Source organism: Dryobates pubescens, chromosome 6, assembly GCF_014839835.1.
Source record: "Dryobates pubescens isolate bDryPub1 chromosome 6, bDryPub1.pri, whole genome shotgun sequence".
Taxonomy (NCBI): domain Eukaryota; kingdom Metazoa; phylum Chordata; class Aves; order Piciformes; family Picidae; genus Dryobates; species Dryobates pubescens.
The window spans coordinates 7,560,683-7,703,686 of NC_071617.1; the positions used below are offsets into that span (position 1 = coordinate 7,560,683).

Consider the following 143,004-nt stretch of genomic DNA (forward strand, 5'->3'; position numbering starts at 1 on the left):
ATGATTGAGAAGACAGCACAGCCACCTGCACTGCTTTACACATGCTCCACCTCAGCAGCAGTGCGATGGCTCAGGGGTGCAGACTGTACAGCAGCACTGAGGGAGTGCTGCGGTTCCTGATCCACCAGCTGGGCCACAAGGCCTTCTCCCCAGTCACTGCAGCAGCAGGGCAATGGGTGAGGAACAGGAGATGACAGAGCATGTGTCAGCCAGTCAGCATGCAGTCAGTCTTGGCTAATGTCACCAAAAGAAGTGCAGTATAATACAGGGAAGAATTCTCTTGCTACAGCTGCTGTACCATGAGGCCTCAGTACACAATGGGAACTGCAGAAGGAGAGAACTTGATTGCTTAAGGCAGCACAGTTAATTCCACTTCCTCTAGCAGAAGGATGTTATTCTTACAGGGTGAGTACAGACCAGTTCTCAGGTATGGAGAAGGCCAGGTACACCAGTGTCTTAAGTACACCTACCCTGTGCCTGGGAGAAAGCCGCTGTGAGGACCCTGGCCTCCCCCAGGACGCCTGCGCCACGCCTGCGCTGCTGCCCTCGGCGTGAAGGAGAGCACAGGCCGCCCACAGCAGGCGGGGAGTTTCCAGGTGGTGTCAGCAGTGACTCAGAAGAGCATTTATGTCGTTTTGAAAATAAAAGTCCTTTTACTAATTGCTGTGACTTTACACTGCAGACAGCCCCCTTACATCTGGGCTACAGGTGTGATGCCAAGAAGCTTCATTCCACTGGCTAGAACCGAGCGTGCAGCTTGGAAGAGGCAGAGACGTGCCTGGAAAACAAGAGCAGCTGTCAGCTCCCAGCACAGACACAGAGCAGTGTCCTTCTTGGGACAGCAGTGTGGAGCAGCCCACCAGAGGTGAGAACACCCTGCACATCCTCTGTCCCCATGCAGGGGATTCAGACACATGCCATCTGAGTCCTGACTAACATGCTAATGCTGACAGAATTCACACCAGCTGATAGCTCATTGCAGTGTCAGCAGAGGGGCACTTCTGTCAACAAAGGGAAGCTGGGGGATGGCCAGCCCAGTCTGCTACCCTCAGGGCAGTGACCAGAAGAGATGCCAGCAAAAGAGCCAGCAATGACTAAACAGTGAAAAGCTTTTGGGCGTCACAGGCTGTTACAACCTGAGGGTACTGCTGGGCTCCCTCCTCTCACTGTGCATGGGTGAGAGGCTGTAAAACAACTCTGGGTTGCTTTGAACACTTCAGTGTTTCTTGTCAATGTCAGCTGTCACAGGGCTGGCTGTTTTGGAAGGGCTCTATCAACCTTGCTCCAAAATAATCAGTTCTTGAAAGCTGTCATGTTGTGAGCTATTTGGACACTTCTTTTTTTACAGGACAAGGAAATGAAGCTTTCCTTGTAGCTTGGCCACAGGCCATCTTCAAAGGCAGCAATGAACTCCAGAGTGCAGTCCCACCAATTCCACTGCAATTTTTTTCCTCCCCAACACATCTCACCACTTAAATGTGACTTCCTACCAAAATCAGCCAGGTAATTGCTTTTGAAACCCATGAAAGAGAAAGGAAGAAAGGCAGTGTAATTAGTATATCATTTACTGAGCAATCAAGGGGGTCAAAGATTACTGGGGGGGGGAGATCAGTAGAAAATAATTTGCATCTATTTGGAACTGCAGCTTAACAGTTGTCAGCCTCCATGCTTCATCAGGAAAGGCAACACAGACAACTTGGGATGTGTAGGTGGCAGGAGGGAAGAGACAGATTCATTTCTCTCCCTTAGTGATTATGTGGGAAGACAGAATTAGGAAAGCATCAGAAATGAAGCACCAAGTTAAAAGCTCCACTGTTTACTTGTAAAATTTTCACAAGGAAAGGTGGTGAGAAAGAAGTTTGTTTGCATTTGGAGCAGGTGTCCTTGTGGAGTGTTGCTTTGGGAAGATGAGGCAGAGCAGCCCTTTCCAGAAAGCCCAGCAGTCCCTGCCTTCCCCAAGCGGTGCTGCCCACAGGAGCACAGGCAGCCTGCTGATTCATTAGCCCACAGGTGCACATTCACCCCAGTGGTCACACCACTGGGCTGGCAAAGCCCTGGTGGGGATCACACCTCTGGGCTGCCCAGACTCCAGCCACAAAAGCATGCTGTGCCATACCTGGGCTAGTTCAGGGGGGCTGCCTTTCACAGGAAGGGTTCTGTGTGCCACAGCTGCAAGATGGCTGAAATGGAACATGGTGAGAATGAGCAAGTCTCCTGACAAGAACGGTGCTATGGGCTACAGAAAGTGGCAGAACTGGAAGAACCACAACTGCAGCATGCCACAGACTTACTTCCAACATCCTCCTTCACCTGGCTGAGGGAGGGCATGGTTTTCTGTAGCCTGCGTGTTGTCAGGGCATGCCATCAACAACTTAATGCTCACAAAGTAACCCCAAAACAATCTCTTCACTGCCTTGCCCACAAAACCCCAAACTGGTGTGGAGAGATCCTTGAGAGCCTGCCCTGTCATTCCCGAGGTGCATGATTCCTTATGCAACTCTCCTTAACCCTACAGAGGCTCCAGAGCTTCTTTCAGCAAGTCAGCTCCAGCGTTTCAATGTGCTGCTTAATCAGACAGGCCCCTGAAGGGTCCTCCCCATGGAGATCACGTACACAGTGTGACTTAGAGCAATAACATGCTCTGTCCACCTCAACATTTAGGCTGAGACCAGTAGTTTAGAGGGATATGAACAGAATTTCACAGCAGAAATGTTGAGATAGGAGAGCATATCATCAGCTCAAATCTGCTCAGCCCACCATGCTTTGGGGTTCAGATGCTGGGCTGCAGCCAAGTGATTCTTTTTTCTGAAGAGCAATTAGTTTCTGGGTAGACTCCTGGCTCCAGCCTTGATCTCTACTATTTGTTATTTGCCAACCTCCATTGTACCTTTCCTGTCCCACAAATTTACATCTTCCCACTATCTTCACTCTTCAAAGCAGTGCAGGTGTGAGGGCTGCAGAGCCAGCTAAGGAAGACCTGTGCTTATCAGGGACAGGTGCCAGTGTCAGCAATCATCTTACCTGAGTGTGAGCAGGTAGCTGACAATGTGCTTGGGTTGCAGATCCTGAGAAGATCTGTACAGGACCTCATCGTACCTGTGAAGAAAGAAAAGGATTGGTGAGGGGGTTAAAAGTGGTAGGGGAGGTGTACTCAGGTACAAGGTTCATATTTGCTGAAGTCAGAACAAAGACACAACCACAGCTGCAGAACTGACAAAAATAACCTCCTGAGCCAGACCCAAGCCATGCAGTCAGCACATCGTTGATTATTTCTTCTTCATTCACTTAGCATTGGAGGAGATTTGCCACACCTTGAGTATTGTGTTGGGTTTCAGGCACCTCAATTCAAGAGAGGTGCTGGACTGAGTGCAAAGGAGGACAACACAGCTGGTGAAGGGCCTGGAGAATGCATCTTACAAAGAGTGACTGAAGGAGCTGGGGCTCGTTAGTCTGAACAAGAGGAGGCTGAGGAGAGACCTCATTGCTCTCTACAACTACCTGAAAGGATGTTGTGGAGAGGCTGGTGCTGGTCTCTTCTCACAGGTAATTAGTGACAGAACAAGAGGGAATGGCCTCAAGCTGTGACTGGGTAGGTCTAGATTGGACGTTAGGAAAACATTTTCTCAGCAAGAGTGGTCAGGCCTTGGAATGTGCTGCCCAGGGAGGTGGTTGAGTCCCCAAGCCTGGATGTGTTGAAAGGTGTTTTGGATGTGGTGCTTGAGGATATGGTTTAGGGGTGCACCCTACAGAGCAGGGTTATTGGTTGCACTTGGGGATCCTGAGGGGCTTTTCCAGCCTGAATGTCTCTGTGATTCTGTGAGATTGCTTCTGCTCCTCTTCATGCAAACACTGCAGATGGCAGAGCTCAGAGAGACAGCCTTTAGCAGAGACAACACAAGAGCTGTAGTTGCTCCTGGAACATTATGTTTGGGTTTAGGTTTCAACACTAATTTCAAGTTGCTAGGAGCAAAAAGCACTTATTAAATAACCAAGGCAGGCAATCCCTTAGAGGATGTTGCCTTTAGCAAATACAGCTTAGAATTTTAAGCAGATAAAGGGAATCTTGTAGCATTAGAAAAGACAAAAGCAAAGTGAGTTTACATAACCTTAGAACAAAATTGACTTATGTAAGGCAGTATTCAAGTGGGCAATACAGGCAGAGCCATGGAGATCCCTGTCTTTTCCTCATGTGCTCTTCTGTCCTCTTGTGCACATCTCATTTTTCACAGCCTGCAAGAAGTCACCAACACCTCTGGGGCTGCAGAGATTTCAGACTCAGAGTGGGGAGTGTTTTTTGTTTAGCTCCCAGGCCCATCCCCACCAGTATGCCCCAGCTCAACTTCCCCAGAGTATTCCTCCTTTAAAGGAGCAAGCTGCAGGAGAGCTGGGGAGTGAGCTGTGTCAGCTTTCAGACAGAAGACAGACAGCAATACACTAACCTGACAAAACAAAAGAAACTGCCCGGGAGGTTTCTGTGAAATAAACTGCACTGGATAAAGAACTTAAGAAGGACATCAAGAAGGACAATTTAAGAAGGATATTGAGACACTCAAATGTGTCTGTGGAAGGGCAACAAAGCTGGTGAGGGGTCTGGAGCACAGCCCTATGAGGAGAGGCTGAGGGAGCTGGGGTGGTTTAGCCTGGAGAAGAGGAGGCTCAGGGGAGACCTTATTGCTGTCTACATCTACCTAAAGGGAGGTTGTAGCCAGGTGGGGGGGTTGGTCTCTTCTCTCAGGCCACCAGCACCAGAACAAGAGGACACAGTCTCAAGCTGCACCAGGGGAAGTTTAGGCTCAAGGTGAGAAGAAAGTTCTTCGCTGAGAGAGTTGTTAGCCATTGGAATGGGCTGCCCAGGGAGGTGGTGGAGTCGCCATCCCTGGAGGTGTTCAAGATGGGACTGGACGTGGCACTTGGTGCCATGGTCTAGCAGTCATGAGGTGTTGGGTGACAGGTTGGAGTTGATGATCTTCGAGGTCTCTTCCAAGCTTGGTGATACTGTGTGATACTGTGTAAAAACAAAACACAACAAAACAAAACCCAAACCCACAAACCTGAGGAGATGCTGAAGAACAGAGATGGCCTCTGGCTCTTGCAAACATGCCACATTACAGTCAGTCAGCTGCTCATTCCCATGCATCTGTTCTAAACTAAAATGCAAGAATGAGAAACAAGTGTTGGCTAAAAACTCAACAGCAAAGCTGAAGAAGAAAAACAGTAATCTGTGCTTTTAAGAAAAAAAGGGTAAGCACAGAATCATAGAATGCTTTGGATTGGAAGGGACCTCCAAAGTTCACTTAGTCCAACCCCCCACTGCAGTGAGCAGGGGCATCCTCAACTAGATCAGGCAGCCCAGAGCCCTGTCAAGCCTCACTGTGACTACAGACAGTTTGCTCAGCCCTGTGAAAATGAAGTGGAAATTTCAGTTTAATGGGCTGGCTCTTCTGGGAAGTCTCAGTGACTCCTGCCTCAGTGAACTCACACCTGAGCTGGAAAAATGAGCATAGTTAGGGAAGGAGTTAACATTACAGCTGGAGAGCTGCAACTAGTGGAGTCCCCCAGGGATCAGTGCTGGGTCAATGACACGGATGAGAGGACAGACAGACAGAGCCTGCTCAGCAAGTTTGCTGGTGGTACCAAACTGGGAGTCTTGGCTGAGACACCTGAAGGGCTGTGCAGCCATTCAGCAAGACCTGGACAGACTGAGAGCTGGGCAGAGAGGAACCTCAAGAGGTTCAACAAGGATAAATGCAGAGCCCTACGTGTGGGAAGGAATAACAAACTGCACCAGTACAGGTTGGGAGGTGATCTGCTAGAGAGCAGCCCTGTGGAATAAAGACCTGGGAGTCCTGGGTCAAGTTATCCATGGGTCAGCAATGTGCCCTTATGGACAGGAGGGCCAATGGTACCCTGGGGTGCATTAAAAGGAGTGTGTCCAGCAGACAGAGGGAGGTTCTCTTCCCCCTCTACTCTGCCCTGGTGAGACCTCACCGGGAATATTGCATCCAGTTTTGGGCTTCCCAGTTGAGGAGGGACAGGGATCTACTTAAGAGAATCTAATGGATGGGCTACAAGGATGATGAAGGGACTGGAGCACTGCCTGATGAGGAGAGGCTGAGAGCCCTGGGGGTTTTAGTCTGGAGAGAAGACTGAGAGGGGATTTGATAAATGTTTATAAGTATCTGAGGGCTGGGTGTCAAGAGGGAGGGGACAGGCTCTGCTCACTTGCACCGTGTGACAGGACAAGGGGCAATGGATGGAAACTACAGCACAGGAGGTTCCACCTCAACATGAGGAGGAACTTCACTGTGAGGGTCACAGAGCACTGGAACAGGCTCCCCAGAGAGATTGTGGAGTCTCCTTCTCTGGAGCCTTTCAAGACCTTTCTGGATGCATTCCTGTATGACCTGTGCTAGATTCTATGGTCCTGCTCTGGCAGGGGGCTTGGACACAATGATCTCCTGAGGTCCCTTCTAACCCCCACCATCCTGTGACTACTGCTGAACAAACCTGTAAGTTAATAAGGTTAAAACAGATGCCAAACTGTACCCTGCACACAGACACTGCTCTTACCTACAGAGCCTGGCATGGGTGTACTGCAGGAACACACCTGTGTCCCCACGGCTCTGCAGAGCTCGATCCCAGCTGAACTGATAATCGGACGACAGAAGGCCCCGGAAGTCCTGCAACAGTAAATCAATGTCACCTGCATATGGCTCTCCAGCTCACTGTGTCACTGCTCACAGAAGACACAAACAGCCTGGCAGGCAGCTCAGACTCACCTGAATTATTAGTGCTGAAAGGCCAACTTTCTCTGCTGTGTCCATAGGGTCTTCTACCTGTTTGGTTGCTGAAGAGAAAACAAAGAAGTAGTAAGCCTGCAGCAGCACAGCGATTCCCTTGCTCAGCCCTGGAGATGCCAATTAAACAGCACCTGCTAAGGCTCTCAACTAGCAAGATAGAATTTGTCAGGATGCATACAGCAGTAGCTCCAGGATACAAACTGCTCTTACAAGCTGAGATACAGCTGTTTCAGATGTGCTTTCTCCCCCTGCCCCTAGTAAGGGTGCTGCAGAATTTCAGGTCAGAAGTGTTTGTTATAACCATCTAGACAGGCTACACTGGTTTGCCAAGTTTCTACAAGATCTAATGGCTAAGCTCTGGGTAATGCTGCAGTGAACACAGAATCACCAAGGTTGGAAGAGACCTCAAAGATCATCAAGTCCAACCTGTCACCACAGACCTCATGACTAAACCATGGCACCAAGTGCCACGTCCAATCCCCTCTTGAACACCTCCAGGGATGGTGACTCCACCACCTCCCTGGGCAGCACATTCCAATGGCTAATGACTCTCTCAGTGAAGAACTTTCTCCTCACCTCGAGCCTAAACTTCCCCTGGTGCAGCTTGAGACTGTGTCCTCTTGTTCTGGTGCTGGTTGCCTGGGAGAAGAGACCAAGCCCCTCCTGGCTACAACCTCCTTTCAGGTAGTTGTAGACAGCAAAAAGGTCTTCTCTGAGCCTCCCCTTCTCCAGGCTGAGCAACCCCAGCTCCCTCAGCCTCTCCTCATAGGGCTGTGCTCAAGGCCTCTCCCCAGCCCCATTGCCCTTCTCTGGACATGTTCAAGAGCCTCAATGTCCTTCTTAAACTCTGTTAGTTGTTCTTCTGTCAGCTCCTTGTGCAGTGGAACATGGGTCTGAGATTCTGCCTGTCAGTTCAGTCCAGCATAAAAATAAGTTTGCTTTGCACACAGGTATGACACCAAGTATTAAACTGAAGCTCTAAGCTCCATTCCCCTCTGTGGTAAAACTGATTTGAATTGAGAGTCCCCCCTCTATCATTTGATTGTGCCTGCTTCCCCTTGCTCTACAAGCAAAGTTACCTGGATTAAAAAAACATGAGGAGGCAGAGAGAGAGAAAGATGCACACTACTTAACCTCATCAGTTCACCCATTCAATTCAGCAGGCAGCTCCAGCAAGCACAAGAGGGGGGCAGCATTTCACTGGGAACTGCCTCAGTCTCAAGAAACGGCTCCAGAGCCACAGCCTGAAGTGCAGGCAAACCACTAGGCTGCAGAGCAGTGACTCCTGGGGACTCCCAAACAGTGATGAGGTTGGGAGGGTGACCAGGCAGTATTTGCAGACAAGCTACTGCCAAATCTCACCAGAGAAAACTGTCAGAGCTATAAATCGTGTGGGTGAAATCTCTGTTCCCTGAACTCCAGCCTCAACCCCACTATTAGAGGGGTTTGTCACTCCAGTCAAAAACATTGCCCAAAGGCAGGTAACTTCCTGCCCAGTGCAATGCTTTCCCTGAGTGCTAAAACTTGCAAGGCAGTAACTCAGGGAAGCCTACAGAGAGGCAAAGGATTATTTCAACATCGTTTACGTTAGGGCAGATACAAAAACCAGGGGCATATCCCTGTGATCAGCTGGGTGCAGGGAAAAGTGAAGGACAGAGAAGACAACAGGGTTTTGATCATCACAGAACATCAAAAGGAACCAATAAGACCTGAAGCAGCTAACTTTTTGCAGAAGCCATGTTTTGCAACACCCTTGCACGAACTTCATTTAAAACATCCTCCAGGAAAACCACTTCTCCTCTCCGAGTCTTCATCCCTTGAACTAGGCCAAAGGACACGTGCTGGCACCTGTGTGGAAAAGCAACAGGACCCCAAATCACATTTTCATCAGGAGAAATGCTCACAGTGTTTGTTTAGAGCTGGATTATTACCTGGAATGGAATGGAATGGAATGGAATGGATTGGAATGGAATGGAATGGAATGGAATAGAATAGAATAGAATAGAATAGAATAGAATAGAATAGAATAGAATAGAATAGAATAGAATAGAATAGAATAGAATAGAATAGACCAGGTCGGAAGAGACCTCAAAGATCATCGAGTCCAACCTATCATCCAACACCATCTGATCAACTAAACCATGGCACCAAGCACCCCATCCAGTCTCCTCCTAAACACCTCCAGGGATGGTGACTCCACAACCTCCCTGGGCAGCACATTCCAATGGGCAATCATTCACTCTGTGTAGAACTTTCCTAACCTCCAGCCTAAACCTCCCCTGGTGCAGTTTGTGACTGTGTCCTCTTGTTCTGGTGCTGGTTGCCTGGGAGAAGAGACCGACTCCCTCCTGGCTACAACCACCCTTCAGGTAGCTGTAGACAGCCATAAGGTCTGCCCTGAGCCTCCTCTTCTCCAGGCTAAGCAACCCCAGCTCCCTCAGCCTCTCCTCATAGGGCTTGTGCTCCAAACCCCTCCCTATCTTTGTTGCCCTTCTCTGGACACACTCCAGCAAGTCAACAGCAATAACAAGCTGAACAAATAGCCCCCAGCGTGGGAAGCTCAGTGATACCATCAGTAACTCTCATTTCAGCTACCAAAGCTCCATACTTATGATACAAATGGAAAAATTATGATTAGAATGATAACCTGGTCACTTGTGTGCTTGTGGGAAACTCTCCTGCTGCTAGCTCTAGTGCAGAGGACTCAAGGCAATAAATTGAGAAGCAGGAGGTACAGAGATGGAATGGAATGGAATGGAATGGAATGGAATGGAATGGAATGGAATGGAATGGAATGGAATGGAATAGACCAGGTTGGAAGAGACCTTCAAGATCATCATGTCCCACCTGTCACCCAACACCACCTAATCAACTAAACCATGCAACTAAGCATCCTGTCAAGCCTCCTCCTGAACACCTCCAGGGATGGTGACTCCACCACCTCCCTGGGCAGCACATTCCAATGGGCAATCACTCTCTCTGTGTAAAACTTCCTCCTAACCTCCAGCCTAAACCTCCCCTGGCGCAGCCTGAGACTGTGTCCTCTTGTTCTGGTACTGGTTGCCTGGAGAAGAGACCAACCTCTGCCTGTCTACAACCTCTCTTCAGGTAGTTGTAGACAGCAATAAAGTCTCCCCTGAGCCTCCTCTTCTCCAGGCTAAGCAACCCCAGCTCCCTCAGCCTCTCCTCACAGGGCTTGTGTTCCAAACCCCTCCCCAGCTTTTTTGCCCTTCTCTGGACACGTTCCAGCAACTCAACCTCCTTCCTAAACTGAGGGGCCCAGAACTGGACACAGGACTCAAGGTGTGGCCTAACCAGTGCAGTGTACAGGGGCACAATGACCTCCCTGCTCCTGCTGGCCACACTGTTCCTGATCCAGGCCAGGATGCCATTGGCCCTCTTGGCTGCCAGGGCACGCTGCTGGCTCCTGTTCAGCCTACTATCAACCAGTACCCCCAGGTCCCTCTCTGCCTGGCTGCTCTCCAGCCACTCTGACCCCAGCCTGTAGCACTGCATGGGGTTGCTGTGGCCAGATCCTATTACTGATGCAACACGGATCTGTTAAGATTAGAAAGGAGTCATAACAATTCTATGGTGGCCACATTAAACTAAATCTGTAATTAATCACTGCTAATAATAACAACATTAATTGCCTGTGCTCACAATAATCCCAAGCATTATTCTGGATCTATAAGCTAAGGTAATTTCAGTGCAAGTTTAAACTCTGTGAAAGGAGGCAGACTTTCCTGAAGGCTAAAAACTTCTATTTAATCACCAAACCCATGCAGGCTGTCAGAGAGGAGTATGATTTAGTCTGCACATCCACTCCTGACCTTTGCTCAGATTGCTAACAAGATGGGTAATTACACTGAAAAGCAGCTGGGAGACACTGCCCTGCAATGGATATCTCAAGTCTGAAGCACAACTCAAACTCAGATGCAGATCTCTACTAAAATGTCACACTTCAAGTAATCATTTAACCTGTGATCACAGAATATTCCAGAAGCTGTGCCATAAAGTCATTAAAAGATTGTTTCCCCTTTTCCCATTTTTAGCATCACAGTATCAGTCAGGGTTGGAAGGGACCACAAGGATCATCTAGATCCAAGCCCCTGCCATGGGCAGGGACACCCCACACTAGATCAGCCTGGCCAGAGCCTCATCCAGCCTGCGCTTAAACACCTCCAGGGATGGTGCCCCAACCACCTCCCTGGACAACCCATTCCAGGGCTTCACCACTCTCATGGGGAAGAACTTCCTCCTCACGTCCAGCTTCAATCTCCCCAGCTCCAGCTTCATTCCATTCCCCCTAGTCCTATCACTACCTGATATCCTTTACCTCCAGCAGTTATGAAAGATCAGTTAAATAAGAGACAGGGCTGGTTTTCACATCCTGAACACATGGTGATGTCTCCCTCCACACATAAAGCAGACCAGCAGGAGCCAATGTGCTGAGGAACTGAAGCCCGCATTGCGCTCGATTCTGAGGGCTTCTTTCCTTCTTTTTACCTCCTTATTAGACTAGCACAGGCCAAATGTCTGCTTGTGCTCTGGAGTTCACTACCTGCACACTAGCAGCAGCACACCTTGCAGCTCTGTGTCATCCAAAACGCCTGCATGATGTGTGCAGCACGGTGGTAGGTGGACACAATCAGGAGACTGCCTTCCAAAGAGCACTCCACTCAAATTCCAGTGGGCAGTTTAAGGAAGATGTTGAGTTGCTGGTGAGGGTTCTGAAGCATAAGCCCTATGAGGAGAGGCTTGGGGTGTTTACCCTGGAGAGGAGGAGGCTCAGGGGAGACCTTACTGCTCTCTACAACTACCTGAAGGGAGGTTGTAGCCAGGTGGGGGCTGGTCTCTTCTCCCAGGCAATCAGCACCAGAACAAGGGGACACAGTCTAAAGCTGCACCAGGGGAGGTTTAGGCTGGATGTTAGGAAAAAATTCTTCACAGAAAGAGTGATTGGCCATTGGAATGTGCTGCCCAGGGAGGTGGTGGAGTCACCATCACTGGAAGTGTTTAAGAAGAGACTGGATGAGGCACTTAGTGCCATGGTTTAGTTGATTAGATGGTGTTGGGTGATAGGTTGGACTGGATGATCTCAAAGGGCTTTTCCAACCTGGTTAATTCTGCATTCTGCATATTGCCCTTAGCTTTGCTTGGGTTTTGCTGTTTGGGTTATTTTGGGGTTTGAAAATGTAAATAAATAAGACTCAGAAATACATACCTTTCTGCCCAGTCATAGCCCATGAGCTTCAGCATTTGGAACAAATGTTCAAAGTGACTACTTTGACTTTTATCTGTCTGAAGAATAGAATTGGCACAGATTAGAAAAGACTCCAAGTTGGGAAAGGAATAGAATAGAATAGAATAGACCAGACCAGACCAGACCAGGTTGGAAGAGACCTTCAAGATCATCATGTCCAACCCATCTAATCAACTAAACACCATCTAATCAACTAACCCATGGCACCAAGCACCCAATCAAGTCTCCTCCTAAACACCTCCAATGATGGTGACTCCACCACCTCCCTGGGCAGCAAATTCCAACGGGCAATCACTCTCTCTATAAAGAATTTCTTCCTAACATCCAGTCTAAACCTCCCCTGGCACAGCTTGAGATTGTGTCCTCTTGTTCTGGTGCTGGTTGCCTGGGAGAAGAGACCAGCCCCCACCTGGCTACAACCTCCCTTCAGGTAGTTGTAGAGAGCAGTAAGGTCTTTAGCTTTTAACACACAAGTGCATGACCCCAAGAAGTACTGTGCCAGTAAGTGACTGCAAGCAGAATTATGACCTATGAAGGCAGGCAAGACTTGGAAAAGAACTAAGAGCTGACAGCCATGGCAATGGGATTTTGCATTTTGCTAGAAAAAGTCATCTGCCTTTTCAAGAATCATTATTCTTAGGTCATGAAGGCAAAGGCATGAAGTGAAATGAAACCTTGATCTTAATTTCACATAGTCTGTGAGCTGCTCATCACACAAAAGGATGACCATGAGCCAGCAATGTGCCCTAGTGGCCACAAAGGCCAGCAGTACCCTGGGGTGTGGTTAGTAGGTCAGAGAGAGGTTTTTCTCCCCCTCTAGTCTGCCCTGGTGAGGCTGCATCTGGAATATTGTGTCCAGTTCTGGCCCCTTCAGTTCAAGAAGGACCTCAGGGAAATGCTTGAAAGAGTCCAGCACACAGCCACAAACATGATGAAGGGAGTGGAACATCTTCCTTATGAGGGGAGACTGAGGGCACTGGAGCTCTTTAGCCTGAGAGAATGAGACTGAGAGGTGACCTCATTCATGTTCATAAATATGTGAATGGCAGGTGTCAGGAGGATGGAGCCAGGCTCCTCTCAGAGATGCCCAGTGATAGGACAAGGGGCAATAGTGTCACAGTATCAGTCAGGGTTGGAAGGGACCACAAGGATTATCTAGTTCCAACCCCCCTGCCATGAGCAGGGACACCCCACACTAGATCAGGCTGGCCAGAGCCTCATCCAGCCAGGTCTTAAACACCTCCAGGGATGGGGCCTCAACCACCTCCCTGGACAACCCATTTGTGGGCTTCACCACTCTCAGGGTGAGGAACTTCCTCCTCACATCCAATGGTGCAAGCTGGTGCACAGGAGGTTCCACATGAACATAAGGAAAAACTTTTTCACTGTGAGAGTGACAAAACACTGGAACAGGCTGCCCAGAGAGGTTGTGGAGTCTCTTCTGGAGACATTCAAAACCTGCCTGGACACATTCCTGCATGACCTACTCTAGGTGATCCTGCTCTGGCAGAGGGTTGGACTGGATGATCTTTTGAGGCCCCTTCCAACCCCTAATGTTCTGTGGTTCTGTGAAAATGCCTCAATTTTTACTTCAGAACCTTGCTGCTCTTCTTATATTCCTCTGTTCCACATCACCAAACTTTAAGGTTCAGAATTAGAACACCTCTTTAAGCTGTCTCCAGAACCCACTGGTTTTGCTGTCTGCAGAGTGGTTTGTGGAGTACTACATCATAAACCAGGTGCATAACTGAAAAAACCCTAAATCTGACTTATCACATTTTCATATTAATGATGCCTTTGCACTCCTAGGTTTTAGGCCTTTGACACCGTCCCCCACAGCAAACTCCTGGCCAAGCTGTCAGCACATGGCCTGGACAGCAACACTCTCTGCTGGGTTAGGAACTGGCTGGAGGGCCGAGCCCAGAGAGTGGTGGTGAATGGTGCCACATCCAGCTGGCAGCCAGGCACTAGTGGTGTGCCCCAGGGATCAGTGCTGGGCCCCATGCTCTTTAACATCTTTATTGATGATCTGGATGAGGGCATCGAGTCCATCATCAGTAAATTTGCTGACAACACCAAGCTGGGGGCAGGAGTTGATCTGCTAGAGGGTAGAGAGGCTCTGCAGAGGAACCCTGACAGGCTGGACAGATGGGCAGAGTCCAACGGCATGAGATTGAACACATCCAAGTGCTGGATTCTGCACATTGGCCACAGCAACCCCATGCAGAGCTACAGGCTGGGGTCAGAGTGGCTGGAGAGCAGTCAGGTGGAAAGGGACCTGGGGGTACTGGTTGATAGGAGGCTGAACATGAGCCAGCAGGTGCCCAGGTGGCCAAGAAGGCCAGTGGCATCCTGGCCTGGATCAGGAACAGTGTGGCCAGCAGGAGCAGGGAGGTCATTCTGCCCTGTACTCTGCACTGGTTAGGCCACACCTTGAGTCCTGTGTCCAGTTCTGGGCCCCTCAGTTTTGCAAAGATGTTGAGTTGCTGGAATGTGTCCAGAGAAGGGCAACAAAGCTGGGGAGGGGTTTGGAGAACAGCCCTGTGAGGAGAGGCTGAGGGAGCTGGGGTTGCTTAGCCTGGAGAAGAGGAGACTCAGGGGAGACCTTATTGCTCTCTACAACTACCTGAAGGGAGGTTGTGGCCAGGAGGGGGTTGGTCTCTTCTCCCAGTCAACCAGTACCAGAACAAGAGGACACAGTCTCAAGCTGTGTCAGGGGACATTTAGGCTGGATGTTAGGAAGAAGTTCTTCACAGAAAGAGAGATTGGCCATTGGAATGGGCTGCCCAGGGAGGTGGTGGAGTCACCATCACTGGAGGTGTTTAGGAAGAGACTGGATGGGGTGCTTGGTGCCATGGTTTAGTTGATTAGATGGTGTTGGACGATAGGTTGGACTCTATGATCTCAAAGGACTCTTCCAACCTGGTTAATTCCATCCTATTCTAGTCTCCTTCACTTCCAACTACTTTCTCCTATGACTTAAGTGGTTTCTGCTGGCAGTGTATGTCAAAGGACACATGGGGCATTAGGGAACACACCATAAGCAGCAGGCAGATTTTTACCACATGTCACTAATTGATTTCACATAGAAGCACAGGGGGTTCAAGGTGTTTATACATCTGGGTAAAAGATGTAGAAGCATCATGTGCTATGCCCTTGGTAATACTACAGCAACAAAGAGTTTCTCAGAAGCGAGAAGACCATCTTGCTGCTTGTTACTGACACTGCTGGAATGGGTACAAAGCAGAACAATAGACCCAAGAGATACAAAAAGATTCCCCAATCCTGCTGCTTCATTCAGACTGATCACAAACCACCTCAGGTACAAGTGCTACATAGCACAACCAAGGCACTGCTCACAGCCATAAAATTTTACATTTCAGATAAACTATCAGGACTCCAGAGGAGACAGACATTTATTTTAGACCATTAATTTCTAAGTTAGCATTTTTACAGCCCTTTATATCACTGGCAGCAGTTTCTGACTCACTTCAATGGCATCCTGGCCTGCATCAGGAACAGTGTGGCCAGCAGGAGCAGGGAGGTCATTCTGCCCCTGTACACTGCACTGGTTAGGCCACACCTTGAGTACTGTGTCCAGTTCTGGGCCCCTCAGTTTAGGAAGGAGGTTGACTAGCTGGAAGGTGTCCAGAGAAGGGCAAAAAAGTTGGTGAGGGGCTTGGAACACAATCCCTACGAGGAGAGGCTGAGGGAGCTGGGGTTGCTTAGCCTGGAAAAGAGGAGACTCAGGGGTGACCTTATTGCTCTCTACAACTACCTGAAGGGAGGTTGAAGAGAGGCAGAGGTTGGTCTCTTCTACCAGGCAAACAGTACCAGAACAAGAGGACACAGTCTCAGGCTGCGTCAGGGGAGGTTTAGGCTGGAGGTTAGGAGAAAGTTTTACACAGAGAGAGTGATTGCCCACTGGAATGGGCTGCCTGAGGAGGTGGTGAGGTCACCATCACTGGAGGTGTTCAGGAGGAGACTTGATAGGGTGCTTGGTTGCATGGTTTAGTTTGTTAGGTGGTGTTGGATGATAGGTTGGACACGATGATCTTGAGGGTCTCTTCCAACCTGGTCTATTCTATTCTATTCAATATTAATCACAACATTTGTATAGAAAAGACTATGTCAGTTGAGTAAAAGTTCTTTTAGAAAGAGCAGCACTGAATTTTTGTACCAGAGAGAAAGTCCAGAGCTAATAATTTTCAGCCATTCCATGGGCTGTGAACTGAAACAGAATCAAGAAGCAGCCCCACATCAAGGCCCAGCTGCTGGGCAGTAAGGGCAGCAATTTTACTACCAAAACCACCATGTGCCAAAGTCATATTGTGAGCAAGAGGCCCCCCCTGGATTATTGCAGAGAGTCAGGCTCAAAAGTGTTGAGTGAATCAAGAATTACTTACCACATAAATCATGGTGTCACACTGGTGCTTGTTCATTCGGTCTACAGCAGCAGCAAGGTCTCTGAAAGAGAAAACAAGAAATTCTTTGGACTTCCACTCAATATTCCTCATTATTTGCCTCTTTGGGAAATAAGCCTCTCTTATGGAGGTGAGAGGACTGCCTGATTAGAGTGATCTGTGTATGCCTCACACAAAAGTGGTTGCTTGTTCGTAAGAGACTTGCTGGAGTGTGTCCAGAGAAGGGCAACGAGGTTGGTGAGGGGTTTGGAACACAGCCCTGTGAGGAGAGGCTGAGGGAGCTGGGGTTGCTTAGCCTGGAGAAGAGGAGGCTCAGGGGTGACCTTATTGCTGTCTACAACTACCTGAAGGGAGGTTGTAGACAGGCAGAGGTTGCTCCAGGCAGCCAGCACCAGAACAAGAGGACACAGTCTCAGGCTGCACCAGGGGAGGTTTAGGCTGGATGTCAGGAAGAAGTTCTATACAGAGAGTGATTGCCCATTGGAATGGGCTGCCCAGGGAGGTGTTGGAGTCACCATCTCTGGAGGTGTTCAGGAGGAGACTTAATGGGGTGCTTGGTGCCATGGTTTAGTTGTTTAGGTGGATTGGTTGATGGGTTGGACATGATGATCTTGAAGGTCTCTTCCAACCTGGTTCATTCTATGTGTGGGGGTTTTGGTTTTTAATCACAGGCTGTGAAACAATTGTTATGCACAGAGTTAAGTCTGGTCTCTGTCTACTGGGACTTGAACCAAGCCTCTCCTGGAAAACTGACCCAGGGCTCAGTGTCAGGTTTATGCTAAAAAGCTCATCCTCACACACACAAAGCAGTACAGAGAAACAACCTGCTCAAGACCCTCCCAGGACTGTCACAGGAGAGCCACTTGCCCCACGGCCCCATGTTCCAGTATCTGAAGGGGGCCTATAAGAGAGCTGGTGAGGAACTTGTTAGGATGTCAGGTAGTGATAGGACTATGGGGAATGGAGCAAAACTAGAAGTGGGTAGATTCAGATTGGCTGTTAGGAAGAAGTTCTTCCCCATGAGGGTGGTGAGAGACTGCAACAGGTTGCCCAGGGAGGTGGTAGAAGCCTCATCCCTGGAGGTCTTTAAGGCCAGGCTGGATGTAGCTCTGGGCAACCTGATGTAGTGTGTCAATTGTCTCTGCCCATGGCAGGGGGTTTGGACCTAGATGATCCTTGAAGTCCTTTCCAACCCTGAGAATTCTATGATTCTATGTCCCAGACTGAAATCCACCTCAGGGGGAACCAAAAGCAGCTCCCCAGCACACCTTCTGACTGCCTAAGGGATAGGGGATGCAAGAGAATAAAGCATTTTGCCATTGCATAAGACTTATTAAAGCATGCTTAGGGAAGGAACCAAAGATGTGAAGGGAGATGACAAAATGGACAGGTAGCTTGTAAACTGAATGGCTGTTAGTTGTGTGGTTGTGCCCTGCACCTGCTCAGCACAGTCTGTCCTATCTTTTCATTAAACTTCATTCCAAACCTTTCCTGGGCGAGGGACCTCCCTTCTGTGTGCACATGTGTTCAGGGCTGAACACACGTGCAGTAACTGCAGTTAGGAACTACAGCTGATCTAGACCATGCATTTGTGGTGCCAGTAACTGAGGGGCCTGGAGGTAAATGAAATTAAGAGACAGCAATTGGAGTTTGACCATGGGTCACAGGGGTCCAGGTATCCCTGCTGCCAACAACTGGAGCGAGGGCACACATATCCACATGTGACTGACAGTAAATACCAAGCTGAACCAGTCACCAAGCCTTGGGAGACAGGTAAGTGTGTGCCTTCAAAGATAAAACATCCAGAGCTCTCTGCTGTTGGCATCAGAGGGTCCAGGCCAGCTGCTGGAGAGACAATAAGGGCCTGAGGGCAGACTGCCTGTGTAATGCCTGCAGGTGGCAATAGGGGAGAATGAGAACTGGGGCCAGCTACTGGATGAACTGCATGTTTAAGCTCAGTTACTGGAGGGATCTACTGTGTCTGTACCACTAACTGGACTAGGGCTACAGGCTCTGGGGGCTTGCATTCCCAGGTGCCAGCAGCTAGAGAGACCTGGAAGTCCAGGGGCCAGATAATTGGCAGACCTAGTATTGAAGCTCAGCTACTGGAGGGACACACATTGTGCATACATTCTCTGTACATGTGTGTGTCTTCACTCTAAAAGATCCTTGTGTGTGCCTTGTCTCTGCCTGGCTACAAGACTCAGCAGCTCCCTACTGTGCAGGATTGAGTGCAGCATCTCTCTACTACCCATGTCCTGAAAAGCAGCACACAGTTTACCCTGGGGGGTTAAACATCTGATTTATTTACATCTCTGGCACAAAGAAACTGCTAAAGCTTCCACATTAAAATACCCAAGAGGAATTTTAGGATTCTCACAAGACAGCAGAAAAACAGTAATAAAATTGCTGTTACAGTGCTGGTGGTCCACAAAGCCAATGAAGACATGGCTGCACATACCCTTTTTTTTCCTCTCTGCATCACACAGTCAATAAACATTTTAGAGCAAAGGTCTTTCTAAAGCCTTCATTATTTAACCTTTATTAGATTAAGAGATCCCAGCTTTGTTTCTGAAGTCAGCAGCTGGAGAAAGTATTATTTCATTTATGGAAAGAGATTTCCTAACAGACTGCCCAAGTGGAGGAAAAGTATTTAAAAGCAGCTGTTTTTCCTGAACCATTTTCATCCCATCACAGCTACGTTGCTAGTTTCAGTTACAATTACTCATCAGTCCAGATGTTCCATCCCAGAAATAGAAAGCTTCAAAAGCTGTACTGTAAGTTACAAGCCCACTCACAGGATCACAGAAACATTCAGGTTGGAAAAGACCCTCAGCATCACCAAGTCCAACCATTAACCCTACACTCTACAAGGTTCACCCCTAAACCATATCCCCAAGCACCACATCCAAACCACCTTGAAACACATCCAGAGTTGGGGACTCAACCACCTCCCTGGGCAGCACATTCCAATGCCTGACCATTCTTGCTGGGAAGAATTTTTTCCTAATGTCCAGTCTAAACCTACCCTGTTGCAGCTTGAGGCCATTCCCTCACAAGCCCTGTGAGGAGAGGCTGAGGGAGCTGGGGTTGCTTAGCCTGGAGAAGAGGCGGCTCAGGGCAGACCTTATTGCTGTCTACAGCTACCTGAAGGGAGGTTGTAGCCAGATGGGGGCTGGTCTCTTCTCCAAGGTAACCAGCACCAGAACAAGAGGACACAGTCTCAAGCTGCAGCAGGGGAGGTTTAGGCTGGATGTTTGGAAGAAGTTCTTCACAGAGAGAGTGATTGCCCATTGGAATGTGCTGCCCAGGGAGGTGGTGGAGTCACCATCACTGGAGGTGTTTAGGAGGAGACTTGATAGGGTGCTTGGTGCCATGGTTTAGTTGATTAGGTGGTGTTGGGTGATGGGTTGGATGTGATGATCTTGAAGGTCCTTCCAACCTGGTCTATTCTATTCTAATTGCCTGTGAAAAGAGACCAGCACCAGCCACTCCACAAGGTCCTTTCAGGCAGTTGTAGAGAGCAATGTGGTCTCCCCTCAGGCTCCTCTTTTCCAAACTGAACAGCCCCAGCTCCCAGCCATGCACAAAAGGTTAAGTGGCAAAAGAAATGGCACTAAGCACAGGCTGTGTTGCTTGCCTTGTGATGTACAGGGATGTCCCATCACTGCGCATGACGGTGGAAAACGACGAGAGGTCTTTCTTCTCCGAAAGATCCACAACTCCTGTCCCTTGCCTAAAAGTGGAGAGAAAACCCTGAGGTAACTGCAAACCAGATCCAACATACTCTCCAGATAAGACAGAAGTCAGAACCAAAACAAGGGCCTCTTGCCAGGAACACCCCCCCCACTGTTGAAAGTCTTCTTTTCTGTGAAGGTCTTCTTGAAGGGTTTTTTTGAGGACTTTTTGTCCAAGTTTGTTGTCACCTCTGTTGATGACAGGGAGCCACCTGCCCACATTCTGCTGCTACATGACTGCATCTTCTGTCCCAGTTCAACCAGGCAGACCCTTCATCAAGGAAAAGATCTCATCTAACTCTGCTTGTTATATGGCACATGCAGCTACCAAGCTAACTAACAGCCGTTAGGAACTGAACTTTGTCACTGCACCTAATTTGTCACAGCCAGGCTTCTGTGCTAGCCACAGAAAAGGCCAACAATTCTTAGCTGGGACTGCACAAATACTGTTGGTCTTGTACTAGAGCAGTTACCAAAACCATCTAAACAACCTCTTCCCCTTAGGTTACATACATGGCCTGCATTATTCCTAGTGTGGCCAGCAGGAGCAGGGAGGTCATTGAGCCCCTGTACTCTGCATTGGTTAGGCCACAACTTGAGTCCTGTGTCCAGTTCTGGGCCCCTCAGTTTAAGAAGGACATCGAGACACTTGAACATGTCCATAGAAGGGCAACAAGGCTGGGGAGAGGCCTTCAGCACAAGCCCTATGAGGAGAGGATGAGGGAGCTGGGATTGTTTAGCCTGGCGAAGAGGAGGCTCAGGGGTGACCTCATTGCTCTCTACAACTACCTGAAAGGTGGTTGTAGCCAGGAAGGGATCTCTTCTCCCAGGCAACCAGCACCAGAACAAGGGGACACAGTCTCAAGCTGTGCCAGGGGAGGTTTAGACTCGAGGTGAGGAGAAAGTTCTTCACTGAGCGAGTCGTTCGTCACTGGAATGTGCTGCCAAGGGAGGTGGTGGAGTCACCATCCCTGGAGGTGTTCAAGAGGGGATTGGACGTGGCACTTGGTGCCATGGTCTAGTCATGAGGTCTTTGGAGACAGGTTGGACTTGATGATCCTCGGGGTCTCTTCCAACCTTAGTTATACTGTGATACTGTGATTATACTGTGATACAAACCCCACTTCTCATACCTCATCTGGAATGCAACCGAGATGCAACTAGGTTGCATTTTTGCATGAAACTAAGCAAACTGCAGGAACAGACTGAATAATGAGCTTGTTCATACACTGTTTTCTGAAGAAGTCCTTTATCTTCCAACATCTTTAGCACTTCCTGGGATTTTTCTTGGTAAAGTGACTCTCCAGAATATTCGTCAAAGCGCACTCCGAGACGCTGAAGAGTTCCCGAGGAGGAGACAAAAGAAAGGTAACATTGTTAAGACTGAGGCTAATTATTTCTTCAAAATTAAGTTAAATAGGTCTGTGTCACAGGTCAGAGAGAGTGCAAAGATCCATCTCATTCGTGGGAAAGGTCACTTCATTGTTTAAAAGAAGGAACGTCTGGATTTTGATTCAATCGATTCCTGCCTTGGAATTCATCTCCCCGAGTTGAACACAGCGTTAGGTAAAAACCTTCAGGAGAAATTAGGTCTAAACTGGATAGAGCAATTAGTTAAAAAAACCATATCTGAGGCAGGTCTCTTGCTGTGCTGGAGGCAAAAGCAGTGGGCTGCAGAGAAGTTATGTGGACATGAAATCAATCCTATTTTAATAGGATGTTGAACGAAATTAAAAAGCAAGGCAAGAGCGGCTCAGAACCACTGCTGAGCCTACAGAAATCACCCTTACTGGGAAGGCTGAGGGTACACCTAGGAGAAACATAATGACCTTGTCTGTCAAAAGTGGGTGAAATGTAATAGTAATAAAGACAAGGTTTTTAACTGAGGGCAGCAAAGCTGTCAGTCCATCAGCTCAATACTTATTAGTTTGAATGGAACTGGGAGAGAAAGAACTAGCTGTACCATTCATCATGTGATCAATGATGAGTGACCATCGTGATGCAGCTGCATACACAGCCCAAAAGCCACTCAGCCTAACAGGTCAGCTCTCCACTAGAGTTATCAAGGTTGTGCCTCACTTAGGAGATCTTAAATTAGGGTACTTGGAGTGAATTCAATGATACATTTCAGGGAAGAAATTAAAGCACAGCCAGGTCATGGGAATTACTGAGGAAGGGGCAGGCCACTTCTCTGAACTTTGCAATCAAGGAGGAAAGATATGACTCATTTGTACACATGCATCAAGAGGAAGGAGCTGGAAACACCACTGGAAGAAGAAAGTGGTATAAAATGAATCACAAATTCTTTGGAGCTGCAAGTTAGAAAATAATCCCTAAGCCAACTGGAAGTGGGCACCCACTCCAGAATTCCATTGCAAGAATGAAAACCACCAGCTGGCTTTCAGATGGGCTCAGCTGGTTCTTGAGATTGCATAATATTGACACCAAGAGACTTCATTCAGTCACACAAAGTATATCCTGTTTCCCAAACTCCTCTAAGATTCATTTTGTGGTTAGTGGCACAAACATCTCCCAGGAAAGAGTGGACCCCACCTCCATTCTTGAGATCCCAGTATGCAGCAGATGGCTGTTTGTTAGCTCAACTCAACCTGCAGGTGACTTAGGCACTGGCTACCAATACAAACTCCTGCTTCTATAACTTCTTACACTTGATTTAATATGCAACATGCACAGCTCTGCATGAAAACATTGGATCAGAAACATGAAAACAAGATTTATCTCCTCATAAAATTTATTACATGGGAACTGCTAAGCCTGCTAATTTAGCAGGTTGTTGCTGGCTTCAAAGAGAAAGTAAAAATGAACAATACTTATCTAACACGGATTTGTTTTGTTGCTTAGCTCCACATTCTTAGCTTCAGGGCTTCTGAGAGGGAAGAATTAATCTGAGGGTGAATTACATGGACTCCATCAAATAAAATGCAACCAAGGTGTCAGCAAGGTGTCTGCTTGGATGGTAGATTGCTTATTGTGCTCTTTCCAAACAGAATGGGGCCCAACCTGGCATACTGAGAAACACCTTCCCCACACTGACAGCATTACAGCAACCTCTGTTCCTGAGTCAGTTCAGTGCTTGGCAGTCTCCTGGATGAAAAGCTGCTGTGCACTGTCAATTAGATTAATGAAATGGGACCATTTTATCAGCACCACAGAGAAAGCAGTGGAAGGTTTGTACCTTATAAATTCGGATGTATTCCTCAATGCTGAAGTCTCTAAACTGCTGCCACAGTGACAGTGTCTGCTCATCGTGGTCCTCCAGCTTTCTGAAGAAATCCTTAGCCAGCTCCTTTATGTGTTCATCTTCTGCTGCTTTGTTAATCTGCACATAAACCTAAAACATGATGACACTGAAAATGTCAGAACTGTAATCCTCTCCTCCGATAAAAACAAGCAAAGCTCTGCAAGAGCAATGCAAATACACTGAAAGATGACATTGGTAACATCAACATTCTGAAGGCATGTTATAGGAACACATTTCCTGTTTGAAGGATGAATCACACACACACAGAACCACAGAATCACCAAGGGTGGAAGAGACCTCAAAGATCATCAAGTCCAACCTGTCACCACACACCTCATGACTGAAACATGGCACCAAGTGCCACGTCCAGTCCCCTCTTGAACACCTCCAGGGATGGTGACTCCACCACCTCCCTGGGCAGCACATTCCAATGGCTAACAACTCTCTCAGTGAAGAACTTTCTCCTCACCTCCAGCCTAAACTTCCCCTGGCACAGCTTGAGACTGTGTCCTCTTGTTCTGGTGATGGTTGCCCGGGAGAAGAGACCAACCCCTTCCTGGCTACAACCACCTTTCAGGTAGTTGTAGAGGGCAATGAGGTCACCCCTGAGCCTCCTCTTCTCCAGGCTAAACAATCCCAGCTCCCTCAGTCTCTCCTCATAGGGCTTGTGCTCAAGGCCTCTCCCCAGCCTTGTTGCCCTTCTCTGGGCACGTTCAAGAGTCTCAATGTCCTTCTTAAACTGAGGGGCCCAGAACTGGACACAGTACTCAAGGTGCGGCCTAACCAATGCAGAGTACAGGGGCACAATGACCTCCCTGCTCCTGCTGGCCACACTGTTCCTGATGCAGGCCAGGATGCCATTGGCCTTCTTGGCCACCTGGGCACACTGTTGGCTCATGTTTAGGCAGCTGTCAATCAGCACCCCCAGGTCCCTCTCTTGTTTGGGAGCTCTTCAGCCACTCCGACCCCAGCCTGTAGCTCTGCATGGGGTTGCCGTGGCCAAAGTGCAGCACCTGGCACTTGGATTTATTGAATGAAGGAGTAGCCCAAACTCCAATAGGAAAAGGTGTTGCTTATTTTGAATAAGACCACTGCTGTAATTCCTTGCTGCTGTCACTATTGTCTTCCTCTTAACCTTGAAACAACTGCAGCAGCAGAATATGGAAGAACTACTTCATACATTAAATAGGAGCCATCATCACAGACTTTTAAACCAGAGACTTTTCCTCAGAACACCTCAAGGTTGATACTAAGAATCACAAAATCCTCCAGGCTGGAGAGGTCCTCTAAGATCAAGTTCAGCCATTTCACCCACTACACCAAGTCTATTGCTACACCATGTCCCTAAGCACCGGATCTAAATGGCTTTTAAACACATCCAGGGATGGCAATTCAACCACTTCCCAGGGCAGCAGGGAGTTCCAGTGCCTGACAACCCTTGCTGTGAAAAAGTTTTTCCTAATGTGCAGCCTAAACCTCCCCTGGCACAGCCTCAGGCCATCCCCTCTCATTCTATCACTAGTTACTTGTGAGAAGAGACCAGTGCCTACCTCTCTACAACCTCCTCTCAGGCAGTTGCAGAGAGCAGTTGCAGATCTCCCCTCAGCCTCTATTCTTGTAGACTAAAGAGCCTCAGTTCCCTCAGCTGCTCCTCACAGGACTTGTTCTCCAGGTCCTTCATCAGCTTAGTTGCCCTTCTCTGTACCTGCTCCAGTGCCTTGATGTCCTGCCTGTACTGTGGTGCCAAAACTGAACACAGTACTCAAGGTGCAGGCTTACTTGCTGATTACAGAGGGACGATCACCTCCCTGCTCCTGCTGGCCAGTGTATTTCTCATACAAGCCAGGATGCTGTTGGCCTTCTTGGCCAGCTGGGCTGCACTACCTAAAATGAGATGGCAGCTGAAGCAGCAAAATCCTAGACAGACTCAGTACTCTACAGACTCAGCCACCCTCCCAGTTCTCATCCAGAACTCCATACCTACAGTCCTCTACACATGATGTCTCTCTGTGGCTGAAGTCAAGCACAGGAATGTCAACACCTGACTACACACAGTCAGTTTCCTAGAAGCACTACAAATTCTTGTACCAGCCAGCTTTACCTCCCTACAGCAGATTTGGTTCTCCTGTTCATTAACATATTCCTTTGTATCTAAAGGCTAAATGTTCACCCAGACAATGGTTCCTTGCTCTCCACGTGTAGCATCTTGAAAGCCCATGGAAGAGTTTTAAAAATGTTGAAGTACTATGTAAAAATAACTAAATTAACTCAGAGAGGAGAACCTGGGAATCCTGCTGGACAACAAGTTATCCCTGGGACAGCAATGTGCTCTTGTGGCCAAGAAGGCCAATGGGATCCTGGGGTGCATTAAGAAGAGTGTGCTCTCCTCCCCCTCTGCTCCGCCCTAGTGAGGCCCCACCTGGAATACTGCATCCAGTTTTGAGCTCCCCAGGTGAAGAGGGACAGGAATGCCTGGGGAGGTGGTGGAGTCACCATCATTGGAGGTGTTAAGGAGGAGACTTGGTAGGGTGCTTGGTTGCATGGTGTAGTTGATTAGGTGGTGTTGGATAATAGGTTGGACATGATGATCTTGAAGGTCTCCTCCAGCCTGGTCTATTCTATTCTATTCTACTTGAGAGAGTCCACCAGAGGGCTACAAGCATGATTCAGCCTGATGAGGAGAGGCTGAGAGCCCTGGGGTTGTTTAGTCTGGAGAAGACTGATAGGGGATCTAATAAATGTATATAGATATATGAGAGCTGGGGGTCAAGAAGGAAGGGACAGCCTCTTCTCAACTGTGCCCTGTGATAGGACACAGGGCAATACATGGAAACTACAGCACAGGAAGTTCCACCTCAACATGAGGAAGAACTTCTTTACTGTAATGGTCACAGAGCACTGGAACAAGCTCCCCAGGGAGGTTGTAGAGTGTCCTCCTCTGGAGACTTTCAAGGCTTGTCTGGATGCATTCCTGTGCAGCCTTCACTAGATTCTATGGTCCTGCTCTGGCAGAGGGGGTTGGACGCAAAGATCTCCAGAGGTCACTTCCAACCCCAAACATCCTGTGAACTAGTGGTTACTCTCTATGTTTAGACTCACAGTTCAACATTGTTTAACTTCCAAGCCATTTTAGAGTTTTGGTCCCCAAATCACAGCAATCTTGACAAAGAATGAATGATTTATAAACACTTCACTCCTGCAATGCTCAGACATTGAGTTTGCCAACAATACCTTGCTTGAGTGGGTTCCATCTATTAAAAACAAACCAAAAAAAAGCTTGCACAGCAAAACTCTTGAACTTTTCCCCTCCTGTCCCAAGACATTTAGAGATTTTTAACAGGCAGTATGGCTGACAGGCCTCAAAGATTAATGCTTCTTAGTTTTGCCACAAACAAAAAAAGAATTTGAAGTAAAGGGAATTCAACCCTTTCCAAGGGTTGAAGAAGAACCAGTAGCTTCACATGCTCTACCTCCTTGCCCCCCAGTCTGTGATTTTATAAACCAAAAACAATGCAAAAGGCGGCAGACAAGAAGCTCAAGAGGAGCTCTCAGTGTGCACTTGCAGCCCGGAAGGCCAATCAGATCCTGGGCTGCATCAAGGGAATTGTGGCCAGCAGGGCAAGGGAGGTGATTCTCCCCCTCTACTCAGCTCTGCTGAGACCCCACCTGGAGTACTGCCTCCGGTTCTGGAGCCCCTATTACAGGAGGGATATGGATGTGCTGGAAGGTGTCCAGAGAAAGGCCTCGAGGATGATCAGAGGGCTGGAGCACCTCTCCTGTGAGGACAGACTGAAGGAGTTGGGGCTGTTCAGTCTGGAGAAGAGAAGGCTCTGAGGTGACCTTCTTGTGGCCTTCCAGTATCTGAAGGGGGCCTACAAGAAGGCTGGGGAGGGACTTCTCAGGATCTCAGGTAGTGATAGGACTAGGGAGAATGGAATGGGGGAGATTCAGGCTGGAGGTGAGGAGGAAGTTCTTCCCCATGAGAGTGGTGAAGCCCTGGAATGGGTTGTCCAGGGAGTTGGTTGAGGCCCCGTCCCTGGAGGTGTTTAGGAGCAGGCTGGATGAGGCTGTGACCAGCCTGATCTAGTGTGGGGTGTCCCTGCCCATGGCAGGGGGGTTGGAACTAGAGGATGCTTGTGGTCCCTTCCAACCCTGACTGATACTACGATACTATTTGCATCTGGGTCATGACCAAAACGGAAGTTGCAAAGATGTTTGGAAAGGTGAAATGGTCTATACAGTGACTTACAGAGAAACTGCTATGGCAATTTCAAGCTAAGTAGAGGCAAAATTAGTTTCATGCAACAACAGAAAATACACCATTTTGAAACACACCTCATTTTTTTAATAGATAAATCATAGTATCAGTCAGGGTTGGAAGGGACCACAAGGATCTAGTTCCAACCCCCCTGCCATGGGCAGGGACACCTCACACTAGATCAGGCTGGCCACAGCCTCATCCAGCCTGCTCTTAAACACTTCCAGGGATGGGGCCTCAACCACCTCCCTGGACAACACATTCCAGGGCTTCATCACTCTCATGGTGAAGAACTTCCTCCTCACATGAGGGATGTGGCTGAACAAGCAGTGAAAACTGGGGAATAAGAAGTACTGGTTTAGAACCTTTTGCAGCTTGACTGAATAATGTTCTCTGACTTTTCCCAACGTCATGAAGCCTTCGTACTACTGCAATAGACAGTACTGCAAAGCTTCAGCTCAGAGTGCCAGTATTTGAAATGAACATCCTAAGAATGGACTGAAATGTCAAATAAAAATTAAATAACAGGCAGCACTGCACAATCACAGGAATAAGATTACTTCTCATCTCTTTAAATCAGCCCTACAGCTCCAAAATACCTCCAGGTTGAGAATCTCAGGCCTCAGGAACAAGGGGACAAGCAAACAACTTTTTTTATCTATGTCAAAGAGGCTGGCAAACTCAGAAGGAGCTGCTCTGCCACATAAACAATCTGCCCAATAGGTATTCAGCTGGAGAGTAGCCAAGTATTCAAATACAGCTTATTCCTTTGCCAGTAAACAGATTTATGTGACAGTTACCCTGTGACATGCTGTCTGAACACCAGCATTGGCTATAGTTCCCACATCCAGCTCAGAGGGTGGAGCACAGCTCAGCTGTGAGAGACAGTGCCACAAATGAACCCTGACACAGCCTCATTAACATGGCAGATCTTCCTTTAAAGGGTAAGGGCTTGAACATTAGCTATTCAGAAAATTTTGTCCTCCTATCCTGATGCTGGTTGGATTTGTGCAGGTAAGTACATAAACAATGTACAGCATGGTTCTCAAAGACCATTTCAAGTGCCACAAAACTGACAAAAATTCTTTTGCTCACTGCTCTGTATGAAGCAAGGAGTGATAGAAGTGCTAAAGAGGAGGAAACAAATATGAACTCAGATGATTTTAGGCATACTTGGATGAGGCCACAGCAACCCCATGCAGAGCTACAGGCTGGGGTCAGAGTGGCTGGAGAGCAGTCAGGCTGAGAGAGACCTGGGGGTGCTGGTTGATGGTAGGCTGAACATGAGCCTGCAGTGTACCCAGGCAGCCAGGAGGGCCAATGGCATCCTGGCCTGCATCAGGAACAGTGTGGCCAGCAGGAGCAGGGAGGTCATTGTGCCCCTGTACACTGCACTGGTTAGGCTGCACCTCGAGCACTGTGTCCAGTTCTGGGCCCCTCAGTTTAGGAAGGAGGTTGACTTGCTGGAGCGTGTCCAGAGAGGGGCAAGAAAGTTGGTGAGGGGCTTAGAGCACAAGCCCTATGAGGAGAGACTGAGGGAGCTGGGGTTGCTTAGCCTGGAGAGGAGGAGACTCAGGGGTGACCTTATTGCTCTCTACAACTACCTGAAGGGAGGTTGTAGTGAGGCAGAGGTTGGTCTCTTCTCCCAGGCAACCAGTACCAGAACAAGAGGACACAGTCTCAGGCTGCATCAGGGGAGGTTTAGGCTGGAGGTTAGGAGGAAGTTTTACACAGAGAGAGTGATTGCCCACTGGAATGGGCTGCCTGAGGAGGTGGTGGGGTCGCCGTCGCTGGGGGTGTTCAGGGTGATGCTTGACAGGATGCTTGGTGCTATGGTTTAGTTGATTAGGTGGTGTTGGATGATAGGTTGGACACTATGATCTTGAAGGTCTCTTCCAACCTGGTTTACTCTATTCTAAAACTGTATTAGTCCTGCAAAACCAAGACTGGTTAAAGTAATCTCAATCTTTATGGCTGACTGGGAGAGTCCACTGAGGCAGTTTTGTCCCAGACACACAGAAAAGCAATTCACAGCACTCACACCATGCTGGTGGGCAACCAAGATGGCAACCTCCTGCAGCAAAGCAGCCTTATCTACTGTTGAAAAGCATTTCCTGAATGCCTGGCAGCAGAAACCACACCTTCTAATGCTCCTGGCTCTTTCACACTCTTGGAAGAAAGAAGAGCATTCTGGAGAGCCAGAACAGTTCTCTGGAAAATTATGGTCTCTCCTCCTTACCTCTATATGCTAAGCCTCTGCTTGTGATGCAAAACACTTCAGTTCCTTTTCCCAAACCACAGTGATTCATGTATTGAGCAAGGTCAATTAAATATTACTTACTTAGAAAATACTATCAACATGAGGATCAGGCTGCCCAGGGGGGTTGTGGAGTCACCATCCCTGGAGGCATTCAAAAATAGCCATGGTGGTGTCAGACCAGCAGTTTTCCAAGTGAAACAATTCCATGCTTCTATGCTCTTTACAGCATACATGCCACTTCTTTTCACAACTTTGGTAACCAGCACACTACAGTATTAGATAAGAGATATTCCCACTGCAGTTACCACAGTGAGCTCCTGTATGACCAGTTAAGAAAGTTGCTATCACTCAAGGCAGCTGTGCTGGCAGCAGCAGTCAATACAAACTAAGTATCAGTCACCTTCATACTTTTCAGGCTAATGAAACCTGTCTGCGTTGCCATGGCCTACTGGAAGTTGTTTCTGCTGCCATGGCCCAGGCTAACACTGTCCTTCAAGCAAGATGACTTAGATCCAACAAGCCTCATCATGACTCTGCAGATACACCAATCAGTACAGGTAAGTTAAATGGGTGTCCTTTGAAGTCCCTAGTTGGGGTTTTCTGAACTTACCTCAAAAAGGTGTTGTAAAGGACTGGATTTTAGCTTTTCTTTGTCGCCGAAGCGTTGAAAACCAACACCCAGTAAACCTGGAACAACAAAAACACAGAATTAGGCAACAGCCCAGTGAGTATATTATTTTGTTGATTAAATTGTTTTCATAAGCAAGTCTAGAATAGAATAGAATAGACCAGGTTGGAAAAGACCTTCAAGATCATCAAGTCCAACTTATCACCCAACACCATCTAATCAACTAAACCATTGCACCATGTACCTCATCCAGTCCCCTCTTAAAAGACCTCTTGGACTCTTCAGACATAGGCTCTGAGCTCTCCTAAGCCTTAACATATAGGAGAAAACACCACAGAGAAATCAAAGCCCAACATTTCCTGCACAACCAGGAAAGAAGGGACCAAGGGATTTTACTACAGGGACTTGACGACCAGACCACACCACACAACAGACCAGACCAGGTCAGAAAACACTTTTGAGATCAAGTCCAACTTGACTCCACCACCTCCCTGGGCAGCCCATTCCAATAGGAAGTCACTCTCTTTGTGTAGAACTTCTTCCTAACATCCAGCCTAAACCTCCCCAAGCACAGCTTGAGACTGTGTCCTCTTGTTCTGGTGCTGGTTGCCTGGGAGAAGAGACCAACCCCTGCCTCACTAAAACCCCCCTTCAGGTAGTGGCTCTGATGGCTCATAGGACAAGATACCCTTAAAGAAACCCATTTTCAATAGAATTAGGTTCACTTTATTTCCTAAACCCTAACTTGTTTTTCTTACCTCAATCTGCCCTGGCTTCTATCCCACTCAGTGTTTCCACAAAGGAAGTTCCTGAGACAGTGCCATTTGTTTAGTTGGAGAGGGCTTTTCAAAGGGTTACCTGTATGCCTACTCCTCAGTTGCTATTGTCTTCACAGCAATCCTGCTCCTTGTCAGCTCAGAGGAGTGAGCTGACAGTTCATGAGGTAATGGGCTGAAGGAGTTCATGGGCTTTTTCAGGTTAGACAAAAAGATTGGGATTTGGATCTTGCCTTTTCAGAGGGCTTTTGGAAAAGGCTGAAGCCAAACTGGATATATGAAAAAATGCATAGTCTCAGCATGCAGCAAAAAATTCCCTGGAAAATACTGCATGAGTGGCATGTGGAACACTACACCTTTTATTGCCCTTGAAATAACAACACTGTTAAGGAAGGAAGCAAAACAAGGGGTTTTGGGCACATCCCTCCACACATTTGTCTTCCTCAAACTATTCCCAGCCTGTGTTACACTCACCAATCACTGGCAAGGTACAGCATGTGTTGGAATTGATTCTGACTTAGATGTGCTGACTGGTTAGCCAGCAGACTAAACACAGAAGTTCACTTTCTCTCCCAGAGGGCACTACAATGCATTTCTATCCCTATTTGACTGCCAACTGTCAAATACCAACAAAAATTCATTCTCTTGGACACATTTTTCTTTGTCAGGTCTGGCTGAAGTTGGCCAATGGGTTCAACACTTGTTAGGAGCAGAGTGACAAGAAGACAAATGTACAGATGGTGCAAATGAATAAGCTCTGTTGCCTCCACAAACCTGCCTCAGAACTGCCTGAAGGTTGAGGACTTCCCTCCCATGTTTCAGTACAACATGTTTTCAATTATTATGTTTTAGAGCCTCTGACAATAGCAGTTGAAATAGAAATGCTGACAGATTAATTACAGCACTGCTTCTGGGAAAGGACCATTATAATAATATGCCAATGCTGTAATTTTGTGAAGCATGACTGTATGATTTGTTATCAAACCTGTCAACTATCTGAGTTAAGCCAGCCCAAATAAAAAGGGGAGCACCCATTTGGAAAGAAACAGTTGGAATTATTAGGTCAAAAGTAGAATAGAATAGAATAGGGAATTAACCAGGTTGAAAGAGATTGAAAGAGACCTTCGAGATCTAATCCAACCTATCATCCAACACCATCTAATCAACTAAACCATGGCACCAAGCACCCCATCCAGTCTCTTCCTAAACACCTCCAGTGATGATGACTCCACAATCTCCCTGGGCAGCATATTCCAATGGGCAATCACTCCTTCTGTGAAGAACTTCTTCCTAACATCCAGTCTGAACCTCCCCTGGTGCAGCTTGAGACTGTGTCCTCTTGTTCTGGTGCTGGTTGCCTGGGAGAAGAGACCAACCCCCACCTGGCTACAACCTCCCTTCAGGTAGCTGTAGACAGCAATAACGTTTCCCCTGAGCCTCCTCTTCTCCAGGCTAAAATCCTTACAGTTGTGTGCTGTACAACAGGTACACATGTAAATAACAGGCACTATGATCCTCATACCTTCAGGAAGGTTTTTATCAAAACACATAAAATTCCTGATACTCAAACTCAGGAGTACAACATAGAATTTTCAAAACAGAGTGAGGCTTGAATGAGGCCACGTTGACCACACTCCATTTAATTGCTTAACTGTCATTGCTGTACTCATCATACAATAGCATAGTGATAAAATTGTGTCTAAGGGGCAAAAATGAATGAAACACACAGCGATGAAATTACTGAATTCCAGGTGAACTCATTTTGCCTTCAATTCCTACCAAACAAATCCTGCAAAGCTCTGCTGTGAGCTACTGCTAGATGAGAAACAGCATCAGGAAAGATGAACTGCAAAGGAAATAATTTAACAGAGGGCAAAAAAAAAAATAAATCACAGAATTGTCAGGGTTGGGAGGGACCTCAAGGATCATCCTGTTCCAACCCCCCTGCCATGGGCAGGGACACCTCACAATAGATCAGGTTGCCCAGAGCCCCATCCAGATTGGCCTTAAAAACATCCAGGCTTATACCACCTCCCTGGGCAACCTGTTCCAGTGTCTCACCACCCTCATGGTGAAGAGCTTCTTCCTAACATCCAATCTGAATCTAGACACTTCCAGTTTTGTTCCATTCCCCCCAGTCCTATCACTACCTGACACTCTAAGAAGTCCCTCATGAGCTTTCTCGTAGGCCCCCTTCAGGTACTGGAAGGCCATAATAAGGTCTCTTCAGAGCTTTCCCTTCTCCAGACTGAACAGCCCCAACTCTCTCAGCCTGTCCTCATAGCAGAGGTGCTCCAGCCCTCTAATCATCCTCATGGCCCTTCTCTGGACACATTCCAGCACGTCCAAATCCTTCCTGTAATAGGAGCTCCAGAACTGGATGCAGGCTGGATGTTAGGAAGAAGTTCTTCATAGAAAGAGGGATTGGCCATTGGAATGTGCTGCCCAGGGAGGTGGTGGAGTCACCATCACTGAAGATGTTCAGGAATTCTGGTGCTGGTTGCCTGGGAGAAGAGACCAAACCCCTCCTGGCTACAACCACTCTTCAGGTAGCTGTAGGCAGCAATAAGGTCTCCCCTGAGCCTCCTCTTCTCCAGGCTAAACGATCCCAGCTCCCTCACCCTCTCCTCACAGGGCTTGTGCTTGAGGCCTCTCCCCAGCCTCATTGCCCTTCTCTGGACACGCTCAAGTGTCAAAACACTCTAGGCTACACAAGAGGAGTTTTCAGGCTTCACCTATCTGATGAAGAGGAAGGAATGTGCATGTGTGTGCATACAAGTATCCTTCAAGGCCTGTTCACTCGCACCTTCTCCACTACACACCTTTCTTTTGCTACATTTCAAAGGGAAACTGAATGGTTTGGAGGAAGTGTTGAGAAATCTTTAAAGATACAAACTCTCCAGGCCTCAACCTGCCAAAATGCAGTTGGGCTGTGGAAGTTAATTAATGCTCTATGAATAAGAATGTTGTTGTTCCTTCTGGAAACGTCTAACAAAAACAACATACCCTACCCAAACAAAACAAAAACAAACAAAAAAGAAATTGGGGGGGGGGGGGGGACGGGCGAAAAATCAACGAAAACCAACAAAACAGATAAAGAAAACACAACAATACATACTAAGAAAAATAAATATTAAATGTACAGTATGCTACAATTATCCCATTGTTTTGTGTATAAATGTGGCATAGGTGAATTAGCAAACTTACTCTTTCACAACCAAAATCTGAACAAAGAAGACAGTACCAGAGCAGATGTGCAACTGCTGTGGCAATGTGCATGCATTTTGCCTGGAGGCAGCAACAGAAGCCTGCTCAGCTATGACAGCTCCAAAGGTATATCCAGCACACTCAGAAAGTATTTATACTGCCCTTTAAAAATAGTCCCCAAATGACACCTACATGGTCTGAGGAGCCACTGAGGGACAGAGAACCTGTTGGGTAAATTTCCTCCTGTTGTTTCTTGTACAGTAGTATAGGTAATGCAGCTGATGACTCAGTCTGCATTGTTTTGCTTGTATTTTAAAGAGGATTAACTACACAATATTACCTTCACGAGCCTAGAGTGAATCCAATGGGCCTGTAAAACCCAAAGCTGAAAACCCAGACCATCTGATACAGTAGAAAACAGAAGAGGAGAAACATATTAAAACATACCAAACTGCATGCCCCAGTCACCAAGGTAATTTATTCTTATTACTTCATGTCCCAGGGCCACTTTGAGATTTGCTATAAAATTCCCTGGTAAGGAAAACAAAATTGGCATTATTCAGTTGTAGGCAGCCTCTCATCCCAACACAACTGATTTCTGTTTTGCAAGATCTGTATTAAAAAAGATGAACAGCAGCAATCAGATGAACTATTCCACTATTGGAATTTCATAACTAAAAGTAGCAATATTCTGAGCAGGAAAAGAAAGGTCATGCACTGAGCTCTGCACTTAACACACTGTGTGCCTGGTATGCCCTGAACTTACCATATCACACAAGCATGTCTTGGTTCTAGTTGTTATTACAACAAAAACTCATCACCTTTCTCTTGAGCTCAGCTACAACCACAGAATTACAAAGAAGAAATACTTGCATCCCTTCTTGTGTTTTCCTGAGCTTCAGGAGTATCTTTTAATTACAGTAGTGATGTAAAAGCATGCAGAAAGCTTTCTCTTCTTCTCTTATTATAACACCATACTATAGCTTGCAGCTACTTTTAATTCCATTCTCTGTAGTCAACTCATTCTCTTACTACTGGACAAACGCTGATCTACAGAACATTTTGAATGTGGGTTTTTACCCTGCAGCAAAGGATCCAGAAATACAACATAAAGGAGTCCTAAACAGGGCATTTCACTTAACTCTACCAGTCCATGAAGTAATTAATAATTATACATGATACATTGAGTATAATTAAGAACTACCACACTGTTAGCTGCACAGATGCTGTAGGATCTTCTGCTAACAACCTAAAGTCTTTTGCTGTGAAAGGAGGAAGAAATGATGTTTTCCATATGCCATTAGAGCACTGAACAACAAACTGAGTAACTATCCCATTACGAAGTACAGCAGCTCTGTTAGTAATACTGGCACAAAGGCATTAACATATAAAAGCAGGCAAGACAGCCACCGAGACATAACTGACTGCTCTGCAGTCCAGTGCCAATTGGAAATGTAAAACTCAAAGGACTCTCATGACACCTGAATGAAAACCTGCCCTAGGGGTCTTTGCAGACCAGTTTTTAAACTGCTTCATTTAATGTTCACAGTCAGAAAACTGTATTATGTGTGACAATAAATCCGCCAGCAGCCCCCCACGCTCTTTTTAATTAGCAAGTTGAGGTTTTTAATTAGCAAGTTGAGCCTGACAGGCCACTCCACTAGAAGAGTGAAAGCTTAGCTGTGTTTCCCTGTCAAGTGGAGCAGGAAGACAAATAAGTCCTGTTAGGAGGCAGTTAAATGCAGACTTACCTACTATAGTGGAACGCAAATGTCCTATGTGAAACTTTTTGGCAATATTAGGGGAGCTGTAACAGATTTGCACAAATAATGTTGGTTCAATGTTTGTACAAGACTGACAGATCACCAACTCAAAAGAATTCAATTCCTGCACATAGAAGACTGTTTGGAATAACCCCACCATTTTCAAATTTCCCTTCAAATTCACCGATTAGCTTCCACTCTAGACAGCAGATTTTGCTATTTTCCTTTCCAAGCAGCTTTTCTTTGAGTGTCAGCTGGCAGCCAGTGTAACAGGGAAAAAGAAACCACAAACAACTGCACAACAAAGAACCATCCAAAACCCAGCTACACTCACTAGTGACAAAAGACTGATAGTACATTCACACTTTTGACACACTTTGGACAGAGTGATCACTCTTCTTGTACCTTTATGTACCTGATACCAGGACAGGGGATCTTGTGTACAAGAATCAGTAACTAAAACTACATGTTCTTAGAGACTGCCCTGCTGGAAAGCAGCTCCATGGAGAAAGACCATGGAGTGCTAGTGGACAGCAAGTTCTCCACGGCACAGCAATGTGCCCTTGTGGCTGAGAGCGCCAATGGGATCCCGGGGTGCATCAAGAAAACTGTGTCCAGCAGCTCTAGGGAGGTTCTTCTCCCCTCCTACTCTGCCCTAGTAAGACCACACCTGGAATACTGTGTCCAGTTATGGGCTCCCCAGTTCAAGAGAGAGACCTGCTGGAGAGAATCCAACAGAGACCCATGATGATGATTAGGGAACTTGAGCATCTCCCCTATGAAAGGAGACTGAGAGCCCTGGAGCTGTTCAGTCTTGAGAAGAGAAGACTGAGAGGGGATCTGATCAATGTCTATCAATATCTGAGGGGTGGGTGTCAAGTGGAGGGGGCCAAGCTCTTTTTGGTGGTGCACAGTAATAAGACAAGGAACAAGGGGTACAAGATTCAACATAGATTTCAGCTCAACATAAGGAGAAACTTCTTTACAGCGAGGGTGACAGAGCACTGGAACATGCTGCCCAGAGGGGTTGTGGAGTGTCCTTCTCTGTAGACTTTCAAAGCCTGCCTAGATGCACTCCTTTTCAGACTACCTTAGGTGATCCTGCTTTGGCAGGGGTGTTGGACTCAATGACCCTAGAGGTCCCTTCTAACCTCTAACATTCTCTGATTCTATGAACAATGCCCCCCCACAGAAGCCCTGACACACAATTGCTTGCCACTGATAATAAAGTGGGAGGTAAGATGTGAAAATTCACCCTCTAAATTAAAGCCAAATGCTTACTCTGCATGAATATGGAAGCCTGCAGAGGGAATGCACGTGAACAAAAGTACTTGCACATAAAGAGATCTGGGCCAGCCACTTTTCATTCCATGGGCATAAACAAAATTGGAGACCATAAACAAAATTGGACTGGATAGAAATTTTTGGGCCAGCAATTTAGCAGATTTATCAAGACAAAAGCGTGGTTGCTTTAGGAAGTGAAAGAGGAAGGTATTAATGTGGCGAAATAGATGAGTGAGTTGGCTGAAAATTCAGGGCATGTTTCTTGATGGCAAAATAAAAGATGCTGTCTTAAAAACTGAATGCTACTAGGCACTAAATGAAAATATCCTTGGAGGAGGGCAGTGTGAGGGGCAAACTCTAAATATCAGAAATGGGACAAAACCTTGATTCTCTAAATATATCAAATACAGCTGAATATAATAGTGTAAAGATGTTCTAACTTCACAGGCATCACACATGACAGCAAGGAACATTGATCAGTGAAATATCCATCAGCAGAAGAGGCAATTTTCTTGAAAGACTTATCACATTCACTTACCTGTACTCAATCACTGCCTTTTGTTTTGGCATTGCAGAGAAAAGTTCACTTTTTACTCCATACTCTGAACCTTCTTTCAACACCTGCTGCAACACAGTCTAAACCATAAGCATTTAAAAAAAAAAAAACAAAGAGAGAAATGTTTCAAAAGCAGAAAATATTCTCAGCAAATCTGTTTACAATTAACACAAGAGTCTGATTCCACAGCTTTGATTCACAGGAGCAATTCACATGCTCTGGTCTGCCAAGTGAACAAGATCTCACGTGCAGGAGAAAATGACAGGAGCTTTTCAAATCTGCATCTGATCAAAGTGAAAAGTCAGAGGCAACTGAACATTCAGTTACAGGCAGAGAAAAGAAAGACTGATTTGTGGTGGAAGCTTCTTTTTGTTGCTATAATTTCTAATTAGGTAACAGGAAAGGGCAAGAGAGTAAGTTGGGAGTAATTGGTGGGCAAGAAAGAAAACGAAGTCCAAGAACACAGGTAGAACAGTGACCACACATAAAATGAGAGACTTCTCATGTAAATAGGGGGACCTCTAAAGGTCAAACCCCCTGCACTCAGCAGGACATCCTCAATCACGTCAGGTCACCCAGATCCCTGTTGAGCCTCACCCTGAATATGTCCAGGGATGGGACCTCAACCACCTCTCTGGACACCCTGTTCCAGTATTCAACCACCATTATTGTAAAGAACTTTTTCCTAACATCCAATTGAAATCTAGACTTCTCTAATTTCAAACCATTGCCCCTCATCCTATCACTACAGGCTTTTGTAGTCCCTCTCCAGCCTTCTTGAAGGCTCCCTTCAGGTACTGGAATGTGGCAATTACAGAATCACAGAAACATTCAGGCTGGAAAAGACTCTCAGGATCACCATGTCCAACCATTAACCCTACTCTACAAGGGTAACCCCTAAACCATATCCCCAAGCACCACATCCAAATCACCTTTAAACACATCCAGGGGTGCTGATTCCACCACCTCCCTGGGCAGCACATTCCAATGCCTGACCACTCTTGCTGCAAAAAACTTCTTCCTAATGTCCAATCTAAACCTACCCAGTCATAGCTTAAGGCCATTCCCTCTTGCTCTATCACTAATCACCTGTGAGAAGAGACCATCCCCAGCCTCTCCACAAGGTCCTTTCAGGTAGTTGTAGAGAGCAATGAGGTCTCCCTCAGCCTCCTCTTTTCCAAACTTACCAGTCCCAGCTCCCTCAGTCACTCCTCATAAGATGTAGTCTCCCCAGAGGCTTCTCTTCTCCAGGCTGAACAACACCAGCTTTTATAAACTGGTTTTTTTTTAGCTCATTATGCAATAGTAGATCTGCTGTCATATACTTTTATTTCAGGTACCTTTTTTATCATCCTTCTCTTTCTTTAAAGACAACTCTTTATATGCAAGACCAAAACTTTTGAGTTGTATAGTGTAGAAACTAAGCAGATGCCAAGTCTGCCTTTCAAAGCAGGGAGAGAAAAATGAGGAGTTATGGTTATTAGTGAATGGTAGATACATTGTCTCCTTCTAAGGCTAAACTTTTGTGTCTCAGGCCAAATTCTAGACCTACCTAACAAATCATCAGCAGGGAGCCTTAGGGAGAACTTAAAGACCGTTTCACTTAGAAAATACCTTTCTAAGACACCAGTAAGTATTCTATAGTTTCCCATTACCTTAATGTACCTGACATACAATACTCACCTTTGCTAGTAATTCCCTATTTATTGTAAAGTTCACTGTTCCTGGCCCAGCACTGATTTCACTCACTACAGCATCACATTTTAGCTGAAAACAGAAACAAACCCAGAAAGTCCACATGAAAACTGGAAAATTGTAACTCACTTTAACTATAAATTTAACCCCCTATAAACATTAGGTGTTATTTATTGGCTTGATGCAACCACAAATGGATCATTTAACCAATCCTGTTGCAAAAGGGATGACTTCATTATTTCCAATCCATACTTAATAACTCAGCCTGAAATGCCACATGTCACTACAAGCCCTGCATGTCAGCAGTGTGTTTTATTTTGACAGGGAGCAGCAGGTTTTTTGCACATACAAAAAGCTGAGGGGCATTTGACAACATACACAGTATCTGACAGCAGATAAAAAAACCATCACTGACAATATCCTCCATCAGGCTGGATTCTGCTGTCTTTGGTTTTTTTAAGCCACTACATACTCAATTTCTTCCTCAACTTTTGGGTAACAGGACAGACCATGTTGTACCCTTTAGACACCCTCCCAACTTCTCAAAAATATTTTACACTCCAACTATTTAAATAGAATAATTTCACAAGAACCTCATCTAAAAGTGTTACGCCTCTGGTCTGTTTTGCATAAACATGTGCTTAATGTATTAGCATACCCTTTCAGCTAGCTTCTGAGCTCGAAGATTAAGGTCTTGTGATAAGCAACTGCTAGAATTGTCTTCTGTTACAGAAGCAATGGAAAGCTGGAAATCAGCAACACACCTGAAAAAAAAGAACATACAAAAATCAGGGGAAAACCCTGTGGAAATGATGGGTAGATTTGGCAGATCCAAGCTGACTCTGTATGTGACCAGCCCAATTGCCAAGAGTATCCAGCCACATACCTGCAAGCTCACTAAGTTTAGAAAGCTACAACAGAAAGCTAAATGTTACCTGTGCTCTAATACAGTCAGAGTACACATGGTACCACAGGTGAGAATACCATTCCAGAATAAACAAAAGTTATGCTCATCAATAAATCCAATTTACTTGCTGACATCATTACAATTCCCCAGGATACTGGGGAAAAAAAAAATCCCTAACTTCACAACTGGTTGTGAGCAGTTTCACATTCAGATCATTAATGCCTTGAGCACAAGCCCTATGAGGAGAGGATGAGGGAGCTGGGATTGTTTAGCCTGGAGAAGAGAAGGCTCAGGGGTGACCTCATTGCTCTCTACAACCACCTGAAAGGTGGTTGTAGCCAGGAAGGGGTTGGTCTCTTCTCCCAGGCAACCAGCACCAGAACAAGGGGACACAGTCTCAAGCTGTGCCAGAGGAGGTTTAGGCTGGAGGTGAGGAGAAAGTTCTTCACGGAGAGAGTCATTCCCCATTGGAATGTGCTGCCCAGGGAGGTGGTGGAGTCACCATCCCTGAAGGTGTTCAAGAGGGGATTGGACGTGGCACTTGGTGCCATGGTCTAGTAATGAGGTCTGTGGTGACAGGTTGGACTCTATGATCTTTGAGGTCTCTTCCAACCTTAGTGATACTGTGAAATATTTGCCACTGTCTGTATTTTGGAGAGCTCTTGAAGCAATCACATTTGTTTTGAGCTTGTTTGTACAAATGCAGCAATTCATTAGATTTAGGTATCTTCTTATAATTGGCACGGATATATTAGCTTAGGTTTGGGCTTCTTCTGTGTTTCTTTTTCCCTACAGTCCTATTAGGGTCTTGCAATACCAAGCACAACAGAAAATACTACAGCGTTGTAAGATAAAATGTGAACGCTACCGTTTCTTGGAGACAGGAACTGCAGATATGGACTTTATCAACCTTTCTGGTGGCAAATCCAAAACCTTTGAAAGCTGTGTTTGAAATAAAGAACAAAGTGCTTAAAGGGGAAAAAAACGAAAAAGAAGATAAACCCCCCCCCCAGGAAAAATACCTCTCCTTGTTGAAATACTCATCAGTTATGTTTGAAAACAAACGTCAATACAGGTGAAAAGGCAAATGTTCATTAACTATTATAAACAATTAAAAAAGGAAAGCAATACAAATCCAAGAAGTCATAGAACCATTAAGGCTGGCAAACGCCTCTAAGACCATCACTGAGCATGGAATCATTAAGGTTGGAATAGACATTTAATATCATCAGGTCCCAGCATCAGCTCAACACCACCGTGCCTGCTAAACCACGCCTCAAAGTGCCTTAGAAAAGAAGGCAAAACATCACGTGTATCTTACTCTTTTGCGTTTTATTCCCCTGAGAAAGGATCCCACCAAGCCCTGTCACGCCTTTATTGACTGGGCCAGTCACTACACCTGAGCATATCCTGCACTGGTAAGCGGGGGACGAGGAGGGCCACAGCGTGCCAGGGCCTGATTAACAAGCTACGAACGGCTGGATTCTTGCCAAGAGACTTCTGATTAATTCTCAAGGGCTTTAAGTCTGCGGGGAATCTATATGCACGGTGAGGGGCTGGCAGCAGCAGGAGCCGGAACGCCCCCGTGGGGCTCTCGTCCGAGCTCCCGCCCAGGGCGAGCGGTGCCCCCAGAGCGGGCTGGGGCAGGTAATCCCGCGCCAAGCCCCGTGGCAACGGGTCGGACCCACTGTGGAAGGCTCAGAGAGGGAGACTCAGGGTTTGAGGGCGCCAAGGGGACACCTCGGCTGTGGCGCACCCCCTCCTCCGCGCAAGTTGCAGGAGGGAGCGACGTACCTGGGAAGCGATGCTCCTCCGAAAGGCACAGGCTGCCATAGCTGCGCCGCTGGTCGGAAGCTCGCAGCCGCCCAGGCGCGGACTGGGCCATACCATTCCCAGGACGAGGCTGAGAGAGGGGGGACAAGCCTACTGGTGCCGGTTGCGCGGAGGAGACGCGCAGGCGCAGAAGGGACCGTCCCCGCACGCGAGGCGGAGTGGTGGGGCCGCAGCTTTTCGCGGGCGAGTGGGGAGCTGGGCGGCGCTGCCGGCCTGCGCGTGCGCCGCGCGTCCGCGCTGGTCCGCGCGGCCTCTCTCACCCGGTTTCGGCGGCGGGTTAGCCGGGGCCGTTCAACTGGGGCTGCTTGGACTTGGGGTGTGAGACGAGCGACATGAGCACGTGCTCCGTCTCCAAGGTGAGGGGCCGGTGTCCTTCAGCCGCGGCTCCGGGCGCACCGGCTGGGAAGGGCCGCGGGATTTCGCTCCCTTCATGCCGGGGCGGCTGGAGGCCTTGTGCCGCGGCGGGCAGGGCCAGCGTGTCCAAAGCTGTAAGCTGTTCCCCGCGCTTCGGCGGGACAGGGGCTTTGACTGACCTGAGCGGCCTCTTCGGAGCGGTGCCTGCAGGGCCCCGTGAGGGGAGCAGCAGTGCGGGTGCTGTAGGAGCTGGCCAGCAGCGTTGTCTTGTGGCATCCTGCGTCTGCCTCTCTTCTCATCTTCATCCCCGTCGGTTCCCTCTTCCTAGGCTCCCAGCTCCCTATAGTGCTGTCGCCTTCCTTTCCTTTGTCAAGTCTTGGGGGCTCTTCATCCGTGCCCTGACGTCCACTTTACCCATGGCTTTTTCTCCCAGCAGGCATTCAGCCCTTCTGCCGTGCTCCTCTGTCCCGTTAGCGCACAATAAGCGTTTGTGCTTGAGGTACACCTCACCTAGAGCTTGGCAGCAGTGGTGTGGCTGTAGATTTTGTCCCTTTCAGAAAATGTGTGTTTGTATTCCTTACTGCCACTTTGAAACGATCTCCATCTTTTCCCAAAACTAATGGAGAAATAAAAATACTGTCACTTGGTGTTAAATGTCTATTATCATCTAGATATCCCTGTGCTGAAAGCTTTTATCAGGCCTGTAGTCAGAACTGATGACAGGGACAGTGCATTCATTGGAGTGTTAGTGTATAGCAAGACTTAAAATGTTGTGTTGGAACTTCTAAACTTATTTTCTGGCTTGCTTGCTCAGATAGAATCGTAGAATCAGTAAGGTTGGAAAAGACCTCAAAGGTCATCAAGTCCAACCTGTCACCCAACACCTCATGACTACCAAACCATGGCTTCAAGTGCCACGTCCAATCCCTTTTTGACCACCTCCAGGGACGGTGACTCCACCACCTCCCTGGGCAGCAGCAGTGAACAGTAGCAGTGGTTCACAGCAAGAGGGGTTGCATTTTGTCCTGGGAAGGCCCCTCTCCCTTACATTGCTTTTCACTGAAGTGTGGCATACAGGCTGGATCCTTTGGTGTGGAAGTCACTGTGCAGGTTATTCCTTTCAGGAGTAAAGGGAAGTACTTCCAAGCAAAGTTAAAACTTCGTCTCAAACAGGTGGATTTCCCTTTCAAAACTGGCTGTTGCTATTAGGTTGTGAAAGGTGTCTACTTTACCTCTCACATTACCTTTCACACCATACTTTACCTCTCACACCATATGTGCAATACTTTACCATTTTATACTCTACTTTGTGCTACATTTGGTATAGTAAGTAAATCCAGTGCTTGCAAAGCATTAAAGAGCATTCATGTTTGGTTTGATTAAGCATGCATTTGATTAACCTTACATGATTTATAGTTACTTTGGATTATTCCAGCTGTGCTGTCATGAATTGCTGTTCTGACACATGTACTGTAACACAGTGCTTTGTAGTGGAATTGTCCAGAGTGTTTAGGATTTGGAGAATAATCACAACTGTTGTCCAGCTTGGTTTTAGATATTTGTTAACATACATGGTGAAATGGAAAAGTGCCTGAAGGCATCTCTGATTCATAAGACTGATAATATTTTTCCTCTCTGAAAAACAGTGTTTTACTGCAATATGGTGGAGTCACCATCCCTGGAGGTGTTTGGGAAGAGACTGGATGGGGTGCTTGGTGCCATGGTTTACTTGATTAGATAATGTTGGGTGATGGGTTGGACTCAATGATCTGAAAGGTCTTTTCCAACCTGGTCTGGTCCATCCCATCCCATCCCATCCCATCCCATCCCATCCCATCCCATCCCATCCCATCCCATCCCATCCCATCCCATCCTTGTTTTATGAAAGAAAATAACCCTCTCCAAAGTCACCCAACAGACTAGTACCTGTAGTCAACTGGACAAACAACTGGAGTTTCATTTTCACTAGACCATTTGTAGGTCATTCTAGGATCCTTATCATAGAATAGAATCATAGAATCAACCAGGTTGGGAGAGACCTCAGAGATCAAGTCCAACCTGTTACCCATCGCCTACCACCTGACAACTAAACCATGGTTCCAAGTGCCACGTCCAATCTTTTTTTGAACACCCCAGGGACAGTGAGTCCACCACCTCCCTGGGCAGCACATTCCAATGGCAAATTACTCTTTCTGTGAGCAACTTTCTCCTCACCTTGAGCCTAAACTTCCCCTGGCACAGCCTGAGACTGTGTCCTCTTGTTCTGGTGCTGGTTGCCTGGGAGAAGAGAGCGACTCCCACCTGGCTGCAACCTCCTTTCAGGTAGTTGTAGAGAGCAATAAGATCTCCTGCAAGTGTCCTCTTCTCTTATGCTACTGGCTAAACTATGATAGACTAAGTTCAGTAATCTTTGCTTGTATAAACATCTCCACTAAGAAACAGGGGTTTGAATCAGTTTATCTAACTTGAATGCTTGTGTGTTTCCTTCCCCCTTGGTGCAGCCTGAGAAACCTCGTGGTGAGAGTTAGGGAATGCATATGATTTCTGATACACAGGAAATTTTTAACACTACTTCAGCTAGGAATAGTGTGGCCAGCAGGAGCAGGGAAGTCATTGTGCCCCTGTACTCTGCACTGGTTAGGCCACACCTTGAGTCCTGTGTCCAGTTCTGGGCCCCTCAGTTTAAGAAGGACATCGAGACTCTTGAACATGTCCAGAGAAGGGCAACAAGGCTGGGGAGAGGCCTTGAGCACAAGCCCTGTGAGGAGAGGCTGAGGGAGCTGGGATTGTTTAGCCTGGAGAAGAGGAGGCTCAGGGGAGACCTTATTGCTCTCTACAACTACCTGAAGGGTGGTTGTAGCCAGGTGCGGGTTGGTCTCTTCTCTCTAGCAACAAGCAGCAGAACAAGGGGACACAGTCTCAAGCTGCACCAGGGGAAGTTTAGGCTCGAGGTGAGGAGAAAGTTCTTCACAGAGAGAGTTGTTAGCCATTGGAATGTGCTGCCCAGGGAGGTGGTGGAGTCACCATCCCTGGAGGGGTTCAAGACGGGATTGGACGTGGCACTTGGTGCCGTGGTCTAGTCATGAGGTCTGTGGTGACAGGTTGGACTTGATGATCTTTGAGGTCTCTTCCAACCTTGGTGATACTGTGATTCTGTAAAAGAGATGAGTTTTTATTCAAGAGGGGTAGGGGAAAGAATTTCAGATTTTCTAAAGGAAAATGAGAAAAATTCCAGGATTCAAAACTTCTGTTTCATGCCTTGCTCCTTCTCCTGTATTTCCTTTGTGATGAAACAAATCTAACTGGGATAGTCCCTAGAGGACTTCTTGGAGATGAGTTTTTATTTATCTGATTTTTTTCCAAACCATTTGTCCCTCTGCTGCAAACCATCTTTACTTCTTCAACCACTTTTTTGAGTTAGGATGCACTTGTCCTCTGTAGCTGCAGCATGTTGTTGGTTTTTTTAAGTGACTCCATACTTACTGTGTTGTTCTGGATCACCTGATCTATGCATCTTGAGCTTTTTTTATTGTTGTGGGTTTTGTTGTTGTTGTTATTGTTTTTAACTGAAACTGTGCTGAGAAAACTATTGATGTGCTCCAGGGGGATCATCTCTTCTAGCCTCCAACAAGCTTAGAATTGAGATATTTAAAGAGTCTTCTGCTGTTCTAGTTGATCATTGACTGATGAAGACCATAATAGATGATTAAGTACCTCTTAAATATGCTGGGATATTGCTTCCACTATTTTTCCAGCTGGAAAGAGGAATATAAAAGGACAAAATGCAAATTGATATCCTTATGATTCTGGCAGTTCAGTTCACATTGTTGGTTTAATGGAGCACTGAAATGAAAGGACAGTAAAGTGGCCTCAGGAGCCAGAGTCAGATTGATGCTCATGTTGAAGTTGTTTGTTTGTTTGCTGTTCTCTAGGGCTGCTTTGTCTTTAAACCAAGCCCCAAGAAGAGAAGGTTGTCTCATAAACCAGGTGAGTGTTTTGATGCATGTTTCTGTGCTTGAGAAGAGTTAATCCTGGAAGGTTCACCACATCTGATTGAGTTCTGCCATAACTGCATGAGGATTTATTTTGCTCTTTGATGTCAATACACAGAGAGAGTGATTGCCCATTGGAATGGGCTGCCCGAGGAGGTGGTGCAGTCACCATCCCTGGAGGTGCTCAGGAGGAGACTTGATAGGGTGCTTGGTTGCATGGTTTAGTTGGTTGGGTGGTGTTTTATGATAGGTTGGACATGATGATCTTGAAGGTCTCTTCCAACCTGGTTTATTCTATTCTATTGCTGAAACTCATTTCTTCAGAGGAACCCCAGCAAATTGTTGGCTAGTGTAAGTGTTTGGGGTTTTTTCGTCTCCAGTCATCAGGATAGCATAGCTATTTTTGTCATGCCATGTTTAGGGTTTTTTTAACAAGAAAACTCCCTTCCATGCTATCACAAATGGTTTGCTGACTGAAAAACTATTTGTCTGAAGAGTCTGAATGAGCCACTTGGAAGTCATGTGAGTCAGAAAAGATATCCCATTCCTAAGTGTGGTGGGTTGAGAGAGAAGGCCCAGCTTTCCCTCCCCCACAGCCTCCAACGGTCACACTAAGTCTTATCAAATTCTGGATAGTTTGTTTAAGTTTCTTCAGGAAAAGAAAGACAAGCTATTTGTGAAGATCCCAAGGCTTCTGCCCATGAGTATTTGTTATGTGTATTTTCTCCAGCCTGTATGCTGTGTATACAGACTTCTTGTCATTTGAAGAATATGGACACTTACTCGAGCCACAAATAATGCTGCTTAAATAGCTGTTGTTTGAGACTCAGGGAGGAAATTTACTATTCAGTTAAACTTCTTCTTGGCATCACTAGAGCTGTCAAAAGGTCTGACAATTTGTATTATAAAAAGTAGAGGGAAAAGTAGTAGGCCAGATCTTTGTGGCAATCACCACATGCTCATTCATTACTGGAGGGTCTTACTACAACACCGGCTTTAAAATGGATCCCAAGTTGTTTGTGCCATGGAGAGTTGGTACATCTGTGTAGCTCAGGGATCAAGAAGCAGGGAAATAGAATCCAGTCTGTCACTCCAAGTTACTGCAGGATAAATAAATCCACCAGCCAAGACCTGTGCACTTAAATCACATTGAAATGTTGCCCCTTGCTAATCTTGCAAAACCAAACCCATAGTATCCAGTAATGTTTGGATAAATCCTGCCAGAGGTGCTGATGCTTGGAGACAGAAGAATAAATATGGCTCAGCTGGCCCTGAAAGAGAGATGAAGGTGAGCTAGTTTGGCTGTTCACAGCAGTTGGTTAGAATGGTACTCTAAATAAAGAGTATTTTGATGTGCATCCTTCCAGTTAGTTAAGGGGAGATGGAGGATGAGAGGTACCACTTGTTCCTCATTTATATATCTCTTCTGGGGGGCAGTTTATGCTGCTGAAGATTGAAGATCCTCATCAACTGCTTGTCTAAAGATCAGACCACTGCTGGTGCTCCATCCAATGGCCACCAAATAGACATTAAGGCCTAGCAATTTGACTTTTTTGCATGCATATATTTAAGAAAAAAACCCCAAATTGTTAATGTTTTAATGTTGCCTTGCAGTTAAGGACTGTTTACTTAACCTTCAGTCTTTGTGCTCTCCTGGGTGGTGGTAGTGAAGTCTGAAACCTACACCAGGCCTGCTAAATGTGTGTTGGGAGTAGGAAGATGGCTCCAAAGTAGTGCCTTTTTTTTTTGCATTTTTTGTTGGTGGTGCTTGTTTGTTTGTTTTGGGGCTTTATTTGTTTGGGGTTTAGTGGTGGTTGGTTGGATTTTTGGTTGTTGTTTTGTTTTTTTTAAGGGAAGTGTAAATTGTTTGAATATGGGAGGAAATACAACAAGAAAATTCTCACTCGTTTGTGCTAGTTTCTGTTTGTTCTCTCATCTGACTTCCAGCTCCGTCTATTCCCTTTTCCAGCTGTAAGCTGGAGGAGAGTTTCTGTGCTCACATCTGTGAGGCAGAGCAGCACCTGGGAAGCCAGATGTACTCAGAAAGTGTGCCAAGACACTGTTTTACCAAAAAAGGATCTGATTCTCTTTCTCTTTTTCATAAAGAGCATGCATGGAAGTGAAAGGCAATTTAGAGACGAGCCAGAAAAGCATACCTGGTTTGCACTGAAGAGTTTTGCTGGCATAGTGGTTAAACCTATTTTGAAAGTAAATAAACTTGTATTTCATTTAACCTGACAGTTGCCATACTGGTTTTTAGGACATTGGTGTTAGCTGCATCTTCCAAGGGGAAAAGAGAGGATTTTCATGCGTCCTTGCAAGCCTTTATAGTTCATATCTAACTGTAATAGTGAAGGAAGATTGAATCTTTAATAGGTGAAAGAGAGCCACAAAACTTTCTGAAGCAAGGGAAAGATTTGTGTTCTTTTAAATTTTATTTCATTTTAAGAATAAAGGCTGCCCTGATCTGGCCCTTGGCTCATCTGGGACTTGGGAAAAACAGCCACTTCTTTGCCTTCTGCTTGCACGCTTGGGTTAATATGTTCCATTTGTTCCCTTGCTTATTCTGCCAGATACCAGCAGTAAATCAATTGGTGGGGAGAAAATTCATCTCCCTTAGATATATGTGTATATGAAGATGCTATTTTTAATTTTTGATGATCTCACTTGTGCTTGCCTTTGCTTTCTGTCTTTCTAGATCATGGTTTTGGAGAAGAAAAGGGTGATTCAGAGGACAGTGAGCTGCGGTTTGCTACTTGTCAGTCCTTATGGAGTAAGATCAAAGCAGAAACAGAGGTGAGTCGTGCACCTCATACTGAAATAGTGCTTTGCATTTGTAACAATGCTGCTTCCATCTTTGTTTCTGGAGATCCTGTGTTTTGCATGCTTAAAAGGGCAATTAGGTAAAGCAGTAAAAGGGCAAGAAATATTGACTGAGACTGAAATCCCTGTCCAGAATATAAATTAGCAATAAGTCCCTCAATTATACATTACTTCTAACCACAGAACTGTGTGCTTTTGGTACTTCAAGCTGCTGCCTCCTAGATTCTCTTCTTACTAATTGTCCTTTTTATTAATTCCTGGCATACTGCTGTTTTCTGCCTTCAGCACTCCCTACCTGCCTTCAGTGCTTGCCAGCTGTCTGAGGATTTTGGGTTGCTCTTGACCTCTGTGGCCTCAGTGTTACAAGGTTCATAGCAGCCCAGGATTCACAGTGGATTTGTATTGAATACAACTGTATGGATGTCAAAGACTGAATAACACAGCTGCAAGCATAGTCTATTGAAATAGTGTGCCCAGTGTCAGTGGGGTTTCCTGGTGGGAATCAAAGTTAATTTCATACAGAACTGTGGCCTCCTAATTGTCATGTGTTAGATGGCATGCTGCTGTTATGTCCCTGTAGCCAGCTGGCTTGCATTATAGTATGAATAATTGTTTCTGTACAGCAGGGATTTCCTCTTCTGTTCAGTGTCAAGGATTCTGGGCAAGTATTCCATATTCCTTTGCCTGCTGTTGGGCTCTGGACATTATGAGAATTTTCCCTCCACAGCTTGTTTAGGGATGTACAGTAGAAGCCAGCTGGATGTAGCTTACAATTTGTACCCTTGGGGTAAACTCATAAATTCCTCTGATTCTGTTCCTACTATTCCATGATCCATCTCACTTTGACTAGTCAGCACCCTTTTCATACATACATAGAATACATACATAGAATAAACCAGGTTGGAAGAGACCTTCAAGATCATCGCGTCCAACCCATCAACCAATCCAACACCGCCCAAGCAACTAACCCACAGCACCAAGTACCCCGTCAAGTCTTCTCCTAAAAACCTCCAGTGATGGTGACTCCACCACCTCCCCAGGCAGCCCATTCCAATGTGCAATCACTCTTTCTGTATAGAACTTTTTTCTAACATCCAGCCTGAACCTCCCCTGGCGCAGCCTGAGACTGTGTCCTCTTGTTCTGGTACTGCTTGCCTGGGAGAAGAGACCAACATCCGTCTGTCTACAACCTCCCTTCAGGTAGTTGTAGAGAGTAATAAGGTCACCCCTGAGTCTCCTCTTCTCCAGGCTAAGCAACCCCAGCTCCCTCAGCCTCTCCTCGTAGGGCTTATGTTCCAAACCCCTCACCAACTTTGTTGCTCTTCTCTGGACTCGTTCCAGCAAGTCAACATCCTTCCTAAACTGAGGGGCCCTCACATCCAGGTTGTACAAAGCACTGCACTGATTATAGAGAACACAGACAAGTTTGTGGAGGTATGTTTGGTATCTTCCACCTAACTGCTTCAGCTTGATGGGTTAGCTACCAGCATTGGCAGTAATGCTAGCAGCTGCACAGTGGACTATAGGGAAGATGACATTCTATAGCTACTTCTTGAAGAGTTTTTCTTGGATCTTCTTTCCTTGGCACAGTATTGCCAAAGCTTTTGAGGCAGTGCCTCTACACAGCCAACAGTGGCTCAGGATTTTCAGATTGAAGAAGTGGTGGTTTATTTCCTATTTCTCTAAGGATTTCTCCCAGAAGAGCAGACACAGCCCATCATAGCCAAAGTCTCCCTTAACTACTCAGAAACACAGAGCCATTGTCATCTAGAAAATCACCTGTTCTAGATCTCCCACCCTTATTTTCTTTGAGATTTCTAGGAGTTTGACTTTCTTCTAATCTTCCTATTCTTCTGTTCTTCCTCCTCCTGGTGGAAGACAGTTCATCCTACATTGACAAATTGATATGGGCCTTGCCATAGAGTTTGGTTTGTCCATGAGTAGACTTCCTGGAGTTACTTTTATTGCTATGCATAGGATTTTCTTTATCCATCTTAGGGGGCATCTCATCTTTCTCTTTTTTAATGCATTTTGAATTACCATCCTTTTATCCCACTGCTGGCAAGCTTGGAGGTGATGATTGTTCTTAGACATGAAATTGTGTGATAATTCAGGTTGGAGAGAACCCTGGAAAGTCTTTAGTCTGAACTCCTGCTAGAGGTGGCCTTTGGTACCTCATTTAAAATCCACTGCCACGTGCCTCACTACTTGCTGCTAATAAATCTAGATGATGATTTTATTGGGGTTGGGGGTTTAATCTTGTTTCTAACATCTGTGGTCTGGAGAATATATTAATATATTGAACTTCAGAGTACATTTGGTTTTTTAATGTCCTAGCAGAAGGCTAGACTTAGGACTAGGAGAGATTTTTTCAAAGGCCCATACATAATAAAAGAAATATAAAAAGCTGCCACTGTATATCTGTTTCTACAAGTTTTATCTCACCTTTCTTTATATTCCTGTCAATACATATTGCATGAAAATCATCCAGAAGGGCAAAAGAGCGTAGCAAATGTGGCAGTTTTATGGTTTAATATTTTTTTTTCCTATGAAACATACATAATGCCTTCCTTGCTTTCATCCTGAATTGGATTTGGAGAAGATGAACATTTTGCTGTCATTTTGCTGTCAGTCATTTGGATCCCTCAGAAAAATGTTTATGTGCATTTGGTAAGCCAAGAGGGAAATAATAACAATTTTCATGAACATCCTTTTGGAAAGTAATGATACTGCTTTATTGCTCCTGTGTCACTCACATCTTGGCAGTGTGTTGGTCTCCCCTTTATAACTTGCAGTGTGACAACACAGTTAAACTCATTTGCTTTCTAAGTTATTGTTGAGGTATCTGACCACAAGTTCCAAGGTGGGAAGTGTCTGTTTTCCACCCAGTGAATAAAGGAATGTTTTTATAGCTCACACCTGTAGTGAGTTCATCCTGACTGAATGCCAGGTCCCCACCAAAGCTGCTCTGTCACTTATCTCGACAGGGGAGAACAAATACAATGAAAGGCTTGTGAATTGAGATAAAGACAGGGAGATCACTCAGCAATTACCATCAGAGGCAAACCAGACTTGCTTTGGGGATAGATTAGTTTAATTTCTTACCAAATTGGAGTAAGATAATGAGAAACCCAAATCTTAAACCCCTTCCCCACCACCCCCACCCCTCCCTTCTTCCTAAGGGGTCCCAGCTTTCTTCAGGCATCCACTTGCTTTGGCATGGGGTCCTCCATGGGATGCAGGTGGATATCTGCCCCACTATTAATCTCCATGGGCTGCATGATCTTCATGCATGCACTTCAACACACGCTGCTCTGGTGCCTTTCTCTCCGTCGCTGACTTTGGTATCCAAGAGTTGTGTCTCTCACATATTCTCACTCCTCTCTCTGGCTGCAGTTCTTCTGCAGCAACCTGTTCCATTTCTTAAATATATTATCACAGAGGCACTACCACCATTGCTCATGGGTTTAGCCTTGGCCAGTGGAAGATCCATCTTGGAGCTGGCTGCCATTGAGTATTGGATGCAGAGAAACTTATGGCTGCTTCTCACTGAAGCCTGTACCCTACTCTAGCTACCAAAACCCAATACAACAGGAAAACTTAGCTTTACTTAACATTTTGCCCTGGAGTTTTAAGGATTAAAAATCATGAAGGAGAGGAGAAAGAGAAAGAAGTTATTCTGGTGTTTCCACATTTTAATAAATGAAATATCTCCTTTTTTGTTCTTGTTTGCAGCAAATACAGGAAGACTTGAATAAGCAGTTATTTGATAATCTAGTAAGTTTTTTGAGGCAGTCTCATTCTGACTTCCAAGAGAAGACCACAGAATGGACTCGTGGGATGAAGCCCAGAGAAATCCCTACTGCAGCTCTTGTTTTAGGTAATTTTTACATTTTGTTATGTACATCTGCTTAAAACTGACACAGAGGTCAAAGCAAAACACATTGCTGGCTTCCAGCAATTACTGTGAGCAGTATCAGCTTCAGAAATCTTAGCAGAAGAGATTGGGCTGGGAGAAGGAAGCAGGGTAAGACATTCTCTTTTGTCTCAATGTCCAGTAAGTTAACACCTTTGCTGAAGGGCTGTCTGAGGCAACTGGTAGTGACTTGGGCTTTTTCTCTTGAGGCAGGAGTAGTGGAGATGCCTTGATTCTGTCTCAGTTTCTGCCACCAATACAGGTGGTGGTTTCTATAACGAACCATGGAGTCCTACAGCTTCTGTATTTCTGATACATGTTCTTGCAGTGCATCTTTACATGTAGGAAAGCAGTATCATTGTCTTGGACAAATAGCAGAGGGTGAAGAAAATAGCTGAAGTTCTTACTCTTGGAGTTGGTGAAGGTCTGAAGGGTGTTTTTTTGGTTGGTTGTGGGGTTGGGTTTGTTTGGTTTGGGTTGGGGTTTTTTTTGTTGTTGTTTGGGGTTGGTTTGTTTGTTTCATTTGTTTCTGCCTCCCTGACCACCACCCCCACTCTATAAACTAATCCTGAACCTGATTCAAGGCAACTTGATTCCATTTTCAGTGGATCATTTTAGGGAATATAAAATCAGACCTATGCTTCAAATTAACAAGGCCTGGAAAGTAATCTGCTTTTGTAGGTAGTAGAAAGTGTGAAGCTCCTGCTCTGAATGTTTCTGTGGAATAACCTGTGAATTCCTTTCTTGAGGGGCTTGTTCTTTTTCTGTTGTTTGTTTACTAATGTTGTTAACAAATGCAGTAAATATTGCATAGTTCTTGGGAAATTCAGAGAGTAGTTCATACTAACTTGTAATTTTCCTTCTTACATAAGCCATGTGAGGATCCAGGTCTCAAGTGTATGCAGCTGCTCTTTAGAGACGGTGAATTTCATCTTGTTGTCTGCAGACTCTAGATGACTGGGAATGGCTTCTGAGGGTATGAGTAGCAGAGGAGTTGGAAAACAAATCCTACTCCTTGCAGGATTACACCCTTGAGAAATCTTACTCTAAAAACAAATTTCCCCTCAGAATGTAAGAGGGGTCTTTGCAGTGATTCCCTCTTCCTTTGTAATCAGCTAATATTAACATGAATGCCTAATCTTGTGCTAGTTTTTCATCTTTCTTCCTAGGTGATGTTGTGCTTTTTCATACCTTCCTTGAATATTTGAAGTCTCTTTTGGAGTTCCATTGTTGTCTGCTCTCCAGTTAATTTTTCAGTCGTGGTCACAAATCACAGGAAAATTGCCCTTTAAAATTTGTCTTTTTTCCTAGGTGTAAATGTTACAGATCACAACTTGACTTTTAGAAGTCTCTCTGAAGTCCTTCAGAATAACATTACTCCTTATATAGCCTTGCTGGAAGCCAAAGATTGTGCAGGTAAATACTGCAGTAGCTTTGCTGCTTCTTCTAGGTAAACTATTTAATGAGCTAGAAATTACAGCTTTTGTCCCCAGATGTGAGAATAATGGAATGGAGAGACCATGAAGACTTTCTAAAGATATACTTGACTCCATGTTAGCATAGCAGTAATGCCTTCTGTATTTTAAGAGAGATTCAGTTCCAGTTTAAAACAATGAAGATTGAAATGCTACTTAACTGTGACACGTGTCAGAACATGCTGCTTGGTGTATTGCATGTTGATACTGTAGGCTGGTTTTCTTCTTGTTTAATTGCACAGTGTGTGCATGCATTCCACCTTTTAAATGCTTAGTCACATTAGTACAGTGAGGGAATGGGTAGAAAAGAGAAATGGAGAAAAGAATGCTCTGGGGAGATTCAAATACCTGCATTTCAATACCTGAAGGGGACCTACAGGAAGGCTGGGGAAGGACTGTTTAGAAGGGCTTGTACTGATAGGACATGGGGCAGTGGTTTTAAACTGGAGCAGGGTAGATTTAGGTTGGGTATAAGATGAAAGTTCTTTGCAAAGAGAGTGGTAAAATACTGTAACAGGTTGCCCAGGGATGTAGGCAACACAGAGATGAGGCCCAACCCTTGGAGACATTCAAGGTCAAACTTGAAGGGGCCCTGAGCAACCTGATCTAGGTGGCGATGCTCCTACTCACATCAGGGGAATGTTGAACAAGATGACCTTAAAAGGTCACTTCCAACCTGATGCATTCTATGATTCTGTAAAATACATTTTATCCCACTCCTGTTGCTCCTCTTTTTTTTCTTTTTTTTTTAATGTTTTAATGTAAAAAGATCAAGTTATGGCAGCATCCCCAGATCCAAGGATTGCCTGTCTTATTTTTAGGTCATTTCAACAGCATGTGGCAGGAGTTCAGGAAAGGTGCAGTGCCAACATCTTAGCCTGAGCTTTTACTATCTAGGCTAATTAGTAGGATAGTTTTTATTACATTAACAACATGCATATCTTGAATACCTTCAAGCTTTCTGGAACATGAGATGGGCGTTCTGGAAAGAGGAGAATCATTAGAAAAGTGAGAAACTGCTAACTTGGGGTAGTTTTCTTAGAATATGAGTTAGATGTTTTGTTATTCAGTAACACTTCTCCTTGTTACCTGTCTAAAAATGTTTTGTGAAGGCATAAAAAATCTCATGCAGAAGCTGATGGGGCAGCTGATGAACTGCCATATAGATGAGGACTCATTGGAAGATGAAGATTATGTGCAGGTGTCCCAGAAGAGAATACGTTGTTCAATGACAACTCTTGTCAGCTGGTATGAAAGTGTTACAAAGGTAGGATAGCTTTTCCTTTAATAATAAGTGAGATTGAGGTGATTTGAATATAAATCTTTTGAAGAGAGACTGAAGGAGCTGGGGCTGTTTGATTTGAAAAAGAGGGGGCTGAAGAGAGACCTCATTGTTCTCTACAGCTACTTCAGAGAACACTGTGGAGAAGCTGGGGCTGGTCTCTCCTCACAGGTAATTAGTGATAGAAAAGAGGGAATGGCCCCAAGCTACAACTGGGTAGGTTTAGATTGGACATTGGGGGAAAAAATTTAATGGAAATAGTGGTTAGGCCTTGGAATGTGCTGCCCAGGGAGGTGGTTGAGTCCCCAACCCTGGATGTGTTTCAAGGTGGCTTGGACGTGGTGCTTGGGGATATGGTTTAGGGCTGAACCTTACAGAGTAGGGTTATTGGTTGGACTTGGTGAACTCGAGGTTCTTTTCCAGCCTGAATGTTTCTCTGATTCTGTGATAAATCTGTAATGTATACAGCAAATGTGGAGTTAGTTTTTGGTGAGGGGTGAATGTTGGAATTCTGAAAACCAAGCAAAAAGTACTATTTTGTGACCTAACTGGAACTAGAAGCTTAAAATGCAATCTCAGCTTCATTAAAGCCGTGCAGGTGAAAGGCTTCATGTTAGTGCTAACGTGCCATTCTGTCATCTGCCACCCACTCTACATTGAGGAGGAGTGTATTTAATAAAGCTAATGAAGTTTAAGTTTTGCTTCTGTTATGAGTAGAAGTTGGAACTGATTTTATGACTTCGTCAGAGCAGTATGTTCAACAAAAATTTAGTGAAGTATGTGCTCCTTTTATTGCAGGCTAAAGATAGAGGAAATCAACAATGTGTGTGTGCAGAACTCAAATTATCTCCCTCAATCTCAACAGAATTTCACTAGTTCTGTTCCACTGAGCTATTCTTACCTTAGTTGGAATGTGGATCCTTAGAATTTGTTTATTCTTTATGCTGTGCCAAACAGAAGGAAGAAAAATTGCAATTCTAGATTCTAATTGCAACTGTAGCAAAAAATCAGTCATGTCCCTTTGGAGTGTTGTAATATGATGGACATGATTAGGTCTTTTCATTTTACTGTCTTCTGTTTATTAATACCTAAAAAATTTGCTTTAAAGAAAACAGATTCTGGAACTCCAAGCAAAAGAACAAGTCCTTCTTCTAGTCATGGGCAATATCCTCCAGTTGTAGTTATATTAAAAGACATGGAGAGTTTCAGCACAAAAGTACTTCAAGACTTCATAGTCATCAGCAGGTAACATGATCTGATGTTTAATTCTTCCACTCCTTTAACAGTTTTCTATTTGCAGCTGTTTCAAAGGGTAACAATGAGGCCAGGGGAGAGCTGGAATCGAATGCTGCTTCTTTGCAGCAGTGATTGAGTAAAACTAAATTTGGTAGGTTTGGGGGACAAATTATCCTTAAGCTAACTTTGGCATTCTGAACCAGAGTGCCTGAGGGGCTGGGTTGAGATACTGAGTGATTGGCTTCATTCTTTACATAAGAGGATTTTATAGGTATTGTTTGTTAGAGAACCTGTGATTGTGAAACTAATTATTTAAGATACCAAATCTTCCTTCTGTAGACTTCTAAAGTTATTTTCAGAGGAGTTCTTTGTTTCCTTGGAGGCTTTTTCGGTTAGACTACTGATGTAATGCTGCTTAAAGGTTACAAGATTGCAAACAGAAGTATATAAAACTCACCCAGAGAGTTTCTCAGTGTTGACCAGGATCTCTAGGGAGTAGCTGACAACTTCAGGTGCTCCTGTGCTCATGTCCTTCCTTAATCAGTCTTCCTTAATATCATCTCTAATAAAAAATTCATTCTGTTCTCCAAAAATAATATCTTGCACTTAGTATCCAGGTTGAAATTACAGTTGCAGCAGAATTGGGACTGCAGTTGTACACTTATTTCAGCTGCAGTGTGCACAATGGCATTACCTCTGGACAAGCCTAGGCAATTTCACTAGCTGAGAGACCCACAATAAAAACATTTTCCTACTTCAAATCTAACAGGTGGCTTCTCTAGGGAGCATTTCAAGAAGTAAAATGACAACTGTGCAATTATCTGGAAATCATTAGGATGTAAAGCAGTGAAAAATGAGGTTTCAATTAAGTGTTGTGTTTAATTTTGCTTATTGTGGCAAGGATAAATACCTAATTATAAGCATATGGGATATAGATGAAGTTCAGTTCATGTCTGTCAGTCTGCTACTTGCAAGTACACTTTTTTGGTAACAGAGAATGTGTCTCTTCAGAAAAGGTTCAGAGGATTCAAATGATCTTGCAGCTGGAGAAGAGGAGACTCAGGGGTGACCTTATTACTCTCTACAACTACGTGAAGGGAGGTTGTAGACAGACGGATGTTGGTCTCTTCTCCCAGGCAAGCAGTACCAGAACAAGAGGACACAGTCTCAGGCTGCGCCAGGGGAGGTTCAGGCTGGATGTTAGAAAAAAGTTCTATACAGAAAGAGTGATTGCACATTGGAATGGGCTGCCTGGGGAGGTGGTGGAGTCGCCATCACTGGAGGTTTTTAGGAGAAGACTTGAAGGGGTGCTTGGTGCCGTGGGTTAGTTGTTTGGGCAGTGTTGGATTGGTTGATGGGTTGGACGCGATGATCTTGAAGGTCTCTTCCAACTTGGTTTATTCTATGTATTCTATGTATTCTATTCTAAAGATTGTCTTGAGTAAAATGAGATGGTGGGTAAAATTATTAGAGTTGTGTAATACTTAAATGTGTTTGAGGTAATTGTTGAGATGGGTTTGGTCTCCCCCATTTCAGTCTTAAACATGTTTAATAATGAAAGTGAAGTGGGTAATTGTGAGAGATTCCTCTGATTTGTTCACCACAAGATCCAGTTTCTCTCCAGTGTTATTTCATGTTACCCACAGTAATAGGTGAAGTTTGTTTTCATATTTAAGTATCTAGCAATGACTTTTGAGGCCCTGGAGAAATGGAGTAATTGCAGGATAACAAAACACCAGCTTGCTGTGGTGAATACAGAGGAAAAGAATAAATGCTCAATTTTAACCTAGAAGATACTTAAGAGAGCAGAATTTCTACCTTACTGAAACTAATACAAGAATGGAAAATAATGATGTAATAGTGCTGGAAACATTCTTTTGCCTAATGTGTTTGCTGTTCACAAGGCATACAGCATTCAGTCCTGGTTATTAGTTCTCAAAACATGCACTTGAAAATTAGAAGAGGAATATTAAATCTGGAGAAAGCAGAATTCTTTTTTAAGTATCATGGGAACATGGAATGTTAGAGGGGTTTCATATTTATTTTAAATTTATTAGCTGTTTTCTGTTTGCTGTTTAATGTCTCTTTTTTTCCCTCTCTATTTCTTTGAAGAAAAAATAAAATTGCTCAGTTCTCTGAATATAACATTTTGAAAAGCTAGAACAAATAGAACACCCTTCACTGAGAAGATGCTTCTTATGCCACTGCCTGAAACTTGAATCCTAAAATACAGTTTAATTTGCTTTTCTGCTTTAGGGCTTTAAATGTCTGCCTTTCTTTTTCATTTTGCTCCACATCAAAACTCTTGGTTTGCTGAGAACAAATCTTTTGATTCCCCCCTTTCTGCATCGAAGCTCAATGCTGTATGTAGAACAAACAGAATGAATCTGTTTCATGATTTTCTATAATGTAACTATTATGGGTTTGTTTTGTTTTCTCTCCCATGATCTAGTCAGCATATCCATGAACTACCTCTAGTACTGATTTTTGGAATTGCTACATCTCCAATGATGATCCACAATGTGCTTCCTCACTCTGTTTCCTCTCTGCTGTGCATAGAGCTTTTCCAGTCCCTTTCCTGTAAGGATCACCTGTCTACTGTAATTGACAAGGTAAAGTCCCCTTTCTAAATAAGAGGAATGTGTGTAGATTCAAGTTCAGTGTATTTGTGTGGTCCAAAGCCTTCTGAAATGGAATCTGTTCCTGAGTTGATAGGTTTGGGGGTGGTGTGGTTTGAGCTGAAAACAGTTCTGAACTGAGGACAGAGTGAATTTACCCCAAAGGAGTAAAGAAACACACTCACACAGAATTGGAGGCCAAATAGAAATACTATTTACAAAAGTAAATCAAATACAAAAGGCACAAAAGCAAAAAGATATATATATGCATACACATTCCAAATCAGCTCAGGCCCTAGCTCCCTAGCTGGGCCCACCAAGTCAAAAGCAAGCCAAAAAACCTCCCCCCCACATGCAGCTTCAGTAGGTGCCAAGCTGGCCAAACTGCCTCCCCCCACCCAGGCAGGCCTACCAGGCCTCAATGCTTCCCCCCACAAGCCTCACTGCCCCCCACACTAGCTGAGCACCCTCGGCCCAGCTGCACAGGAAAATAGCTTGCCCTCAAGGCTGCATAAAGCTGCACTCCCCCACAAACCAGAGAGATAGCAGCCACAGTATCACAGTACATTAGAGGCTGGAAGGGACCACCAGAGATTGAGTCCAACCCCCCTGCCAAAGAAGGAACACTTAGGGTAGTCTGCACAGGAATGCATCCAGGTGGGTTTTGAAAGACTCCAGAGAAGGAGATTCCACAATCTCTCTGGGCAGCCCTGTTCCAGTGCTCTGTCACCCTCACTGTAACGAAGTTTCTCCTCATATCGAGGTGAAATCTTCTGTGTTCAATCTTGTACCTGTTGTTCCTTGTCTTATTACTGTGCACCACCAAAAAGAGCTTGGCCCCCTCCACCTGACACCCACCCCTCAGATACTGATACACATTGATCAGATTTCCTCTCAGTTTTCTCAAGACTAAACAGCCCCAGGGCTCTCAGTCTCTCTTCACAGGGGAGATGCTCAAGTCCCCTAATCACCATTGTGGCTCGCTGCTGGATTCTCTCCAGCAGGTCTCTGTCATTCTGCAGTCGCACACACCATGAGCAGAGAGGAACAACTGGCTGGGAGGTTTGCTTATATAGGGATTGCAGTATTATGGGATGGAATAACAATAATCACAGTATCCTGTGCCTCCCCCTGGGGACTGTCCACCCCCTCATACTTCTGGAGGAATTCCTCTGTGGTCTTCAACCTATAACACAGGGTATTCCTACTCATAGCTTCAGAGTAGCTGAAGTGAGTGCAGAGTGGCTGGAGTGAGTGCAGGGGAGGACAATGCAGCTGGGGCAGGGCCTGGAGAATAAATCTTGTGAAGAGTGACTGAAGGAGCTGGGGCTGGTTAGTTTGAAAAAGAGGAGCCTGAGGGGAGATCTCATTGCTCTCTACGACTACCTGAAAGGACCTTGTGGAGAGGCTGGGGCTGGTCTCTTCTCACAGGTAATTCATGATAGAATAAGAGGGAATGGCTTCAAGCTGAGACTGGGTAGGTTTGGGCTGGACATTAGGAAAAAAACATTGACAGCAAGAGTGGTGAGGCCTTGGAATATGCTGCCCAGGGAGATGGTTGAGTCACCAACCCTGGATGTGTTTAAATGTCATTTAGATGTGCTGCATGGGGATATGGTTAAGGGGGTGCACTTTGTCATGTAGGATTATGTGTTGGACTTGGTGATCCTGAGGGTCTTTTCCAACCTGAATGTTTCTGTGATTTCTGTGATATTGAGAACCTCCTTCTCACATGGAGATGCACTCACACATCTGCTTTCATCTTTCATTTGCGTTGACATCTGTGCATGCCTATCTGGGCAATTACATTTTGACGTTCCCACCTCTACACTAAAAGAAGTGCTTTGATTTGAGTTTTGCTTTGTTCCAGAAAAAGATTGCTTTCAACACAGAAAAGCACAGATCAGCCTGAATTCTGGTGCCTGTGGAAAATCAGGAGTTAGCCAAACGATCAAGGGCTTGTGTGATCCTGGGCACACCACTTTGAACAGGATTTGTTACACATGTGCCAAAAGTGGTGGTAGTAATAAACTGGGGGCTGTTGCAGCAATTTCAGTTCTGTTTGTAATTTTGAAAATAAGTACAAAAGTAGTGTTAAGCTAAACTAACTTCAGATGCTGCATATTAGTCAAAGGTGCTTAGAAAAATGTGGGAGAAATAAACTGAGGATCGATCTCTGCATGGATATTTTAGTAGGAATACTTGGGTTAGAATTTGGCAGTGTATGTGGTGTCTCATTTAAGTGAATGCTAACCTACAATAAGAGTTGTAGCAAATTGCATGTATACATAAATTTTGCTGACTTGAAATCAGGAAAGAATTTCTGCTATGGCAACTTACCCTTTTTCTCTCCATTAGCTGCTCCTGACAACCCAGTTTCCCTTTAAACTTGGTGAGAAAGTTCTGCAGGTTCTTATCAACATATTCTTGTACCATGATTTCTCTGTCCAGAATTTTATCAAAGGATATCAGGTAGGTAATGATAATAAGAACTCAACTTATGTTTGTGTAAACAAAGAATAATTACTAGTCACTGAAAGCTTTCTTAGGTCCTAGTCTTACTGAATTGGATGCGAAAATGTCCTCCTCTGGGAACAATTTGGATCTGTGAACAGGTGGGTGTTGTAGTATTAACACCTTAACTGATAAGGTTTTAAGGGAAAACTTGCCAGGACAGGTATGAAGAACCATGTAAAAGCTTCTTCTGTCACAAAATATGGTATTTAGAGGTTATATTTAGAAGGGTGACCTGCCTTAGTGGATAGAAAGACTTCTACATTTGCTGTAGGTTAACTTGTCGCTTCTAACACCACTTGCCAAACTCTACAGCTCTGATTCACTGCACCAGGTCCTGGTACTGTGTGTTGTCATGATACAAGTAGGTTACAGCAGTGTCTGTTCCCTGACACAGTTTCTAGATGCATGCTTCTTAGCTTTTCAGGGAAATAGGAGCTGTAGAGCCACTCATTTTGTGCCTCAGAGTAGGTGGTGCTTCTGTGCCAAGCAGTGGTGCAGCAGCACAGGACTTAAATTTACCCTCTCAGGAAACAAAGTAGAAGATTTCAAGGTTTCCAAAAAATAGTCCATACTGGAGCATGATGATCCTTGTGGTCCCTTCCAACCCTGACTGATACTATGATAATTATATTTTTATTGGCTCATATAGATCTTCACATCTAGATACAGTTCTGTGGCTGAGTCTCCTTGTAGCTTTTGTTCTTTTTATTGGATAAGAGTTCTCCAAATATGTTGTAGCCCCTTTAATCTATATTAATGCAGGATTCTGAAACTGTTTTCTTGCTTGCCTGGTTCCATGCATAAGAACCTGTTAGTAAAAACATGCCTTTTTAGTGTCACTTACCTTTAGAGTGTCTCAGATTCTTTGATACCCAAGATTCAGTGATAACACATGGCCAGGAGACATATCCTGAGCTGGGCAAAGAAGAACCTAATGAAGTTCAACAGGGATAAGTGGAGAGTCCTGCATATGGGAAGGAATAATAAACTGCACCAGTACAGACTGGGAGGTGATCTCCTGGAGAGCAGCCCCGTGGAGAAGGACCTGGGAGTCTTGGTGGATAACAAGTTATCCATTGGACAGCAATGTGCCTTGGTGGCCAAGAAGGCCAATGGGATCCTGGGGTGTATTAAGAAGAGTGTGTCCACCAGATCGAGGGAGATTCTCCTCCCCCTCTACTCTGCCCTGGTGTGACCTCACCTGGAATATTGCATCCAGTTTTGGGCTCCCCAGTTCAAGAGGGAGAGGGATTTACTTGAGAGAATCCAAGCAAAGGCTGCCAGGATGATTAAAGGACTGGAGCACTGCCTGATGAGGAGAGGCTGAGAGCCCTGGGGCTGTTCAGTCTGGAGAGAAGACTGAGAGGGGATCTAATAAATGTTTATAAATATGAGGGCTAGGCATCAAGATGGAGGGGACAGGCTCTTCTAGTTGCACATTGTGATAGGACAAGGGGCAATGGATATAAACTACAGCACAGGAAGCTCCACCTCAAGGCAAGGAGGAACTTCTTTACTGTGAGGGTCACAGAGCACAGGCTTCCCAGAGGGGTTGTGGAGTCTCCTTCTCTGGAGACTTTAAAGACCCGTTTGCATCTGTTCCTGTGTGACTTGCACTGGATTCTATGGTCCTGCTCTGGCAGGGGGTTGGACTTGATAGTCTCAGGAGGTCCCTTCCAACCCCTAGCATCCTGTGATCCTGGCTGTAGTATCTCTTCCTGCAGAGAGACCTGCATGGGCTTCCGTAGGTTTTGACTCCTTGTAGTGCAAAGATACAGCAGGGTTTAATGATTCCCTGTTGGCCTGGGAGGAAAACACAAGTCTTAGCCCTGACAGCAAATTGCTGTCATGTGTGTTAGAACTCTTGAAGGATGAAGCAATTTCACATCACATTTCCTAGGTGATAGAAGGGCTTACCATCATCTCTTTATGTCTAGGAGGGATGGTTTTGGTTTAAAAGTTTTCAGTGAGGTAGCCTGTTTTACCAAATAGATGTGACAACTAAGTGCTACTATTCTGCAAGGCCCTGATGCTGCAAACATTTAGTGCAGCTGAAATCAGTGATAGATTGTGTTTGTGTGTATGCACAGCAAGAGCTCAGTAGGGTTATTTTTGTGTACAGGAAAGAGAAGGTGGAATTAGGATGTGATGAGTTGGTCTGTTGTTGCTCATATTTTTAAATACTCTCTTTGTGATTTGTGAGAGTCAGAGCTGAATTTGTAACCTAAAGAACCAACCTGGTTAATTCCAACCTGGTTAATTCAATTCTATTCCTATTCCTTTCCTATTCCTATTCCTTTCCTATTCCTTTCCAATTCCTATGCCTTTCCAATTCCTATGCCTTTCCAATTCCTATTCCTTTCCAATTCCTATTCCTTTCCAATTCCTATTCCTTTCCAATTCCTATTCCTATTCCTTTTCCTATTCCTTTTCCAATTCCTTTTCCAATTCCTTTTCCAATTCCTTTTCCAATTCCTTTTCCAATTCCTTTTCCAATTCCTTTTCCAATTCCTTTTCCAATTCCTTTTCCAATTCCTTTTCCAATTCCTTTCCAATTCCTTTCCTATTTCTTTCCTATTCCTTTCCTATTCCTATTCCTTTTCCTATTCCTTTTCTTATTCCTATTCCTTTCCTGTTCCTATTCCTTTTCTATTCTAATGCAGTAATTCATGTAAGTGAACAGAAGCTATTTGACAAGCTCTAGTTATTGTTGTGTAACTGATAAGATACTGAAAATGCATTCAGCACATACAGCAGGAAAAAAGTTAATTACATGACTACTTGAATTTGAATAATTGCTGTCCTGTAGTGACCTATGGAACACTTATGAACTGCATTGATTTGTCCTGGTTTTTTAAGGACTACCATTGTAGTATAGGCAGGGTAGCAATAAGAAAGCATTAACAGGGTAGCTAGAGCAGGGAGGGTGAATTTTACTAACACTGCTGTTTCTTGCTTTGGTTTTCAGCTCTGTATTGTGGAGCACTTCTATTCCCAGCCTCTTAGTGTCTTGTGTTGCCAACTGGAAGATGCCAAGATGCAAGCCAATGCTTTATCACACGGGCAGTGCGAAAACGTTCGTAGGCTGCCCTCTTTTAGAAGGTAAAAGGGGAGATAAATTTTTGGATGATCTTGTATTTAGTCAGTTCTAGAGAAGAAAAAAGGAATCTACAAACTGTAGATCACTTGTGTGTATGTTTCTATAGCAAAGGTAAATCCATCAAAAAGAGCATTCTGAGGAGTGTCAGGAATCCTCAGCCTTCTGGTCTAGAGTACAACCTCTGTGATGTGTCACCTCCTTGAACATTTTTTTTTTTCTCTTGTTCTTAATACAGACACAAGTTATGAGAAATAAACATAAATCTCTTTTGAAGTTAGTACTGACTTATAGCATCACCTGTCAGGTTTTAGAATGGCCTTTCAACTTGCTGGATTTGGTTGGCCCTTTATAAAAACTTTCCAAAGAAAGCCTTACAGCAGCATAAACTTTCTAGTTCAGTTGGGTTTTTTCCTAGGCTTTGGGTGGTGGTTGTTTGCTTATTGATTACCCCATAATCATTAATCATACCTTGCATTATCATTTTTATGTTCTTTTTTCTTGCCATCAGGTATGTGGAAAGTCAAGTGTCAGAGAAACAGATTGCACTGCTGACAGAAGACAGCTGCTTAAAGGTAAACTTTTCAGAATGCCTTTGGAGAGCAAAAATAACTTTGTCAATATATCAGCTTGTGCAGCATGGTAAAATACCAAACTAAGATGTATAGTTCTATATAACATCTTTCATACAGTACATACTGTGCTTCATGTCCATCAATGGAGAATTAGGATCAGCAGATCAAAATTCTGAATCTCCAAGATTGCCCAGTACACCTTTACACAAAGCTGCACAACTTTTCTTACATCAGCTTTTATTTATGCCTAGAAATATAATTGCTTGCAAATAAGGTGACAAGGTTTATTTATGGCCTGATCTTTTAATGCTTACTCAGACTGACTTTCTTGGAAAGTCAGTGAAGAGTTTGAAGAATGAGTAAGTAACCTTGGAGGTTATATCATAAGATCTTAATCCTCTATACCCTCTGTGTAGTTTCTAATTGAACTCAGTAGGGCAGTCTAGGTCCCGAGGCATACTTGATCTTGTACAGGATTAAAACTTTAATTTATGTTACATGTTCACCTGAAGGTTTGTCAAGTGATTAAAGTCAGACTGCTTCTATTGGGAGCCCTTTAGGAATTCACCAACAAAGATTTGTTGGTTATTTTCACCAGTTGGACCATTCCCAGTGGAAGCATTGCTCAGGGTAAAAGATTTCTCCTAACTTTTCATCTCAAGTATAGCTAACCTGTCAAGCAAATGGTACTACTAGAGATAAAGCAATTTACCCTAGCAGAGCTTTCTGGTCTGTAAGGACTTCTTTAGTGTGAAGAACAGTGGCAATGGCTGGAAGGGAGGTTGGCAGCAGGCAGATTTGGAAGTGTAGTGCAGTTATAGTAGTCAAGGTGAGGCATGATTTATACATGAATTTATGATCCATCATCTTCAGTGACAAGAAGAGCTTAAGCTCCTGCTCTTCCCCTGCTGTTCCTTCACACCTCAGTAGATGTGCCAGCACAGCTGCTTGTGTGGCTGTGCAATGAATGTAATCAGAGAAACAATCCAATTGGAAGTGACCAGAAAGGAGAATAAAAAGACAAAAGAGGAAATACTTTTTTCTGGGTGTTTCTGCAGAGTGATTCCTGAACACAGTTCACACTGCAGGTACATAAATGCTTTGTTGAAGCTACAGGAGGGAATGAGTGTAAGTGAGCAGCTGAGACTGGTCTTTTGGTTTGAAGACCTACTTTGAAAGCTGCACATCACCTTGAAGTTTGTATGTTTAATAATAAACCTCTGAGTTCACAAACCTCTTTCTGTAAGTTTGGGAAGGAACCTGGATTCTTTTGCTTAGATTTATGATGCTTCTGACAAATCTTAATTGAAGACACTTGTAAAATCTACAATAAGGTTAAAACTGTTACTGCATTGCCAAATTGGCAGGGTAGAGTACCCAGAGAAAAAAGGACCATTAATGAGGTGCTCCACAATATCACTCTGGACTTTGGAAACACTTTCAGAGGCACTGTGCTACTGTTTCACACATTTAGTGTTCACGTTCATGAACTGAGGTAGAATTACTCAAGCTTAGCACCTAAACCTTCAATACCCTTTGTCAGTTACAATTTATATTCCATTTGTTCCCACTCTTTTCTTTTGTTTTAACCCATGGGAAGAGTTCCACTTATTTAGAATTTTAGTTTTGAAAGCTATTTTCCATCCTAAGCAACTTGCAATTGTCTGAAAGTTTTCATGGCAGATTTCATTTGAAATGATGTAGGTGGGGCAATCTTTATGGAAATGATATTGAATAGGCTCCTAGTAATGTTTTCAAACTCTTCTAAAACACTCTGTTATGTAGCAAAATACATAGTCCTGGTGCATTGATCTTTTTGTACATTAGCTGTGTCAGTCAGTAGTAGTTAGGTTCTTCTCAAGAGCTGGGAAACAGAGATGCTGTAGTGCTCTGGGATTAGGAGAATAATCATAGAATCAATAAGGCTGGAAGAGACCTCAAAGATCATCAAGTCCAACCTGTCACCCAAGACCTCATGTCTAGTAAACCATGGCACTAAGTGCCATGTCCAGTCCTCTCTTGAACACTTCCAGGGATTGTGACTCCACCACCTCCCTGGGCAGCACATTCCAATGCCTAACAACTCGCTCAGTGAAGAACTTTCTCCTCACCTCCAGCCTAAACGTCCCCTGGTGCAGCGTGAGACTGAGATTGACTTAGAAGCATTAAAGAGAACTTGTTTTCTTCTCTCAAGTTGTTTTTTTTTATGGTGAGGATTATTTATTTGTTATTTATTTAATGATCCCACTCAAAATGAAGATACAAACTTGTGAGAGTCTACCCTAAGGTCTTGGAAGTCACTTGGTGCCATGGCCTAGTCATGAGGTCTGTGGTGACAGGTTGGACTTGATGATCTTTGAGGTCTCTTCCAACCTTGGTGATACTGTCTCCTTAAACAATTGTTGTATCAGGGACCCTTCAGTTGTAATAGATAAAAAGTTGATGGGGAACAAATATCTTTGGTGTTTTAAATCATCTGGAACTTTTTTAACACCAGAAAGCTCCCTGCAGCACTAAGTGTCTTTGATACTTGTAGTCTTTGCAGTATGTTATTTAATCTTTCCACATGTCAGTCCCTCCTTATATTGCCTACAGATAAGGTTTTGCTTTTTTTTTAAGCTTGATGCCCCCTTTTTCATTTTAACTTCAGAGAACTTCAGTGGCTTGTTTAATTTTTTGCTCTTTCCATTTGGAATAGTTTGCTCAGAGTTAACCAAAATGTCAGTAAAATATGCAGAGAATCCTCTGTTGCTTTGAGTTTTTCTTCCCCCTCTTTATCTTTGACTGAAAACTGGTGAGAGAAGATCTTCCAGCTCACAAACTTCAATGTAGTGAGGCCAAAGTACTTTAATTACAGCCATCAGAAATGTTGAGGGCAGTTTTCCAGAAGTGTTACATATGCTGCCATGGGAGGCCAGTGATGAGATGTGATCCAGTCATTTTAGTAGTGTGGCCAGCAGGTCAAGGGAGGTGATTCTCCCCCTCTACTCAGCTCTGCTGAGACCCCACCTGGAGTACTGCATCCAGTTCTGGAGCCCCTATTACAAGAGGGATATGGAGGTGCTGGAAGGTGTCCAGAGAAGGGCCACGAGGATGATCAGAGGGCTGGAGCACCTCTCCTGTGAGGACAGACTGAAGGAGTTGGGGCTGTTCAGTCTGGAGAAGAGAAGGCTCGGAGGTGACCTAATTGTGGCCTTCCAGTATTTGAAGGGGGCCTACAAGAAGGCTGGGGAGGGACTTCCCAGGATCTCAGGTAGTGATAGGACTAGGGGGAATGGAATGAAGCTGGAGGTGGGGAGATTCAGGCTGGATGTGAGGAGGAAGTTCTTCCCCATGAGAGTGGTGAAGCCCTGGAATGGGTTGTCCAGGGAGGTGATTGAGGTCCCATCCCTGGAGGTGTTAAAGCCCAGGCTGCATGAGGCTGTGGCCAGCCTGATGTAGTGTGGGGTGTCCCTGCCCATAGTATCAAGTCCAGCCTATTGCCTAATGCCTAACACCTCCTGACTAACTAAACCATGGCTTCAGGTGCCACATCCATTGGACGCCTCCAGGGACGGTGACTCCACCACCTCCCTGGGCAGCACATTCCACTGGCCAATTACTCTTTCTAGTATCATAGTATCAGTCAGGGTTGGAAGGGACCACAAGGATCATCTAGTTCCAACCCCCCTGCCATGGGCAGGGACACCCCACACTAGATCAGGCTGGCCACAGCCTTATCCAGCCTGGGCTTAAACACCTCCAGGGATGGGGCCCCAACCACCTCCCTGGACAACCCATTCCAGGGCTTCACCACTCTCATGGGGAAGAACTTCCTCCTCACTTCCAGCCTGAATCTCCCCACCTCCAGCTTCATTCCATTCCCCCTAGTCCTATCACTACCTGAGATCCTGACAAGTCCCTCCCCAGCCTTCTTGTAGGCCCCCTTCAGATACTGGAAGGCCACAATGAGGTCACCTCAGAGCCTTCTCTTCTCCAGACTGAACAGCCCCAACTCCCTCAGTCTGTCCTCACAGGAGAGGTGCTCCAGCCCTCTGATCATCCTCGTGGCCCTTCTCTGGACACCTTCCAGCACATCCATATCCCTCTTGTAATAGGGGCTCCAGAATTGGAGGCAGTACTCCAGCTGGGGTCTCAGCAGAGCTGAGTAGAGGGGGAGAACCACCTCGACCTGCTGGCCACACTTCTCTTGATGCAGCCCAGGATCTGATTGGCTTTCTGGGCTGCAAGTGCACACTGAGAGCTCCTGTTGAGCTTCTCATCCGCCAGCACCCCCAAGTCTCTCTCCTCAGGGCTGCTTTCCAGCCAGTCCCTGCCCAGCTTGGATTTGTGCCTGGGATTGCCTCGACCCAGATGCAGGACCCTGCACTTGGTCTTGTTGAACCTCATGAGGTTGGCTTGTGCCCACCTCTCCAGCCTGTCAAGGCCCCTCTGGATGGCATGCCTTCCCTCCAGCCTGTCTGCTGCACCACACAGCTTGGTGTCATCAACAAACTTGCTGGGGGTGCACTCAATGCCACTGTCCATGGCACCCACAAAGATGTTGAACAAGCCTGGTCCCAGGACTGATCCCTGAGGGACTCTGCTTGTCCCTGGTCTCCACTGGGACATGGACCCATGACAGCCACTCTGGGTGCGGCCATCAAGCCAGTTCTTTATCCATCTAGTGGTCCCCCCATCAAACCCATGTGTCTCCAGCTTGGAGACCAGGATGTGGTGTGGGACAGTGTCGAAGGCTTTGCTCAGGTCCAGGTAAATGACATCAGTTGCTTGCCCCTCACCTATTAATGTTGTCACCTGTTCATAGAAGGCCACCAGCTTGGTCAGGCAGGATTCTTCTGTGAAGAACTTTCTCCTTACCTCGATGATGTGCCAAATCCAAAGGCTAAATACAGCTGAAAATGGTAAAGTAATAATGCTAATCAGTAACAAATCCCAGTGAAGAGGAGGAGGAAGAAAGTGAGGTTAGCAATATGCAATGTGTTTGCAGGGAACTGGTGAAATACAGCTTGCTTATTCTTTTTTGCAGAGTGGTGTTAATTTAACACTGGTGATTGAAGGCATAGCACAGCACTGTGTCAAAGCTTCAGAGTGATTTTAAGTACTTTATGGGAGTTTTATACTGATGGATGCCAGAGAGACTTACAAAACAATATTCTGTCTCTGCAGGAAACAGTGCAGGAGTTGCTGGAGGACTTGCAAGTTTACCATGAAAATTATGTTTCAGTTCTGAGATGTCTTCACGTTTTCACATCCTTTCTTCCAAAGCATCCTTTGGGCAAGCAGGTGAGATACTGTTATTTCATTTTAGTGAACATGGGGGGTTTGTGTCAAAGTATGATGTGAATATTTGTTTTCTGTTCTGCTGCTTCGCCTCTCACTTCCTAAAATGAAGGCAGGTGCCTCTAAGCAGAGGGCAACAGGCATGTGGTTTCTTCAGTAGTGTGGATGATACCTTGTCAGTCAACAGGAAGGCGTTTCCAGGAGGAGGCAGGTGCACAGATCAGCAAAAGAATCCTCCCAGTGACTTGCCCCCCATCAGGGTTTATCTGTGTGCATTGCAGACAATGCATGCTTTTCTACCACCTCACTGGACAAATTCAGATGAAAAGACTTGAGTTTTGAGCAACCTTCTGTAGAAAATGAAATAATAGTAAGGGAACAGTGATAACTGCTCTTAATAGCCATATTAGTAGAAATAGAACTAACCAGGTTGGAAAAGACCTTTGAGATCATTGAGTCCAACCTATCGTCCAACACCATCTAATCAACTAAACCATGGCACCAAGCACCCCACCCAGTCTCTTCCTAAACACCTCCAGTGATGGTGACTCCACCACCTCCCTGGGCAGCACATTCCAATGGCCAATCACTCTTTCTGTGAAGAACTTCTTCCTAACCGCTAGCCTAAACCTCCCCTGGCACAGCTTGAGACTGTGTCCTCTTGTTCTGGTGCTGGCCACCTGGGAGAAGAGACCAACCCCCACCTGGCTACAACCTCCCTTCAGGTTGTTGTAGAGAGCAATAAGGTCTCCCCTGAGCCTCCTCTTCTTCAGGCTAAGCAACCCCAGCTCCCTCAGCCTCTCCTCACAGGGCTGTGCTCCAAACCCCTCCCCAGCTTTGTTGCCCTTCTCTGGACTCGTTCCAGCAACTCAACATCTTTCCTAAACTGAGGGGCCCAGAACTGGACACAGGACTCAAGGTGTGGCCTAACCAGTGCTGAGTACAAGGACAGAATGACCTCCCTGCTCCTGCTGGCCACACTATCATTAAACCCACCTTCGATGCTAAGCACCTTCTTCTCCACTAGAAGAGCAATATACTCTGTGCACGTGCACTTGTCTGTTGGTTCTCAGTGTACTGCACTGTTATTAATATCTGTCCCTGCTTACAGAATCAGCATGAACTGTCCCAGTATTTGAGAACACAAAGGTTTTTCAGCTGGGGCATTTCATAGAATCACAGAATCACCGAGGTTGGAAGAGACCTCAAAGATCATCAAGTCCAACCTGTCACCACAGACCTCATGACTAAACCATGGCTCCAAGTGCCACATCCAATCCCCTCTTGAACACCTCCAGGGACAGTGACTCCACCACCTCCCTGGGCAGCACATTCCAAAGGCGAACGACTCTGTCTGTGAAGAACTTTCTCCTCACCTCGAGCTTTAACTTCCCCTGGTGTAGCTTGAGACTGTGTCCTCTTGTTCTGGTGCTGGTTGCTTGAGAGAAGAGACCAACCCCCTCCTGGCTACAACCACCCTTCAGGTAGTTGTAGAGAGCAATGAGGTCTCCCCTGAGCCTCCTCTTCTCCAGGCTAAGCAACCCCAGCTCCCTCAGCCTCTCCTCACAGGGCTGTGCTCAAGGCCTCTCCCCAGCCTTGTTGCCCTTCTCTGGACACGTTCAAGTGTCTCATGTCTCTGCTCTCTGCTGTTACCTGGATGTTAGGTGTTTTGAAGCTAGCAGAGATCCACACTAGGAGCGTAGGTCTGCTCTTGCTGCTTTTGCAATCATTTGCATCTCTGGCATATGAACTCCAGAGGAATGACATACTACTTTGAAAAGCTTGTTTCAAGAGTTCCACATCACTTTGTTTGTAAAACACTTTATCCTTTTTTCACCCTCTGCATAACAGATCAGGGAGCTGCACTGTACGTGTTTGGAAGACCGCGTGTGGGAGACAGAGGAGTATGAGTCATCTCTTCAGCTAGCAAGGTGATACTTGCTTTTTTTTCCCCATTATTATTTTTCTTTCCATTTTGTTTTAATACCACTCTACACATGGAGAATATCAGTCACTGGTTATTCTGAAACTTAGTGCTGAGAGTATTGCCTGTTCACAGCCAGTTGTATAATTGTTTGCAAGTACAACTGACTGCTGCCCTTGTTTTGTTGTTCTGCCTGGACTGCTGCCTTTGTCTTTCTACCATTAGCCATAAAACTCAAGCAGGTTCTAATGTCTCTTATGCCCTGAGTAATTGTGTTGAAACCACTGAGATTGCTGTGTGTGAATGAGAACATCAGTTTGGTTATCTTTTGTCTTTTAAGCTATGATTGTGTTAGATATTATCAACCAAATTACTCATTTTAGTTGGAGTAAATTTTAATCTGTCTGCAGTGAAAATTAGAATCTGTTCCAAAGAAGTGCCTGAGACCTTTCTTATTTTTTTAGTTTTCCTGCTTTCCCCTTGCCTCCTTTGCCTAACAGTTGGTACATGGGCTGAGTTATTTTCTTGTTACTGTGAGCTGAGGATTTTAGGAGAGCCTGCTCTTGTCTGTCAGTGTTTAAAATGGAAAAGTCATCTAGGCCAATTTTCTTAACAGAAAACTCCTCAGCTGCAGCGTTGCAGCTACAGACTTTGAAATGTCCTTGTCATGGCCAGTGGCTGCGCCCTCGTAACTGCATTCACTCAAACAATAAATCACTTCTGTTGAAAAAGGAGTTGATGGCAACACTGTTGCCTTAACTGCTTCTTCAGGAGCGTCTGAGGTTTGAGGTGTCTGACAGTAAAACTGCGTTTAAAAATCCCCACATCCGTGGTGGGTGAAGGATAACTGCTGGCAGGGGGAAACTTCAACCCAGCACATTAACTTTCTGGGCTAATATAAACAAGGAGACATAGAATCATAGAATTGTTAGGGTTGGCAAGGACCCTAAGGCTCATCTAGTTCCAACCCCCCTGCCATGGGCAGGGACACCTCACACAAGATCAGGTTGCTCACAGCCACATCCAGCCTGGCCTTAATAGCATCCACGGATGAGGCTTTTACTATCTCCCTGGGCAACCTGTTCCAGTGACTCACTACCCTCATGGGGAAGAACTTTTTTCCTAACATCCAATCTGAATCTACCCATTTCTATTTTTTTTCCATTCCCCCTAGTCCTACCATCACCTGACACCTTAAAAAGTCCCTCCCCAGCTTTCTTGTAGGCCCCCTTCAGATACTTGGAAGGCCACAATGAGGTCTCAGAGCCTTCTTTTCTCCAGACTGGGCAACCCCAACTCTCTGTCTTTCATCATAGGAGAGGAGCTCCAGCCCTCTGATCATCCTTGTGGTCCTTCTCTGGACATGCTCCAGCATATCCAGATCCTTCTTGTAACAGGGGCTCCAGAACTGGATGCCATACTCCAGGTGGGGGTCTCACCAGAGCGAAGTAGGGGTGGAGAATCGCCTCCCTGGACCTGCTGGCTTAAACTGTAACTTTGCCACACCAAGTACTTCTTATGCATTGTTACTGAATTATATTGTTTATCCTCATCCCTTTGAAAGCATTGCATACTTGATTTTGTCATTTGTACAGTCCTTAATCCTTCTCTGACTATCCTGAATCTTGGCATCACTCAATCACCTGTCAGCCCTTGCCCACAAATGTGGCATTTTGCTTTTCTGTGCTGTCTGTTCTGCAATCTCTAACTAAACTCCTGGTGATTTTTTTTTTTTACCTCACCTTTTTATCATCTTGCTTTTAATGTGCTTTTTTCCACCCTGAATTCTTCTTCCTCTTCTGTCATCTCAAAGTTGATGCTGCATCAGATTCTGGCTCACTCCCCCTTTATTCTTATCTGTTCATCTCTCTGCTGTTTTACCTCTGGTCCTGGCTCCCACTGTGGGAGCTTCTGATAGAAAAACAGTGATCACAGGCATTCCTTTCATAGATGCCTTCTTTTATACTGTATTTTTAGTTTGGATTTTTCCTCCCCTCTTTTAAACTTAGTAATTCTGTAATTTTTCTACCAAAACTCCTTCAAAACAATTCTTTCAAACCCTTGAGTAGCTGATTCTAGTTCTGATCTATTTTCAGCTTTTAATGCCCTTTTCCATTTTACACACATTTCCTCATGTCTCTGCTTTTTTTCTGCACAGAATCTTGCTGTTATCTTTTAGAAGAAAAAGATAATGTGGAATCTTTCCCCTTCCACTCACAATCTTCATTTCTGCCCCCTTGCTCAGGAATGGAAGCTATTTGCTGTTCCTTAATATCTCTGCATTCCCACGGGCAACATCAGCTGTTGATATCCTGATGTTCCACTCTTCCCCATCTTCTTTTCAATGGTGATAATGGAATCCATATTCTTTTCCCCCTTGTTTTTAGAAACTAAATAGTAGAGAAGCTCTTTATTAGCTGCTTTCTCAATTTCTAACAAAGCCTCTTTTTAACCCTTCATGTTTGATAGTGTAGTTTTCAGTTGTTGCATTGAGTTCCTTTTGTGGCTGATTCATCATTTCTCCACTTCAGCCTTTCCTTGGAGGGGGTTTGTATCTCTTCTGCTAAATATGTTGTCCCCAAAGACAGTGTTTCAGGTGATCTTTAGAAACCTGGAAATGATTATTCTGTTTTAATGTAGTTGTCTAAAGTCTGGAAAACAGCATGAGGAGACAAGGAGAGTGTGAGAGCTCTGGTTTGCATTGGCTTGTTTAATCCAATCGGGAGAGAGTGAAGATTTAAGAGATCTCAAGAGACTTGGCTGGTTATGAGGAGCTAACTGGCTGGGACATTTAGGTGGCAAATCGTTGAGGACAACCTATTGTCTTTTGTCTAGACACTGTACTTTGCTAATGGTTGATGCCATTCCTCACATACTGCTTACCACAGTCCTGCCCTTCCCTGCCTGGTCAACAACAAAAGCACAAGAATCTCTGTTGGCACTTCTTCGGGTGATTCCTCACTTCAGCCATCAGGAAGGGTTTCAGTGAGCTTCATCCTGCCTTCCCTTTTTCTAGTTCAGAAATTGTTGCTGAACAATCAAACAGAATTATGTACTATTTGGGGATGATTTGAGTTCTTCCATTCTGCTGTAAGCCTGGCTCCTCACCAAACCAAAACCTTAACCCCGCTCTCTGATAGCTGGCATACTTTGCAGTAGTCTGAAGAGCAAAAGGTTGCAGAGGATCCTTGTTTGCTGATACTTGCTCACCATCCTTTTGCATGTTCTTGGGGCCCTATAATCCCCATTGTTGTCATAAATGCAATTGTCTAGAACTTGCAGCTTCTCTTTGAATAATATGACTAAAATAAATTTGGCCTTTCCCATTGACAGCAATCCAAGTCTTGTTATCTTCTCTCCTTTGAGGTGTTTAATTGTTGTGGTGTTTTGTCTGGCTGGGAAGAAGGCTATCTTGTTTACCCATTATATGCTACAAGACTGCTTCAAAATGTTTTCTAGCCTTTTGTGTAGTCAAGGTCACCCTTCCTGTTAACTCCTGATGCTCTTCTGCACAAAACAAGTGCATCTGAAGGTAACGTCTGCAGAAATCCATGACCCTGGAAGGGAAGTTTTCAAATTCTGCCCTCTAGAAGCATTTAGTTTCAACTACCAGGGAGAAAGTAGAGCACAAGTTGCTCTCACCTCTTCTCAATTCCTCCTTAAAACTCTTGTGGCTGATGAGGAGGCCCACTCCCTGAACATTGTCACTTCATTCTCTTGGTCTTTTTGTGTAGCTGTGTTTTCTGTCTAGAATCTTCAAACTTGCTGGCACCCTTGGTTAGTATTTTTGTGTTGGCACTTGGTTTGTGTAAGACCAAGCAAAAACAGAATAGGCTGGGAAGGGCTCCCAGCAACAGCAGCTGTGACAAACGTGTGACTGTTCAGAAGTGGAGTGTTTAGCAATGGGAACCTCTCCCACTGCGTGAAGAGAGTTACCTGCCTGTGTAATGGCTTGATGCAATGACTGTAATTCTGGGTTTCATTTATGGATATTTACAAGGATTTGCTTTGATATTTTTTCAAAGGAAGGTTCTGAAACTGAGCAGTGCTTGGTGACATTTGTAAAACACCCTAATACATAACTAAAAGTAAATGCTAGGCTGGAGGTCGGGATAGATGACTTTAAAAGGGCCCTTCCAACCTAAATGATTCTGAGATTCTAGTGATAAGGTTTAGAGCAATGAAATACAGAAACCAGTAATGTGGATTTGGTTTGAGGAGCCTTCTGACTCACACAGAGTGATGGATTTTGTGGCTGTGTGGAATGCATACTAATCTGCTTTTGTCGGGTTTGGCTTGTGGGGTTTTGTTGTTTGGTGTTTTGGGTTGGCTTGACCACTTCATTTACTTTCCTTGGGAATGAGTTCTAAGCCCTACCAGACTTTCTTTTTGCTGTTAAGTCTGACTCACTGTTTCAAAAATTATAACTCTGTATCCAGCAAATGTTGTGGGGTGTTTTTTATTGTAGAATAGCAGAAAAGCTTGCATTGTCAGTTCTGCAGGCAAATGTGAAGGCCGTCTATGCAAGTTCATGTGTTTGATTCTTTTAATGACAGCAAGGGGGGAAAAAACTACTTTTCTGCCAGGCTGCTTTAAGTCCCAGTAGCACCAAGGTTGGAAGAGACCTCAAAGATCATCAAGTCCAACCTGTCACCACAGACCTCAGGACTAGACCATGGCACCAAGTGCCACATCCAATCCCCTCTTGAACACCTCCAGGGACGGTGACTCCACCACCTCCCTGGGCAGCACATTCCAATGGCTAACAACTCTCTCAGTGAAGAACTTTCTCCTCACCTTGAGCCTAAACTTCCCCTGGTGCAGCTTGAGACTGTGTCCCCTTGTTCTGGAGGTTTTATCTTGGAGGTTTTATCTTTTTAAAAGGAGCTTTTTAAAATGATTTTTTTAACTTCTTTAATTTTGTTCTTTCTCAACTGAGAACACTGAAAGCTGTTTCAGCATTCTGCCTTTCAACTTCAGCCAACAATTGTGTCTTTTAGGATGTTGAATAAGTCTGATTTGGTAACCATGCTTCAACAATGTGTGGAAATCTTTGTGTCATCTTCTGGAAAGGGGTTTGATAAGATAGTAGAGAAGCTGAAGGAGTTCTTGACCCAGTTTCAGCAACTAGAAGGTGGGTGTGTACCTTCATACATTCCATTGCAGATGACAGGAAATCTGGTTTGTAATCTGACCAATGGGTGCAGTTTTCTCTGCTGATATCCTGTCATTGTGTCAGCTTTGTCAGGACTTTCCTTAAAGTGTGTGCCCCAAGTTAAGAAATGCTTAGATCCTTTATTGGTGTGTGGCTCATGCTTTTTACAAGGCCTAACAGCGATGCAAGATAAGCGACTGGACTGATCTGCAAACATTCCTCCCTGAACCTGTCATACATGTATTTTGAGCATTTTGCCAGATGTTACCCTCATTAAAGTTATTTAACAAATAAAAGCAGCTACTGAAAGGTAAACAGGAGCAGGCTTCCTTATGGCATGGTAGTTCACCCAACTAGTTAGAAAGTTCTTTGACCTGCACCTTCAGTTCAATTCATAGAAGAGCCAGGACACCCAGCACCAGCTGCCAGGGCTCTGCTGACCTGCTGTAACTTGTCAAGCCCATGCATTTGGTTTGCTCATGGTTGAGGGCATATTTGACAGTTTAGTAAGGCAAATAGTAGCAGCCTTCTGTTACAGAAACTGCCATACTCCTTCTGAAACAGGAGTTTTGACGGATCGGATCGGATCGGATCGGATAGGATAGGATAGGATAGGATAGGATAGGATAGGATAGACCAGACCAGACCAGACCAGACCAGACCAGGTTGGAAGAGACCTTCAAGATCATAGTGTCCAACCTATCAACTAATTCAACCCACCTACTCAACTAAACCATGCAACCAAGCACCCTATCAAGTGTCCTCCTGAACACCTCCAGTGATGGTGACTCCACCACCTCCTTGGGCAGCCCATTCCAATGGGCAATCACTCTCTCTGTGTAAAACTTCCCCCTAACCTCCAGCCTAAACCTCCCCTAGCGCAGCCTGAGACTGTGTCCTCTTGTTCTGGTACTGGTTGCCTGGGAGAAGAGACCAACCTCTGCCTGTCTACAACCTCCCTTAAGGCAGTTGTAGAGAGCAATCCCAGTGTTCTTCTGGAACAGGAACTTCATTGCTTCCCCTGAACTACAGGGAGGTGCTCCCCTATGATTTCCTTTTGAAGATAAAGTGGCTATCATCTAGTCTGTTTAATGCATATTAAATTAAGCTCATTATCAGCGTGGTTGCTATGCAGAATTTGGACAAGTAGGCAACAAACCACCAAATGCATTCTAATATCAATTCAAGTTGTCCTGTAATGCTGTAGACTGAACAGATGCTGGTTGAGAAGCACTGGGTCTTGCCTGTATCATGTATTTATTTAACAGATGCAGTAACAGGAGGGTTGTGGTGCAGGAAATGTGTGATAACTTTAAAAAGCCATGTATGCCACTGAAGATACCAGCACTAGAGAATCTGAACCATGATGGAAAGCCCTAAAGTTCATCTAGTTCAGGAAGAAAAAAGAATTGAAGCAAAAGGCTTTAGTTGGATTTTTACCTTGAGGGAATACATAAATAAAAGGATTACTCTGGAAAGTGAGGGACAGGCAGAACAACCAAGGGCACTATTTATGTTCACTTAAGGCTTGAAGACAATTTAAAGCAGAGAAGGTCTAATGAATGTTCTTCTTTTGTTTTCAAAGCAGCTTTAAGTCATAATGCACAAGTGAGGAAGGGAAGTTGAGTTAGGTGACTTCTTCCTGCGGGTCTCTGTGATTATGTTGATCTTTAGCAGGACTTTTCCTAAGTCTGCCAAAAATGTCATGTACCCAAATCTCCCACAGAGCCCTCAGAGGGAGAGAAGTCCAAACTTCTCTATTCATTATCTTAATAACAAAGTCCATCTTCCTGGCTGCCTAATGCACTGAGGAAAAAAAAGGAAAGCATGAAGCTTGAGGAAACAAAATATCTTTATGCTCAGACTACTCTGAGTTCAAAGATTTCATTTTAGTAAAATAATCTCAAAAATACAGTGGTGTAGGAGGAGAGAGAAGATTTCTGTGTTCTGAAGCCTTGAATGCAAAAGTCACAGGGCACTGGAAAACACCAATTCCTTCTATCTAGGTCACAAAAAAGCCTTTGTGCTACCATGAATGCAATTGCCAGCTGGAGCTTTACCTGGGATCTGTAGGGATAATCTCCACCTTATTGCCATCTTCAGAAGGAAGCAAGAAATCCAATTACCTTTTGGATTTTGAGTACTTCTCATCCTGGCACTGATTGTGCTTTGGGAGTTTTTGTTTCTTGGTTCTTCCCTAAAAATTGCTAACTATTGCTGCAGTTGAGCGACAAACTACCTGGTTATGAAAACCAAATTCTATTACAGATTAGAGGAGAAGAAAACTGGACAAGGAAACACCTTAGCATTTGGTTTGCTGCTTTGGTTGCAGCTTCTGGGTTAAGTAGGGAGAACTCAGCTCATTTTGCATGAGGAAAAAAACTCAGTTCTTAGTAGGGGTTTTTTTGCATGAGAAGGAAAAACACACAGTGTGTGGCTTCTTGAACACTCCTAAAGCATCAGTAGCACCTAGTAGTAACCCATCCAATTTAGAAATGTTGAGAGTGTGACCTAGGATTACATAAATGGAATTCAAGTGATGTGCAAAACCTGTGCTGGATCTTTGCTCAGGGCTGAATTGCTTTGGTTATTTAATGACTGTTGGTTAAGCTGCAGTGCAGAGTCTTTTAACAGTGTTGTACAAGGTGCAGGACTCAAAAGCTGCCTGTGTTTGGGTGTATGTGAGCAAGTAATGGAATACTTCTCAGAGTGCTTGGGTTAGGGGGTTTATAGAGGTAGTCAGGAAAAGTTTACCCCACATATCAAACATTAGTTTTGTTCTAGTAGCAGAAGCTATCCAAGAACAAGATGTGTCCGTATCGTCACAAAAGGAGCTCCAGAAGAAGACAGACCTTTATCATCTTCAGAAGGTTAGGCCTCTGTAGGCTTTACTGACTAGTTCCTTAACTGAATCTGTTAAGATCTAATTGTCCATGGTTAGATTTTCCCAGCTTGCTGGAGCTCTGAGTAAAGGATGTGTAAAAGTAACTTACCTTAAAATGACCTTAAAAATGACCCAACTCCTTGTGTCAGGCCCACCTGACACCTAGAAAATGACAGAAAACATCTGTCATAAACTAGGATTTTTAAAATGCAACTTAGAGGTTTTCTTCCTCTTCTTTAACTTGTAAATTAATGTGTTCTGCTTAACACATTCCTCTGACTTTCCCAAACTCCTACCAGTTTGAGACTGAGTGCGCTGGGCCTAAATACTGCACGATCACGTCTACAAACATCAACAGCGACCACATGCCAGCAAAAAAAATACACAGAATCATAGAATGGGCTGGGCTGGAAAAGACCTCTAAAGGTCATCTAGTCCTACTCCCTCTGCAGTAAGCAGGGGCATCCTCAACTAGGTCAGGCTGCCCCGAGCCCTGTCAAGCCTCACTTTGAATATCTCCAGGGATGAGGTCCCACCCACCTCCCTGGGCAACCTGTTCCAGCATTCTACCACCCTCATGGTAAAGAACCTGTTCCTAACATTCAGTCTAAACCTGCTCTTTTCTAGTTTGAAGCCACTGTCCCTCATCCTATCACTTTGTAAAGAGTCTCTCTCCATCCTTCCTGTAGGCCCCCTTCAGGTACTGGAAGGCTGCTATTAGGTCACCCTGGAGCCTTCCCTTCTCCAGGCTGAACACCCCCAGCTCCCTCAGCCTGTCCTCATAGCAGAGGTGCTCCAACCCCTGATCATTTTTGTGGCCCTCCTCTGGACTGTATGTCCTTCCTATATTGAGGGCTCCAGAGCTGTACACAGTACTCCAGGTGAGGTCTCACCAGAGCAGAGCAAAGTGGCAGAATCACCTCTCTGGATCTGCAGGCAACATGTCTTTTGATGCAGCCCAGGATGTGATTTGCCTTCTGGGCTGCAAGCTCACTCTGCCTGCTCATGCCCAGCTTCTCATCCATCAGCACCCCCAGGTCCTTTTCCACAGGGCTGCTTTCTATCACCTCATCCCCCAGTCTGTATTAATAGTGAGGATTGTTCCAGCCCAGGTGCAGAACCCTGCACTTGTTCTGGTTGAACCCCATGAAGTTCACCTGGGCCCACCTCTCCAGCTTGTCCAGGTCTCTCTGGGCGACATCCTGTCCCCCTGGTGTATCGACAGCATGTTGAAAGATGGTGTTCTCCAGAGAATAACCACCTCCCATCTAGTTTTGGTCCACCGCTTTTTTTGATTGGGTTTTTTGTTGTTTTTTTTTTCCCAAAGACTTTGCTGGAGCTGAAGGAATCCAGGAGGTGTAAGAAACTGACAAAGTTTGAAGTGCTTCGTTTTGAAGTTGTTGACTATATAGACAGCCTTGTAAGGTGAGCTTCCTCCTTTTATCTTCCTGCATTGGTTTGCACCGTAAGCTGCAACAGAGGTTTCATGTTCATCTTGTCATAATTGTGTCTCTGTACTTGGGTGGTGAAGCACCCTTTTTCTGTCTTCCTATTCTTTCTTGGAGGGCTCTAAAAATAATGGTTTTTTAAAAAACATAAAGTCTCTTTTCCATTAATAAGGGAGAAATCATTTGCACATGAATTGACCAACTTATTTTGACTACAGGGGAAGAACAGAAAGTTGAGGGAGGGCTGGGTCTTTGTGACAAAATGAAGTCAAGACTCTTTTTTTTTTATCACCCTAATCCTTTTTGATCTGTTCTTACTTATGAAACTGTATAGATGTCAAGTGTGATTTGTCCTACCCATTTTGGGAACTCTTTCAGTGAGCAAAGAATAGCAGATAAGGTTTTGGAGGCAGAAAATGTGAAAGGCTTGGGGTGGGGGATGAGATGAAAGCACTTGTTAATTATAGAGCCTAGGGAGGGATGGCAGAGAACCTAACAGAAGTATGAAGTATGACTTTGCCAAGAAAAAGAGCTTCAAATATGAAGACAAAGATGAACAGAGACTCATCAGGAAGTCTTGAGATGGATAAGCAAGATCTGTGGAGTAGAGTATGTGCCTGGTGCTAGCATCTCAGCTTCAGCCCCTATTCTTGAATTTGTCAGTGACCCAGCTAGAGGTCTACACTAAATCAATTAGATGCAGAGTAGATAGTAACTGACTGGTCTATCCTATCCTATCCTATCCTATCCTATCCTATCCTATCCTATCCTATCCTATCCTATCCTATCCTATCCTATCCTAATTCCCTGCTTCAGAGCTGATCTCAGTTCTCTTCACCTCTTGCCTATTCAGAGATTTGTCAGCACTGCTTGGGGAAACACACATTCCTGTGTCTCTGACTGCAGCAGGCTTGTGTTGCTTCCCTTGAGCTAAAGTTTGTATCTCCCCTCCTTCCCCTGTACCTCCTGTTGCTTTTTCAGAGAGTACCTTGTTCCTGCAGACCACAAAACTCTGCATGAGGTGGTGTACTTCAACACAGCCAGTGTTCTGCGTGAGCACTTGAATGCTGCCCCCAGGATTGCACTCCACACAGCTTTGAACAACCCATTCTGCTACCTGAAGGTAAGCAACTGCTGAGCTGTTCGGGGAGCTGGAGTAGTTTCTGACTGCCACACGTGAAGTGATGTGTAAGGCCTGTTTTTGCTGTTTCATGAGGCTTGGCACATGCTCAGCTGTTTTGCAGAGAACCACTTAGTGCTGATAAGCAGCTGGAGACTTTGCAAAGAGCTAGGGAATCCGGCTGGCTGAAGGAAAGCAGCTCATTATGGCACGTTGTGTACGAAGAATCCCTTTCACACAGCTGTTCGAGTCATGGTCTTTGCTTTCTCCTGTAGATGGAGCAGAAAGTCATTTTGCCCTCCATTACAAATGAGATGACTGTTCATGGGGAAAAAATAGTCTGTGGCTCTGTCTACAGGCTTCTCTTTACAGGGCTGGGGCTCAGTCCTCACTGTGTAGACTTGCCATAAGGGGGAAGCTGTGTTCATGAAGGGTGGTGACATCAACAGCAGTTTAAATACTGCACAGTTTAAAGTCTTGTAATATCTGTTGTGTATTGACATCCTACCTCTTCTGAATCCAAAGAAATGGTTCTTGAAGGTCTCTTCCAATCTGGTATGTTCTGTTCTGTTCTGTTCTACTCTACTCTATTCTATTCTACTCTACTCTATTCTACTCTATTCTACTCTACTCTACTCTACTCTACTCTATTCTACTCTATTTCATTCCATTCCATTCCATTTGTTAACCCTGCCCTTTCCTGGAGAAGCAATGCAGCCCCTTCTCTACTGCTGTAATAAACCAAAATCACAGGGTGACTGAAAGAAAGAAGGGGAGTGGAATTCAGAGAAGGAGTGAACAGACATTTATTTGTTTTGTCCTTGATGAGAGGTGCTACTTGGGGTTACCCTTGTGCCCTAACATTCTCTTTTAAAATGGGCTTACATTTTTGAGAACAAGAAGACTGTAGCTGTGCCTGAGTGATTGTCTGTACTTGGGTCCAAGCCAACACTTAGCAGAAATCATACTTGATAAAGATCAGTCTTTAAAATCTACAACCCAACTGGTACTGGGTTTGCTGGCACTGTGCCTCTATTGCACAGTGTCACAGTACATAGAGGAGATCAAGTCCAACCCTCCAGCCAAAGCAGGATCACTTAGGGTAGTCTGCACAGGAATGCATCCAGGCAGGCTCTGAATGTGTCCAGAGAAGGAGACTCCACAACCTCTCTGGGCAGCCTGTTCCAGTGCTCTGTCACCCTCACTGTAAAGAAGTTTCTCCTCATGTTGAGGTGAACTCTTCTATGTTCAAGCTTGTAACCTGTTCTTCCTTGTCTTACTGTTGTGCACCACCGAAAAGAGCTTGGCCCCCTCCACTTGAAAGAGTCCACCGTAAGTAAGCTTGCAGATGACACCAAGCTGGGGGCAGGGGTCGATCTGTTAGAGGGTAGGAGGGCTCTGCAGAGGGACCATGACAGGCTGGACAGATAGCAGGGTCCAACATGATGTCATTTAACACATCCAAGTGCCGGGTGCTGCACTTTGGCCACAACAACCCCATGCAGAACTACAGGCTGGGGTCGGAGTGACTGGAGAGCAGCCAGGCAGAAAGGGACGTAGGGGTGCTGGTTGACAGCCAACTGAATATGAGCCAGCAGTGTGCCCAGGTGGCCAAGAAGGCCAATGGCATCCTGGCCTGTATCAGAAAGTGTGGCCAGCAGGAGCAGGGAAGTTATTCTTCCTCTATACTCAGCACTGGTTAGGCCACACCTTGAGTCCCATGTCCAGTTCTGGGCTCCTAAATTAAAAAGGAAATTGAGATACTTGAATGTGCCCAGAGAAGGGCAACAAAGCTGGTGAGGGGTCTGGAGCACAAGCCCTATGGGGCTGAGGGAGCTGGAGTTGTTTAGCCTGGAGAAGAGGAAGCTCAAGGCAGATCTTATTGCTGTCTACAACAACCTGAAGGGAGGTTGTAGCCAGGTGGGGGTTGGTCTCTTCTCCCAGGCAACCAGCACCAGAAGAAGAGGACACAGTCACAAGCTGCACCAGGGGAAGTTTAGGCTGGAGGTGAGGAGAAAGTTCTTCACAGAAAGAGTGGTTGGCCATTGGAATGTGCTGCCCAGGGAGGTGGTGGAGTCACCATCCCTGGAGGTGTTCAAAAAAAGATTGGATGTGGCTGTGGTTTAGTTGTCAGGTAGTATTAGGTGATAGGTAGTAGGTTGGATTTGATGATCTCTGAGGTCTTTTCCAGATGGTTGACTCTGTCACACTCACCTCTCAGATATTGATAGACATTGATCAGATGCCCTCTCAGTCTTCTCAAGACTAACCAGCCCCAGGTCTCTGTCTCTCTTCACAGGGGAGATGTGAGTCCCCTAATTATCTTCGTGGCTCTCCGCTGGATTCTCTCCAGCAGGTCCCTGTCTCTCTTGAATGAGGGTTGTCAGCTTTGCTGTATGCAGGAGACATTGCAAAACCACTTGGTTGTGAAAACAGTAGCTAACAAGTGGGCTGCCATTGAAGAAGCCTGATCTGAACCTCAGCACTTTGTATTTTTAGAAAACCTGTGAAAAATACGGGAGAGCCACCAGAACCTACCTCCCAGTGTGCTTGAGTGTTCTCTTGGAGGTGACAGGGTTTAAAGCCCTCTCTCATCCTGCTCTTTGTTCTTTGACACACTTCAACGTCCTGCCCGTGTTTTCCAAGCAGATGGTGACGTTTTGGCATAGTTTCTAACAGCACCAATATTGGCAGTGTACCTTGCTTAGCATTTTAGTCCCTGTGAGTCAAAGAAAATGGCTTTTTTTTTCCTCTTAGTTGTATCCATGACTTTCTGCACGGCTTGTACTTTCCTGGGCCATGACCAGAGCAAAGTTCTCTAGAGCCAGTTCTTCCAGAAAGCTGGGACCCAAAAAAGAAAGGATCTGCTTCAGTGGAGCACCAGCAAATGATTAATGTGGTGCATTTCTTACAGGCATCTAGTCCAGTTATTTATTCAGCAAAATGTGAACCAGGGATGATAGTTATTAGGGAGAGGAGGGGGAGCAACACACACAGAGAAAAACCAAACCAGAACAGAAAAAGCCCACCCCAACCAAAACACACACCCCCCAACCCCACACACACAGAAAAGGGGCAATTCTGTTTTCACTGCTCACTTGGAAATTCAGCAAGTTGTAACTCAGAATACCACCAAGGCACTGCTTAACTACTGTGTCAGCACAAGAAAATCTGAGCGTGGATCTCTCTGGGGTTTAGAGGGTCATCCAAGTTTTGTTCTTGACCTTGGGTTAAGCAGGGCACTTTTTCACATGGATCTCAAGAAGTGACCCCTATTACCCATGAAGATACTTTCATTGCTGTGAAACAAAAGGTCCTCAAGTTGCAATTACTTGCAGCCCAGAAAGCCAATCACATCCTGGGCTGCATCAAGAGAAGCATAGCCGGCAGGTTGAGGGAGGTGATTCTCCCCCTCTGCTCCGCTCTGGTGAGACCCCACCTGGAGTACTGTGTCCCATTCTGGAGCTCCTATTACAGGGAGGATCTGGAGGTGCTAGAATGTGTCCAGAGAAGGGCCACGAGGATGGCTGGAACAGCTCTCCTATGAGGACAGACTGAGTGAGTTGGGGCTGTTCAGTCTGGAGAAGAGAAGGCTCCGAGGTGACCTTACTGTGGCCTTCCAGTATCTGAAGGAGGTCTACAAGAAGGCTGGGGAGGGACTTTTTAGGGTGTCAGGGAGTGATAGGACTGGGGAGAATGGAACAAAAATAGAAATGGGTAGATTCAGGCTGGATGTTAGGATGAAGTTCTTCCCCATGAGGGTGGTGAGACACTGGAACAGGTTGCACAGGGAGGTGGTAGAAGCCTCATGCCTGGAGGTTTTTAAAGCCAGGCTGGATGTGGCTCTGAGCAACCTGATGTAGTGTGAGGTGTCCCTGCCCATGGCAGGGGGGTTGGAACTAGATGATCCTTGAGGTCCCTTCCAAGCCTGACGATTCTGTGATTCTAATTGAGCTGCCAGACAGGGCTGGGATATTAGCATTTGGTCCTTGGGAAAGTTGTAACATGGATTTTAGGGCAAGGCAGGAGGAGTGTGTCCTCTTGTCAAGCCTCTGGGGCAGGATGAAACCAGAGGAACACATCAGCAGTGTGCTGGGTTGCTGCCACTGCCACACTCTTTCTGAAGCAGCACCTCTGTGCTGTACTTGTGGCCTCACAGCTGGTTGCTCATTCTCAGGCAGCTTCCTGCTCATCAGGCTGGCTATTTCCTCTGGGGAGAACCCATGTGCTGCTGCCTCAGGAAGCTGAGGTTTCCCTGCATGCAGCTGCAGCTCCCTCCTGCTAGGCTGCAAAGACTTGGCCTAGTTATCACAAGGCAGGCTGAGCCTTTCAGATGCTGGCAGAGATCCTGCAGTGCCAGTCAGTAATGCCTTCTCTGGATCCTCCTCAGCATTTGTGCGTGGTCCAGCTGAAAATTAACTTCTAGAGATGAGCCTGACCCAGGAGAGTGCACTTAACTCTCAATGCCACATCTTCTCTTGGTTGTGATAACTTCTGGCCTTAGATTAGATCAGATTAGAGCATCAATGCAAAGTGTAGGAAGCCCCAGAGTGAGAAGTAGCAGAGGAGGGGGAAGAAAGGCCTAGGGTTGTCTGTCTGGGCAGTGGTGAGCCAGCTGGTAACACAGAAGGATTTGAAAGTATTGAGGAACTCTCTGGGCCCCTCAGTTTAGGAAAGATGTTGACTTGCTGGAACATGTCCAGAGAAGGGCAACAAAGCTGGGGAGGGGTTTGGAGCACAGCCCTATGAGGAGAGGCTGAGGGAGCTGGGGTTGCTTAGCCTGGAGAAGAGGAAGCTCAAGGCAGACCTTATTGCTGTCTACAACTACCTGAAGGGTGTTTGTAGCCAGGTGGGGGTTGGTCTCTTCTCCCAGGCAGCCAGCACCAGAACAAGAGGACAAAGTCTCAGGCTGCACCAGGGGAGGTTTAGGCTGGATGTTAGGAAGAAGTTCTTCACAGAGAGAGTGATTGCCCATTGGAATGGGCTGCCCAGGGAAGTGGGGTGCTGGAGTCACCATCACTGGAGGTGTTTAGGAAGAGACTGGATGGGGTGCTTGGTGCCATGGTTTAGTTGATTAGATGGTGTTGGATGATAGGTTGGACTTGATGAAATCAAAGGTCTTTTCCAGCCTGGTCTGGTCTATTCTATTCTATTCTATCCTAGTCTATTATGATCTGATCTATTCTATTCTATGCTGTTCTACTCTATGCTGTTCTATTCTATTCTATTCTATGCTGTTCTATTCTATTCTATGCTGTTCTGTCCTGTCCTGTCCTGTCCTGTCCAACTCTCCTGAATTATGGTCTGGTAAATTGTGTCTGGATTGTAACATTTGGAGGGATTAGCTGTGTTACACAGACTTTATATGGACACCATCTGGACTGAACTGACAGACACTAACCTAATGTCTGCAGCTTCTGTGTTCCTTGTGCAGAATAAATAAACATTGTTAAGCTTGCTGGAAATTGTGAAGTGCCTCATGAGAGTCCAAAATGAATCCAAGTCTCACAAATTTCAGGGATGGAGACCTATAAAAGGCAAGCTAGGGATTCTTCAGCAAAGTTATATTCTTTGCCCCACCTTTTTTTTCCCCATCTTGAAAAGCATTTATTTAGAAAGGTATCCTTGCTAAGGGCTTTGCAGACGTCCCAAAAGGAGCTTGTAGATTTTACTGGCATGTAGAGCATTTTAGCAAACATTTCTTTGAACTGAAAGGAACAATCAGTAGTTGTTTTCATGGTAAGAGAGCTGACTTCTTAGACTGCACTGAACTAAAAACTGGGCAAAAAAAAAAACTGGGATAAAATGTTGAAAAATTCTACAGCTCTACAGACTTGTTTCTGGCTCAAGTGCATGAGGTTCCAACCTCATGAGGTTCAACATGACCAAGTGCAATGTCCTGCATCTGAGCTAGGGCATTCCCAAGCACCGATACAGGCTGGGCAGTGGATGGCTTGAGAGTAGCCCTGAAGAAAAGGCCTTGGGGGTGCTGGTGGATGAGAAGCTCGACAAGAGCCTGCAGTGGGCACCTGCAGCCCAGAAAGCCAATCACATCCTGGGCTGCCAGCAGGTCAAGGGAGGTGATTTTTCTCCCTCTACACTGCTCTCATGAGACCCCAACTGGAGTACTGCCTCCAGTTCTGGAGCCCCTATTACAGGAAGGATGTGGACATGCTGGAAGGTCCAGAGAAGGGCCATGAGGATGATCAGAGGGCTGGAGCACCTCTCCTATGAGGACAGACTGAGAGAGTTGGGATTGTTCAGTCTGGAGAAGGAAGGGCTTTGAGGAGACCTTCTTGTGGCCTTCCAGTATCTGAAGGGGACTTTTTAGGGTGTCAGGGAGTGACAGGACTAGAGGGAATGGATCTAAGCTGGAGGAGGGGAGATTGAGATTAGACACTAGGAGCAAGTTCTTCCCCATGAGGGTGGTGAGACACTGGCACAGGTTGCTGAAAGAGGTAGTGGAAGCCTCATCCCTGAAGGTATTTAAGGCCAGGCTGGATGTGGCTCTGAACAACCTGATCTAGTGTGAGGTGTCCCTGACCATGGCTGGGGGGCTGGGACTAGATGATCCCTGAGGTGCCTTCTAATCCTGACTAATTCTGTGATTCTGTATTTTATCCACCTCAAGCAAACACTTCAGTGCTGATGTACAGGATAGTTGCTGAGAAACTAGACTTTTGCCTTTATAGGTGCTGAGTTTCAAGCCAGAGAACTGATTGCTACATTTCAAAGATAAAACTGAAAGATGAGAGGAGAAATTTTGCTTTTTAGTAGATTCCTCTTTCCTTGGGGGAGGGCTGGGGGACATAATAGAGTCTGAGACAAATCATCACCAATCCATAGAACAGGCTATTTCTGTCTGATCTGTAAACAGAACTAGCCAAAGAATTGGGGGAAAGCCTAATCAGACATGCAGGCTCTACTCTGAGTGACTGAGTGTACACAGTTGTAGAAGGAACACCAGGAGTGAGGCACTTGGAGGGGTTGTAATGGTGTGTGTTCTCATTTTCCTGGGTTTGGGTTGGTGGGGTATTTTGTCCCCTCTGTATTACCAACTTGCCATTAAACACAGAAGGCAAACACTTGGTTGAACTACCTGCCATGTGAATTCCTTGAAGTGCTGTTATATGTAGCCCCAGAGATTGGTCAACAACTGATCAGAGTTCCTGCTTGCTTTGTCTTTGTCATCAGAATCAAACTTTGCAAACTGATGGAGGAGGCATTTCTAACAAAGCCCCTGACATATGCATAGCATACAGGCTCCACCTGGAGTGTGGCAGATTAATCAATCTCGTTGATTGGTTAGAGGTAGGTGACCATGCAAAGAGTACCTTGAGCTGCTTTCAGTCTTGTGATTTAAATGCTCCCTGTCTGCTGTTCTGTTGAGCCCCTTCTGACAGCTTCCCTCACGGCGTGCCTCGGTCCTTCCTGTGCAGGAACACACAGCCACTCAGCTCACCAGCCCACAGAATCTTCCTCTGACTACTGTGAATCATGTGTTTCCAACACTCTTACCCTGTGATGAGACTCTTTTGCATCTGCTGCCATTTTATCCTCAGCCCTGCTCAGGTTTTATGCATTACAAAGCCTACTTTTCTTTCCCCCTTTGTTTTTAGAATAGAATAGAATAGACCAGGTTGGAAGAGACCTTCAAGATCATCGTGTCCAACCCATCAACCAATCCAACCCACCTAAACAACTAACCCATGGCACCAAGCACCCCATCAAGTCTCCTCCTGAACACCTCCAATGATGGTGACTCCACCACCTCCCCGGGCAGCCCATTCCAATGGGCAATCACTCTCTGTATAGAACTTCTTCCTGACATCCAGCCTGAACCTCCCTTGGTGCAGCCTGAGACTGTGTCCTCTAAAGTGTGTACACTTTAAGTATGCTGTGACACTTTCATGGAAGCAGGCAAGTGCTGCTGCTTGGCTCTTGGAGAGAATACTTGTGCTAGGGAAGAGCAAATGTCCTTCTAGCCTCTCTCCTATTGTGACCAAAAGCAGAGGGAATATAGTGAGAGAACATACAGTACCAGAAGGGGGCTCACAAAAAGGCTGGAGAAAGGCTGTTTACAAAGGCCTGTGGTGATAGGACTAGAGGCAATGGCTTCAAACTAGAGAAGAGCAGATTTAAACTGGATGTTAGGAACAGGTTCTTTGAGGGTGGTGGACCAGGTTGCCCAGGGAGGTGATGGAGGCCCCTCATCCCTGGAGACACTCAGTAAGGTTCAACAGGGCTCTGGGCAACCTGAGCTAGTTGAGGATGTCCCTGCTGACTGCAGGGGGTTTGAACTAAATGACCTTCAGAGGTCCCTTCCAACCATTCTATGATTCTAAGATTAATATGATACATTCTCTGGAGACACCCTAGCTAGCAGTCATGGTTTAGCTCTGAAGCTCCCTACACTGGAATGGTTTCTCTGTACTTTGTAAGCCTCCTTGGCTTAACAGGTTACACTTACATGGAACTTCTAGAAGCAAGCACAGCATCCTCTGACAAGAAATTCTGTGGCTGTACTATTCTCAAGCTGCACCAGGGGAGGTTTAGGCTGGATGTTAGGAAGAAGTTCTTCACAGAAAGAGTGATTGGCCATTGGAATGTGCTGCCCAGGGAGGTGGTGGAGTCACCATCACTGGAGGTGTTTACAAAGAGACTGAATGAGGAAACTTGGTGTCATGGTTGATCAGATGGTGTTGGGTGATAGGTTGGACTTGATGATCTCAAAGGTCTTTCCCAACCATGGTTAATTCTGTATTGTGCATGTGCAGTGCAGAGGCCTTGCCTTTTACTTGTCCCAAGTACGTTTTGCTTGCTGCTGTCTTCTCTGGGTATTGGGAATACCAAGTGGACAGAAGATTCCTACACAGCCCCTTGCTGCCCCTCAGTTTTAGAGATTTCTTCACAGCCAGCTTCTCTCCTTCATGTTGCCAGGACATTTCAGCAGCCTCACTTTGAGAATGTTTTTCATTTGTTTTCCCTGAGGCTGGGTCATGCAGCAGGGCTGTATTGGGATTTAAAATGAAGGCACACAAGTTCAGAGTGATGGCTTTCATTCTGTATTCCTGCCATGGTAATATGTAACCTCGCTTGCTCTTTCAACTGCTGCTGAACTGACATTCTCTTGGAGTTGCTATTCCAAGATCTCATTCCTCCTCAGTGACACTCATCAGCTCAGAGTTCATTATTTTAAATGCAGCTCTGTGTGATGTGCTAACTCTGCTGCTTTTGCCTTTCTAGGCCTTCTCAACTGTGGTGATGGCAGCTGAGGGACCAAAGGCAGATGCAGCTTCCTCAGCCCAGGATGATGATGTTATCCAGTATCCTTTCTCGTGTTTGTCACTCCAATGTTTATAGGATTAACAAAGTAGGATTTTTGGATTGCATGCACTGGTAAGTAACTCCCAGAAAAATAAGACAACTACTTTAAACTGCCTTAAGATACTGAAAACATCACAGAATACTGACAACAGGTACTGAAAATATCAGCTTGGAAAAGTCAAGCTCAGAGTGGTACGAGAGAAGCTTTTGTCCTTAGGAGCTGGCTGGGTCTGAAATGGAACCAAAAAGCCATAAACCAAATTGAGTAGTCTGAACATGAGCCAGCAGTGTGCCCAGGTGGCCAAGAAGGCAAACGGCATCCTGGCCTGCATAAGGAATAGTGTGGCCAGCAGGAGCAGGGAGGTCATTGTGCCCCTGTACTCAGCACTGGTTAGGCCACACCTCGAGTACTGTGTCCAGCCTAAAACTCCCCTGGTGCAGCATGAGACTGTGTCTTCTTGTTCTGGTGCTGGTTGCCTGGAGAAGAGACCAACCCCCACGTGGCTACAACCTCCCTTCAGGTAGTTGTAGACAGCAATAAGGTCTCCCCTGAGCCTCCTCTTCTCCAGGCTAAGCAACCCCAGCTCCCTCAGCCTCTCCTCACAGGGCTGTGCTCCAAACCCCTCCCCAGCTTTGTTGCCCTTCTCTGGACACATTCCAGCAACTCAACCTCTTTCCTAACCTGAGGGGCCCAGAACTGGACACAGGACTCAAGGTGTGGCCTAACCAGTGCTGAGTGCAGGGGCAGAGTGACCTCCCTTCACCTGCTGGCCACTGTTCCTGGTGCAGGCCAGGATGCCATTGGCCTTCTTGGCCACCTGGGCACTGTGCTGGCTCATGTTCAGCCTCCTATCAACCAGTCCCCCCAGGTCCCTTTCTGCCTGGCCGCTGAACTCTTCCTTCACTGCCACAAGGTATGCACGTAGCAGAAGAAACACTGATTCGAGTGAAGGCTTTTGTAGGCAAGTCACACTCCCCTCATTTCCAACCACTTCCATGTGCACAGAGCAGCTGGGGTAAGCTGCTTACCATGACTTAGCACTTTCTTCCCCTGCTGGAGAGAACGGTGTCTGGCTCAGTGGGTGTCACCAAGCGTACATGTTTCCTTCACTGCAGTGTCCAGCGCTCGTTTTATTCGAGCTGTTTCTGAACTGGAACTCTTAGGCTTCATCAAGCCCAGCAAGCAGAAGACAGACCACGTGGCAAGGCTGACATGGGGAGGCTGCTAATGTGCCAGTGAGATCTTAATAAACCTGTTCTTCCTCACATTGTGCAAGGGCCGTTCCCACTGAACCAGCCTGCGCTTACTTTGCATACTGAGTCAAAGTCAACGCTGACTGCGTGTTGTGAGATACATTCCGAGTGCTCGGATAGGCACGAATAGCAATGTTGGTTTGTAAGAGTCAGCCTCCCTCTGTAATGTACTGCTCCATTAATGCTCATGTTCCAGATGCTGTATTGTTGTGCCAGATTTTATCTTCTTTGATGTGTGGTGTTTCATGCTATACTGATATAATTCGGGCTAGCAAGCCGAAAGGACAGCACTGGCTGTGTAAGCAACAGAAGTGAGGAAGCAGTGTTATTAACTTGCTCATCAGTTGATGAGCTCTGAGTCATGAAATGCCTTCCAGATCCTTGAACTACAGCTTTAGAAAGAAATAAAAGCAAGTACACTAAGAAAGACCCAAGTAAGATTCCATGTTCAGCCTCTGCTGCATGTTCAGGAGGATGAGCAGGGGGCTGGAGCACCGAATGAGAGTCAGTCTGGAGAAGAGAAGGCTCCAAGGAGACCTTACTGTGGCCTTCCAGTATCTGAAGGGGGTGTACATAAAGCTGGGGAAGGACTATTTAGGGTGTCAGGGAGTGATAGGACTAGGGGGAATGAAACAAAAGTAGTATGGGTAGATTAAGATTGGATGCTAGGAAGAAGTTCTTCACTGTGAGGGTGGTGATACACTGGACCAGGCTGCCCAGGGAGGTGGTAGAAGCCTCATCCCTGGAGGTTTTTAAGGCCAGGCTGGATGTGGCTCTGAGCAACCTGATCTAGTGTGAGATGTCCCTGCTCATGGGGGGCAGTGTGTGTGTGGAACTGGATGATCCTTGAGGTCCCTTCCAACCCTAATTCTAGAATGCAGAAGTGGTCCTAAGTGCTGAAAGCTCCTTTGTGAGACGAAAGGGACACTAGGTTTTGGCATTTGTGCTCTTGGAAAAACTTGAAATCATTCCCTTTTTCTGCTGACACTGATTAGTCAGGAGAACTTGGCTCAGCATAAACTAGGTGAGAACATGGCACTCATGCACTGGAAAGAGGTAGCAAAATCCACACCTAAGGCACACAGCAACTTTGGTCTTTGCTGAGGGTTTGTACTGTACACAAGCAAACAGCTGTGTGAAAACAACTACTGGCTGAGTGCATTAAAGCAATGCTTATCTTGAGGGCTCCTCAGTCAGAAGAACCCTCACCATGTGGCTGTGTGCAAGCCCAGCACCCACTCTCTGAGCTTCTGCCAGAGTGGAGCAGTAACTGCACTTCCCTACAGGTTACCAAGGCTATGCCCTTTGCAGGAAGGCTCACAGCTGCTTGGGACTTTGGTCAGGACAGAGTGAGAGACTGCTCTTCGGACAGTCAGTGCCTGACACTGCAACAAAAGCCACAAATAAAGTGCTGTGCCCAAGCACTGGAGAAGCATGTGCACTGCTGGAGGGCTGGTGCCCAAGGAAGCTGAGGTTACTAAGAGAAACCTTGCCCTGTTTCCAGGTGTCCAAGAAATACAGCTGTGTCCTAACCAATCCCTATTTTCCTTTATATTTGGCACTCAAAAGCTACCTTGCAGACCTTACTGCACTCTTCACCCTTCTTCAGCCTCAGCTGGGGAGCGAGTGTGGCAATGCTGGCACCACAGGAAAAGCCTTAGAAGCCAAAGGGTTTCCCCTTGGCTGTGTCTGCCGTCCATTGATAACTGTCCCCTGGGCTGCAATCCATGCAGCTGCAGCAGTATGGGTGGAGTCTTGAGGGCACTCTTATCACCTAGGGAAGGGCTGCCATTACAGAAAAGCATTTAGACTTTGTCCCTCTCAGCTTACTTTGAAGCTGAATGGTGATTACTGCATTTATTGTAAAAGACTCTTATTTGCTTCCAAAAAAAATCCCAGACCACCTCAGCTGACCAAGAAAGGCTTAGAGACCTCCCTTCTATCTGAGGCATTTGAGTGCTGCTCTTAGCGCATGGGTTCAGCCACCACTGTAATTCAAATGCTTCCACTTGGTTCCCCTGGCACTTCAGCCTACTCAAAACAGAAAGTATAGCCTGGAGGGCTGAAGATGGAATCACTTGCAGAAGGCAGATTTGCCCTTGGAAAGGGGGAAGTGGCATTAAAAACTTACAACTTACCAGGCTGTTTACCCAGGAATGTATGCAAGATAGGTTAGGCTTGTTTTAAATACTCTCAGAGGGTAGGAGTCATGTGTTTTCCAGTTCCTCTAATTGCAGAGACACAGTCACACTTCCTGCTGCACTTAAAGGAGGGCCAGGTTCTGAATGTTGCCAGGCAAATTAAACTCTGCTCAGACTCTTACCAGCCTTTGTCCTGCCTAAAGAGATACCTCGGGGGACACAGTGATGAATACCTAGAGCAAGAATTTTTTAGTATCTCAGCAGAGCAGTTGCAGAGGTTCCTCTCTTCCACCAGGACAAATTCCACCACTGTTCTTCCCTCCAGAGACCAATCTAGGGGACCTGTATCACAGTGTTCCTTTATATAAAGGTTTTCACACAGCAGAGAGGAAAGTTAGTAGAAAATGGAAGGGAGCAGCCAAACAACAGCCAGCTGTCTCACCGACCTGAGAGAGGACATGGGGATGAGTGTTCCACACCGCTGTGCTCTGCCACTTGTGTCCAGCCTCCCCTAACCTACCCACACCCAATGCAAGATAAGCCCACACCATCTAATTCCTGCACCTTTGAGAGCAAGCCTCAAGCGTGAGGCCTTTAATCCCCAAATGCGCAGGCCACTTGACATCGAAACAGAGGAATGAAGAGAATGGCTGTTTCTTCCCTGTACCTGGTAACTACTGAAGCCTCAAGTCCAGTGTTCTGCTATGCTATATAGTTTCTCAGGATCAAATCCTTAGTACTTGGCACACTTCAGACTGTAAGACATGTAAAGAGGAAACATTTGGCTAAAATCGTGTAGGAAGTATTGTGTAGTTTAATTTTCATCAGCAAGGAGGACATGAAGGCTCTGAGGTGACCTAATTGTGGCCTTCCAGTATCTGAAGGGGGCCTACAAGAAGGCTGGGGAGGGACTTGTCAGAATCTCAGGTAGTGATAGGACTAGGGGGAATGGAATGAAGCTGGAGGTGGGGAGATTCAGGCTGGAGGTGAGGAGGAAGTTCTTCCCCATGAGAGTGGTGAAGCCCTGGAATGGGTTGTGCAGGGAGGTGGTTGAGTCCCTGTCCCTGGAGGTGTTTAAGCCCAGGCTGGATGAGGCTCTGGCCAGCCTGATCTAGTGTGGGGTGCCCCTGCCCATGGCAGGGGGGTTGGAACTAGATGATCCTTGTGGTCCCTCCAACCCTGCCTATGAAGACTGGACACTTAAAACTGGTGGTAAATTTCATTTAGTTTGCCTTCTTCAAAGGCTGGACTTGAAATCAGTCTCAGCTGCCTGGAAAGAGCTTAATATGGCCAAATTTTGAACCAACCACCTTAACAGCAGAGACACTACAGCTGTGAAAATGCACCTTGTCCTAGGGGGTCTAACAACATCAGGTTTTCTGTGTGCAGATTTTCTGGCTATAGAGTACAAATTTTACATTGGGCTCATTGAAGGGCAGAAAAGCTGGGGAGAGGTCTGGAGCACAGCCCTGTGAGGAGAGGCTGAGGGAGCTGTGGTTGCTTAGCCTGGAGACAAGGCTCAGAGGAGACCTTATTGCTCTCTACAACTACCTGAAGGGAGGTTGTAGCCAGGAGGGCGTTGGTCTCTTCTCCCAGGCAAGCAGCACCAGAACAAGAGGACACAGTCTCCACCTGTGCCAGGGGAGGTTTAGGCTGGAGGTGAAGAAGAAATTCTTCATAGAAAGAGAGATTGGCCATTGGAATGTGCTGCCCAGGGAGGTGGTGGAGTCACTATCACTGGAGGTGTTTAGGGAGAGACTGGATGGGGTGCTTGGTGCCATGGTTTAGTTGATTAGATGGTGTTGGGTGAGATGTGGGACTCGATTTTGAAGGCCTTTCCCAACCTGGTTAATTCTATTCTGTTTGTAATTCATTTCACTACTTTTTGTATTTCAAGCTCACCCTCGCATGTGTTAGCTGAGATGCACACATGGATTTCAAGAGCAAATATATACATGATTTTAAAATGTTAAGTTCCTACAACTGCACAGCAATAGCATGTGCTGCAGACACTCTGGGAAACCTTCTGGCTGCAATGTTTACTGAAAGCAATCAGCACCCAATAAATCCCCTCTGAAACTAACAACGTTGCAGCCTCACCTCAGAAGGGATGATTATCACCTTCTGTTTTCAAAGCTACAGCCAAAAGTCAGACCTGAAAGTACCTTAGCTCCTGTTTGAATAGTTCACCATTTTTCCTTCTGTTGCAGATGGCTTGGTTTTGACACCTCTTTACTGCACTACTGGTTTCCAACACACATTTGGTAATTATTCCGTTATCTCCATGTCTGCAATAGCAGTAAAATACAAGAGGAAGCCAGCTACCTGTAAAAGCCAACCTTTCATCCTCCTACATTTCATTTCAGAGAATGGCTTCCAATACAAAGGTCACACTTACACAGTAGGAGCATGAACTCTTAATTCTTCACTAACCTTGGCTTTTTTCCCCTCCCAACTGTGGAATCAGAGCTAAATCATTCCAGCTTGGGAATGGAAGTGTTCAGAAGACAGCTTCTAACCCCAATCTGCTAACGGTTGTGCTGTTGGAAGAGTACACAGGCAGATCTCAAGCATCAGCACGCAAGATGGCTTAAACCTCCTTCCTTTGCTACCCTGAAAAACACTGAATAATCTTATGGTTATATGCTTTCACATCTAGACACGAAAACCACAGTCAGGATGTACATGCTGCTTTCAGCAGATGCTATCTGAGATCTGCTGGAAAACAATTTCCACGTCACTACCTTAAAACCAGATTAACCAAGGCCTTCGGTTTCACTCTGCTAAGTGGCAATTAACTGTCCTCAGCTTGCTTTGCTTTTGGACACACCACAGTTACATACAAATTGCAAGAATACTCCACAAGTGGCCACCCACCACAAAATGCAGAGCCAAGAATGCACTAGTTAGCTGAATGCTGCCCATTTCCACTTGACTCAAAAGCCTTCGAAAAAGCTCTCCAAGCAGGTCTGTTGTTGAGCACCAGGCTGCTCCTCGCAGCACCCCAGTTTTCCTTATTTCAACAGTAACCAAGGAGGCAACCATTTTCCTGCTGAAGAATAAAGTCACCTGTCAGAACAAGCCTTTCACATGAAATCCAGCACACCAGCTATTGGCACAGAGATTAAGGATCCAGTTTAAAGTTCAAGACGGAACAAGTGGCAGGTTAAAAAATGGTATCAAAGAATGCAACCTCAATAGAGGCACAAATTAAGCATACCACAGCTGTGATGCACAAGCAACCCTGGTGGCATTACAGTTCATCTGCCAGAAGACTGCTTATTATGCATTAATTTGGAGCAGCACAGGAGTGGCTGGGTGCTGACATGACATCACTTCTTATTTATAATAACTCTTAATATCCCAAAGGAAAAGATAAGCTGAGACACGGAGACTACGGCAGTGGTGAGCACCTCGATTCTTCTGCTATCTCAGATTACCGGTTAGGCATACACACATTTCTATCAAGTCAGAACAAGGACCTTCAAGAACACAGGTGTTACAGAAGATGTATCAGGACCCTGGAATTTGGGTAGCAGTGGTTTTCCTACCCTGGGCAAGTTAACAATAAAAATAGGTTAAAAAAAAATGAGCAGAGAAGGACTGAGAACTCTGAAGCAGACAACAGAAATTACAGCCCTCAAGAGCTTTCTTTTTAACTTCCAAGTAATGGGAAGCCCAAGAGGGGAGTCCAGCAGACATCTCCCAGTTGTGAGATACAGTAAAAACAATTCAAATACTTGTGTTAAGAGAGATGTCAGGAAAGTGAGCAGAAAGCATTCTGACACTGTGACAACATGCCTAATTCTGAACCTGTAATCGCACTACTAACTGCCTAGGAGTTTACCAGGAACTAGAGCTCCTCCATCACATGCTTCTCTGGTACCATAAGCATCAGCCAATTCATGCATGCATCTACCAGCTGCAGGCTCGAGGAGATTTCAACTAAAACTCTTCCACTAATTCAAAATGGTACAAAGACCCATTACACAACAGATTCCCAGTTAACCAGAAGCTGAAAGCAAGTTAGAGAAGACAACAGTTTACAGTCAAAGGATTACTTTGAAACTGCTTTGAAGTCCCCAAAGCAGGCAAGTCATTTGGTAAGCAGTTACTTCTAAACCCAGGGCACAATCATGTCATGTAGTAACTTCAGTGATTCACACCAAGAGAGAGCAGCAGCCAGCACTCATAAAGCAGTCTGGAAACAGCTGAGTGTATCCAACAACAAAGCCGTAGTCCCTGAACACAAAGATTGCACACCTTCAGCTCTTCCATTACCTACAGTCCCAGCTTGTGGTGCAAGTGCCTGCTCTACCTTATGGACAGAATTTCTTTGATGGGTCATTTAAATCTGAAGGAAGACGAGCACAGCTGCTTGGAGTCAGCTGCAGCAAGTTAAATCAACAGCTTCTCAGCAGTTCTGCACCAAACGTGCTTCCTCGCCATGAAACAACACAGCCAACCTAAGGAAGATTTCTTCACCTCTGAAAACTACCTGAGATTTTCATCCAACTCCTCCTCCTCTAAAATTCTGATCCACCCACTACTGCTAGTAAATGAAGTTTTCATTTAAACACTCAGATTGAAGTTTATTCATAGACAGCTTAAGTTCCACCTGCATATTAAAAACAAACAGATTAGAAGTAAATGTTTTATTCTTCCAACTAAATTCCAGTACTACAAGGGCAGTAAAACAATGATACACTGAAAAATTGCAGCAATAAACATTTGTTAAAGACTGATAGAATAAATAAAAACTACAAAAATGAGAAATCATATAAACCCATTCTTAACCCCCAAAAAAGTCATGGAATACAGAAATGCCCTCCTTCACTATTTCACAGGCAGTACTGTGGGCTATTTGCTTAAAATTGTCCTGGGATTACATTCTAATTTAACTGTGATTACAGCTTTGTTGTAGTGCACAGTTATGAAAACCACACTAACTTCAGTCAGAAGTGTCATTCTACATTTTTATTTACACAACCAGTGAAGGGCAACTTCTAGAACACCAGCTTTAATCCTTTACTTTTTCAAACTTATTAACATAAGAAGCCAAATTGTAATGATACAGCAAATGAGGCCACTGGTATTATTACAGGTAGCAAAGGTCCACATCCAGGTGGTACTGACATCAGGGAGCACTCCAAAACCAGTTGCTGCATAAGAGTGGTTGCCACTGACAAAAGCTTGAAATAACCTGTGTTCACAGGGGGAAAAAAATATGGCATTGCTGCAAGTCTTTACTGGGACAGCTTGCAACAATAAAACAGGGTGTATAGGGCAGCCCACATATGCAGAAAGTGTGATTCATGAAACATCTGGAAAGAGAGAAACAACAAGGGAAAAAACAGTTAATGACCAAATGCTAACTCTATCACAAACCTGCTACAGAAATACCAAAACCTGCTTCAAAATGAACCCCAGCATATTGTGGGAGACATCAATGCATGCTTTCAACAAAAGCTGCCTTTTGCTCACATCTGCCTTTCAGCCTCACTCTTCCACATATTACCTTTGGAAAGTGTTTTAACCAGGGGCCTGGCTGAAGCCCAGGAACAAACAATGGCCATTTAAATTATTGAATGCTGGTTGACTTGGTGCTGCCCTAGGCATCAGAAGAGAGAGATACTCACAACTGGCAGGCTGTTCTCCATATCGTCGCATGATCTGATCATGCGTGAACTTCACAAACGCGTCGTATTGTTCTGCAAGCAGGAAGCATGACAAGGGTGAGTATGGTTAAGTTTAACTCAAGTCCAAGAAAAATACTCAAGACTACTTTCTTTATGCATACAAATCATGTCAGTTAAAACACACATCCACTAACAGTAGGTCTGACTTTACACAGTTCAGAGTTGCCATTCCCATTTCATTCGCAAGAACAAGACTGCAGCACATGCCTCCTCTAATTAAAGTACTTTCCTTTACAAGCTTCTGCCATGGGAAAGACAGCAGCATGCTCAACAGGAATTATGCTGCATAGAGACTTCAGCATACCTAGCACCTGCCAAGCATCAGACACTGTCTGTTGAAGTAATCAATGTGCCCATTTAACAGCTCCATAATGGAAGCGGAGTAGTTAAGCAACCCACATTAAGGTCAGTGTTAGGGCTGGAAACCAATCTAGGCTCCTAACGTTACCAGATGTAAGAAAATTAATCTAATGAAATGGAAAGAGAAGTGAAGGAAGGGGATTTGCTAGTTGGAACTTTTTGGTGACCACCAGAGAAACAAAAGCAAACAACAAACTGAAAGGATGAAATGCTAAGTGACTAACACTTGACTAACTCCAAAAGCAGTCCCCAAGAGGAGACTGCGGACTTCATGGAAACAGCTACTGTGTAATCTGAAATGAAATTTAGATACTGAACACAGTCATCTGGCTTTGAACTAAGCATTGGTATTTCCCAGAAAGATTATTCCTTCTATACACACATACATACAGAGATACATTCACAATACTTTATTCAGTTTTAATACTGCACTCATCAGCAGGATTATCACCTTTCAGCATTAGGAAATTGAACAAGGAGAGTAATATCTACCAGATTCCGCTCCTCTCCATTCCCCTTCCTCCCTTGTGGAAAAATACATGTGCAGCAATGTGGGGTGTTCTGAGAAAAGGGCAAGGTCAAAGAAGGCAATCTTCAACCAAAAATGCAGTTAGATTTGTAGTGGTTCCTAGTCCCACAGGTTTGCCCCATTAAAGTCCCCATCCTCTTGCATGGATGAGCTTGCTTCACCTTTGAAGTAAACAGGGTATCAGTAATCAGCAAGTAGTGCAGCAGCAGCCCAAAGTATGGACCTGACCCAAAGATCTAAGGACATTCATCCCTTACTGAAGGGGCCCAGGGTCACAGCAGCCAGCTCCCCTCTGCCCACAAGCAGGACCTCTGTTTCACCGCAGGTCTGACTGTCGGCTTTTCAGCAGCCGTGCGAGGATCTTAGCCAAACAACAAAACAACAATGAGGAGATTGAAGGATCTGGTGCCCAGAAACCATTTCCAAAAATAACAGCAACCAGAGCTTTTCCTAAAACTATGTATTAAAGGCTGAAAGCCAACTTGCAAGCTTTCTTCTTTAAGTTAGCATGCACAGCTGCTTTGCAACATCATCATTGTTAAAACTGGCTTTGGGAATTGAAAGAATCCACAGTTACCAAGAGCCACCTACTGTGAGCTCTGAAAATCTAGGTGCGTGCTTGTAAGGATACTTACACCACTGGCATCCCATGTTATGTATGTTCTAACTATCTATCTTAGGTCAAAAGGCAGCTAAATGAAATGAATGTAAGTACAACTACAATACAATTTGACCTCTGGTATAAAAAGCTGTTTTTCACAAACAGATTCTAGAAAACCTTTCAGGAGAAAGTTTTACTTAACCTCTTACACTCCTTCCATGGTTTTAAAACCTGCAAAGGATCTTGCAGGAAAGACACCTACTCAACAAAGAGCATGGGAGAAGAAAGAGACAGTCATCTGGCTAACTACCTACACGAAACCCATGACTCAGAAAGGACCAAGGAAAGTATCCGAGAGACACACATTAAGTCACTTTACAAAGCTCTTCAACTGAGATGTGCTGCAGAATTTCCAGTCACACTTCCATTGACTTCGCTAGTTTGTGAGAACGAGGATCGCCTCACTGCAAGAAGTTTAGGAAAGGATAAAGTCACTCTGTCAGCAGAAAGACCTAACTCTAGCTCTAAGGAATTTCCAAATTCTTTTGACAGTCTCCAAATTCCCAAATAATGCTGAAAATATACTGGCTTGATGCAGTAACATGATCTTTCTAACAGCTCTTCTGGTGACCACCATCGTAAGAACAAGTAAATCTACCTCCTCTCACCATGAACCACAACCCCGCAAAGAGAAACCCATCCCCTCCATTCCCAAACCAGAAAAATGCCCCCTTTAGCATGACAAAGCACATGTGAGGAGCGTGCCAGAGGGGCTGCTGTTTGTGAAGAACTACACTCAAAGTGTCTGGAACAAATGGAAACTCTCCTGGTCTTCAAATGCTTATTATGATCACTGCTAACTGAAATTCATTTAGGAGAATGCAAGAAATTCTCCAATTCCTAACAGACATCAACTAGAAGGAAAAAAGCTTGACAGAGCTCTAACCATCAGCCTGAAGCACATTAAAAAAAACCCCAACACATAGAAATGGAGCATGAGGCCCAAAGCGACAGAAGTACTTAGGACTCTATCTATAGTTTCAAACAGATTTCAGAGGGTCTTGGAACTTCAGTCAGCCATTTCTTACACAGCAATGGCAGATCAGGAACCACAGGATATGAACAGAGGCTCAGGTGCAGAGACAATACTGTCAAGGCAGCCCCCAAGCCTGACACAGGTCTACTGATTTTCTGCATGGCATATCTGACAAAAGGTTTTCTTCCCACACCTGAAGAGATCTGAAAACTTTCATTTTTGTGTTTTCAGGTGGGATGCAGAACAGCTATGGTTATTCAAGAGCAGGTTTGCTGCCAAAGAACGCACTCAGATGTTCATTATCATCACACTAAGTACCAGACAATGAATCATACTGTGAAGGCATCTACCTCTGAACACAAGAAAATTTAGGTGCTCAAATGCTAGCAAGATGTTTATAAGTAGAGGACTTCAACTACAGAAAGGCCCTATTTCCAATGCTGACATTAACATGATCTTTACAGAAAGGTAAGCTGGAAACAGGCACCAAAGATATGAGCTGAATGGTGTGAAATACAATTCAACACAGAGCATTAGAAATGCAGCTGAACTACTGATGCTCAGGCTCATAGAAACCACCACTGGCAGCAGCGTAATGGTAAGCACTGGAAGAGAAAGGGAAATCTTAGGTACTGTCATCTTGCCAAATTCCAGAAAAAGGAAGTCAGTTTCCAAGCAGGGAAGAAAAAAATAGAAGTCCTTCACAAAGAGCTCTTAAGCCAGTAGAATAGAAAGTCTTTCTGGGCAGAAAGAAGAAGAAGAAAAAAAAAGATAAATGAGGAGGAAATGATCAATTTGGACATTGCACCACGAGAAAGTTCTATCTGAAATAAAACCACTGTTTCTGTTGGTTACTAATATGCAGGAGTCATAGCTTCTATCCAAGGCAGCACAGGGAGGAGAGGGAAAAAGGAACGAAAAACCAAACCCACACCACGATCAAAGAGAGTACACATTATTTTGTCTGTCCTATGTTTGATCTCATTCCTTAATCAGATTACTTGTGGGGGGGAAGCAAAGTAACACAAAAATGAGGAGAGGAAAAAAAAAGCTTTCAAATTCATCCTGACCCATTTTGAACTACAATATACCTGCAAGTTTTGTGGTCAAAATTTCTTCATACTCTTCACGGATTTTCTCTTCACGTTCTTTCAGCAAACGTTCACAGATCATTCCAACTTGTCTGAGAGTAAACAGGGGCTGTTCTTTTTTCAATGGTGATGATGCTGCAGATGAAGTACCTAAGATTAAATGTTTGGGCATATCAGGTCAGATTTACAAGTAGTTCAGAGCCACTTTTATAGGCAGTTTTCTCCACAGCATCTACGTTAAAGGAATGCAGGCAGGAATTTAGAACACACTTGGAGAAGTCTTTCCCTGCCATCTGAACACTTCTAATTACTATTCAAGTAAAAATCAAAACACTCGGAAGAAAGGTATCTGCAACAGACCAATTGGCATGGGTATCAAAACACCAAGAGCATTACACAGACGCTGTGGACACCATTTACAGGGCAGTTGCCATTTACAAATTTAAGCTTCTATTTCATGTTAAAATTACAGTACAGTTGTGCAAAGACAGCTGCTTTGCACAAGCCTATTACAATATCAATGGCAGCGGACGCAGGATGGTCTCTAGAAAACAATGCAAGCTTTGTGGTCCACTGACTCTTGAAAGGAGAAGCTACAATCTTCCAGACCAATGCTAATACTGCCAAAAAAAGCAACTGGTGAGCGAGTGTGAGGGTAAAACACCAGATAACTGGGGGAAAAAAGAAGTTGCTCAAACAGAGCCTAACCATGTATCAGAATTACACAGAATTGATTGTTAAAAAAAAAGGGCAAGAGCAGCTGGTAAGGTGGTGACATAAACCACCAAGTAACTGGAGAAAATGTGTGCAAACAGAGTCTAAAAATACACTAGAGAGTTACACAGAATTTTCTGGGTACCTGGCAAAGCTGGTCCAGTGAGGAGAAATGCATGTGGCTGTGCATCAGTAGAACAACAAGGATCTGTCTGTTGAAAGGTATTTTCTAAGTGTCTCCTCTTCTGCATGCGTTTGTACTCCTGTTTTATGTTGTACAGAATTTGTTCTGAAAGAAAAGCAATTAAAAAATAAGCCTCAAGTAATTACATTTCAGCATTTCACTTCCAAACACCAAAGACTGTAGATAACTGACAGATTATAAAAGCTAGACTCTTAAAACGTGGCCTGAAAAGACCACTTTGTTTTACCCGAGATACAATGAAACTAACTGCAAGAAAGGTAACCCCAGACTGTTTTCACCAGAACAGCAGGGAAACAATGTTGGTAGTTAAGGTCATGGATTAGTACCAGAGTACTGCTAACAAAAGTGAACAGCATAAAGTTAAAATTCAGGAACTACACAATATACATGGAGAAAAATAAGGCTATAGAACTTCTACTGGTATCCAGTCTTCCCTCCACAGGAGATCTTCCTTTACAATCATCATACTTCCCTAGATAGTAGTTATCATTCATACAGTTAAGGCTAAAAAACATGTACATGAACTACTATTCCTCTCTGTAAAGTTACTGCCATACAGGCAGCAGTAATAAGGAAAACAATTTAGAAATAAAAGAAACTACTGCTTAAAAATCTCAAAGAATTGGAAACCCAATAGATAAAATCCAAAAGGTTGAAGTCTTTCACAACATTTTGGACAGCCTCTGATCTTTCTAAAAACACATACATGGGATGGATCAACAGTCACTCACAAAGGAGGATGGCAATATGTAATTCAGCATTTGGTTCCACTAAATAAAACACACCAAGTACTTTCAGTAATCTCAAAGTAACAAGGAAAAAGGTAATCTTGGCAATAGAATTACCAATCCCGATTGCCTTTTTCCTGAAATTCCATGCACTCAAGATCTCTCAGGTGCCTCAGTGCTCTAACTGCACATCCTTTGGAAATATTATAGCATAAAGAAAAACACCAAACCATTTTCGAGGGGTTGGGTTGGTTTTTTTACAGGAGACTTTTGCAGAAAGATACTTCCAAAGATGTTTGATGAGAATTTCTGCTTTCAAATGCATTTTAAAAACACTCCCTACAGCATCAGCTTCCACCAACCCACTGACACTTCTAGACTTTTGGCAAAGACAGCTTTCCAAACCGGGTACGCACAAATCCGTGTGACCGTGTCTGAGCTGCAAAGGGCACCTCACTCAATACCTTCCTCCATCTGTTTGGCATTCTGCCAATACAGTAACACCATGAAAACCTCTCAACCAGTGTTCAGGTTTGCAAACAGCATGCTATTGAGGTTCCACGTTTGAGCATTTTCTAGTAAGCAATCATGTGAACAAGTAACTTCAGCCACCAGCTTATTCAGTCAATGACTGAAGCCTATCTTAGACCATGCAACAGCAAACATCTGCCAGTTCCTTGTTCAGAAGTTTAACTATTGTGCTGGTTCTTCAACTCCATAGGTCAGTCCAGGGGCTTCCGGCTTGTAAGAGAGGAAATGATTTCCAGTCAACAGAAACACCAGCCTTTCCAGCAAAGGAGCTTATTGTTTGCACTTTATCCATTGATTAAGGCCTTGCAGTTTATACATTTTCAGTCCTGTGCCTACAGTGCTTCTACAGTTTCCAGCCTCTGTAAAGGGAGGACCAGTAACTCAGTTCAAAGCAACAGCGAATGCAGAAGATGTAATAAAGAAGCACTTTAAAGAAATTAAGAGAAGGAAGGAAGCAAGTGAGTAAAAAAGCACTGAAGAATGGCCAGAGGATTCAAGCATTTTGTGCGTGGTGCAGAAATACATACATCAGGTTAAACCAAGATGCAGCCAGACTTCCAAAATTACAGAATCCCATGTGGAATCTGTCACATGCATCAGTCAGACAATGACCCTGAAACATTTTTACTCAACAGCATTATGATGGCAGAACAGTAGCTTTCCTCAGAACCAAGCTGTCCTAGCTGAAGAGGTACTGAATAATTTTGAGTGGTAAGCAAATCAGTTCATAAGATAACATCTACCCTAAAGCATGCCTACACTATGAGAAACGTGACTACAAACATCCACTCTGTATTTACATTCACTAAGAATGTAACAGACCACGTGCATCCTTCGCTACCACTACTTAGCCTTCAGCATACTTTCCAAATTCCATATGAACTGCAACATGAGCCAAATTTCAGGTGTAATAGCCTTGGAGAAAATCTTCTCTACAGTTCTCCTTTATGCTTTTTGCAGAGATGTTCTCAAACTATATTAACCAACCAAACAAAAACCCTAAGACAAACCAAAGAGACTCTAGTCAATAGGTAAACCTGCAAGAGCCAGGTCTCCTTCAGCCCTAATGACTCCTGCAAATTAAATAAGGAGTAAAATGTTAAAATAGCAGCCAGAAGAGGAGCAAAAGCAACATGAGGTGGAAGGTGGTAGGGATGACAACAGTGATGGACAGATGAGGAGACAACAGACAGGTAAGGAAGACAGCAAGGGAAGGTGGAAAAATCAGATAGTGAATTTGGGGGAACAGTAACAACTGTGATAAAAAAAAAATACGATCTGTGCTTCAAGGACTACTCCAAATTATGCTGAATTGTGGACACAAGTCTCAACTGATACTAATTTTGTCTGCTTCTAATTTGGCAACACTTTTTAACTTGCTATCTTCAAATCCTGCTCTGAAAAGACAAAAATCAGGGAAGGCCACGGATGGATACGCTGGGAGATCGCTGTCCTGACAAAACCACTAGGACAGTTTGCATCACTGTGACTTCAGGTAAAGGGATAAACCAAAGTAAAGTGGAATGGAGGAAGGAAGTATCTAAACATTACAATGCACTGTCTACACTGCAAACAGCTGCCAGGAGGAAAAACAAAAATCAAGTCCTGGCTGAACACTTATTGAGCATGTATGTAACTTAGTTTGGTAAACAGGGATCCTCTATTTAGGCTGACTTGAGAGATTTAAGGCCCTACTACTCAGCACAAAGAACTGGACTACAAGCTCCACCCAGTAAGGCAGGATGACTGAGAACAGCTCACCTCATACCTCTTGATTCCTACCATTTGTAAAATGGAGATTAATAGCCAAGAAACACAAGTAGCACTGAACTGTTCAGTAACTTTTCACAGGCTTCAAATTAAGCAGACAGATTTTTGCAGCAGCAAAGATCAAGCAGGCATTTTTATAAACATACAGCAACATAAAAATCTTTGGCTTGAAACTACTTCACTGTGAACTGAAATGTGAATTTATATTAGCTTTAAAGTTCATTTAAATTAACTGAAAATCTGAATGTAAAATTGGACTATTTCATCTTTTTAAATTAAAATCCAGGAGAGCAAGAAAAGTTGTTTAAAAGCACAAAGTTACTTCTGGCATTTACAGTTTTGTTGAATAAATCCACAAAAATGTGTTTAATGAAGAGATTCTGTTCAAAACAGTTGTTACGGCAGCTCAGCACTTGAAAGAAGTCACGAAATATTAAAGCAGTGTAAACCAGACAACTTTTGAACACCACCTATACATCAGGCTGTAAAGCCATTTTAACATCTGTCTCGATTAAACAAAGCTTAGCCTTAGCAGAACTCCTTCTCCAACCTAGGTTTGCTTCCAGAAAACCTTCTTGCCTTTTTAAGTTCGGTTTCTTAACCTCCTTTACTTTCATATTACCTCTGACTATTCTCTCTGCAGCTGACACCAAATTAAAATGTGCATCTGATCAGTGTCAAACACGGGTCAGATTTTATGTGTTCCTCAATGTGGAGGCCCAAATTACCTTTTTCAATAAGGATATGCATTTTAATTAACAAATTATATATAGAAAATTAGAATCTGAAAGTAAATTTTCTTAATGAGCACAATCTAAGTGAGCTGTTCTAAAGCTGTAAAACTGAACTAAGCACTTCTATCATATATATATATATTTGAGAAGTCACTAAGTATTTCAAATATAGACTTTATCTTATAGATGCTTCAGTTCAAATCAGGTACTGCATGCCAGGCAATTTCATTTGAGATGACAAATGTATTTAATATGATCACACATGCACCACTGTGGCCGATCCTCAGCTTCTTTTTAATTTCGCTTTGTCCCCAGTGCTCAGTGTTTCCTACTAGAGGTAGCTCTAAAAGCAGAGAGCTAGCTAATGGGAAACAACAGCCCAAGAAGCTGAAAGTGAGAATTAGACTTGGTGAATATGGGGTAGCAGCAAGAAAAAGCCACACAGCTAACATGATGCAATGAATTAATAGCTCATTAATAGCATTTCAAAGTTCAATCCATGACACTATGAATCCCAGACAGTTATGCAAGGTATCTCACACATCCCCTTCTCCTCCTTCAGGTTCAAGGCTCAGATAAAGAATGACAAAAAAGAAAATATGCTAGCCTCACCATGACCACTAAAGGCACAGGAGATTCGGTCATCTGAGTATCTACCCAGGGCAGTGGTGGAGTCACCATCACTGGAGGTGTTTAGGAAGTGACTGGATGGGGCACTTGGTGCCATGGTTTAGTTGATTAGATGGTGCTGGATGATAGGTTGGACTCGATGATCTCAAAGGTCTTTTCCAACCTGGTTAATTCTATTCTATCATGAAATGCACAGATAGGTGTGTTTTTTAATCTAGAGCTCTGTGTACTAAGGACAAGAAGCTGAGTGTACAGGTTTGTGAAACACTGCATTAAGACGGAGGAAAGTATTCACAGCAGTCTTCCTTCAAAATATGAGATATGACTTGAGGACCGAGATTAAGTTTCAGCTGCTTTCACATCCAATGAAGAGAGCATGATGAAATATGAAGGGGGCAAATCAGAATTCAAGTTTGGGATCTTTAATATGATTTGTCATACTAATGGATTACCAAGCCATTCATTTCCAAGGAGTGATGCCTTCTTGCTTCCTTTAATTCATGATAAAAAGGCAAGTTATTCTTTTCCGAAGTTCTGTCATCTAATAACTTCATCCTGACCTGTAATTAACTAGACATGGTGTACAAGGTGAAGAGCAGTTCATTTGAAAAGGTAACAAGGCAAACAATTATTTTCTCCATTTTAATAACCACTTATCAGCTAGGAAGGTGCTGATTGTTCCCCTGAAAAATGGTTTTGGTTTTTTTTTTGGCTTGTAAGCTAACAATCATCTCCATTCCTGGCTTCTCTCATTTAGCTGAAGGAAACTTTAGCAAAACACATAGGTAGGTGCCTCGTAGCTGAAATCAGCATAGCAGTTTTCCTGGCCTGAAATGGAACCTAAAGCTCAAGTTTCAGTTTGCAATGTCACCATATGCATTCCAATCTGAACCATGGCCGAGATTTCTTCTAAGTGAACCAACCAAATGCCACCCTAATGCCAAATGCATTCACAGTCAGGGATTTCAGCTCTGGTTGCACATTTGCATTAGGCCATCACCCTTATTCAACATCCAGCTGACACTTTCACATTCCTAGTTTTGGTCTCCCCAACAGACTACTAATGTACAATGTTAATCTTAAGAAGCCAGCTTCACCCAGGAGCAGTGCTGCAGCAGAGTAATGGGTAACAGTATTCTTCACTTCTTCTATCTACTTAAGCAGGGAATCCACTGGCACAGGAAAACATTAAAATGATCCAGATATTCCTCTTACTGTCTTGCTTTGATGACAGATATTGAATCAAAGAATCACTAAAGTTGGAAGAGACCCTACCCTCTAAGATCATCAACTCAACGCCACCGTGCCCACTTAACCATGTCCCGAAGTGCCATGTCTACACATTTTTGAACACCTCCAGGGATGGCAGGGTGGCAATTCCACCACTACCCTGGGCAGCCTGTTCCAATGCCTGACCACTCTTCCAGTAAGAATTTCTTCCTAATATCTAATCTAAACCTCCCCTGGCGTAACATCAATCACTCCAGCCTCATTTCTTGACTGGACAGAGTCCGTTAGACTGCAGTAACAGAATGTATACTTTTGGAAACCATACTCACCTCAGAGAAGTACGCCCTAAGCCAGAGAGAACACTGATAATGGGTACATGCTGACACTTCACAGCCAGTGTTTATAGCTAAAAAACTGACAGAAGCAGCTTCTAATGGACTCTGTGGCACAGAGCTGGCCACCTCAAGAGATTCAATTACTCAAAGTCTCAGTCTGATGAAAGTTCTGGTTCTCCCACAAGTCATGAAAACACAGTTCTCCTGATGAGGATATTGAGGAATGAAAATTAAATCAAGCAAAGCAAAATGTATTAGATACAGCAATTAGATCTTCCTCTTTGCATAAAAGAAGTCACACTGCATTTATCAGACTTGCCTCCAAAACAAAAAACTGCTTCAACATTTTATGGCATCTACCACTGAGGGTGTTTAATGTTTATAGTCACCACAGGCATCTATATAGAAATTTCTCATATAAATTAAATTATCAAGTCCAGATGCCACCATTATGTGTTTTATGTGCCTTTTCCTTTTTTTCCCCTTTAAGGGGTGGGAATGTTTTGGTTTTTAAAATCCTAATGATTTCTGCAATATTGCAGCACAATGAGACTCTTGGCATTTGGCCAAGATAATTTAGCAGTAAATACACATGTGAATAAATGTTAACAAAACAGAAATTAAGCAGAAAGTGATGCAGCACTATTACTATGTCACATTCCAAAGCTTCTTGATCTGTTCATTTAAAAGCCAAATGTACTTGGACCAAGTTTCAGATGGAAGTTTGCTCAAGATGGCAACTGAAAGGTCATAGAAGGACAGCCTACAGGGAGACTTAACAGTTCTTCCTACTCCAAAAGGTCAAAGTAATTTTTTTTCCATTAACTTTGGATATTTGTGTTAATCAGATCCATTTCCCTCCCTGACTGTTCTGACAGAAAAAGGTACATACTAAAGACAAATTTATCTACCTTTTGTTTGTAAGGAGTCTCTCAAAACCAACTCCATTTGCCATATCATTGCCACTAGAGCACCAAACACCAACTATGCACACCTATTACTAAATACTACATAAATTCACCAGTTTCCATATTCCATCAATTTTTTTACATTATCTCTGCTTGGACTGCAACCAGTGACCTGAGTTGAAGATCTATTCCCAGTAACTCCACCCACTACAATTTTTGGTTCCCCACACTACTAACTTGCTGGCGAAGAGTTGAGGCAGAGGAATGTTTCAGATGAGAGGAAAAATTGCACATGCAGGTGCAAAATCTTTGTGGATTTTTAAGCTCTTTCAGAAACTGTTTTTAAATACAACATTCTTTTGGAGTCTACAGAACTCTAGCTGAAAGTTAATCTCTGGGTTTGGATGAGGAGTATGGAAGCTTTTCTCCTCAGTAACTAGGTATTATGAATTTGGAGATTTAAATCCCTAAGGTTAACACTATCTCTCCCTTCTCCCCTCTCCCATTTCTTTGAGCTGTACTTCCCACTGGAGAAATATCCAGATGTGCAGGCTTTCTAACACTGACCTGTCTTCGAATTTACCAGTCAATTTACTCATAATTTTGCACAGAATACAACAGTTCATCAGGGTAACACTGCAAATAACAGTTCTAAGACATCCAGCAGAGAACAGAAGAAAAATACTTCTATTGCTTCCTCCTTTCACTCTCCCAAATTCATTTAACAGCACCCTTAAGACTCCAGGGGAAGCTGAACACGTACAATACATTATGCACAGCCATCCAGACTTCCAAGTGTAGCTCTTCAGATCATACAGAACAGTCTCATTTATAGCTAGAACTTACATGTAAGTAAAATTCATCTGCAGCACTCAAACAGAAAACCTCTTAGAGAAGCCACTTTTTCAAGGTTGAACCAGGCAGATGTGTTCTGCACTGCTTATAGTAAACACATTTTAAAACATTGCTCTGGATGCAAGCAATGGTAACCAAAAAGTAGCAAACACACTCACAGGCTATGCTCAAACCAGTAAGAACCATGCCACAGAAAGCGTAGACAGTAAAGCCACAATTACAGATTGGCTGCCAAGTTCATTGAGAAACTGGAAGTGACCTAACAGCTGCTCAAATAACCACAAAATATTAAAACACTCTTGTGAGAGATAAATTTCATCTTGAGCAAACCTACCCTCACTCAAACAGACATATATTTATTTCTCTATGACCACTCTACAAACCCAGCTGCTTTCTCATCTGACTGTCACTCCATAGTCTTAGTTCTCAGCACCCCTTCAATCAACCTATACTCTGCTTCCAGATAATTTGTTTTTCAAACGATTAAACATGTGGTAAGAAGTTCTTGTGTTGCTGTAGTCTCCACTGGGTGAAGTTAAACACTATCAAGGAGAGGGTGTCAGAAAGAAGAAAAACGCTTAAGCATGAACTGAAAGTATCAGCATCAGGTTTTATATTCAGAGCTCTGATTTCATATGGCCATTCATACTCATTAAATAGAACTGAAGGAGACACTTATTAAAGTGTTGGAAGCCTAAGTATTACAGTAACATGCTGAGAAAATCATAAGTGAAATCAATTTAATTCTGGCCATTGTTACTAAATTTCCCAATATAAAAAGTGAACAAAACAAGTGACTGAGTTTGGAACACCTTTAAAAGCAGACTGGAATTCTTTTCACCCAGAGCAAGATTTCTCTGACCCAAATGTAGACAGCTGCCCTCAGAAATGGCTGTGTAAATTCATTTTACAATCAATGGGGGGGGTGGGGGGGAAATACATCTTTCTACAGCACTCTTCATCTCATCCTAAGTCAGAGGTCTAGAATAAACCATCTGCTTCTTCTATTAAGAAACCCACAAATTATTAGGTCATACATGCATTTACAAAATTAGATGAGATGAATCCCATAGAATCTTCCAAGTCGCCTCTTCAAAACTGCAAGCTCTGGTTTTGTTTGCTGAAGGTCAAAATGAAATACATCATAATACCCCTAAATTCAACTGCAAGTAAAAACTAAGCAAACTGTTTAAGTCACATTTGTACTAGTGCAGCATAAAGATTAATTTTTTTTTCTTGTGGCAGAAACCACAGAGGGAGCTTTTAAGCACAATCCATGTGAATGTGCACGGTTTATAAATGCTTCAAGTTTTGCTCAGGAGCATTCAAGGGCTGCAAAAGACATTTTGATTTGCTGTCCTTCGCTTCATATTATACAAATGACTTGCATAAAATATACTCTCTTCATAACAGAAGCAGCATTTCAAACGATTACCACTTGCACCTCTGCTTTTCTCAGGAGACGATGAGGTTTCTATTTGCTCAACTTCAGCAGGGGTTTTTCTGTTTGGTTTGGGGTTTTGTTTGCTTGTTTGTTTAGTCTAAGACCTTCAGAATCATTAAGCTCGGATTTTAATTATTACCTCGGATATGCATGCAGGTTCTCTGCTGAAAGTTGCATTGATTTGTCCCCTTTCAGTTATACATATTTACTGTTCAGATAATACCCATATTGAATATTCATAACCTAAGATCTCCAAATCCCAAAGAAACAAGCCAATCGAAATCCTTGCAAGGAAATAACACTTATCTTATAAAAAGAATCGAATTAATTCTGGTTTTAAAATACTGTCTCAAAGTATATGTATGTACTGCCTCACTGTACCAGGGAGTGCCATCCATCACAACGCTCATCCCAGACCGCTGACTCATTCCAGATCTTTTCCTAGAGGTTGAAAAAAAAAATCAAGGCACTAATGCCAACTTTAAGTACTTTGTATGCTCTCTGCAGATTTCCTCCATAGCATTTTGAAAAATTGTTTTATTAAAACCTGCAAAAACGTATTCTGTTGTACAGTTTTCAGAACTAAGAACATCGAAAGAAGACACTGTCCTACATGGGGCAGATGGCAATTTGAAAACACGTTCAAACTTAATGCTTAGTAATACTAGCAGTAATCCAGGGTCAACTCCTGTACAAAAGCGAGCACCGAACGCGAAGAGCAGGGGGGATTCAGCTGCAGCAACTGCAGAGGGCTTTTTTTCCTGCACACAAAGGACACAGATCCATACCTCGGCGCTACAGCCACTCATGGCTGCGAGCTTAACCGTTCTTAAGTGCTTTACTGGAAGCTACCCACTAGACGAACCGTAGCAAGGGCCAATCAATCCTGCACGTCCAGCCAAGATTCATTCCTTCTCTTCCCACTCCCTGGTAAAACGAACTCGGTTGATTTTTTCACTTGACAACAATTACACAAGCAGACCTGGGGCTTTTAGGGCCACCGGCTGACTCATCTCTCACACGTTAAGATAAGCCCCCGTTGTATATGTAACCTTCAGCTTTAAGAATGCAAAAGGGTTTCTTTCTCGCCCGTTTCCGAGACAAGAAGGCAGACCGATTCCATTTTATCTGCCCTAAAGGCAACTCTCACCCTTGCATACAATCTCTTTCATCGCTCGGTTTTCCTACGAGACTTTAAGGATGCCACAGAATGGGTCATCCGGGACGACGGCACGTATTAAGGGACTAGAAGCGGAATTACCCCTTTGTTTTATCTGCTTTTGCCTTTCCCACTGGCGTTTTGCGGGTGATTGATGACAGGCCGCGCTCCCCGCCCTCCCTCCCGCCTCCCCCTACTCCCGATGTCTGAGCAACCGGAGGAGGTGCCGCCACCTTGGCTCGGGCAACGCTTGACCCGCCGATAATGGCTGCAAAGGATCGATTGGGGGGAGGGGGGAGCACTCAGAGAGAGGTTCCTGGCGCAGGCTGGGAGCCAGCCCCAACCCCATCCCCGCTCCCGCAGGCACCACGGTCACGCATCCCCCCAGCCCTCCCCGCCGCCCCTAGCGTTTCCGCAGCTCGGCTCGCCCCTGCGGCTCTCCTTGCCACACTCAGGCAATCATGGAAGAGAAGAAAAAAAATCCTTCGTGCCCGTTCCCGAAGCGAGGAAAGCCGGCCTCCCCCTTTCCTCGGCACCCGATCAAGTCTCCTTCACTAACGGCCCCCACTTCCTCCACTTGGGTCCCTTTCTCCCGTCTTCCTCCCACCCCCCCCTCCGACCCCTTTCCTATGGCCACCCACCCGCATCGGCTCAAACCGCCCCCCCCTTCCTCCCCGTCTCTCCTCCCCCGCTCCTGCTGCAAACGGCCATTTCTATTGTGTCTCCGCCGCGGCGGTGCCAAGCCGAGCAGGGATCGCCCCGGCCCCCGCCTCTGCCAGCCATAAAGCCCGACAGAAAATGGCTGGAGGGGGACGCCAGACCCACCCAATCCTTCCCAATTCTTCCCCCGCTCCCCCGGTAGCCCTACCAGACCCTTGCCCTACGCACCCGCCGCCGCCCCCCTTCCCACCGAGGGCCCCCCCGTCGCCGCCCCGCACCCCCACCACCGCCACCTGGCTGCCTCCGTCCCGGGGGGCTACAGAGCACGGCGGGGCTGTCTCCCTCACCTGTGGTGAGCCGGGACGACACCTCTCCGAAAGGCGAGGGCTCCATGCGCAGGTATTTCTGCGGAGAAGCGGCGGCGAAGGAGGAGGAGGCGGCGGCCGAGGCCGGGGTTGACAATGGCGCACATCGCCTCCGCTTCGGGGACGCCGGGCTCAGCAGCGGGTCGAAATCCAGAGTCCTTTTCAAAGTGGCGCCGCAAGCCATGGCGCGGGGCGGAAGCTGGACGGAGGAAGGGGGCTCGAAGCGAGGGGCACTGGAGACGCCGGCGCTGGTGGTGGTGGCAGCAGTCGGCCCTGCCCAGAGGCGCCTTCCTCGCTGTCTGGGGCGGGCTGGGGGGGAGGGAAGGGAGGGCGGCAGGGAAAGGAGGGGGCAGCTGCGTCAGGGCCTCCGTCGCCTCCCTGTCGGCCTCTCTCTGGGGAGCGGCCCCGGCCCCCCCCAGCGGCTCCGGCTCGGCCGGCTGGATCCCCGCTCTCGCCGCTCGCCCTGCCTTGGCCGGGCCAATTCCGCCCACAGACGTTGAAGGGGCGAGAGCTGGGCTGAGGGGAGCGGGGCCAGGCCCGGCTACCCGGTCCGGGGCGGCCGATGACGAGCGATGGCGGCAGGGCCCGGGCGGCGGCGGCAGCAGCGCTTCCCTCTGTGAGTCCCACACCAGCAATATGGCGTCAATAACAACGCCGCGGATTCAAAAACCAACCCCCCGCACTGCGCCTGCGTTCCTGGGGCGGTGGCGGGCGCAGAGGCTCAGGGGAATTGTGGTTTCCTCTCCCCAGTCTCGCAGCTCAGCAGCGAGGTGCTCTACGGGACACTGGGACTACACATCCCGTCGTGCCCCGCACCGGCTTCCGGGTTCTGATTTAAATCCCCCCTCGGAGGCTGTGGTGTGGGGCGTGGGTTAAAGGAAGATGTTGTGGAGATGGGGCACCGGTGCCCGCGGGGAGCGGAGGTTCAGGGCTTGGTCCGGGGGGCGACTGCCGGGCGCCCTCAGCGCCCAGGGGGAGCGGCGCAGCGCTGCGCTGCGCGGCCCTGAGGGAGGGGGCGGGGAGTTCTTGTCAGGTCCCGGAGACACAAAGGGGGCGAGAGTCCTGTCGCTTTCGCTAGGCCCCGCGGCCTGGCCGGCTGCGCTTGCAGGCCTCCTGTTACCGCAGGTCCTACAGCGGCTGTGTGTGAAATAAGGGCAAAGTGCGTTTAGTGGCCTCCATGATGAGGGCCGAGCAGGGCGCGTTCAGGAATCGGAGGTACCAAGCGAGTGAAGGTGACAGCTAAGGACCTGGCAGAAAAGGCCTCACAGTGCCGGGAGTCGATCTCGGTGTAACCGAGAGATTTCTTTGCAGTTGTGTAAAGGGCTTTCTTGCTTAAGCAGGGTGGTGTGGGAAGAGCTTTAAAGAAGTAAAGCTGCTAGCAGGAAGAACTGAGCTCTTTCCTGTTCAGCTTCCTAGTTGAAATAGAACTGTGTCACAGTTCACCCCAGTGGAAAAAAACAGGAGGTTGATAAGTCCCCAAGTAACATGTAACCTTTAGTTTTTCTGCATCTAATCCTGCTAACGATGAACATAAGTAAAATATGTCTTTGGAAGTTAAAATGGTGTGGGTTTTGGTTGTCTTGTAAAGTGTAAACTGGTCTTTAATGACATTTAAAAAAAAAAAAAACAAATAAATCTTGCTATCATTTGGAAGCAGGTTTTTGATTTACATACCTGATGTATGACATATATTGTTAATTAAGCCATAACAGCACCCAGGCAGTCTAAACACAGGGCTGATGTATGTGCTGACGGCATGGTTGTACTGCTCTTAGTGTAACTCGGCTCTCGGGTCGTGGGGTGACCTAGAAGAGCCTTTCTGCCCAACAGAAATAGAAGTAGTAATTAAGAATCTGCTTTCTGTGGCAGATAGCTTACGACAATTCTGGAACAATTAGGTGAAATTCACCCTGGTTTTGCCTGACTTGCCTTGGCCTAAAACTAATTACAGAAAATAGCAAAATCACAGTATCACAGTATCACCAAGGTTGGAAGAGACCTCAAAGATTGAGTCCAACCTTTCACCACAGACCTCATGACTAGACCATGGCACCAAGTGCCATGTCCAGTCCCCTCTTGAACACCTTCAGGGACGGTGACTCCACCTGTTGTGAACTTTTCCTCTGTAGAAGTACTTGGAGTGTTTCCTTGGTAAGGATGCTAACAAGCCTCTCCAAAGCTGAGACGAGTTCTGTTCCTCCATAACAAAGCTCAGGAAATGTACTGATGTTATTACAGTGCTATAATTGTCCTACTATTGCTATACAGGTATAACTCCTTCTGTGGACTCTCTTCTTTGGAATAATGATGGTTGGGTTTCCATTCATTTAATTCTTCATTTCCATTACATTTCCCTAAGCAGATAGGTTTTCCTGTGTTAGTGCAACAGTCTTTTAAGTAGTCTTGCCAAGCACTTCACCCAGGAATACTGAGGCAAAGTTGTTCTTGCGGGCTTTGAGCTAAGGAGCCCAGTGTGCCTCTCAGCATGCCTATGACACACTTGTTTAGTTTGGAATGCCCTGTGCCCACACAGAACTGAAACAGCCACTTTGGCCTTCATCTGTGTCCCAGGAAGTGCTTGTGTTTCGATGGAATATTAAAAAAAAAGATATTTTAGAATAGGCAGCACTTCCCCTCTGAACTTAATGTTTGTCCAACTTAACATTTTTAGTATGTATTTTGCGTTCAGCAGCAGAAAAAATTCGGTTACGTTAACTCGTGTGACACCAGATCCTAAGGGCCATTCAGGCACAATTTAAGCCAGTTAAAATCAGTCTGAGGAATCAGGCAAAACTTCATCAAGAAAAGCTACCAGAAAGCAAGCTTTTGCCAGTCCATCCAGCACTATAATTGTAAGCAATTGATTAGAACCACGATTGTCCTAATTAACAGAGTTACTCAGGCTTTATCTGACCTTTAATTCGTTGAGCTAAGCTGATCTAAGTCAAAATAAGAATTCACACGGCCCTTTGCAGCAAATTAAAGGCAGATAAACCAATGCAGCTTTGCATGTAGACAACCCCTAAGGCAGCAAAATGTCCAACAGCAGTGACAAAGTGCTTGATGGTTGTCGGGGAACATGTGTTTTTACTTTCATTGTGGCAGGAAGCATCATAGGGTCAAGGCTGCAAACCACTGTTTATATTGTTCTCTCCTTTACTTACTTATTACATAACCCATTTGCAGTGTCCCATTATGTGTTACATGGGGTGCCTTTAAAATTATGTATTATAAACATATTGTTAAAATAAATTGTGCCCACAAATTTTATTCATGCTGGGAATGGGAGGGTTTATTTATACTGGTGGTGTGCTAGATTCTATTGGATCTGGACTTCAAGCATGACACCTGTTAAAAACACAAGTCCAGATGCAGGAGAACGTTTTGACCCTTGTACAGCTCTGAATGGGGTGGGAAGTAACCCTTTATGGCTTTGGGTTTGTCGTGGAAATGTTGTCATTGACTAAATGTTAAGATTTTATGCATTCTCTTCTGTCCCTTCATCTGCCATTACTCCATTCCCCATTGTTTTTTGCTTTGGTGGTTTTGTTTGGTTGTTTTAGTTTTGGTTGGGTCTTCCCTTCCCTTCCCTTCCCTTCCCTTCCCTTCCCTTCCCTTCCCTTCCCTTCCCTTCCCTTCCCTTCCCTTCCCTTCCCTTCCCTTCCCTTCCCTTCCCTTCCCTTCCCTTCCCTTCCCTTCCCTTCCCTTCCCTTCCCTTCCCTTCCCTTCCCTTCCCTTCCCTTCCCTTCCCTTCCCTTCCCTTCCCTTCCCTTCCCTTCCCTTCCCTTCCCTTCCCTTCCCTTCCCTTCCCTTCCCTTCCCTTCCCTTCCCTTCCCTTCCCTTCCCTTCCCTTCCCTTCCCTTCCCTTCCCTTCCCTTCCCTTCCCTTCCCTTCCCTTCCCTTCCCTTCCCTTCCCTCCCCTTCCCTCCCCTTCCCTCCCCTTCCCTCCCCTTCCCTCCCCTTCCCTCCCCTTCCCTCCCCTTCCCTCCCCTTCCCTCCCCTTCCCTCCCCTTCCCTCCCCTTCCCTCCCCTTCCCTCCCCTCCCCCCCCTCTCCCCTCCCCTCCCCCTCCCCTCCCCCTCCCCTCCCCCCTCCCCTCCCCCTCCCCCTCCCCCTCCCCTCCCCCTCCCGTTCTTTTTATTACCCATCTTGACTCTGCTTCCTCCTCCTTCTGCCTGAGATACCCAATCCATGTCACAGACTTTGTATTCTCTCTTAGGACATCTAACCATATTCCTCCCACTTCACACAGTGGCTCGTTTCTCATTAACTGCTTGTGCTCACAAGCATGGCACCACCAGTTAGCTGACCTGTTTTCTAGGGCTTGTTCCATCTCACCCAAGTGAGCAAAAGTCACTTTAAACAGTGTCATTCCACTTGAATTTGGTCATGCATTCTGGAGGTTTCTTACTGATTTATCAGGCACACACTGTGATTGCAGATTTTGTAGACAAAATGCTGTGGAGGTTATCTGTCAGCACTTCAGTGAAGTGGTGTGTGGTGCCAAGTGGAAAAGGATTAGTGAAGCTAGAAATACAGGGATCAGTGCAGAAATTGTAAGGTGGGGAGAACAACCAAAAGAAAAAATGAAACAAATCTACTTTGCTATACAATCACACAGCACTGGCAAAAGGGAAAGGATGATACACAGGAACAGGAATGAAAGCTAGAGGTCATTGAAGGTCAGCTCTGCTCCTTTAAGTGCTGACTTATGCTGAGGAACTGTATCAAAAATTATGATCTGAACCTACAACATGCACTGACCTTCAACAGCACAAGTATGTTTGTTAGGAATAAGGTACTAGGCTGCTCTCCTGATGGCAGCCATGCAACTAGTAAGGATTCTGTAGTGTTACACTCATGGCATTCTGCCCACAAGGAATCAGAATTATAGAACTGTCAGGGTTGGAAGGGACCTCAAGGATCATCTAGTCACAACACCCTGCCATGGGCAGGGACACCTCACACTGGATCAGGTTGCCCAGAGCCCCATCCAGCTTGGCCTTAAAAACCTCCAGGGATGAGGCCTCTACCACCTCCCTGGGCAGCCTGTTGCAGCATCTCACCACCCTCGTGGTGAAGAAATTCTTCCTAACATCCAATCTGAATCTACCCATTTCTGGTTTTTTTCCCCCCATTTCCCCTAGTCTTATCATTACCTGACACCCTAAATTCAGGACTAGGGACTAAGCAACCAGACTTGAAGAGCAGTTTTGGTCCCATTATCATCCACACTCTACTAAGTTGTTGCCAGAAGTAGCACAGAATTACATTTACTGATAAAAGAGACATTCAAAACAGATATTTCCTCTGAAATAACTGTATGTACTTCCACTCATACATCTTCAGGAAAGAACAATTAAAGCCACATCTTGTCCAGAAAAAATGTGGCTGAGCTGATTAGGAAAATAGAAATGCAAAATTTCCTTAATGCAGGAAGTTAAAGGATTGTTAATGCTTATTGGGCCAACCAAGTAAATGTTGAAGTCTGTGATTTTATTTTTTCTGAAAGCATAGGAAGGAGATAAGTGCAGGAGAGCTTTCAAGGTTTATTTTGCTCATGCAGACTGTATTAATACAGCAACTGTCAGGTGTCTCTCCCAAATTGGAAATAAGAGGAATATTTGTGACTGCCAGAAGAATGAGTTTCCAGAGCACTCTTCCAGTAGCAGCAGTAGGGGGGAAAATAAAGGAAATCAAGCCCAGATCTTTAGATGAGGCTCAGGTGGTCTTTAGCTAAAGCTTAACATTTAAGAACTTAAAAGTGGTAGTGTGGTGTGGTTGCTCTCAGTGACACAAGACTATCCTGAATGACCCAAGAAGTCCTTCCAGTCTTTTTGTAATATAAAGGGGCCACAATAAAGTCACAGTGGAAGTAAACTTTCTACTTGCAAGCAGGTGAAGCAGTGATAACCCGTGCGAGTCAGATCACTGATATTCAGAATAGTACCTTGAAGCTATAAAAGGGAAATCAGTAAACTGACTGGTGTATATGCATGGATTGTGCTAACAGGCTTGGTACTGAAATAATAAAGAAGCAGTGAGCACTATTTTGCAACTTTTACTATTGCAGTTACCTCGACAGCTTCGTGGAAGCCTGATCACTGGCAAAGTGTGAATCAGTGCCACTTTTAGAATAGAATAGAATAGAATAGACCAGGCTGGAAGAGACCTTCAAGATCATCGTGTCCAACCCATCAACCAATCCAACCCACCTAAACAACTAACCCATGGCACCAAGCACCCCATCAAGTCTCCTCCTGAACACCTCCAATGATGGTGACTCCACCACCTCCTCAGGCAGCCCATTCCAATGGGCAATCACTCTGTATAGAACTTCTTCCTAACATCCAGCCTAAACCTCCCCTGGCACAGCCTGAGACTGTGTCCTCTTGTTCTGGTACTGGCTGCCTGGGAGAAGAGACCAAAATCTGCCCGTCTACAACCTCCCTTCAGGTAGTTGTAGAGAGTAATAAGGTCACCCCTGAGCCGCCTCCTCTCCAGGCTAAGCAACCCCAGCTCCCTCAGCCTCTCCTTATCGGTGGCAGAGATGATTGGAATCAATACAACTGATCAATATGATCTAGTATCGATCCTTTATTGTTCCAGTATTGCAGGCCTATGGTGAGTATAGCACAGTAAAGCATGGTAGAAGAAGGGATAGGACAGGCAGAAGTGCCTAGCAAGGGGACTTCTACAACTCATATAAACTCGGAGTGCCTTGTTGGCATGGACTCATTGGTTGCCTATGAGTGACCACACATCACACTATTATAGATTATTGGTCCAACTCCTGATGACATGTGAGGTTTGTTGATGCAGGTGCATGTCCTGTTGTCCCAAGATAACTCACTGTGTTTATAGCTACCAGTGCCTTGCTTTAGTTACAGTGCTGCAAGACAGCACTGTTTTGGTACACTGGTAGCTGGCTCTGCACTTACGCTGAGTTGGCCTACCACCATGTCAGGCTCTAGGCCTGCACTGCCAGATTGCTCACACTGCTCATCGCTGCCATTGCCACATCTCCTCACAGGGCTTGTGTTCCAAACCCCTCACCAACCTTGTTGCCCTTCTCAGGACAACATCCATTGTCATCCATTGTACATCCGTTGTCAATCACAGCCTCCTGTGGGTTCACCCAGACCCGTAATGGGGGTGTAGGAAGGTCAGTGTCGTGTTACTGCAACCCAAAGAAAGAATACCTGACCTCCCCATGTGCTGCACACCCTTACCCTCCACTCTCACACATTTTAATGCACATTTTCGTTGTGCCTCTCTGTCATCTTCCTCCCCTTTCCTGTTGTGAAGAATTCAGCGTTTTGTATTTCACACAAAATATCCTGTGCCTGAATTTTGGAGACACACTGCACCAAAGTAACCTCTGCTTTCCTTGTGGTCTTACAAAACTGCCACAGGGCTTTAATAAAAAGGAAAAGTACACTCCTTATGCTAAGATATATTTTTTTTTCCCCCTGAAATGTTCTCTTGTGTCTTTCTGGAAGGATTAATTTTTCATAAGGGTACAGTAGCAGCATGGTACTACATATTAACTGGAGAGTAGAACTGAGTCAACCAAAAATACATTGAACTGGAACAGTGAACAAAATTAATTGTGAGTAATACTGACTGTGTGAATTAAGAGCCATTGAAATCACCAGCATGTATTTTTCATTCATTGTATTTCCTTGGAAATTTTTTGCATGGAACCTCAGTGGAATGCAGCTGAAAGTTTTGCTGTCACGAAAGCCTCCTTCCTCACTCCATAGCTGACCTCAGGGATGCTCCCTGGTTTTGTGGGTGGTTGCTATCTGTGTGCACTGTAGCAGCCTTTCACACCTGCTGCTTAACCTGCTTCTCCACCTCTGGCTGATCCACCCTTCTGCTTCTCCATCTCTGCCCTCCTCATGCAGTACCTCTCACTTAGCATTACCTTTTCCATTCCTAAACCAGAAAATGACAACCTCTTCTGCTGGCAAATCCTTTCCTTTCTCCACCATGGGTAATTCTGTCATCCTGTGAGCTCATTTGCTCCCTTTCCTTTCCCATATGAACACTGGGTTTAGGCCATGCTTGTCCTTCTGTCAAGTATTAACAATGACCTGTTTCCCCACATCAGACCTTGGTTCCAAACTTCTTCCCCAGATTTAGGTGACCTGTAACCTGAATGTGCTCATAAGTTACCAGCTTTCTAGAATTTTTTCTTGGGGAATCTGTACCTTCTCTTTTCCCCTCAATGCAAGGTCTCTCTGTTCCTCATTCCAGAAGACAAAATTGTCACTACTCTCCTCCCCTTGTTCCCTCACTGAGCAGCAGCATCTCATGACCATTGTGCCCTTTCTTGGGCCTTCTTGGGCTGTTCATCCCTTTGCTTTCAGGCCTTATCTTCTAGGCCCAGCATTGTTCTGCTGCTGCGTTAATTTGGGACTTGTGTCATTGCTCCCACACGTTCTGGTCCACCCCATCATTCCTCTAATCACTTCCTTCCCTCCTCCTGTTTTCCTGTTTTCTTCCAAGGGCTTTCATTCATGCTGCCCTTTTTGTCTAAGCCTGGAACTGTACCCAATCTTGTGAACCAAATTCATTCTGCCTTCATTCAAATCTGCCCATAAAATGTACTTCTGCCATAAAGCCTATCCAGCTCAGATTCCTCTGCTGAAATATAGCCCATTCCTCTATTACAAAAACAAGTCCTGTTTCATGACAAAACAAAAGCTAAGCAAGAGAATGACCACACAACTAATTTTTTGCCAGTTGCTTTCTGCCAAGAGCAACATGCTTGTTCTTATCCTACTCTTTCGGATTGTCCTCCCCATGTGCCTCCTGTTTGCCCTTTTGTTTCGTTATCGGCTTTCTAGTCCTTCCTGAGGGCTCCTGGCCTGATCCTGGTGCTCACATTGGTGTGAAGTGAGGATTAACTCTGCTGCAGAGCTTTGCTAAAGTGAAATTTCTGAGGAAGGCGAATCTGCCCTTTGTTTTAATATTATATTAGCTAATAAAGCCCGTGCACAGCTCCAGCACAGCACTCTGGGTTTAATTAATAAGAATTAGCATATGCATCTACATGCACTTCATGCACTTTTTTTTCTTCCCCCTTTGTGGGCTCAGCTACTTTGAAGAAAACCTCTTTGTATGTCTTCCTGGTTATTCTATATCTTGACATTAAAAAACCCCAAGTGAATAAAAACCCCAAACCAAAGTAACATCAAACTCCCACGCAAACAAAAGGCTTAGCTGCTGCTGGTGGTGGGGAGCTCTGGGAGCAGCCCTTCCCGCCTGCCAAGAGGAGCCAGCTTCCAGCCCATGCTCCTCGCTGCTGGGGAGCCGTCCAATTCCCAGTCCGCCGTCTCTTGCTCCGCCTGTGCACAATCCCACTGCAGTGACTTCCCAGCCCTAATTGGAGCCTCTGGGCATTATTGTATTATTATTATTATTTAATAAACAACCACATAAAACACTGGTTGACATTAAAATAAGAGTAAAGAAAGGAAAGCTCTGACTGCTAGACACGGCTGGAAGTAGGAGCAGGTTTTCTGTAGAATCCCCACGCTCGCTCGACACATGGTTACCTTCAGTGCTTTAGAAAAGGCACTGGTAATGTGGGCCCAGAGCAGATCATAGGATCATAGAGTTGTCAGGTTTGGACGGGACCTCAAGGATCACCCAGTTCCAACCCTCCTGCCATGGGCAGGGGCACCTCACGCTAGATCAGGTTGCTCAGAGTCACATCCAGCCTGGCCTTAAAAACCTCCAGGGATGAGGCTTCTACCACCTCCCTGGGCAGCCTGTTCCAGTGTCTCATGACCCTCATGGTGAAGAATTTCTTCCTAATATCTAATCTAAATCTCCCCTCCTCTAGCTTGGATCCATTCCCCTTAGTCCTGTCACTACCTGACACCCTAAAAAGTCCATCAACAGGTTTCCTGTAGGCCCCCTTCAGATACTGGAAGGCCACAATAAGGTGGAGCCTTCTGTCTTCCAGACTGAACAGCCCCATCTCCCTCAGTCTGTCCTCATAGGAGAGGTGCTCCAGCCCTCTGATCATCCTCATGGCCTTTCTCTGGACACGTTCTAGCACATGTCCTTCTTGTAATAGTGGCTGCCGAACTGGACGCAGCACTCCAGGTGGGGTCTCAACAAAGTGGAGCAGAGAGGGAGAATCACCTCCCCTGACCTGCTGGCTACACAGATGAGAGGGGCAGACCTACTGCAGCTGTCAATCTGTGTTACAACAGAAGCTGTAAATACAGAGCCAAAACCTGGACCTTCCTAAACAAAATGCAGTGATGGCTTTTCTTACCTGAGCTACCACAACAAGGCTTCATCATTATTTTCTGCTCTGTTACCCCCAGCATGTAGTTTCATGTGGTTATCTGAAATGCACAGACTTCAGTGTCCTATTAAGAGTACACTGATGTTAGGAACAAGTTCTTCATAGAAAGAAAGATTAGCCATTGGAATGTGCTGCCCAGGGAGGTGGTGGGGTCACCATCACTGGAAGTGTTTAGGAAGCGACTGGATGGGGTGCTTGGTGCCATGGTTTAGTTGATTAGATGATGTTGGATGATAGGTTGGACTCGATGTTCTCAAAGGTCTCTTCCAACCTGGTTAATTCTATTCTATTCTAAAGATAGGGGGTTTTTTTGCATTTGATTGTAAATTTGAGATAGTTCAGAGTGAGAGTTATCATGACAACCTCCCCCCTGCCCCATGGTGTCCTTGAAGTGAGCACAGAGGAGCACAGCTCCTTCACTAAGGTTTTGAAAGAAAACAAAGGGCTGAAGGCCAAAACTGACTCCTTTAGAAACAAGTTTAAAATGTGACGGGATACAAAGTGCCTAAAATGCTTTGGTGACAAGCAACAAAGCAGCGTCTGTTACCAGAATTGATTGAATTAAGGGGGAGAAAAATCTTGATAACTCTTTAAAAAGCAGACATTTGATGTGTGGGGAGTAGAAGAACAAAAGTTTCCCGTGCCATGACTGGAGCCCTGAATCAGCATAACTCTTTTCCTTGAAGAAAGTGGAAACCAGACAAGGGTGAGTACATACACCCTTATTCTCCTTCATTGTGGATCAAAGCAGAGGAATTTTTGGGGCTGTCAGCTCTTCACTTCCCTGCAGTGAGTCTGGAGCGTGGGCTAGGTTTAGGCAATGCCTCTCTAATACTCTACATGATCAGATCCTAAAATGGACTTCTTGCGAGATCTGAATCTTCCTGCTTTGTGCGTGGTGTACATGCTTTTAAAACATTCAGTAGGAGTGGAAGGTTCTTGCTCTTTATAAAATTCATGTGCATATGTGCTTCAACCTGAAGGAGTTCACCCCTCATCCTTCCCACCATTTCATTACATGTTTGTTCCCTGTGTTATATATTAAACATTTCATCCAGTGGCTCACTTGCATTTGCATATGTGGACTGTAAGAATTCTGTGATGTTGCTTGAAACCTCTGCATGAACATGTTATACAGCGTAAGTGTGGGCATGACAAATGCAGATTGTTTTGTAGATAAACCCAGTTGGTGAATGCAAATATGAGTGAATTTGTGTGCAAGTTTTAATATCTAAGCAGAGCATATAACACCTGTAACCACAACTGTCAGTGCAAGCAAGGAAACCAGTTTTAAGGCATTTGTGCCGATTTAAACGTGCTGGAGTTGGTAATACCTCATCTGTAATGGTGGGGATGTGTCCATCCTCCAGCAGCTATTTAAGTGCATAAACTCTATTATAAAACAAAGACTACAAACTTTATTAGCAGCTTGTATGCCAAAGTCCTTGTGAAAACAAGCCCCAGAATGGTGAGGACTGCCTTATGAAGCAACTCCTGGCTTTTAAAGACATTATGGAAATGTGGCTGTGAAATGGATTCAAAAGTGCTGGGGGATGGTTTTAGGGAGATGAGTGTTGAGCATGTTAAGACTTTTTTTTTTGGAAAGGGAAATGTGACTTATCAGAAGCATGCTGGATTTGCATGAATGACCATGTAGCCAGCAATATGTTTGGTCTAGAAGCAGGGAGCTTGCTTAGGAAAGGCATTGCAGGGGCTTATAACATAAGGAGAAAATGGAATCTGTCATCTGCAAGAGTTGGGGCTGTTCAGCCTGAAGAAAAGAAGACTCCATGGAGACCTTATGGTGGCTTGATGGAGACTTGATGGAGTGCTTGGTGCCATGGTTTAATTGATTAAGTGGGTTGGATTGGTTGATAGGTTGGACGCGATGATCTTGAAGGTCTCTTCCAACCTGCTCTATTCTATTCTATTCTATTCTGTTCTATCCTATCCTATCCTATCCTATCCTATCCTATCCTATCCTATCCTATCCTATTCATTCCAGTACCTGAAAGGGGCCTAGAAGTAAGCTGGGAAGGGACTTTTTTACAAGGGTTCGTAGTGATAGGATGAGAGGGAATGGACTGAAGCCTGGGGAGGGCAGGTTTAGACTAGATATTAGGAAGAAATTCTTTGTAGTGAGGGTGGTGAAACACAGAGACAGATTGCCCAAGGAGGTCACGATGTCCTCTCCCTGGAGTTGTTCAGGGCCAGGTTGAACGAGGCCTTGAGCAGCCTGGTCTAGTGGAAAGTGTCTGGGCTTGTGGCAGGGGGGTTGGAACTAGATGACATTTAAGGTATCTTCCAACACAAACCATTCTATGAATCTGTGCATCAATGTGGGGTGTAGTAGTCTTCCTCTGAAGGGAGACTAGGTGACTGTTTTTTGTGAGCCCTGAGATGGTAATATGTTAGATTGTTACCAGAGATGCAGAGAATAAGTATGTTCTGTAAAGTTTCATGGTGCATCTTATCAAAAGTGTTTCTGTCACAAAGAGATGCATACAAGTCCAAGACTTTAATCAACAAAAACATAGAATGAACCTCTTTCAGCCTTTCCGGTATTCATGGATACAAATCTTTCTTTCTTTCTGCATTTGGTGGAGGTAAAGTTTTCCTTTATTTGCCTGCAAAATATTTCCTTTATAGAGTTCAGGTTCAACATGTGAAGGAGATTTGGTCTCAATTCACTGGAAGTCCACCTGCTCCTCTGAAGTAACTGCTGTGAGAAAAGTTATGTTTTGAAGAGAGAAGAAATGAAATTGTCTTTGTATTTGCATTTCTTTAGGAGCTCGGGCCAAGTGGTTTGTTCTTGGAAAATGAGAAGAAGACAGCCTTCAAAATGGCTAGTAGATTGAAGAAGCTGGGCCAGGAACACCTGTATCTTTCTGTTTGAAAACTTTGCCTGTTGCTTGCTCCTGCAGAGAAGCTGGAAACACCAGTAAAAGCCAAATTACGTTAGTCCCGTTGTATTATAGAAGCTCTTTTGTCTGTGTAACATTGAGATGTTGTCAGAGGTTGGTTATGTGCTAGATTATTCCAATAGGAACAATTAATTCGGGGGCAAAAGCCAGTGAGGACCCTGTTAGACACTGAACAATGTTTTTGGTTTTCATGCACTGAATCATCAGTGTTTACAGGCCTCCAACATGTAAATCACCCTGAGGTAATCTGGAAGGGAAGGATATGAATAAGCCAATTAAACTGGCAAAGAGCCTAAGGAACACCCTGTTTAGGGATAAAATCACAAGTCTGTCCCAGTGCCAGTAGTTTGTGAGAAGGAAGTAAAGTTAAAATCATTGTTGTCCATTTCTTTGCAGAGAGAGAGATGTGATGGGTTTAGAGGACTTTGGCCTTCTTCTCTGGCATGTGTGAGCTCAGGTGTCTGAGATAAGGTAGTAAGCAATGTGTTCTCTGCAAGTGACTTTAATTTTGATGACACAGAAGGATGTCATCCAGGTTGCAGAGGATGTAGGAGCTAGTTGCCTCATTTATGGCAATTATTGCATATTCAGTTTTCACTGTGATGTCTGAAACAGAAAACTTGTTCTGCCTCAAAATAACATTATACAAAGTCTAAAATAAATACATTTGGTAGCTTAGCAACCACATTTCTGTCTGTCAAATATTCAGGTCTGTCAAAACATCATGGAAATTGTATACCATTAAAAAACATAAATTATAGGCAGACAAAATTGGTCTTGTACAGGGTTACCATAATCATCCTTCACGTCACAGTGGAAGGGTGATGGCTTTAAGTAACTGGCAGTGAGCACCAAGTGCCTGATGACTTGAAACTTCATACAAGCTGTGAAAAGAGGAGATGTGCCCCAAATGGCACTGCCCAGGCCAGGAACATTTGCTAAAAGTTCAGTACAGAAAGTCCTGGATCATCTTTGTATGTCGGCAAAGCAAACCATGAGCTGCAGTTGTGCATTGTGAAAGTCTTGTGGAAAACAAAGTTATTCTAAAATCCTCTTCTTCCACCACCACCACCACCTCCCCTTTCCCACTGTATCTGCCCCTTTCCCCCACGACCCCTACCTCATTTTCCCCTCAAATCTCAGAGCACCTGGGCTCTGGTGGAGTCTCCTCCCACCCCATGTGTGGCCACTTTGCCCTCCCCACCCATTCCCCTATTTAATCCCCTCCAGGAAAGGCAGAAGCCCCAAGCTGAGCCCATCTGGGCTGGAGGATCCTCCTCTCATCACTGGTGAGTACCCATGGTGCACATCACTGGGTGATGGTGGTGGTGACAACAAAGGCCGGGGGGCCTGGTGGCCCCCCGGTTATTAGGACCAGGATTGATGACTACTCCAATATCATCCACGGGTGCTGGCTGGGGCTCCTTACTGGGGCTGAGCTCCTCTGTGTGGTATCTTGGCTGGTGGAAGGTCTTGCCCCTGGCTCTGGGATGGGTGCAAAAATGGTGGTGGTGGAGCAGGAGCTGTTTAGGCAGGGTGCAGGGGGGTGGAGAGGGAGCAGGAGCTGCTTGGGGAAGATGAAGGCTGGTGGTGGTGGGGGAGGGAGGAGGGTTAAGCTAAATGACCTATAGAGGCCACTTCCAACTCTGGTGATTCTAGGATCTAATTTTAACCCCCTTGCCATGGGCAGGGACACCTTCCACCAGACCAAGTCAGCCTCTTTAAGGGCATATTTATTTGTTTACTGTACAATGCAATCAAAAGCTAATCTGGTAGCTCTGATGGATTATGGATTTGAAGCTACCTTATCTTGAGAATAAGGTCTTCTGTTTAGTGACATAAGAAATGAAATAGATGAAATTCAAGAGTGACTAAAAATTACTGGTGTAAGAACCACTTAAAATACCACTGACTTGGTGAAAGGGTTTGGCTGTTTCACTCCTATTGCTCAGCAAAAGTTAGTTTTTATCTGAAGTGTAGGTAGTAGAAACACCAAAGTAAATTCATAACTTCAAGACAAGTTGTCTTACCAATGTTAAATTATTATGTGAGCTTTCAAAGGAGCAAGCTGCCTTTTATCTTGCCATGTACTACCTTTGTGTGTGTTTGTTTGTAAGGGAGGCAAAATTTTCCATTAGGAAGCCATCTCCACACAACTCAAACCTCATGAAGTTCAATAAGGACAAGTTCAGGGTCCTGTATCTGGGGAGGAATAACAGCAGGCACCAGTATAGGTTAGGGGCTGTCCTGTTGGAAAGCAGCTCCATGGAGAAAGACCTTGGAGTCTTAGTGGACAGCAAGTTCTTCATGGAACAACAATGTGCCCTTGTGGCCAAGAGAGCCAATGGGATCCTGGGGTGCATCAAGGAAAGTGTGTTCAGCAGGTCTAGGGAGGTTCTTCCTCCCCTCTGCTCTACCCTGGTGAGACCACACCTGGAATAGTGTGTACAGTTTTGGGCTACCCAGGTCAAGAGAGACAGAGACCTGCTGGTGAGAATCCAACAGAGAGCCATGAAGATGATTAAGGGACTTGAGCATCTCCCCTATGAAGAGAGACTGAGTGTCCTGTGGCTGTTTAGTCTTGAGAAGACTGAGGGGGATCTTATCAATGTCTATCAATATCGGAGGGGTGGATGTCAAGTGGATGAGGCCAATCTCTTTTTGGTGGTGCACAGTAATAAGACAAGAAACAGCAGGTACAAGCTTGAATGTGGAAGATTTCACCTCAACATGAGGAGGAACTTCTTTATAGTGAGGGTGATGGAGTCTCCTTCTCTGGAGACATTCAAACCCACCTGGGTGCAGACTACCCTCAGTGATTTTTGCTTTGGCAGGGTGATTGGACTCTATCTCTTGAGGTCCCCTCCAACCTCTAATGTTCTGTGATTCTGTGTGATAACTCAGCAGTTATGAGCATACTTCAAGGTGCCCTCTATTTCAATTGTAACAAAAAAACCCAACTGGTCTCTTGCTACCATCTGCTGGGTCTTTGCCTTCAAAGGTGTGATGTAATGGAGACAAAAAAGGCAGAGGTGAAGAAGACTTTTCATTGAAAGTTGTGCAGAAGAAAAAGTATTTCCATTCTGACTTCCTCACAGTATAAATTGGCTCTTTTTTGTATCTTTAGGAGGTTTTCTGAATTTGCAGAAAGACTGTGTGCTCCTGCCATCCCTCCTAGATCTTTCAACTCAGAGGTGAATTCCAGTCAGGAAAGTATCTAGCTTCTCTAGAAGAGACATACCCTCTACATGCCTTCACTGGAGGAAAGGCCCAGGCAGAACTCATGGCTGACACCAGGCACTTCATGTGGGAGTAAAGTGCAGAAGAAGCTGTAATTGGCATTTGCATATTATGCATCAGAGCATTTAACTGTACACAGAACTCAATTAGGAAGTCAGGAGTCGTCATTTACGCTGCTCATAGAGATTAAGGGCATCTTTGGGGCATTTTTCAGACACCATTAAGAGGGTGGGAATTGTAACCTTCCCCCTTTTTAGCTCCATATAGCCCATCATCTTTGGACTTCTAGAATTAGAATCATAGAATCAGTCAGGGTTGGAAAGGACCACAAGGATCATCTAGTTCCAATCCCCCTGCCATGGGCAGGGACACCTCACACTAGAATTGGGTTCCTTGTTGAATGGAATTAACTTGAGAACAAAAAGGCTGCCTAGGGAGGTGGTGGAGTCACCATCATTGAAGGTGTTTAGGAGGAGACTGGATGGGGTGCTTGGTTACATGGTTTAGTTGATTGGGTGGGTAGCATGACGGGTTGGATGTGATGATCTCGAAGGTCTCTTCCACCCTGGCTTATTCTATTCTAAAACCAGCCAGAAAGCAATGGGGACATGGTGTCACTGGAGGATTCGCCTTACAATCCTCTGGATGCTTTAGAAGTAACAGCAATGGGAGAGCCTACATATAAATGCAGACTGCAAAACACCCAAACAGTTCTTCAAGATGGTTTTGATGCCTATCACCTAACCCCCTCCATTAGAAAGCAAAGCATCCAGCCCACGGCAGTCTTTCCTTCCTTTGGAGACAAAGAGGCACTTCCCGGGAACAGTTTGTTCAAGCCCAAATAGGTATGAAGTGGGTGTGAAGAACCCTGCTTTTCCTGTCTCTCTGTGTGCTGAGGAGGCCTAGATGACCATGTGAGTTTTTTAGATAGCTAATGATACACGAATCCCTAACTTGGTGTTCAGCTCCAGTGCATTGCTGGCGGTAGAGAAAAATGAAATGACTAGATGAGAGCTGGAAATCTTGCACCAGAGGGCTAGTTCAAGGATCCCTTTTGTTTTGAGCAGGAACTGGAGGCTCACTCGGATTATTGGACAAGTCTCTGGCTCGTGTTCCCTTTCAGGCATCCAGGCAGTGTTGAGAGCAGTGGAAAGAAACAGAAATAGCTGCTTTCACTTCTCTCGTTGATGTATGGGCTCTGCAGAGAAACAGGAACCAAAGTAAGGTTAAGCAGGGTTTAAAGGAACAAGATAATGTTTGGTAGAGGAAGGGGAAAACACATATGCTGGCCAGATCTTTAACTTGAGAGTTGCCATGTCCCCAGGAAAACAAGGCATTTGGGAAGTAGTCTCAGGCTGGGCTGCATGAAATACAGGGCACAAGATGCAGCCCTAGTCTGTTTGTCTCTGTAGTCAGTGCTCTAGAATTGGAATGACCTTACTTGTGCCTTTGTAGCACAGCTGTAGGACATAGTTCACCATTTATCAAGGCTAAATACAGTTTTGGATGGGAACACGGAGGTGAAGTGTGTTCTGCACACAGCATTCACTTGCATGTTGTAACTTGCTGCTTGGAAAAAACCAGAATGCTTTGTCTTCTAGCACTGGTGAGTGACTTCTTATCATAACCTTGCAAGAGGTTGCAAGTGCATTCATGAATAGGAAGATGATTTTGATGACACATCAAGGTTTTGCTAGTCCTTACCCCTGTTCAGCTACATCCACATTTTTTTGTAGTTTTCCTTCCCAAACAAGGTGTTTTGAATCTCCAGGTCTTTTCCAACCTTCTTGATTGTGTGATTGGTAGACCACATCCTTTCACATTTGGTGGCCCAGCTTGCTGTGGAACTCAAGCAGAGCAGTCAGAAAGTGAGTTTAAATGAGGGGCTGTCAGAGCTGAAGTAACTGATTCACATGAAAGGCTCTTCAAAGGCCTTTGCCAAGGGGAAAGCTCTACTGCTCTGAGCTGCTACTGTGACAAAACCCAAGGCAAAAAATGTAGCACCCTGACTAAAAGGTTGAGTGAGAAAAGCTACATGGGAGACTTACAGGATCTAATATACAGGGGTCAAAGGAAGATGGCTGTGTAGCCGGGGAGCAGTTGAAAATCTTGCTCTGAACACATCCATAAATCATCATGCCAGGTAGGGTATTTTGTCTTCCCTCAAGTTTTTCCCAGGCTGGAATTCTGCTTTGGCCACAGCTGCTTATCTTCAACAGTCCATTAAGTCCCTGAGACTGGGTTTTGATCAGGCTGTGTAGGAAAGCTGTGGTAATTGTCTGTTATGCAGCTGAAGAGTTAGGTCTGTAGGCTGAGTGGTGTGCCTTTTTTGAGGAGAGGACTCGTATTAATTACCCTAGATCTAAGGAAATCTAATTTCAGAGCACAAGGACACAGAGGGGAAAAAGCCTGACTTTTTTTCCCAGTGTTCAAATGATCCTATTGGTGTGGAGATTTGTCATGGGGAGCACCTCTGGGCCTTCCTACCACTGAGGTTGTTAACAGAGGGCAGGAAAATGACTGAGGCTGATGGCTTCAGTGACAGACACGGGGAGAGTACAGATGGCAGCAGGCTGAGGGGGCTGTATGAGACAGTGCAAGGGCTTTAAGGTTTAGCCAGAGTTTCATTGCTTCTCTGGGCTTGTAAATGAGTGCTGACCATACAGACCAACAACACAAGTTTCCCCAAGCTTGTGAAGTGAAGTAGCTCTCAAGGTGCCCTTTTCTTCACACTTTCTGCAAAGCCATGTTTGGGGTATGCGTGGTATGGACATGCTCAGTTCAGAGGAGGTAGATTCTTGATTTGACAGGGCAAAGAGGGAAATCCCAGAAGCCATGCTTCTCGAGATTTGTACTAAGTTGGTTCAAAGAGCAAATGAAAAATTAGGTATGCTTTTGGACATCACCACCCTTGTTGTTATGATACTACTTTTCCAGCTCAGCCCCCCAGTTCCTTCCCCCTTTAGCTCTGTAGCCCCAGGGACCCATTTAACAACTGCTGCTTGCTGTGTGGTGCCCTCTGGTGCTCCAAATACCTGTCCAGGCTACATCCCATTACACCTTATGCAGCTGTGGGAACCAGACTGTGCCCCAACAGGGGACTCATGAATTGGTATTTGATTTATCCCCTTTGGATAGCCTGGCTGTGGCAAAGCCCCTCTGATGTATCAGAGAGTAAATAGGACTGGCCTGGGGGTTTGGAAGAGCTAATCCTGGCTATTTTAATCCCGTTTCAGCCCTTCTGGTGGGGGAGCTGGAAGTGGACAGGCTCTGTTATAGCCACTCCAAGTATATTTCCCTTGCTTTACTCCCTCCCCTTCTCTAGCTTTAGCTCTCTAACTTCTATCATCCGTACTCATATATTACTGTTGCCTTCACACAGCTGCAGAAAGCCTTTCTTCCTCCTCCAAGATACATCTCCTCTTGCCCCAGGATGCTATTCCCACCTCAGTTTCTCATACTGCTTCAGACACCCTTCCATTGAAGGGCCTGTGGCTCTGGAATGCTTGGAGCTTAGCTCAGATCCATTGTTCAGAAAGCAGGATTACAGTATCTTTGTTGTCCTTCATCTCCCCTCTAATTAATCAATGCTAATTGATTGATTGATAGTGGCTTTCTGGCATAACCTCACAAGTCTTGAGCAGCAGCCACTTGTCTATCATTCTTATGTATCTACTGGGAGCATATGGAATGTATTAACCTCCAGAAATTAGTTAGAGCCTCTTCTAAATTGGTTTGTAGGAATTGGCATGGCTTATTTCTCTGGGCTAAAAGAGAACTGATGACAGAAGCAGGTAGCAACAACAGGTTCACAGGTTGTTCACTTGGGTTTGATCCAAGCAGATTTCATGCTCACAGGGAATGAATTGCCACAAACTGGGCACTGATGGTAGGTTCTTGCCTTCAAGCATTCTTCCTCATGCCTAATGCCTGCACCCTGTGCAGTTTAGGGCTCCTTTCCTGAGATGGTGAAGTGCTGTTCATGGTAATATTGTCATAGTGCTGCACAAATAAGCAGTAGGTGCTATAAGAAAGCTGGTGAGGGACTTTTTAGGGTGTCAGGTAATGATAGGACTAAGGGGAGTGGGGAAAAAATGGGTAGGTTCAGATTAGATCTCAGGAAGAAGCTCTTCCCCATGAGGGTGGTGATACACTGGAACAGGCTGCCCAGGGAGGTGGTAGAAGCCCCATCCCTGGAGGTTTTTAAGGTCAGGAAACCTGATCTAGTGTGAGGTGTCCCTATTCATGGCAGGGGGTTAGAACTGGCTGATCCTTGAGGTCCCTTCCAACCCTAACATTTCTATGGTAACAGAGATCAGTTTGAAGGGGGTCCCAGCTGGCTCTGTCTCTGTGTGAAATTCCAAGCAACCAAGCTCTTTTCTGCCCCAGCACTTGGCTCAGATTCTCCAGCTTTCTTTATTAGGCTCCTTTTTGTCCAGCCTAGTTGCTGAGCTTTCTGAGCTGTAGGCAGGTATGGTGCTCCTCTGTTGCTGGTGCAGCTGGAGGTAACTGCTTAAGGAAGGACCAGCTTCACCTGTGGGCTGAAACACAAAGAGTTGCTTGTATGCAATCTGATTACCACCAAGAATCCGTTTGAAGTGGACTGTGATGGCAGATTCATGACCTGAGGTACCATCAGCCTGAAAAATTTCAGTTCCCTGCCACAGGCAGCAGTTATAGGAAGAAAGACACTTTGTTGTTGTTGTCTTGATAAGCCTCTACTGGAAACAGCTGAACTAGTTAAGCAGAAAGCAAAATAGCTGTTCCAAACTCAACCAAACCCAACAAAGAGGCAATGAGCTGTAGGCAGGCACTAAGCCTAAAACATGTGAGCTGGAACTGATAAAGGGTTGGCAGAGCTGTGAGTAAACTGAAAATGGGACCTTAAGAAGAGAAGTTGGGCAACCTTCAAAAAAAGTGGTGCTACCAGTCCTGTCCATGAATACTTCGATAGGGCCCTGGCAGATTGCAGGTCCCTTGATGCAATGCTCACTGGTGAGTCACTTGAAAGATCACTAATTGAAGGACAGAAAATGGCCTGCTGTGGCCTGCAGCCACTATGAGCTGCACATTTTTTTTAAGTGATGTTTGTTGCAATCCCCTCTGTTTTCTGCACATGGGGTGTGGCTTTCCCATTCCTGGCAAAGTGGCTGGTGCAGCCTTTGGTTGGGAAAATAGGGGTGCTTGACAAGCTAAGCTTCTCCTGGAGGGGAAGTCACCTTCTTCCTCTCCAGCACAACACCAGGGGTGTGACAATTCCCTAAAGCATAATGGAACTGCACAGAAATCTGGCAGACTCTATCCAGTGTGTAGTTATCTGGATGTAGCTCACAAAAAACCATTTGAATCACCTTTCATGCTACCTACCTAGCTCTATAAACACAACCTGTATCTCTTCTTAGGATCTCAGCCTTACATTCTCACACTGTGCCTCCTTTTCCTTTTTTTTTATCAGAGGTCTTGTGACCCTCACTGCTTGCATAATTACTTGGGCCTGCCTAGAAGCTGCTGTGTTCAAATTCCTCAGCCTGCAATCAGAAGTGATGCTGTCAGTCTTTGTTACATGTGGGAACCCATAGCTGTGATGCATTAGAGAGCTCATTCTTCTTTCAGGATGGAAGGGAGCCCATACTCAGCCCTGCAGGTGATAGAGCATGGGTAGGCAGCAGTCCTGCAGCTGTGCCTTTGAGTGAGGCAACCACCACATCTCCTTGACTCCTTTTTGCCTTTCCACCACTTTGCCTTCCTAGATCCTCTGTCTTTTCAGGCTGAAGACTGCTCAGTCAGTTGTGCCAGAAGCCTGGGTTCATAAAGCAGGAGACACTGCTGCAACTGTGGGAAACAGAGACATCATTTTGTGGAGGCTGCAAAGAATCACAGATTATACCTGGTTGGAAGAGACTTCAAAGATTGTCCAGTCCATCACTTGACCCAGCACTGAAGTGCCAACACTAAACACTAACTGCCAGGTCCACATACCACTTGAACACCCCCAGGGATGGTGACTCTACCACTGCCCTGGGCAGACCGTTGCAATGTTTGATAATCCTTTCTGTGAAGTAGTATTTCCTAATATCCAGCCTAAACCTCCCTTGGCACAGCTTGTAACCATTTCTAGTCCTGTCACTTCTTGTCAAGGAGGAGAGGACAGCCCCTTCCTTGCTCCAGTCTCCCTTCAGGTAGTTGTAGAATGGTTAGCATTCCCACAGACACTTCACCCAGTCTGCTAGACAGAAGAAGGAATGCACCTTCCATATTTGTAGGAAGATGGAGGTGTCTATGCTAGGCCAAACCATTTAAGTCTGGTATCCTGCTTCAGACAACAATGAGCACTGGCTGCTAGAGGAGACGCAGGAAATAGTGTAGTAAAACAAAGATAAAATCACTCAGCATGGACACTTCTCATTGTCTTTTTGATATCTAGGTCAGCAGTTGACTGTGTCAACAACTGCTGACCAGCATGAGGTAGAAAGAGTGAAGGCTTTATGCTGAATCATTCCAGTTGGTGTCCTGTGTGAATACTTTCACTTGACTGAAACAAAAATGAAAAATGATACCCTCCTCACTCTGTTCCTTCTCAAATATGACAACTCTCATATTGTTATCAAAGGTGCAAGATCAAACCTGTCATTAACTCACACAGAGTGCAATAAATATCATGCCTATGACTTAACAGTCTGTCAAAAATTATCATCTCTGTCGTGTTGGCAGGCTTTATGTGAAGAGAACCAGGTTGTCAGCTGCCTTCTTGCATGACAATGCAGCAGCTACTCTGTATAATCTTTTTCTGTTGCTGAATACTGCAGGTGAACAATATTTTAGATGCTCAGATATGTAACTGATGATCTGAATGAGGGCATTGAGTCCATCAGCAGTAAATTTGCTGACGACACCAAGCTGGGGGCAGGAGTTGATCTGCTGGAGGGTAGAGAGGCTCTGCAGAGGGACCTTGACAGGCTGGACAGATAGGCAGAGTCCAAGGGCATGAGATTGAACACATCCAAGTGCCGGGTTCTGCACATTGGCCACAACAACCCGGTGCAGAGCTACAGGCTGGGGTCAGAGTGGCTGGAGAGAGGCCAGGCAGAAAGGGCCCTGGGGGTATTGGTTGACAGAAGGCTGAACATGAGCCAGCAGTGTGCCCAGGTGGCCAAGAAGGCCAGTGGCATCCTGGCCTGGATCAGGAACAGTGTGGCCAGCAGGAGCAGGGAGGTCATTCTGCCCCTGTACTCAGCACTGGTTAGGCCACACCTTGAGTCCTGTGTCCAGTTCTGGGCCCCTCAGTTTAGGAAGGAGGTTGACTTGCTGGAACGAGTCCGGAGAAGGGCAACAAAGTTGGTGAGGGGCTTGGAACACAAGTCCTGTGAGGAGAGGCTGAGAGAGCTGGGGTTGCTTAGCCTGGAGGAGACTCAGGGGTGACCTTATTGCTCTCTACAACTACCTGAAGGGAGGTTGTAGCCAGGTGGGGGCTGGTCTCTTCTCCCAGGCAACCAGCACCAGAACAAGAGGGCACAGTCTCAGGCTGTGCTAGGGGAGGTTTAGGCTGGATCACTCTCCTCTATAAAGAGAGAGTGATTGCCCATTGGAATGTGCTGCCCAGGGAGGTGGTGGAGTCACCATCACTGGAGGTGTTCAGGAGGAGACTTGATGGGGTGCTTGGTGCCATGGTTTAGTTGTTTAGGTGGGTTGGATTGGTTGATGGGTTGGACACTATCTTGAAGGTCTCTTCCAACCTGGTTTATTCTATATCTTACAAAGAGCTGCAAGACCAGTGCATTTAGTTTTCATTTGAGGAATTTGAATGAGGAGATCTCATTACCCAGACTCAGGATGCCTCTTGCTTAGGGAGT

At 45.2% G+C, this 143,004-nt stretch overlaps 3 protein-coding genes across 4 annotated transcripts; 1 reads left to right on the forward strand and 2 right to left on the reverse strand.

The window, feature by feature from the left end:
* Positions 1 to 614: 614 nt before the first annotated feature.
* On the reverse strand, positions 615 to 42,708 carry RARS2 (arginyl-tRNA synthetase 2, mitochondrial). The gene is made up of 20 exons (XM_054162568.1): positions 42,618 to 42,708; positions 41,692 to 41,765; positions 40,575 to 40,680; positions 39,905 to 39,988; positions 38,204 to 38,301; positions 36,370 to 36,425; positions 35,066 to 35,149; positions 30,618 to 30,694; positions 23,424 to 23,579; positions 21,456 to 21,562; positions 20,131 to 20,226; positions 16,473 to 16,533; positions 12,028 to 12,104; positions 8,524 to 8,648; positions 6,780 to 6,847; positions 6,571 to 6,680; positions 5,052 to 5,147; positions 3,022 to 3,096; positions 2,117 to 2,180; positions 615 to 778 (listed from the first exon to the last, which is right to left on the reverse strand). Exons 1-20 carry the CDS (start codon positions 42,654 to 42,656, stop codon positions 692 to 694), a joined length of 1,740 nt encoding a protein of 579 aa, XP_054018543.1. The 5' UTR covers positions 42,657 to 42,708; the 3' UTR covers positions 615 to 691.
* A 199-nt stretch (positions 42,709 to 42,907) lies between these two features.
* ORC3 (origin recognition complex subunit 3) lies at positions 42,908 to 95,387 on the forward strand. 2 transcript variants are annotated; one of them, XM_054162569.1, is made up of 20 exons: positions 42,908 to 43,012; positions 46,943 to 46,997; positions 49,701 to 49,798; positions 53,561 to 53,705; positions 55,053 to 55,157; positions 56,329 to 56,483; positions 57,607 to 57,743; positions 60,187 to 60,346; positions 62,711 to 62,824; positions 65,838 to 65,971; positions 66,478 to 66,541; positions 71,711 to 71,827; positions 73,676 to 73,755; positions 78,749 to 78,882; positions 81,688 to 81,773; positions 83,115 to 83,212; positions 84,217 to 84,358; positions 91,550 to 91,666; positions 93,602 to 93,681; positions 94,806 to 95,387. In XM_054162569.1, exons 1-20 carry the CDS (start codon positions 42,989 to 42,991, stop codon positions 94,909 to 94,911), a joined length of 2,151 nt encoding a protein of 716 aa, XP_054018544.1. In that variant the 5' UTR covers positions 42,908 to 42,988; the 3' UTR covers positions 94,912 to 95,387. The 2 variants fall into 2 exon arrangements, with proteins under 2 accessions (XP_054018544.1, XP_054018545.1); XM_054162570.1 differs by having other exon boundaries at positions 81,691 to 81,773.
* Positions 95,388 to 102,039: 6,652 nt separating this feature from the next.
* Positions 102,040 to 118,850, reverse strand: AKIRIN2 (akirin 2). Its single transcript, XM_054162571.1, has 5 exons — positions 118,644 to 118,850; positions 107,253 to 107,396; positions 106,394 to 106,543; positions 102,717 to 102,788; positions 102,040 to 102,401 (listed from the first exon to the last, which is right to left on the reverse strand). Exons 1-5 carry the CDS (start codon positions 118,843 to 118,845, stop codon positions 102,391 to 102,393), a joined length of 579 nt encoding a protein of 192 aa, XP_054018546.1. The 5' UTR covers positions 118,846 to 118,850; the 3' UTR covers positions 102,040 to 102,390.
* Between the last annotated feature and the right edge of the window lie 24,154 nt (positions 118,851 to 143,004).

Bases quoted from the DNA above. Each gene is read 5' to 3' on its own strand.
- RARS2 (XM_054162568.1), bottom strand. From the start codon at position 42,656: ATGGCAGCCTGTGCCTTTCGGAGGAGCATCGCTTCCCAG. The intron at 6,681-6,779 runs GTGAGTCTGAGC...TTACTGTTGCAG, and splicing joins TTTCAGCACTAATAATTCAG to GACTTCCGGGGCCTTCTGTC. The intron at 5,148-6,570 runs GTAAGAGCAGTG...CTTGCATTTTAG, and splicing joins ACCCATGCCAGGCTCTGTAG to TTTAGAACAGATGCATGGGA.
- ORC3 (XM_054162569.1), top strand. From the start codon at position 42,989: ATGAGCACGTGCTCCGTCTCCAAG. The intron at 60,347-62,710 runs GTAAAGTCCCCT...TCTCTCCATTAG, and splicing joins TGTCTACTGTAATTGACAAG to CTGCTCCTGACAACCCAGTT. The intron at 81,774-83,114 runs GTTAGGCCTCTG...TTTTTCCCAAAG, and splicing joins ACCTTTATCATCTTCAGAAG to ACTTTGCTGGAGCTGAAGGA.
- AKIRIN2 (XM_054162571.1), bottom strand. From the start codon at position 118,845: ATGGCTTGCGGCGCCACTTTGAAAAGGACTCTGGATTTCGACCCGCTG. The intron at 107,397-118,643 runs GTGAGGGAGACA...CTTTTCTTTCAG, and splicing joins GTCGTCCCGGCTCACCACAG to AACAAATTCTGTACAACATA. The intron at 102,789-106,393 runs GTATATTGTAGT...TCCTGCTTGCAG, and splicing joins TTTGACCACAAAACTTGCAG to AACAATACGACGCGTTTGTG.